Source organism: Haliotis rubra, unplaced genomic scaffold (assembly GCF_003918875.1).
Source record: "Haliotis rubra isolate DU_JTF1 unplaced genomic scaffold, ASM391887v1 Scf686, whole genome shotgun sequence".
NCBI classification, from domain to species: Eukaryota; Metazoa; Mollusca; class Gastropoda; order Lepetellida; family Haliotidae; genus Haliotis; species Haliotis rubra.
In genome coordinates, this window is record NW_025767397.1 from 1 (window position 1) to 115,000 (window position 115,000).

The window sequence follows — 115,000 nt, forward strand, 5'->3', positions numbered from 1 at the left end:
AAAACTGGTTCCGTAATTCTTTTTAAGACAAATACGGTATTGACACTTCATGGACCTTAAAGTAGCTCTTATTTGTTCTGTTCTGGTTTGAATACGCCTGATGCTTCGAACCACACAGACGTAAGGTCCTTACCAGTTTTTTTCCAACATACATAAGGGGAGTCGTCCGAGCAATAGGAAGGCACCCAAAAGCCATCATAGCCGCGGATCCTTGCGCACTTCTTCAAGTATCGTTGAGAAGCACCCCGCCAGTTAACATATTTGACCTGCAACTAAAATAAATCATGACAGTGAGTTCTTTTGTGCATTGATATGTAGTTATTTACCTGCTTGTCTATATATCTATCCAACCATCATTTCTACCTACCCGCCTACCTACCCATCCATCCTTCCGTCTTTTTTCTATCGATCTGCTGAAACATTTAATGAAATATACACGACAAAACGCTATTTTATATGTTCATAAAGAATCTCTGCTAAAACTGTCGATTCTGACTATATCAAAAGCGTCTGTAGGTGAGGTCACCAGGTGTTCACGAAAAGGTAAGCGTTTGTTGCCCAAACAATGGGTCCCTTTACAAAACATGCAAAAGCAAGTCAATTGTTTGTTTGAAATCAAATATCAGGTATAGCAAATAGGCAAATAGGGAATTGCCGCACTCATGATTTTTAGGGAGGTGGGGTAGCCTAGTCGTTAAGCGTTCACTCGTCACACTAAAGACCCTGGCTCGATTCCTCACATGGGTGAAGCCCATTTATGGTGTCCCGCGCCGTGAAACTGCTGGAATATTGCTAAAAGCAGCGTAAGAAACTAAATTCACTCATGGTTGTTTTTTTTGGTAACTGATGCCTCACATTTAGCTGACTCACTTATCGAAGCCGGATTATCTGCATTTTGGTTCGTAAGCATATCCCTGTGAGTGTTAGAATTGGTTTTCAGAACCCATGTTTGCCACTAGAGACGGCTCAAAGGATCATGTCGTCAAACTCGCCATATTGCTGCAGCGTTAGACAACCACGAACAAATCTATCAGCGCTTAGTAGAGGAAAGACAGTTATGTTTTGCATCAGGATCATGTGGTGTAGGTTTGTTTAAAGGAAGATTTTAAACACACGAAGTCAATAATGAAGAGCTAGCCGCTCATCCCGCTTCTGTCACAACGCCGAACATGTTGTGACAATATATATTCATCAATGTCTTCAGTGTCTCTACAATTTTGGCAGTTTACAGTGAGATGTATTGAAATCAAACTAGTACATTATTCCATGGCTACGTGAAATGCTCGAATTTGATTGGTTAGTCAATAAAATCAGACGGTATCAATTTTGGATTGACAATGCGTCTGATTTCACGGCGCTTCACTGCGCACGTATACATCACTGCCGCACTACCTCAGCTTGGCCACAACATGACTAATATCAACACAACAGACGTGATGGAAAGGTTGATAAAACATTTATTAAAACTCGAAGAATATAATTATACGATTTCTCCTCCTCAATTATTGGGGAACTATCATAATTATTACCTTCTATTATAAAAAAATATTCAAACTCAATTACAATACACAGCCCCAACAAATCCCTATTTGTGCAGCAAAATGTTCGTAAACATTTACCTACCTGGTAAATGGTATATTTGTTTCCGTTTAGAATGGAAAATTCGCAAGATAACGGTCAGGCGAAAAACAAAATTTATGCCATTCATACTCCATCCTGTCTCGTTGCATCGTTCAAAAAATCAAAAACTGAACCATGAGAATTCCGCTCTCTGCCACCTTCCCTGCAAGGCTGTCATGTTCGTATACTTTGAAAAAAACTTGGCCACAATCCAGTCCCAATGTTCCAAGAAATCCCATGTACACAAAGCAGCACTGTCACTCTTTCGTCACATGCCGGGGTGGAGGCAGTTATGTGAAATCATGATCGACACTCGCCGGTCATAAAAATCAACAGTCTTTGATGAGTTACAGGTCGTAGGTCGATCAGAAAAGGATCTATTCTTCGATTCTGCAGGGTTCAGATTCGAAAGTCAGTCAAGTATTTGGCCCAAGTATTTTCCACTGTCACTTCGAATTTCAACCTTTCGCAAAATGTAAACGCTGGCTCGTCCGCCATTTCAAACTGTTGCGTAACTGTCTACTTCCAAGAAAATAAGTAGATCAGACGATTCCATTATAGTGTGGCCAGGGGGGTACAGTAACACGGCACATAAAACAATAGGCTGGCTTCGGCCGTGTGGAGTTATGATTATAAAAATATGATTATCAAATTAATCATTTGAAACGTCAAGCTACGCGTTCCGCTTCAAATGAAATTTAGAGACTATCAATTCGGTCTAACATTCATCTAATTTCCAAACACAGTTGTTTAGATTACTTTTGTTATGAACTTTCTTTCTCACCCTAGAATTCTCATTCCACTCAAACGGTCCGTATCTGCGACGTAAACCAATCCATGCGTGCGTGTGATCGTGGGCAAGATCTAGAAAAAGGAAATTATTTTCAAATGAAAACTGTACGTAATTAGGAACACGTATTTGAACAACGTCAGAGTAGCTTCATGTTTCTGTTACTGGAGGGTAAGTTTGTGGGGGATATATGTACCACCCAAGCCATGGAGGACATGTGTGTACCACTCGGCAGTGGCTTTATAATTTACAAATGTGTCCAACGACCAAAGATATCAGGTCTTCTCAATCCTACGATGAATCTATGATTTTGTTTCATGTTTCGAAGTAGACTATTTGGCAATCAGAGGTTTCTTATTACTAAAACTCTCCTGCTAAAGCAACTAATGTATCGGCCTGACCACTGCAGATTCATAGAAAAAGTACATCTTCCGGTATTGATTGTCAAGTGGCATTCTGAAATTAGGAAGGTTGTTGGCTACAAAATACAGACACCACAGCAATATGTGCAAATCAAGCTTGTGCTGAGAATGCAGTTCAAGCTGACAACATGGAGGATGACATTTTCTGCGCCTCAATCACGGACTGTGAAATCTTACTGTCGGCGTCCAGATGAACGGTGTAATATACATTACATGTTTTTTGCGGTATAGAAAAAATCCTTGCGAGGCTTGCTTTATCATTTGTCTCGCTAACTAGTCTATACTGGCTTCCGATGCATCTGCTACACAATTCTAAAGCATCTTCAATAAGCAAATAAAATATGATGTTCAGCTCATTACAGCGAGATCATCATAAGGCATCGGACTTTATCACAGGACTTTACTTCTTGTTTATTTGCATTGAGCGATGTTTCGGTGTAGATTCTTGCACCGTTTTTAAGTTTAACATCACTCTATGTGTAAACCACAAGAAGTTGTAATATATAAAGTCCAATGCTTAAGTCTATTACTGTCTCACCAGCTTCTAGAATGTAGATCAAACAGCGAGATTGTGATCTGTATTATCATTGTTTTCTTTACATCAAACATACATCCTATTGTCAGCACTATTCTCGTCCCACACCACTTCAATCATTATCGTCAATAGCATACAATAGTAGAGTGGTGCCAGTGTGGCAGATAGGTCTGATGTGTTTCCAATAGAGCGAGCGAGTGAGTGAGTTTAGTTTTACGCCGCACTCAGCAATATACCAGCTATATGGCGGCGGTCTGTAAATAATCGAGTTTGGACCTGATAATCCACTGATCAACAGCATGAGCATCAATCTGTGCAATTCGGAACAGATGACATGTGTCAACCAAGTCAGCAAGCCTGACCACCCGATCCAATTAGTCGCCTCTTACGACAAGCATGGGTTACTGATGATCAATATTCTTACCCGGACATTCACGGGTTGTTTCCAATGTAGAGTTATGGTACCTGCAGTAATTATACTTCTACATTACATCAGCAAGTTTAACGGTGTTACATTCAGAGAAATTACATAACTCCACATTGAACACGCAACCCCTATGTCCTTAGTGGTAACTGACTTCTTACATGATTAACAAGTCTGCAGAATCTGTGTGTTTGGCGATAATGACGTCAACTTCCATATTAAGTCTCATTTCAATATACCTTCAACGACTTTGTTCTCTTCTTTGTTGTCAATCACGGCAAGTGCAGCAGAAAAGCGTCGTTTGCATCTTCCAGACGCATCATCCCAGTCAACATGTTCATTAAGAAACTTGTAGCACTTCTCATTCGCCCTTTGTCCAGTCCTCGGGACATTCTGGTAAAAGGAACAAGGCCTTCCATGACATTGTGCTGTACCCACAAGGCTGCTATACACGTACATGTACGGTCTCCAGGTAACGTTCACAAATTCAACGGTTTTCAAACATAACTATGAACTATTTCAAATTGAACAATAAGCTTACTTCAAGTAGTGTTTGAAGGATAATTAGGGGATGTTTAGTACTCTTCTCGATCATTAAATATCTGAAATTATTGCTATCAGACGCGAGTGCTTCATTTCGCCATTTTTCGTGCAAAGTAAATGAAGCATTACAAATGAATCAGGTTAAAGTTGGCAGGCAAATAACACCTTATTCATACCTTGATATCTTCTTGAGTGAACAGCGTTGGATATATAGGCGAAGCAAGTGATCAGAGTAAGCAACTGCATTTCTGTCCAAATCTCCAAACAGTGTGCTAAACTAACATGTATCGTTGGCTGGTCACAGATTCAGAGCATCAACCGGATGCAGATAATGGCTTTCATGGAGTCAGGGTTAATATCAGGACTTGAAAGTGGATTTGAACATATTACAGATTATTAGCCTTATCACAATTAGGTCTTGTAAACCTTTTAGAGAGTTCGTGAAGTTCACATCCGTGAATATGTGAGGTACACTGTCAAAGGCTGCCAGTAGGTCATATAAATAGAGGAGATAGATGAAACATACGGAAAAAAAACGTTCATGAGAGGATATTAAGTTGTTTACATGCTTGGCTGATGTTTTTCCTTTCTCCATGGAACTATGAGGAAATAGGACAATGCAGCAGAGACTGATACGTAGCATGTCGAGAAGAGTTAATGTAGTCATTAATTCTCACGGATCCTACACACGCTATTGACTGTAGAATGGTTAAAAATCTTCTCAAGTGTGGAAAGTTTAAAATAATGACCTGGATGTAACCGATGGGACTAGTGTTTCACACTGACTGAAAATCATTGATACAAGACACCAGGTGTTCTTGAAACGGGTAAGAATGTCCAGTCCAACCGACTGTTTTGCCAGACACCACACAGCAACGCTCCGATATGCTACAGTGGTCTGTCAACAAACCGGACAATCAAGTGATTGATGAGCCGGAAGTACCAATCAGATGGTTTTGAATTACGACTGTTGTGTAGATATACAGAGCTTCCGATGTTCATATGTTAGGGAAAAAACGTTTGAGAAATAGATTTGTTTTACAAAGCATTAGATAGGTTTATGTTATGTTTAGGTGTCTCGTAGTTCAGACATTTGACAACTGTTCAGTAATTGAAGGTGAAGCCCCAGAGAATGTATATGTGTCCAACTTTTCGCCATGTCCCTGGTCAAGGACTGGGTGGGACGAACACAATACACAAAGATAAAACGGACGTCCATATCAATTGTCAGATATACAAATGACAGTGTTCCAGTCTAGTATTATTGGATTTTAAATACATACATTATGAAATTGTACTTGATGCTCCAAAATATGGTTAACATTTATACCGAGACTGACGTTTCTTTTCCAGGCATAGACAAACCTGAAGGTAAGAATATGTTTCTCCAACTCAAGTTTTATTAATTCTCTAGATTCAATACGATCTTTTCACAGCAAGTTCTTTTCTACAGTTATTGGTGAATACGTGTATAAAGATACATTCTAGACGAATAACTTTGCATGCTCAAACATGAACATGACAAGATGCATATATGCATGAGTGAAATCACGACAGGAGAAACATATTTTAAGGGTTAACATTTCTGAATTGGCAAAAAGTAAAGTCCCACATGATCTGCTTAGTTCTCCTAAACTAGAAACCTATGACTTACTGATAATAGACGTGAATTTTCAGTAACCCATAATTTAGAGGCACCTAAAATAAGTCATCATAATGTCCGGTTCCCGCGCGAGGCTCACGTGTGGGTCACTGGAATTCTCCTAAACCTCGGAACCTTTGATCGGCGACTGGAGCCCGTCTTTGCCTCGATTAGATTTTTAGCTCTGTGAGCTCAACGTCCGTGCTGGTGGTTTCCACCAAAGTAGCAACTCGCTCAAACGTGCTTTATCTCGGGCTTCCCTCCGACAATAAACAGACACGCGGTAATGTAACAGAGACGACAAACCGAAATCACTCACTCACTCATAAAAGTACTCTGATATCCTGATTTGTCATGGTGAGGTATTACATTGCATGTTTTCATTGTGTGGTTGCAGTGTCCTTCTACTGTATGAAAGAACGGGAAGGCTATTCTTTGAACCTTACCTTGGACCAGAAAAGCATCCCTTTCACGAACTTCGGAGCCGTGAACACTGAAGGGGAGATCAGTCCCAGATGTGACAAAAGAAAGTTTAACTCTCGTGCTTTATATGTACAGATTCGAAACGTGTCGGGAGTTTGGGAATCGGATTGTCCTGTAGAAACAGTAAGAACGTAGTGTAAAACACATACAGTGCACCCTGGTTATAATGCCCCTGGTAATGCCATAATGCCAGAACGGAATTCCTGCCTATATAATACCCTGGTTATAATGCCACACTGGATATAATGCCATTCGCCAAAGGTTTTGGAACAAAAGTTATTCAAAGTCATTTTCCCTGGTTATAATGCCAATTACACTGGCTGCATGTAGAATACATACCTTAATTGGTTAATTGACATAACTCAAATTACTTGACCAAACCCATTAATGTTTTAAGTAGTCTTGTAATCCCTGATTGGATAACACATGTGACAATACACTTCCTGCCACCTACAACAAGTCACCTGCAGTCCCTAGATGCTGGAATTATCCAGTCATTTAATGTTAATTACATGAGACATCAGCTCAATCACCTTGTTGATTGCATAGGGCCTCTAGCTGTCCTACCTGCCTATTATGCCAACCTGGATATAATGTCATATTTTCTCCTGGACAAACGGTGGCATTATAACCAGGGTATACTGTACCTTCAAATCAATGTGTGTGAGTGTGCGTGCGAGCGCGCGCGTGTGTGTAACACTGTACTATCAATCGTGTATATCAGTTGTGTATATAACAACAGAATATAACTGTATTCGTCTACAACATGTCCCAATGAGCTAATTCTAACGTCCATATTGTTCTGCTAGTCGATCAATGAGAAACCATAAACTGAAATGGAATGAGGAAAACCCTAAAGGCGTATTTTCATTGTGGTTATTTTTGTGTTCATACAACACAAGGTTGGAACGGGTATACTGAAGTGGACCTTCAGACATCAGAAGAAAAGTGGCGTGGTGTCGTTTGAAGATGACGAAGTTCAACTCGTGTGTGATCTGTCGCAAGCTGATGCTACATACGATGACACTGGCGGACTAGGGATGGAGGAGTATGTATTTTTTGTAACTCTCCAGTGCGTGGAGAAAATGTGTCTGAAGATACATAATTATGTTCCACTTTGTTTCTGTACGATCCCACTTATGTGAGTGGCCCCGTGTGTTGCTGAATGTTTTTTGTGGGGTTTTCTTGTGTTTTTGTTGTTGTTGTTAATGTTTGATTTTGTGGAGAGAAGGTATTATATCATAGTCCATACGAAATAAAACAGTTTGAATGCTTGGAGTAAATAATGTTATAGTGAATGAAGCTTTGAATCAGTTTACATGTTTCAGGATTCGAGAGCGGACCGTAACAGCTGCCACACAGACTAGGGTCAGTCCCCGGACATACCTAGCAGATCCTGACACTCTGGAACCGGTCACAAATGTCAGCCTTGGTGTTCCAGTCAGACTGGTGGTCAAGCTTCCAGAAGGTTTGAGTAAATCAAGCATGTTGTTAATCCCAGGTTAAACACGTTTCAGGTTATGAAAGAGTGCTATCTGCCCTTTCAGCTAACTGTTCCTGATATTACCACCAGGAAGATATAGTCTATGGCTGCACTGATATGAACACCAATAACGACCATTGATGCTTATAATCACATTATGAGCTCACCTTTTGACCTAGCTGCCACAAGACCTGCCCTCAGTCACTGTTGACAATATGGGTGTGCTATTCAACCTGGTATGTAGATAAATCTCAATCAGGGAGAGATATCCAAATGCAGGACAGGTTCAGGGAGATTGGAAAACACACCTATGAATTTGAAGACACGTGTCGTCTTTCTCCATGTTTTAGAATATCTTCTTGTTCCAGGGGATGACATCGTCAATCCGTTCTTTCAGCCTCGGAACTGTCAAGCTGCATCTCCAGATGGAAATGTCACTGTACAACTGACTGACGACTCAGGGTAGGTATGCAGTCTCTCACTTCCAAACTCACTACTACACGGTCATGTTTGACCATATGTTGATAATGAAACGTAATTTGGAACTCTGCGGGTATTCTCCTCTTCGCCTATGCAAACTAGGGATATGAATATAAGCATCCAGCAAAACAGACCTAATAAATAAGCATATTGGTTTCAAGCATTAAAAATATTTCGAGATTCTAGAATCTGAGATTTGATATCCATTTCACCTTTCCGTTTTAAGCGCCCCTTCTCTTAAACAGTCTGAGCATTGTACACATCATCTCCACAGACTGAAGAAACTGACAACTGGGACATATATATTTCCCTCAATGTATGGGGCGGTTGGGTATCCGTGGTCAAAGCATTCGCTCGTCACGCCGAAGACCCGGGTTCACTTCCCCACATGGGTATGTGACGCCCATTTCTGATGCTCCCCGCTGTGATAATACTGGAATATTCCCAGTTTAGTGCTAATTAACTACTGGCTTCCCCTTGTTATCTTATCACCGTTGTTGTTTCACATAGAGCTGTCTGTTTCCCAGTCTTTCATTCACCTCATGAGGGAGTAAGAATATACTCCGGAACGTCTTGTCCATGAAAAAATAGAAAATGACATCCATTAATTCTAGCCTTTAATCACATTACTGTCAAATGATAAATAATTCCATTGTTTTTATCAAAACGTAAAAGATCAGGTTTGTTGCCTTGGATACGTCTGTTGCTCCATACGGGCCTATTTGAAATACATTTTGTAGTTGTCATTTCCTATGATGCCCTCTACATCATCTGGGTCAAAACCGCAAGCATGACGAAGATGGTATTAGAACGACCGAAAGACGCCATCATGACCATTAAGGTACGTTTGGGTGGTAGTGTTGAGCTGCTATAAGCAACTATACAGAAATGTTACAGCAAGAGTTACTCAGTTTGCTTTGAACACATTTGATGTACGTGTATAGAACATAGAGTTTAAAACGCATGTAGGTTGTGCCGATTAAAATATACGATTATCATATTGCTATTATCATAGGGAAGAAAATAAAAGCGCACCTTTTGTTGTAGGGGATTATCTCGCTCCAGTGAACTGGGACCCTAAAACAAAAGGTGCTGGATCATGAGAATGACCCTCAAAGAGTAACTTGAACTTGTGTTTTCTCGGTTTCTAAGTATTGATGATGAACTGGACAAGTTAGAGTCGTTCAGCAGACGTGATAATATTATCCTATACGGCGTGCCGGAATCCGATGATGAGAAATCCATGGCGTGCAAGGAGAAAGTGATTACGATATTTAATGACAATTTGAAATTTAAAATTTGGCAGCCAGGTGACATTCACCGTGCACATCGTCTTGGAATGAAACGTCAAAACGCCGACAAACCTCGCCCTGTCATAGTCAAACTGATGGTATCAGATGACAAAGTCAAGAGCCCTTAAGGCTAGACCAGCACTTAAGGAAGGGGTTTTGGAATATCCAGTGACTTAACGACACGTCAACGACAAAACTTCAAACGCTAAAAGGGTACCAACCAGTTTGGCTTCTTTAAAATGGCAAGCTGATAACGAAACCTCGTTTAGCTACAGAATCCACGACGTCGACATCACAGAAAACAAGTCAAAGAGACGGCGCATTGTAACATCAAAGTACGGATACAGAACCAACGTCTCCCATCGAAGCCCGGATCATATTTCACACGGTCCTTGTGGCCGTGACACCGGTAATGAATAAACATTGTGAACCCTCTGACGATTCTGCATATCGGTGTTGTGATGGAACTATTAAGTTTCTTTTTGGAATGTGAATGGTTTAAATTCCCAAATCAATGAAAATGACTTTTGAATTATTTACGTCATTTTCAAATTGTATGTCTTGCAGAAACATTTGTTGACAATATTTCCGATGTTGATTGGTTGCATGACTATGATATCTTTTATAGCCCAGCAATCAAACTGTCCGAGTATGGTCGACTCTCTGGTGGTGTCTGCGTAGGTGTTCATCGATCTGTCAGCAAATCGTGTAAGTTGTTGAAATCCGATTTTGACAATTTTGTATGTATAAAATTCAGTAAGTCGATATTTGCAACGGATAAAGATATTAACTTGATATGTACATATATCCCACCAGTGGGTTCATCCTACTATAAGACTCACACAAAATGTAGTCTTGAGAATGTTGATCAGTTTTTACTTTCTAATTTGTCTGAGTTTAGAGATTCCCATATTGTACTATGTGGCGACATGAACGCGCGAACAGGAGAGAGTAACAACCCCAAGTGACATGTATCGATGATAGAAACGTCACCAACATATTTGATGACGAGGACGATATCCCTGTTGGGGATCGTAAATCACATGATAAGGTCATAAATAGATTCGGACAAATTTTGATAGACATGTGTTATGCATTTCATTTATTTATTGTCAATGGTAGAGTGTTTGGAGATGAACAAGGTGAATATACTTTTTGTCGGACAGCATGGCTGTAGTGTTAATGATTATTTCATCTGTTCTCCTGATCTCTTTGAATATATAAGTATGTTGAATATAGGTGATCGATTAGATTCCGATCATCTGCCTTTAGAGCTCAAATGCCGATTTCCTAAAATGAACATGATTAAAGGTAAATCAACAGCGGATATCTCCTCTAATGAAAAAATTGTGTGGAATGAGTCTTTATGTAAGACTTTTTAGGAAATCTTCAAGAGAGAGAACCGCAGCTGGTTTCCAGTCGGTGTTTAATAAACTTGATAGTAATATAGAAGATGCTATTGATGATTTTGTAAGTATGATTTTAGATTCTGCAAGCTGTATGAAGAAACGTGTATCGAGCGCACCGCCGCGAAACAATCCACCCTTGAATGCTGAGTGTAAGGCTGCACGGCGGGTTGCACGAAAATCTCTAAAGACATTTAGACGTAAACGTAACGATATCAGTAGAAAACTATATTGTAAAGAACGAAATATATACAGAAACTGTTGTAGAAGATTTAAATCGGACCTGAGTAAACGAAATGTCGACAACTTAACAAAGGCAACAAAAGCCCGACCTCATTTTGGGAAACAAATCAGATATTTAAAAAGTCGACCAACACACGAAAAATGTAGTTCCGAAAGCGGAATGGTTAAATCATTTGAAAAAATGTATTTCGTAATGATTTTGTTTTTAATGATTCTTTTGATGATTGTCCTTTGCAGGATGATGCAACACCAGATATTTTAACTGCAGATATGTCAGACGTCGATTCACTTGTATTAGACTCACCCATAACAGATAATGAAATATCAGAAGCGTTATTGCATTTGAAAATGGAAAATCAGCTGGTCTTGACCTCGTCGTGGTGGAAATGCTTAAAAGTTCAGAGTTTGTTATCATGTCCTTTTGAATAAGTGCTTTAATAAATTGTTTGAAAATGGTATTTTCCCCCGTTGTTGGGCGCGATCAATTATTATTCCCTTACATAAGAAAGGTGATGTCACCAATCCAGATAATTATAGAGGAATCTCCCTTATGAGTATTTTAGGTAAAGTCTTTACATCTGTTCTAAATAACAGACTCACTAAATGGGCAAGTATGACAGATAAAATTCCCGAATCACAAGCAGGCTTTAGAAAGAAATATTCAACTTCTGATCATATCTTTACACTATTTGCACTAGCCCAGAAATGTCTATCCCGTCGTAAGCGTAAATTATATGTAGCTTTCGTTGATTTCCGTAAAGCATTTGATTCTGTCAATCGTTCTAAATTGTGGTATTCTTTAAGTAATGCTGGCCTGAAAGGTAGAATGTATTCAATTTTAAAAGCAATGTATACTAATGTGATAGCTTGTGTACGTTGTGGTGATGATAAGACTGATTTTTTCGACTGCCCCGTTGGCTTAAGACAAGGATGTGTTGTGAGTCCAATTCTATTTTCCCTGTTTATCAACGAATTGTACTACGATATCATTGCAAATGGTAAGCATGGCATCCAACTATTTCCAGATCTCTTAGAACTTTTATTCTTTTATTTGCTGATGACGTAATTCTTTTATCAGAATCTGTCGTTGGACTACAGACCCAGTTAAATATTTTGGAACGGTATACTAAAACATGGGATTTATCCGTTAACCTAGATAAAACTAATATTGTTATATTTAGAAAAGGTGGCCGGATATCTTCTAAAGAAAGGTGGTCCTTTAATGACCAACCTGTAATTGTCTCTGATCATTACACTTATCTTGGTATTAAGTTTACATCTGCTATGAACTGGAAAACATCTGTTACTGAATTATCATTGAAAGCTAAGAAAGCATTGATAAGTCTTTTATCTGCCTTGTGTAAAATTGGTGTGTTGACGCCCAGTTTTACTTTAAACTATTTGATTGTCAAATTCAGCCTATTCTTTTGTATGGATCGGAGATTTGGGGATTCCAGAGATAGGAATGCATAGAAAAATACATTTGATGGCCTGTAAGAAAATTTTAAATGTAAGACCCTCTACACCGAATTGTATGGTGTACGGTGAATGTGGGAGGTATCCCCTGTATATAAATGCTCATATTCGATGTATAAAATTCTGGTTTAAGATATTGTGTATGCAAGAACATAGATTACCCAAAAGGCTTATAACATGCTTGTTCATTTGGACAACATTGGTAAAGTGACGTGGGCATCTTATGTAAGAAATCTTCTGTTTTCACATGGTTATGGTTTTGTATGGTTAAGTCAGTCAGTTGGTGATGCAAGTTTGTTTTAACTCAGTTTCAAGAAAGAAGTTTTAATATGTTTAATCAAGAATGGCATTCAGTAATACATAATAGCTCACGGTACGACTCTTATAGAATATACAAATCACTACTCCAGCCGGAGAAATATCTGTCTTTTTTAACATCAAAGAAATTAAGATATCCATTTATACGTTTTAGGTTAGGTTTGATCAACATAATGGTAAACGAAGGAAGACGTTTTTATATTGAACGATGCAAGAGAATGTGGCCATTGTGTAATATAGATGTGGAAAATAAAATCCAGTTTTTGCTTGTATGTCCTTTGTATAAAGATTTGCGTACGAAATATATAGCTGAATATTATCTACGTAAAGCCACCTACATTAGCATTTAAACTACTTCTTTCATCAACTGACCAGCATGTAATAATAAAGCTGTCGTACTATATCAATTATGCTCTTATTACACGTAACAATCTGATAAAAGTGTTGTATGTCCATCGTATTTCACTACTTGTACATAATTTACTGCCTGTATAATGATTTGCTGTCTGGATCACTAATTACTACTTATTGCACCATATGTATAATGTATATGTATAACTCCAATGTATATGGGCCGGAGGTACTTTTTGTACAATAAACATCTTTGACTTTGACTTTGACAAAGGAACCGTCCCATGTACAGAGGCACACTGTTTATTCCAAGTGAACATTATTTGTCATTAAGATGTGAAGAGAAAATTTGCGGCGCTTTTACAGTGGTCTGTCAACAAACCGGACAATCAAGTGATTGGTGAGCCGGAAGTACCAATCAGATGGTTTTGAATTACGACTGTTGTGTAGATATACAGAGCTTCCGATGTTCATATGTTAGGGAAAAAACTTTTGAGAAATAGATTTGTTTTACAAAGCATTAGATAGGTTTATGTTATGTTTAGGTGTCTCGTAGTTCAGCCATTTGACAACTGTTCAGTAATTGAAGGTATAAAGCCCGGGAGATTATACATGTGTACAACCTTCAGCCGTGTCCCTGGTCAAGAACTGGGTGGGACGAACACAATACACAAAGATAAAACGGACATCCAGATCAATTGTCAGATATACAAATGACAGTGTTCCAGTCTAGTATTATTGGATTTTAAATACATACATTATGAAATTGTACTTGATGCTCCAAAATATGGTAAACATTTATACCGAGACTTACGTTTCTTTTCCAGGCATAGACAAACCTGAAGGTAAGAATATGTTTTCTCCAACTCATGTTTTATTAATTCTCTTGATTCAATGCGATCTTTTTACGGCAAGTTCTTTTCCACAGTTATTGGTGAATACGTGTATAAAGATAGTTTCGAGACGAATAACTTTGCATGCTCAAACCTCAACATGACAAGATGCATATGCACAGTGAAATCATTTCAGGAGAAAACAGATTTTATGGGTTAACATTTCGAATTAAAGTGCTCCACATGACCTGTTTGAAACTTGAAATATAGTTACTGATAGTGTAAATAGACCTGAATTTTCTTATAATTTACCGGCAAATAAGTCATCATAAAGTCCACGGCGAGGGCACGTGTGGGTCTGTTCTCCTAAACCTGGAACCTATGATCGGCGATTGGAGTGAGTGAGTGAGTTTAGTTTTACGCCGCACTCAGTAATATTCCAGCTTTATGGCGATGATCTGTACATAATCGAGTCTGGACCAGACAATCCAGTGATCACCAGCATGAACATCGAGCTACGCAATTGGGAACCGATGACATGTGTCAACCAAGTCAGCGAGCCTGACCACCCGATCCCGTCGGCGACTGGAACCCGCCTCGATTAGATTTGTAGCTCTGTGAGCCCCACGCCCGTGCTGGTGGTTTCCACCGAAGTGGTAACTAACTGAGACTTGCTTTATCTCGGGCTTCCCTCCCACAATAAACAGACACACGGTAATGTAACAGAGGGGTTAAACCGAAATCACTCACTCACTCATAAAAATAGAGTACTCTGATATCCTGATTTGTCATGGTGAGGTATTACATTGCGTGTTTTTATTGCGTGATTGCAGTGTCCTTCTACTGTATGAAAGATCGGGAAGGGTATTCTTTGAACCTTACCATGGACAAGAAAGGCATCCGTTTCTCGAACTTCGGAGCCGTGAACGCTGAAGGGGAGATCAGTCCCAGATGTGACAAAAGAAAGTTTAGCTATCTTGGTTTACATGTACAGATTCGAAACGTGTCGGGAGTTTGGGAATCGGATTGTCCTGTAGAAACAGTAAGAACGTAGTGTAAAACACAGTGAGTGAGTCTAGTTTTATGCCGCACTCAAGCATGGGTTACTGAAGATCAATTCTAAACCGGATCTTCACGGGTTGTGAAGCACAGACCTTCAATAATAGTTCCTCTCTGTCAGTGTGTGTGCGTGTGTATTTGTGTGCGTGTGCATGAGCGTGCGTGTATGTGTTTGTATGTGTGCATGAGCGTGCGTGCGTGCGTGTGTGTGTGTGTGTGTATAACGCTATACTATTAATCGTGTGTATCAGTAGTGTATATAACAACATAACAACCATAAATTGAAAGGGGCATGAGCAGAAGGCGTATTTTCTTTGTGGTTATTTTTGTGTTCATACAACCCAAGGTTGGAACGGGTATACTGAAATGGACCTTCAGACTTCAGAAGAATAGTGGCGTGGTGTCGTTTGAAGATGAGGACCTCCACGTCCACTGTGATCTGTCCGAAGCTGATGCTGCATACGATCACACTGGCAGAGTAGGGGTGGAGGAGTATGTATTTTTTTTAACTGATCAATGCGTAGAGATAATGTGGCTGCAGATATATAATTATGTTTCACTTCGTATGCGTACGATCCCATATGTGAGTGGCCCCCATGTGTTCGCTAACTGTGTTTTTATGTTTTTTAAGTTTGTGTTTTGTTTTTGTTGCGTGTGTGTGTTTGTTTTGTTTTGTTCTTATTGTTTTGTTTTTGTTGTGTGGGCTTTTTGGTTTGGTTTTGTGGTTTTTGTTTGTTGTTTGGGGTGGAGGGGTATTATATCATAGTTCATGCAAAATAAAACAATTTGAATGCGTGGAGTAAATAATGTTATAGTGAATGAAGCTTTGATTCAGCTTACATGTTTCAGGATTAGAGAGCGGACCGTAACAGCTGCCACACAGACTAGGGTCGGTCCCCGGACATACCTAGCAGATCCTGACACTCTGGAACCGGTCACAAATGTCAGCCTTGGTGTTCCAGTCAAACTGGTGGTCAAGCTTCCAGAAGGTTTGAATAAATCAAGCATGTTGTTATTCCCAGACTAAACACGTGTCAGGTTATGAAAGAGTGCTATCTGCCCTTTCAGCTAACCTTTCCTGATATTACCACCAGGAAGATATAGTCTATGGCTGCACTGATATGAACACCAATAACGACCATCGATGCTTAGTATCACATTATGAGCTGACCTTTTGACCTAGTTGCCACAAGACCTGCCCTCAGTCCCTGTTGACAATATGGGTGTGCTATTCAACCTGGTATGTAGATAAATCTCAATCAAGGAGAGATATCCAAATCAGGACAGGTTCAAGGAGATTGGAAAACACACCTATGAATTTGAAGACACGTGTCGTATTTCCCCATATTTTACAACATCGTCTTGTTTCAGGGGATGGCATAGTCAATCCGTTCTTTAATCCTCGAAATTGTCAAGCTGCATCTCCAGATGGAAATGTCACTGTACAACTGACTGACGACTCAGGGTCAGTATGCAGTCACTGACTTCCAGATTCACTGAGGTGGTGGGAGAGTCTAGTGGTTAAAGCGTTTGCTCGTCACTCCGAAGGCCCGGGTTCGATTCCCCACATGGGTACAAAGTGTGAAGCCCATTTCTGGCTTCCCCCGCCGTGATATTGCTGGAATATGTTTGAACATATGTTGATAATGACAGGTAATTTAGAACTCTGCAGGTATGAAAACATATTTTACTCTTCGACTACGTCAACTTGAGGTGCGAATATAAGCATCAAAACAGTCCACGTCCTTCTAGTAAAGTGACCTGATAAATACAAATATTAGTTTCTAACATTAAACAATACAGTTAGAAAAAGTCCAGATCTTTAGAATCTGAGGGAGTGAGTTGGATTTTACGCCGCTTTTAGCAATATTCCAGCAATATAACGGCGGGGGACACAAATTGGGCTTCACACATTGTATTGAACAAGGGCCTTCGGCGTGACGAGCGAATTCTAGAAGTTTAGAGGTTTGATTTCACCTTTCCATTTGGAGCGCCCCTTCTCATACACAGTGTGGTGTTCTTCGCTGTGATATTACTGGAATATTGCTAAAAGCCCCGTAAAACTAAGCTCACTCACTCTGCCACTTCCACAATGTCTATGTGGCTATTTGCATGAGTTTATATTGGATAATTGTTCCCTTTATCGAAGATTAGGGCTCTAAACAATCAAGGTATCTGCAGGATTAAGGTTATATACGACAATGGGGAATCGCTCTTACGCGAGGTATAATTATCTGTACTTAACATTTGTGTGATAAAAATCTTTCAAATTTGTCTCTGTTCCTTCAGAATGTGTCTGGAGGAATGAGGTCATGAAAAAGTCAATGCCAATGTGTATTACAGGCGACCACCTTTTGGGAGGTGATCATCATTTACGGCGATCAACTGATCAGTTGGTTGATAATCAAGTTGTACATTGTCTCTGTTTTTATTGGAGTAAAAGGTTTGGACAAATAACTTAAAACTATTACATGAAATAGGTCCCCAGTGTTGTGAAGTCCAAATAACTCATTTAGAAACATAGGGCAACTTTTACCATGATGAACTTGTATGGTATACAAATGTACCTATCTCACCAGTAACGTTATCGAGCTTAGAATCAGTGTGCGAAATAGTTTCCACATTTTGCTAGTCAGTCGGGCTAGCTATGCCTGAGAGTTACTAGCCAACAAAATAATTCACAAGGCCGACATTTGAATGTAAACACGTTTTTCATCATTAAGCTGCTAACATGATGCATGATTTTAAAAAAGTGTATAATAATTTTACAGGACGGAGAGAGCGACATATTTACAAAATGACCCCATGAAAATTCTCTAGCCAGTCGGGCCAGTGACTGTGGAGATTTCCTGGCCCGACTTGATTTTTATTAGCTACGGGCTAGCGGGCCAGTGGCTATTTCGCACACTGCTTAGAATACTTATACGTGTAATCCGCATTGCACTATAACACTAAAATTTGATAGTTTTCTTGTATTTATCATGTCATTATCAAACATATGAACTGTTCATTGGAAAACAAAAGTGGGAAAACAAAAGTGCGCGACAGGCATAATATGATGATGATGATGATGATGATACTGCTCTCGCTTCACTAATGGATCGCTCATCTCTTCCAGTTGTTCTGTGAGGATAGGCATTGGCTTTGGGACAATGAAGAGTATCTCTCGTGTGATCCAGTCGAGGACATTTCCCATGTTTTATCTGCCAGGCTACACAGAAGTGGTGTTCAGCTGTACCCTTGTACCCTCGTCTAGTTTCACAGCTGCTCCAGCGGTAGGTGTACAAGCTCTGTTTGCTTCTTGTAAATAATCGAGTCTGGACCAGACAATCCAGTGATCAGCATCATGCGCGTCGATCTACACAATCGGTATGCGACGACATGTGTCGACCAAGTCGCCTTTTTCGACAGTGTACAAGCATTACTAAACGGGCCAGAATATTAAGGTTTTTTAACAGCACACAGCAATACTGAAGCTTTATCATTGCGTCTGTCAGACTGGTACTTTCAAACCAAACTTGAGCATCCACTCACGCCCACTGTGAAATATATCAGCCTGTTGCTCCTCATTTGTTATGATCAGTCTGTGTTGATCGATACCGTATGGACTGAGCTCCAGGAGGCGTACGAACAAGCAGGAACATTATTGTGGACAAAGCGTGCAAAGCCATGACAAACCAATTCCTGGTATAGGTCCGCCTGTTAACAAAGTCCACCAAATCAATTAGAGCGGTTTGTAACCGATGTCTTGAATGAAGGTGAATTGAATCACGACTCAACACAGTGGCACCAAATAACACCAGGTAACAGAATGATAGCATGCACCGATTCATATAGTAAACCATTTAACGATTTCATACCATGAATCATAAAACGATCCAACACAATGAATCATATCAGGTAACATCAAATATCAGTCAGATAGCATGCAATCATTCATACAGTAAACCATTTAACGATCCCCTACCGTAAATCATAACAGTGTATCACAGTAAATGTCATACATTCAATCCTACCCGGACGTTACATATATTATCGCATGAGAATATATATATATGTATATATATATATGTGTGTGTGTGTGTGTGTGTGTGTGTGTGTGTAATAATAATGTATATATAAATATATAATGTATTGAGGATAAATGCACAACGACTCATTGTCAGATCCATAGGCCCATTATTTGGCATATACTTCACACATTTGTTTCAAAGTGGTGATGTTCATTATATTTTGGCCGGTTTTTTTAATTACCAATGATGGTCTTTATTTCTAACCTGCGATTTTATTATCAACATGTTGGTAGCAGTATGATAGACCTTGGTGGTCACAGGAAGTGGAACAGACCAAGCTAAATGCTAAAAGAAGCTGACATGACATTATGTGACATACAACAGAGAGCGTTATTAACGTGGCTCTATACGTCCACGACAAAAACAAACACAAAAAATCCTACATTTCTTTAGTTCCAAGAGACAGAAATAACACCAGGGGGTTGATAAATGTTGGTTGGTTGGTTGGTTGGTTGGTTGGTTGGTTGTTTAACGCCGCACTCAGCACTATTCCAGCTATATAGCGGCGGTCAGTAAATAATCAAGTCTGGACCAGACAATCCTGTGATCAATAGCATGAGCATCTATCTAATTGGGATACAATGACATATGTCAACCAAGTCAGCGAACCTCACCACCCGATCCCGTTTGTCGCCTTTTACGACAAGCACAGGATGCTGAAGACCAATCCTAACCTTACTTTCATAGGTGGTTGATGAACGCATATTGTATAAACATTATTATTTTCTTTCACAGTATTGTCCGTACAGAGGATGAGGCATTCGCAAATGGACGCATAGCATGATGGGTCATTATACAAGGTCAGTGTATGGTGATAATGTATGTCAGTCATTATTGACGAGTGGGGGTATTTATACATACTAGTTGTCAGTTAAAACCGGAGGAGGGAAAATGGTATTTCTAACCATTTTTCAAAACGATCATTTGATAGTTTATTTCAAATTGTGAATTTATTTTCAGATAAAGCCAGCGAGGCATTCATGGAAGCCAGCCAACAATATTTGATTAACTACTGATCTGACATAACAGCTAATACGAGCTCTGAATTTAGCTGGCCCTCACAGAGTAACACAACCTGTTTAATCAAAATAAATAAAAGTATCACAGAAAGCCTCTACATTAGAACATCAGAAGGCCTTGATCATTTGCAACATTGTGTGGTGACAGTTACTTGTTTCAAAAACTAACTAAAACGATATTGAATGAGTTTGGACTCTTTACAACATAGCTGTACTTGAAATATACTGCAAACAAAAAGTGTGGGAACACCCTAAAATTTGATAGTCATATATAAACTGAAACGTGGTGAGGTCATTTATAATGTAAGGTAAATGCAACTTTAGGTGTGTTTAATGGGCACTTTGAACGACATGGTAGAACTTGCAGTGATGCAACTGATTCAATATTCGTTGAGTTTGAGTGAAATGAAACATTGTCAAAAACAGCGAAAAACAAGGGCGCTGAAACACACCAGCACCATGTTTGATTCAAACGCCCAAACACAACAGACTACTGCATGTGGAAGACACACACACACACACACACACACACACACACACACACACACACACACAGCGCTTTGGCTCTAAGATGGTATTTATATCACATAGAGTTTTAATGCTTCAGTAAAGAGACAAGTCTTTAGATTTGAATCAAAACAGCTAAATCTGGTTGTGTTCTGAGGTGAGATGGAAGATATATATGTATATGACAATGTATGTATGTATAGAATAATAATTAATCAACAAGTTCGTCTGAAGCAACTTGCATAATAAATATACATGGCCATCTTTGTAACGACATCTACATCCTTTGATGCCAAAAGCATAATATTTATCATGAATAGGGTATGATATGAATTTAGTAGGTATGTACTTTTGACGCAATCAAAAATGGTATTCATCTTTGATGTAGCCTTCATTACACACAGGGCACGCTCCTGTAGGTTCCTATAGGAATATTAACAGATCTGTCTGTTTCTATGTTGAGGTCACGGGAACTGCAACGAATCTGCGCCATGGGCACGCGAAATTTGCAATTGTAAATTGTTTGAGGTATAATTCCGTTCCAAGGGTACCAAGAAAGTATAATTTATAGTTTTATTACTGCTGAAAAGAGTACCAGTCCTGTTCACACGAACATTTTAATCTTGCCATAATTTCCGCGATAAAGGATTCTTTACTTCCTACTGTTTGTAACTCCCAGACAAAGCCAAATATAGTCGAAACAATAAGTACTTCGATACCTGCACTTGAGAACTTTTATTTTTTTATTTCCTTGTTTGATTTCTAACTCTCGTGGATAGATGAGTTGATGATATACATGTACTTTCATCTTGGCATTGGTTAGATGACTTGTTCAACTTCTTGGTATTGGGTACTCTCTTTGACTGAACTAAAGTGTAAAATACATATACATATTTTGAAACCAGGTCCGATCCACTGCCCACCCAGCGGGCACACAACGTTGAATCAACGTTGAATCAACGTTGAATTTTGGTTGTTTGGTTGATCAACCTTTCATAAACGTTGATTCAACGTTTATCATGCGACCAAAGAAAGTTAGTCGAGATTCGTTTAGTTGTCAACGTTGTTTCAACGTAAGGAACCAACAAAATGTCAACTAATTGTTTCCTTGGCAAATTTGATACATAATTCATATTGGTAATAGGTATCCAACTTAGCAACTATCATTTCGGGAACATTATTTTCATAAAAGATCAAGATCGAGCTAGTGACAGATATAATCTTATATATTATTTGATTGTGCATCGATCAACGGACGGAAATATTACGTAAATCGCAGTTTTAGGTATAAAGTCATCAGTTATCCAAATTGCATTACATTTGATATTTTCCCACAAAACTGTTAAAATTGTATAATTCCCGACAATTTGCTTTCAAACACAAGCCAGATGTTGACCTTCGATCGCCCTCGTTTGGCCATATCCGACATGCGCACAATTATCGCGCGCGCAAAGGCAGCTGATCGTTGTCAGTTCACCTTGGCGAAGTTCAACGCAATATCGTTCTATTTTCACCATCTTCACGGCATGCTGGTGTTTATTTGGTAAGTATGTCCTTCATGTATAATGAAAACGTAGGAATGCCGTTTAAATCTAGCAGTAGCAAGAAACTCCGAATTAGGGCTCATGTTTTATCTCACAAGGTTACCGGTATGTCACAGTACATGTTTCTCAAAAGTTTGTTTTGTTATTTTTCAGTATATTTGCATGCATATATTTGGCATTTTATTATATAATCGAATAAGATTTTCGTACCCATCACCTGATTTAAATTTTGCAAATATACATTTTCAAATAATCAATGAAGTACATCAATATAAGGAACCGTTCATAATTAAATATATGGCTGCGGGTGGGGTGTTGATTGTAAGGGTTGGAGGGTGGGGGGGTGGGGTGTCACCCATTTTGTTCAGGGAGCTAAGGGGTCAGCATTTTTGTACACACGCACTATGTTTAGAAATTATGGGAAGGGGAGAGGGCGTCATAGATAATGTACATGACATGCAGGAGGGCTGTCTCTTATTCTGTACATACTCATACACTTTTAGGGTGGGTAATTCACATTGTACATAAAAATCAACATCACCCCAAAGCCATACATTATGAACGGTCCCTAAGGGCAGCTATACAAAATCGGATAGGTTTAATCAACATTTTATATTGCATCCCATTATTATGAACATTTGTTCGTTTGAATAGATCTATCAGTAAATGATGCATTGAGCACGCCCTGAACCCTATCAACATATGTATATTATTGGGGGGGAGGGGGTGATGGAGAATGGCGTAAGGAAATGCAACGAAAATTTTCACTTTAAAATGTCTTGTGAAAGTCTTTGTTAAGGATGAAATTGTATATAATTTATTTGAACTTTTATTTATTTACATAAAGTGTAACTTCACTAATGATTCTTTGATGGGACAATTAACAAAACTGCACCCACAGACTTTCATTCTTACACTTGTTTGGATGGGATATGATAATTCATGTCTCTTAAAGGTTACAATCTTACATACAAAAGAAGTAATTTTAATGTAAGGAACATTTAATTATGAAATAAGATTATTTTAATGGAATTTGCAGAAATCTCATCTTCGAACACTGGGTGGCAGCAATTTTGTGGATCACATAAAAGGAGCAAGGCTAAGGTAACACGTTTTAACATTTCACTTGTTTCCAGTATATCCACCACAAAGTTTAAGAGAAAGATGATAATGCTCTTTCATTACCACCTGTTTTGAATATTTGTGATAATGTTTGGTCTTTTTTGGTGATAATAGTTGGTCTTTATTTTCATTTATATATTAAGGTTGATCATTTAAGAGAAAAAATTGACAATGATTTCTCCCGGAGATGTTTAGTTTAATGAGCACTCCCTTGCTTGGCGCCATATTGTTTTTCGCCGTAAACAGCTGGATGCAAGATAGCACGCGAGAGGACAGAAGTCATACATTTATAGATATATATAGAGATGTTTATTGCTGGGAAACACACTCTTCAGGTATTTGGTCAGCTGTAGAATTTGAATATGATGTTTTTTATTATTGTCTAAGGGTAGGTTTTTCATTATTTGCAATCTAATATGTGTGCAGTGAAACATACTGAGATTTGGAAGAGTCCATTATTTAAAGTACAGGTGTTGTTAGATATCAGCATTTTATGTACATGTTCCCTTGTTAAGATCATCTATCGAGTATATTAGAGAGAAGGTGTATATTTGTAGTGTTTTAAATCAGAGTTATTTTCAGTGAATGACCTACATTTCAATATGTTTTGGCCACCTGTCACCCCTTTGGTCAAATACAGTAGGACTTCCATTTCTTGGAATTGAGAGTCAGAGATGCACTGTTTCCAAGAATTTGCGTTAGCCAGCGATGTTTGTTTACGAGTACATTTAAGTCTTTTTGAGTGTAGATTGGAGTTGTAAGAGATGTTATTCAATGTCTTATTATTCATTGTATGATAGATTATTTCTGGCAATGTAGAGTTTAATCTCATTATTTTATTGTTCATGATTCAGAGAAGCATAGTTATGACGTCGCAGATAATACGCACACATAATTCATTATATGAGAGATTTTCTAAGCGTTCCTATAAGAGATTAAGTGTAAACATTTATGAATTATAAAAAAGTTATTTATCTGAGTTTTATGAGTGTACAAATGACAAAGAGAGAGAGAGAGTACTAGATACTTGAGAATATATTGTATACTTATGAGAGCTCATTATTGTTTTCAGAACTCCATGATCCATACTTCCTTGTGTTTGGGAACAAATGGTGTTGGGAGACCTCCCACAATAGACTTGTTCTTTGACCTGTGAACCACCACCCATTTTGTTTTCTTATCATTTAATGTAAAATGGCTTTTGTTACAATTTATGACTCCTGGTAGCAAAATTGCTACATCAGTTCAACTCCTATTAATTTGAAATAATCATTTCCGAGAATCTCTAAAGAAAACTAAATCTGACAGAATAACAACAATCTTCCATTGTTTTGCAGGACAATGTCAAACAATTTGATGTCAAGAATGAATAATGATGGGCAAAAACGGCAAGTTTTCTTTTAAGAATACAAGGTTGTATTCAATCATCTCTGGTAAGTTAATTACCAAGTGCAGCATTTTCATCATGACCATAGCAAATAATATATGACAGTAAAGCATCGTCTAATTCATCCTACCGGGTAATTCATAGTCTAATTAAATAATCAACTTGCAAATGAGGATTTTCTTTGAAAATGTTTAAGAAAACTTCCATTCCTTCGGTTGAAAATATATATTGTTTACACTTTTCGTCATATTTTGTATTGATGCTGTTCATATGTTCACATGCCAAGTTACAGCAGTGAAATGAACCTTTCAAGTGATTGATTAAACAAATACTTGAATCATTTAAGACAATATATCTTCCATATAACTTATTCATGTATTTAAATATAAAATTTCAGAATGTGTCCTATCTCAAGGGAATGAGATGGGAATGCATCCGAAGCAAATTTCAAGAAAGAGTTAGGAACGTTTCTGAAGTATCCACCTGACCGCCAGGCAGGGAGTGGCAGAAAGAAGAGGAGCTGATAATTGTGTTTTTGGAGTTGTAATTGTGTTGAAAAATCTGAACTGTGGTATTGAAATTGGTGGCGTAAATGTCACTTTGATGCTATATGCAGATGATATTGTGTTATTAGCACAACAGAGATCACCTACAGACTATGTCATGTGTGATGTTTTACATTATGCATTAAACCACGTTTTCTGTGTGCGTGTGTGTTCATAAAGATTTCATGAAAAGTGACTTGTTTTATGTGCTGTCTCCAGGTATAGTTCCTGGTCATCTTGGATCCCTTTCATGGTGAAAGTAATTGCATTGTGTTTATTCAGGGTCTGTCTAAGAGCTGAAATTCAGACAAAATGTCTTCTTCGACAATTTTCACCTTTTCAAGGTAACAATACAACAGTAAATAGTTTTTCTTAATTTGGAATACTTTTCTTCTTACTGGAATTATACGTCCAACTGACATAAAACTTAAATGAACATTATATTGAATGTGGAATTTTAACCAAGTATTTTATCAGGTAAATATTTTTACTGCAATTTTCTGTTTGAACACTGTTTATTGCAGGTAGCTTTTTGGGTATTTTAGCTGGATGCAGGAGTTTGGTGCTACTTTATTGTAGTTTAAAGATGAAATGCGAGTCTATTTACAGGAAAGCGTAATACCTCCCAGACACAACCACGGAACAACCCATTTTCAACGTTAATAATATGTCAGACTTCAACATTGATTCCACGTCGGATATCTACGTCAAAAAACTTTCATATACAACCTATTTTCAATCTATTTTCAACGTTGAGGATCAACCTATTCTCAACGTTGATAATCGGTCAAACTTCAACGTTGATTCCACGTCGGATATCTACGTCAAAAAAACTTTCATATACAACCTATTTTCAATCTATTTTCAACGTTGAGGATCAACCTTTTTCAACGTTGATAATCGGTCAAACTTCAACGTTGATTCCACGTCGGATATCTACGTCAAAAAAACTTTCATATACAACCTATTTTCAATCTATTTTCAACGTTGAGGATCAACCTATTCTCAACGTTGAAACAACGTTGATGTGCCTGCTGGGCATGTTCAACTTGTTGGGGCACACTTACCGTTGAGAATCACCATGGACACCAAGTCTATATGTATAAGGTGTTAATCCACACTTACACTGCAAAGGGTTGAAGCTAAGGAAGGTGAGCGTGTACTACCTCCTAATAACTAGTTATTACTCTAACACGGAGAGGTGATTCGTATGCAAAGCACAAGGTACGACAAACGCACGACCCTCTTCCTATATAATGTTGTTGGGGAAATTGGGGGCAGTACGATGCGATTGCCCTTATAATTCTTAGGGCCCCCTTTACACAGGACGGCGACCGCTCTACCTTCTCTCTGCGTTCTAAAAATTACCAGGACGCTCTGCCTTCTCTCTGCGTTCTGTGGCGACTGTTAGGCAACCTGCATGCTCTAGGTATATCAGCACCTGGCTACGACATTTTATCATTAGTTCCATACGAGCAGGCTGAGTGAAATCATCGTATAACGACTTCAGTAAGCATGAACAAATAGCTTTTTTTGCAAGGTCAACAAGCATTGTTTTTCAACCAGATAGCCACTGCCATCTTAAATAGAAGGATAAATAGACGTAGAAGAAGAAGATTGAGAACCCTGTGGATCCGCCCATGGTTGATGCAACACAGACAGTTGCAATTCTGGGACTACAACCAACTGATGCAAGAACTGCGTCAAGAAGAGGAAGGGTCATTCTACAATTTTCGCCAAACAGAACACAAATTGGCGATCGAGTTTAGAGCCTGGTTTGACACTTGCCGTTACCCGGAGGTTCCTTTCGTCTAGTATCATACTTGTTTGGAGGATTGGTGTGATGTCTCATCGCAAGCTCGGCAGATCTCAAATCGGGAAATCGGGAGTACAATACGTATTTATATGTAATGTGGAAAGGCAGAGAGGAGGCAGAGTAAAAGCAGAGCGAACGCCGTGGTTGTTCAAAGGGATGCGCTAGTCGCTGAATGAAGGCAGAATGAATGCTCAACGAACGCCAATGGATGCTCGACTGTCGCACAATGAAGGCAGAGAGATGCACGGGGCAACGCAACGAAGTTTTTATGTCGCGTCCTTTCGCCGACCGTTGTGCCTTCACTCTGCGGCCTCGGCTATGGCTCTGCCTTCTCTCTGCCCTCCCTCTGCGTCCTGTGATCAATCAACCATGACGGCGACTGCTCTGCGTTTGTTTTGAGCATGTTCAATACAGTCGCCATTGCAGTGGCGTTCTGGGCCGTTCTTGGCGTTGGCTCTGCCTTCTTTCTGCCTTCATGGCGATTGCCCTGCCTTCTCTCTGCGTTCGTCGTGCCTCCTCTGAGCGTTCAGTGGCGTTCTGAATATTGTTAGAACGCGAGCGGTCGCCGTCCTGTGTAAAGGGGGCCTAACATGTTTAAATCCGCCATAACAGAGCACGTATCTACTGCCATTGAGAAGCGGAGACATCACCGAAGAAGGTAAAGATATTAATATTGCTATCTATCTCCGTTTCTCGCTTCAGTTTCGCTTCGCACAGTAACCTCTTTAACCTCTTGAACTTGGGTTATTCGGGGTAGTAATGTCCATCATGCTGTATGCGCTTGGAGTATGTCCCCGTCACGTGGAGTTCAGCGCCATATAAGTGGCCATATTATCATTAGTGTAACTTTCTAAAATGTTTTAAGACCAAATGGTGATAGCACTAACAATTTGGTTCAGGTCCGCAGTAATAGCTCTGATATTTAACCTGACTCCATGAGAACCATTATATGCGTCCGGTAGAGGCAGCCTTCAGTCTGAGCCCAGTGAACGATACACGATAGTTTCACACTCTATCCGGAGGCTACGATAGACATGGAGGTGGTTCGCTTGTTCACTACACTTGCCTTTGTAACCAGCGCCGTTGATGCTGGAGGATACCAAGGTATGGATGGAATGTTGTTTGCAAACCTGACATGTCTGCAGCGATATGAGAGCACGTTCTCAATGAATCAATAAATGAACATTCGATAATTTGTTAATGCTGTTAGAAATTAAAATAAGACATACTCAGCTGGTAAACAGCTAAAATTGCATCTACATGAACAATTATGTCCACTTCTTATCTCCCATCTATAATCTATAATGTATTTGTTGATATAAATATACTCAGCTGGTAAACAGCTAAAATTGCGTCTAAATGAACGTTTATATCCCCTTCTTATCTCCCATCTATGATCTATAATGTATTTGTTGATATAAATATACTCAGCTGGTAAACAGCTAAAATTGCGTCTACATGAACGTTTATATCCCCTTCTTATCTCCCATCTATAATCTATAATGTATTTGTTGATATAAGCTGCATGCACTTTCCAAAACTAGATGACATGCATGACTTTGATAACACTAATTGTGTTTTATGTGTCCTGATAAACAGCACCAAAACTAACTCGTATTACTCGTATTTAGCGTTATAAATAGTAAATCATAGACGATATTTCACAACTGTGCCCGTTAGTTGGCAAAGAAATAAACGTTTTTTTACTTTCATTATCCTTTCATTTGTATCCAAAGCCCCTGGAAGTTTGTGTGTGTGCGTGTGCGTGCATGCGTGCGTGCGTGCGTGTGTATGTGTGTGCATTTTGCTCCAAACTGACATTAACGTAACCAATCACGCTTAGGGTCATGTCCCGTCGGTTGGACCCAGGTGAAGAGAAAGTGCTACAAGTTCGTGGACGAGGGAGTTATCAGGGATAAAGCAGCTAGGATATGTGGAGACCGCTATGGCGCTTCACTAGCAGTGATTCAAAACATGGAAGAGAATAACGCCGTCAAAGGTATGTGGAAACAATGGCTTCTGTTCTGCATCACGAATCTACTCTCCATGTCTCTATTGAACTTACTGCCAGGTTCTACGATAACAACTCGTACATAGATGCCCCTCTTAATTTACTGCTAAGTTGTACATGTATGCCATTCATGTGATTATAACCATTGTGTAAAGTTGCACTTGAATGTCGAGTATGAACATCCTCTCAAGTTGTACTTGAGCAGCACATTTAAACATTGTCTCAATGAACAATGAATGTCATTAATGAACACTCTCATGAATTGTACTTTAATGTCGCATATTAATATTTTACAAGTTGTTCTTTAATGACTCTTATAAACATTCTCTCAAGTTGCACTTTTATAAACATTTTCTCAAGTGGTACTTAAATGTCGCTTATGAACATTCTCTTAAGTGTACTTAAATGTCGCTGATGAACATTCTCTCAAGTTGTACTTAAATGTTGCTTATGAACATTCTCTCAAGTTGCACTTTTATGAACATTTTTTCAAGTGGTACTTAAATGTCGCTTATGAACATTCTCTCAAGTTGTGCTTTAATGTTGTTCATGAAACTTCTTCCGAAATGCACTTTAATGTCATTTATGAACATTTTCTAAAGTTTCGCTTAATGACTTTATGAACATTCTCTCGGGTTGTACGTAAATATTGCTTATGAACATTCACTCAAATTGTACTTAAATGTCGCTTATGAAGATTCTCTCCAGTTGTGCTTAAATGTCGCTTTGAACAGTCTCTTAAGTTGTACTTAAATGTCGCTTATGAACATACTCTCAAGTTGCACTTAAATGTCGCTTATGAACATTTTCACAAGTTTCGCTTTAATGGCTTTAATTAACATTCTCTCAAGTTATACTTAAATGTCGCCTATAAACAGGTTCTACATCCATCTCCCTTATGCGAACATTTACACCACTGATATCCTTTCCAGATCTTCTTGGTTACACTTTTGCGTGGATCGGTCTGGATCGCAGAGGTGGCCCCTTTCAGTGGGACACTGGAGAGAAGGTGAGGAGAAAACAGCATCACCAATATCTTCTACTGGAATACAAAGTGAGGTTTGTTGGTTTGATTTTGTCATTTGTTAGGATATTTTCAACGAACAGCGGGCTTTATTCGTAAGATGCTTGGTTGGCATTTAGAAGTTAGAAGGTAACATGACAACGAATGGTATGGATTTACAACTTCTTTAATATTTACAACACGACGTTTCTGGGCTACTTCTTGCACCAATACGACGTTTCTCGACTACTTCTTGCCCCTAAAAAGTAGCCCAGAAACGTCGTGTTGTAAATATTAAAGAAGTTGTAAATCCATACCATTCGTTGTCATGTTTATTCAAGTGTTTTAGTCTTGTCTGTCTGTGTTTGATGTCATCTAGCAATCACGCAATGATACACAAAATGCACGTCACAACAGGAACTACAGGAAAACCCTGAGAAGTGCAGAGCCTAATTGATTCAGATTTGTACCTTGTACCTTGAAAACGTCAGTTATATTTCAGGAAGTTTTGCCTAACTTTATTCGCTCATTCCAACATGCCCGTATATATTATTTGCAATGTATTTTGCTAAGGTTGGTGGTGTTTATATTAGGCATCTGTTTAAGATTTATACTACAAGAGCCTTGTCTCAAATAAGCACCCTGTTCAGTGTGTTCATTCGGAAAATTTCGCTTGGTATCCCATTTCTCCATTACACCTGTTAAAGCGACTCACACTGAGGCTATGCGAAACCGAGAAACGAAATCCTGCTCTATTGCTGGTGCCCAGTGAGGAATATATTTAACGTCCGATTTGACCGATGTCAGTTGGAACAGGTGACTAAATACATAGATTATATTGGTCTGGCTCCTCACTCTGTCAATCGCAGGTTTGTCTGGCTGTTGTAGAAATGGTAGGACAATTGGACAAAACATGTCATCCATGTATCGTCTTCCCCTCTCCATAACACCCGTTCCACCATACGGTCCGGCCTACTGTCCGTAACATGCCACCAATCGTTGTCCCCCTCGGCGGGAAGGGCCCTGTCACACTTCTGCGTATCCTAATTCCTTATGAGTTCATTGACATTTCTTTCATACGCAGTTGTACGAACAATACGCACGTTATATGCATCTTAATCGTTTTGTGTAGGTTTTATGAACGCCGCAATGCGCACAGTACGACCAGTACGCGTGATCGTTTTGAGCATGCACAAAACTATGCTGCGTACGCTGTTATGCTGCTCTTATAAGTTATGAATACGCAGATAATCGGTTCTGCATCGGTCGAACGCGGTACGAGCTATGTGTTCGTCTGGCTAAGCGGTTCACACGCGGCAATACGCTGATCCGTCGGCACTAGCTGTGAGCCGCGTATATTGGACATATACATAGCGTACTTGCAGCGCAGATACAACGCACGTTGAGCGAACTCCTAGCGAATGCCGACGTATTGCAGGAATAAGTACGGTTTGTCCTGCGATCGGGCGGCACATTGTACCTATTTGTAACTCACGACAAACGCACAGATAGCGTACAGACACAGGGAACATCCAGGGTACACTAGAGATTTGGTATAAATATGATGACAAAAGGTTGATGGTCACGCTATGGAATCTGCAATGGAAACGAAAACAGCGGGAAGCAGCTGCCTTTCCATTACATCAGGAATACGCTCGGAATACACCTGGTATTCAGCGGAAGTGTGTCAAGCATGCGGTCGGCATAAGTTGTGTGCGTTCGGAATACGCTTGGCATGCGCACTGAAAATGCTGCTATTTGCCAAGAAAAATAGAATTACGCAAATCTTTCGCAATGGATGCGCTGAATTCGTTATTTAGACGCTAGATGTGCATCACACATAAGTCAAAGTAATCGAAAATGTTCGCAATTTTGAGCGTACGGGCTGCGTATTGAATATTTTATAAGTAACTCATAAGGACTTGATATACGCAAAAATGTGACAGGGGCTTTTAACAGACCATCAGTGAAGATACACACTGAAGTTGCAAATCACGTACAGCGACGTACAATGCCACCCATCTCTGACGTCTAACCGTCGTGCAATTCCTTAGGCCGTGATCCCATAGAGGACTGGCCACCGTCTGTCGACTAACCACGTGCCACAGGCACCAGTCGATTCCGAAGATGCAAAGTACGCTAGAACCCAAGGTGTGAATATCCTTGGCCTGTCGGATGTGTATCTATGTGTAACGGTGCATCATGCTAGATACATAACAGGAACACGGGAGCAACTAAACGTTGGGACAATGTGGGAATGAATGGCGCTACCGTCTATATGATACCTGGGCCCGCTGGCGTTGGTCTGGCGGATTTCACGGCATTTAGGTCGTGTCTCCTTTTAACGAAATGATTGTTCCCCATGTCTCCGTTTCATTTCTTTTCCCGGGTTGCACGTGTATGTTCAGTTGCCCATCTTTTATTTTCTACAAAATCAAGAAAACGCGTCCGTGGACCTGATTAGATAACAGGATTGTCTGGTCCAGACTCGATTATTTATAGACCGCCGCCATATAGCTGGAATATTTCTGAGTGCGGCTCAAAACGCAACTCATTCACTCACTGCTTTGAGCATCGCTGTCTTTGAAGTGATTTAGTGTGGGTTTTTTTCATTATTGCAATTTCATTTTAAAATGTGATGTTTCTTTTGGCAGTAGGTTAAAACCATGGGGTCTGCTGGCAGATTGACAAACAACAATTGGCTAATTAATGAATAGATACAGGATGTTTCGACACTCCTGTTTTAAAACGTTAAACCGAATTATGGAAAATCCATTCACATATTAAATGTATAGTTTAATCAAAAGTAAAAGTTATTCAAACTTTTCTAACGGGGCTTCAATGACTTTATTATATTATAAATAATGACTTAATATGAAAAAAGCAATATATCTCCCATATGTTTCAGCATTCAGAAGTTCATATAGTAAAAGTTATAAGCATAGTATTTGATATTTCGTATATATCTACGTCCGGTTAACAATATGTGTACTTCAAACAGAAAAAGTAAGATGGCAGGGGTTCTAATCATGTTTATACAAAATGGTCCAAACATAAATGAATACATGTATATTTAAACCTGAAATAATCATTATATTTATTTTCAGCTCCGTTTTCAAAACTGGCGCAGTTCGTATTATTATCCTTACAAAGAATGCGCAGAGATTTACAACAATGGCTACTGGAGGCCTGCATATTGTATTTCCTCCGGGCCATTTTTCTGTGGGAAAACATTAGGTGAGAAGCACGCACGACGGTCCATCAGGTGTACTTTATGATGTACTCCATAAGGTGTACGATATATACTGATGATCATAATAACAAACATAAAGCAACAAAACCCTTCCTTTTTCAGTTAACGTATGTGTCCTGATGAATTTCTATGTTTGATAGCATACTTAATAGATATTATTACTGATATAATGATATGGTAAACAAATCCAATATGTTTAGCAATAGAAACGACAAAACCTTTTTCACATTCGTAACAAATCTCTGCTGAAAGCAGTGTCGATTGTACAATTGTGACTATATCATGAGCATATATTTGTTTCAGCAGCATTACAGCTGCATGATGTTGTTTGTAAACAAATCGTGTCTGAACCAGACAATCCAGTGATTGTCACCATACGATACGATGACAGAGCATGTGTGTATGAATCAATATGAAATAATATGATACCAGGTGTTCGCAAAAAGGTGAGCGTATCCTGCCCCACCGATGGCACTCGTCATAAACACATGCTAAGTCTAGTCAATTGATCATCTGAAATAATTCGTGAACGTACGGTATAAGTCAAAATAGGGAATTGCATTGGACATAATTTTTTGGTCAATATGAAATAGTAATGATACCAGGTGTTCGCAAAAAGGTGAGCGTATCCTGCCCCATTGATGGCACCCGTCATAAACACATGCTAAGTCTAGTCAACTGATCATCTGAAATAATTCGTGAACGTACGGTATAAGTCAAAATAGGGAATTGCATTGGACATAATATTTTGGTCACTGATGCATCAAATTTGGAAGTTTTCTCCACATGTCCACCATAAAACTGCTTGAAAGCTTTACTGAGGCCTTGCATTTTATGACCTTGATTAAACAACCTCTGAGCAAAAGTGATATGATGCTCTTTGAAATCATGATGAAAAAAGCACGTTCGATTGCACCTCAAAAGTTGTGAAATGTAAACACCAAAGGCTGGAGTTGTTTGAATATTGCTAGACATGAAAGGGAAATTGACGATTGGAAAGTTGAAATCCCCATTTTTGTCATACAGCTTTGTGGGGAGTTTTTGTGACTCTGAATATTTATGCATAGATCTTAATATGAAACAGTTAAGGCGGTCTAATTTGTTTCCTTAATTTCAGATGGGTAAATCAGTGGAAGTGAATTGGCTATGTGGTGGTTATTGAGCGATATTAGATCACCGATGTACCGGAAGCTTAACTTAAACTTCTTGGCCAAATAACCTTGATTTGATTGTGCCAACCCAAGCAGAAATTCTGCTTCATATGCATAAAGAAACAGATCCGCAAGGACAGGGAGCACAATTAGTGTCCCATGGGGATGCCTATTTCTTGGCGAAATGTTTTACCCCCAAATGAGTTGTCGTCTCCAATATGTATATATGCAATATGCTTTGGGTTTTTTGGGTTTTTTTTGTTGTTGTTGTTTTTGGGGTTTGTTTTTTTTGGGGGTTATTTTGCATTTGTTTTTTTTTTCTTTTAGGGGATGGGGTAGGTGTTGTAATTATAATTTTATTCCTGAAACCCCTGTTACAGACACGACTCAGCAGACAGGGAACTGCAAAGTTAGAAGATATAAAACAAGTCTAATGGGATACAGGTGTATATTTTATGTAACAATACAAACCATTCACACAAACACAAGTATATTTTTAAGCATCGAACAACTTGATTAAGAAAATAATAATTCAGTCAGAGCACTGAATGTGACTTGGATGAGAAAGTTAGTTACTAAAGATCCCAAGTAGAAATATATTCTAAATGCTAGTTATTGCAATTGTAGCGATTCGGAATTTGATAAAACTGGCAAAGGATTCTTGAAGAAAAGTATCAGTAATTTTTAAAATCCCTTCTAGATTTTATGATGATTCAAGTAAAATTAAACCAGATAATTTAAGGATTTCTTGTCCGATGATATATTCTATAATAGTAATATTGTTATTGATAAGAAAACATTTTTTGACAGGTAGTTTCAAAAGGGTATCTCTCAAATTTGTGATATTGTTGATGAACATGGCAGTTATCTGTCATTGTTTGATTTTAATGAAATGTATCAATTGAATGTATCTTTTTTAGAATACTATGGTGTCATTAGCTCTATAAGAAAATATTTTACTGGTTTGTTAATAGTGAAAGATGACACCATATATGCAATATGTTGTTCCATTCAATCAAGGCCCCACCCGACATGTTAACGGCTGATGAAAGAATAGGACTATGCTCCAGAACGTTGTGTTCCACATCATGCAGAAAACGACAGAGATAACCCCACCACACACACCCCACACACCCCACACACCCCGACACCCCACCTCTCCACCACCCTATTCCTGCTAAGAAGGTGGACATTGCCAATTTTGACTTATCGGTGACTAGACCGTGTCCGATGCCATTCTCTATTTTGACTTAAAGTAAAGTTCCCTTTTTTAGGTAATTGACTTGCCTGTGCATGTGTTTTGACGGGTGTAACCGCCATGGTAGAATACGCCCAACTGGGATCACCAAAGCCAAATAGTGTAATGCATGCTCATTCCATAGGTGAACTTAAACGAGGTACCCTGCTTTTTGTCTTTTGAATATGGAAACGGAAATTGTCTCCTTCAATCATTTGAACGTATTAGAAGCTAGATAGTGTACAGGGTGTACAATAAGTATTGCTGATAATACATTTGTGTATTGATAACGTGTATGTTTTCCACTTAAATACACAGTATCTCATAGTTAATATGTATATATCCGATGTTATTTCAGATTGTGAAACGGGATGGTTAGGAAATGAATGTGAACGTCAGTGTCACTGTCACCTTGGTTACGTCTGTAATGATACAGAACCTTGTCCCTATGGATGTGAGCCGGGGTGGCATGGGGAAATGTGTGACGAAGGTGAGTAAGAGGTAAATGCTAGTCTGTCGTACAGACCCTGAAGTAAATATATCCAAGAAAGCCCACGCAAGTCTAGAAAATGTGGCAAGTCTAGATTTCCTAGGCTTCAAATGAAGAAAGTCTCAGGGCTCCTTTTCATTATATACTTTTTTTTTTTACTATGAACTTATTTTCAGTAAAATATGTTCATTTCAGAGACTAGTTGTTAGTCTAGGTAAATGCATACGACCTCAATTAAAGTCCAATCGCATAGATTCACTTCCGGTTTTACAGTGACGATTATGTTCTTTGTATTGGTCGTGTCATGCTTTGCTTGTCGGAGTCCGACCAAAGTCGATTTGAGTGAGGTGAGGTGAAATTGGGTTTAACGTCGTGCTTGAGAATATTTCGCTCATATGACGACGTGCATGCATGTGTATGTATGTGCGGCTGCTTGTACTAGCCAAGACTGAAGCTGGTTTTATAGTGCTAGCCCACTGAGATACCATGCCGCAGTGAAGCATGAATACCCCACTCAGACACATTATACTGACACCGAGCCGACCAGTCCTTGTTGTACCCAATAATGCCGAGCGCCAGGCAGGAAAGTCGATTTGAACTGACTCTCAGATTATATTTTAGATTCATGACTTATTAACAGATTATTTCATAATGCGACCTGGAAACAGTTTAACTTGCAATTGTAACTGTAGATATTTAAGCATTCAGCCCCAATTTCATCTAACACTTGACATGCATTAATGCGTTCACTTGTTTTCCAGAATACCAAAAACCAAACGGTAAGAGGCATTTTCTATACGTCCTTTCATAACATTTACGAGTTCGAGTTTTAAATTAAACTCTCAATGTTACCAAATACGTGACTTTGAAAACCTCTGAAATCAGCCATTTTCAATCTTTTTAGTTTTACTTATGCAGTAGTGTTAACGTTGATATTAGTGATTCCAATACATTCAATTCTTGAATGTTCTAGTTCTCATTCACATGAATACAGTTGAAAGTTTCCAAAGTTCAAAACATAATGTTAATCGTGAAGGTCCTGGTTAGAATATTGGCCTTCAGTTGCGTTCAGTTACAACCCATGCTAGTAAGAGGCGACTAACGGGATAGGGTGGTCAGGCTCGCTGACTAGGTTGACACATGTCATCGGTTCCCAATTGCGTAGGTCGATGTTCATGCTGTGAACCACTGGATTGTCTGGTTCAGACTCAACTATATACAGACCGCCGATATATAGCTGGAATATTGCTATCGGAGTGATTTGTAAACCTAAACTCACTCACTCACTCAAAACGTAACGTTCAAGTCAAATTAAACATACCCTGTTGGCCACACAAGGCCTAAATGCCCCAGTTCTGTTGCAGTTCTCAGACTCATATATGTAAATACCCACCCCGTAATTAATTTGGGATGCACATGACAATCACATTCTCTGCGTCACTATCATTGCTACCGGATGTTCACTTCATGTATTCGGCAGAGCAATTTCATAACTTGATGTACCCTGTAATATGTGATTTCAGTGTCATTCTACTGCTTGAAGAAAAAAAACGGAAGCTACTCCCTGATAGTTTCCGTGGTCCCATCTGGTCTTTCCTACAAACACATCGGAGCTGTGAACGCCGAGGGAGAGATCAGTCCCTTGTGCACTAACGATAGATTTAGAACAACCAATGACCTTGAGAAGCGTTTAGATGTTCAGATTCAAAACGTGTCAGGAGTGTTGAAAGCAGATTGTCCTGCAGAAACAGTAAGTATGCAATGTGCAATGTGAGTTGTTCCACAAAGAATATGCAGAAGACCAGCCTCGGGCAGTAGGTGGCCAGGGGGTACAGACACATTACGTTTGGTTATTTTTTTCCACAAATCCTTAGGTTTCTCACAGGATCCTGCAATGGACATTGAGATTCCAGAAGAAGGATTGGGTGGAATCAGCTGAAGATGTGGAATATAAAGTCCAGTGTGATCTGTCTGAAGCTGATGCTACATATGATGCTGAACCTATCGTGATAGAAGAGTAAGGATATTCTGTTCGTATTAATGTTGTATCATTAATGTTGTATCACTATCAGGCATAAAGTATTGAACGCACAGCACTAGTAGAAAAGCAGAATAAAAAGGTTTCTCATAACCGTCGTAATTTAAGGGATATTCATGTAATTGATGGTAAGCAGCTCTCATATTAATGGGTCCGGAGCAGATTTTGTTTGTGGAGATGTTAGGTTCGTGAATAACTTGGGTACGCACATAATTTCCTGAGCTGTAGATAAAAGCCTTGTGATTAATAACAGCAAAATTTCTTCTGTTGGAAGTTCCAAAAGCGTTCTTTGAAAGGTCATTACAGGTCCTAGATACCTCTCGATCGTATGAATATACACAGGTCATACGAATCAAGTAAAACAGTCTTCATTTTCAATACACTGTTTTATGTACTAGGAAGTTTATGTTATTTGTTCAGGGGTCGTGAGAGAACTATGACGATAGCTACACAAACAAGAGTCAAAGTACGGGCATATCTAGCAAATCCTGAAACTCTGGAACCGGTCACAAACCTCATCCTTGGTGTACCTGTGAGACTGGTGGTCACGCTTCCTGAAGGTTTGATGAAATCAAGCATGTCATTTCTGATACAAAATATACAGGAATCACGGGTAGAATTGTTACGATAATCAGCATTTCTGAACGACTGCTTTGGGAAGATTTATTTCACTCATGTGGTATGGTACATGATGATAACAATGATTTGGGGGAGGTTCACGACTCAGAATCAAACTCGGTAGCTGTCTGGGAACAGGTCTTCGAAAGACGAAGTTTATGGTGCATGGTGTTTTTGATTCAGAGACACATTTTTCTGTGAATGTCAACAGGTAAATCATGTCAGTTTGATTACTATCCAGATGGGAATGAATCTGTGGACTTGTCCAATCTCAATGTGTCTTTCTTCGGTTTAACTTGCCTATCTTCATGTACCTTAGGTGATGATGTTGTCAGCCCGTTCTTTTACCCTCGGACCTGTAAAGCAGCCGCTACAGATGGGACGGTTTCTTTCCAAATGACCAACTCCAAAGGGTCAGTAAGCAGAAGTAAATGACCCACTTTACGCCTTATAATGAAAACAAAACATATTCAAGGGCAAAAAATTTTGAACAATCTAGTAACTTGATCAAATGAAATATCCTTCTAATATTTTTTCTAGGATTTTAACAAGTGTGTTGAACGGTCAGCTGAATAGTATCAAACTTGATAAGGTCTTTGTGTTTTACAACTTAGACGTCTTCTTCTTAGCTTGAACGTTTAGACGGATTAAGTTGGCCATGGGCTGTTTTAAGAGTATCCAAGAAACATGTATATCCTAATACTTTTCTAAAATAGATCTGATTTCATCGCAACTTGTTTTGTTTTATTTTTGAAAAAGTTCAGATACGTTTAAACTTCCAAAGAACCACAAGCCTATATAAACTGCAACTAGTGATACTAGTAATGGCGTTATGTGTCAGCAGATTATAAATTAATGATAATGTCAAGTTCGTTTGTAGGTGTACACGTGTTAGGTGAGCTACACTTTTAATGAAAACTGCAATTCTTGTTTCCCGGAGTCTACGTCTACTTATTTTTAGTGATCTATTTCAGCTGCCCTAAAAATGAAAACGAAATCTTTCTGGGCAAAATGGACATGGCCTCTGGCGTGATCCAGTCGGAGATGTTCCCCATGTTTAGGCTGCGGGGATTCACAGAAGTGGTGTTTAGTTGTACTCTTGCAGTACCCAATGTGACTCATGTAGAATATCAGAAACCGGTAAGTGTTATTTAAATTTTTAAATTTACATTTCTTATTGATGTAACTGAGAGAGTTTTGCTTTACGTTACAGACAGCAATGTTCGAGTCCTATCTCGTCAGCATGTTAATGACCGCATGGACAAGGCAGACCTCTGGCTGTTGGTACCATATCTTATATTCGGGCCTATACTTCCTCAGTAAAGTTGATATCTTGTACATTGCGGGGCTGAGACACTTCCGTGAGACAAAGTCACAGCGATCTAGCCCACTCATGTGAGCATGTGGGTTCGAATCCAAGATCGGACTAAACTCACCAAAACAATGTCGGTAACGAATGATAGATGACCGGGATTGTATCACAGGTTCTCGTGTCTTTGCGAAGATTACTTTTAAAAATATATATATAAACATTTGAGATGACCCCGACTCGAAATGCTTCACAGTACAATACATCATGACAAGGCCGGACACTTCGGTGCACCCCGCCCGACTGCTTTGCCGTTCGTTACGCTACTATCGCATGCAATCGATTAAAACTTAATGTAAATATAATCATGGATGATTGGCCTATCGAGCACCACTCATGACACATGCCAATTCTTTATTGTTATTTCTGCAAGTCAATTGAAACCCGATGTTGACTCTCAACTAAATGAGCTTGACACATATGGATGACGATATGTCCGCACAATACGGGGTGTGGTAGAAGCAAGCCCCCTGATTGGTCAACGCCTATAAATCTGCCCAGTCTTTACAAAATCGCGGGAATTTTTACTTTCATCGACTGCTTGACTTGGAAATGTAAGAATCTTTTTTCTAGCAATGGCTTCTCAAAAGAAAGCATCAGGTATAAATGTCTCCTTAACAAGCGTCAGCCAATGAGAGGGCTTGCTTCGACCACACACCAATTTGTGCGGATACATCGTCATCCTTTTGTGTTATCACTGGATCGTCTGGTCCAGACTCGATTATTTACAGACCGCCACCATATAGCTGGAATATTAATGAGTGATGCGTTGAAGAATCTTGCGTTCTTGATAAAGCAATTGATATTTCGTAAAACGAGACGGATTTGAATCATACCAAGATGTAATAAACTGAATCACGTAACGATGTCACACATGTCAAATGCTAACATGATTATATTGACTATATTCCACAGATTTGTTCCTGGTAGCAAATATACATGGAAGTTGAGAGGCCCGCGGCAAAGGTCAGTGTAGCATGAAGACATACATGTCAAGCATTAAAACCTAGAGACATTCAACACGTAAGCTGATCTTCACAATATCGCAATACTGGGGTTACAGAGGGTTTGGAAGGTTTCTGGCAGTTAGTACTATCCTGAGTATATGCTGAAAATAAATTCAAATATTAACGAGAAATAGTTTCACTTATATGAAAGTGATCTATACGTTTACAAGTCTTCGTTATAAACTACAGGTAGTGAAATAAACAAAAAACTTTCATTTTAAGCAAGAGGTAATATATATGAAAAGCACTTGTTTTAAAAATAAAAGATTCTGTGTTCATTTTGAACTAGTGGGTACTAGCTACGTAAACCAACAATCAATTTAAACTATGGGTATAAATACAAACATTTTACGATGTTCATTAGTTAATTCCTGCCATCGTGTGTATTTATTTCAGAAAATACCAGTACTAATCGACAGCAGACCAGTTTGTAAACAGTGAGTTGATGCACCGGCCAATCAACATCTTTCATAAAGTTTGTTTCTGACACTTGAAATAAACAATATAATCTGTATACATGGATTCCTTCATCTTGTTGACTGTATTTTCACAGCCAAACCCCCTTGAAGTACACAATAAGGGTCTTAAGTTTGCATACGAATCGGTTTACTATCTCCAACGTAATATAGTAGAAAGATAGTGGTAGAAGTAGTAAAAGTGAAGGACAGTAGTCATAGAATCGGAAGAAAGACCCGTGAAGATGGAGTAAGAAATGGTTTTCATCAACACATACATTTCGTAAGAGGCGACTAACGGATCGGGTGATCAGGCTGGCTGACTTGGTTTACACATGTCATCGTATCTCAATTATGTAGATCCATGATCATATTGTTGATCACTGGATTGTCTGGTCAAGATTCGATTATTTACACACAGCCGCTATATAGCTGGAACATGACTGAGTGCAGCGTTAAATAATCAAACCATACCAGACCCAAACCAGAAGCGGTAGTGACAGCAGCAGCGCTAATGGTTGAAGAAGCAGCAGCACTAATGGTTGGAGAAGCAGCAGCACTAATGGTTGGAGAGGCAGCAGCACTAATGGTTGGAGAGACAGCAGCACTAATGGTTGAAGAAGCAGCAGCACTAATGGTTGGAGAAGCAGCAGCACTCATGGTCGGAGAGGCAGCAGCACTAATGGTTGAAGAAGCAGCAGCACTAATGGTTGAAGAAGCAGCAGCACTAATGGTTGGAGAGGCAGCAGCACTAATGGTTGAAGAGACAGCAGCACTAATGGTTGAGGAAGCAGCAGTACTAATGGTTCAAGAAGCAGCACTCACGGTTGAGTAGCAACAGCACTAATGGTTCAAGAAGCAGCAGCGTTAATGGTTCAAGAAGCAGCACTCACGGTTGAAGAAGCAGTATCAGGTGTAGTAGTGGCAGCATCAGGTGACAGGACATGCAACATAAAGGAAACCACCTACAAACGTCAAGAATGCTCTTGATTGTGAATACGTGTGTTGTGCCCTTAAATGAAGAATGGTCTTAAGTGAAGAATAGTCATGAAAATTCATCAGTGGGCGGAGCTTATGTGCTACGTCATATACACGGCCTAGTATCTTCCGCAGAACAAATGAAGGGAACGGCGTCACAACATACGTGATGGTACTGGAAGCTCGCAGTTATTGGCTCTGTTCGGATAGGTATACAGTCAGTACTTGGCTGCTACACATGATCATATGGCTAGTGCATCATTTTATGACTGTTTCAGTCATTTGCTGCCACTGAGAATCACCACAACTATACTGACTGACTGAGTTTGATTTTACGCCGCTTTTAGCAATATTCCAGCAACATCACGGCGGGGGACACCAGAAATGGGCTTCACACATTGTGCCCATGTGGGGATTCGAACCACAACTATACTTACAACAAACTCGTCTGCAACGTGACATGCTGTCACAGTAGAAACAGGGATTGTCGATGTAGCGGATTTGGCAAAGTTAATAAAAAATGAGGAATATAGATTGCAAGCACGCACACATACACGCACTCCTTTGAGGTTTTATTTAATTTTTGGTTGATAAACATTTATAATTAAGATAATTTTATTTCTGGAACTGATTGTCAGTCTACTACAAACAACAAGAGACTCTGGGGATTCGAATCCTCACCTCATCGCCAGGCACCTGATCACCCGCACACAGCGGTTTCGAAACAAATGGAAGTCCTGTGCATAGTTTGTTTAGCCCTCTGACATGTCTAAATTGGCAAACCGATTGTGAAGTAACCGGTCAAGTCAGGCCTCGTGTATTCCATACAATGGTTTCCATGAAGTGATCGGAACCTGGATGATCCCTCTGGTGTTGAATGTTGTTGCTGCTTTAACTATATGTTGTCAAGGGAGCTAACTGACATCATCATGCTTCTTAAGACCGCTAACAAAACCAGCACGGATATGCGTGTGCCACTCTCAAACAAATTGCACTATATTTCAATAGAAATACAAACGACATCCTTTCAAATACACAGAAACGTATTTCTATCTTAGTGAACACACATCTGCAGCCAGAGAGAAACTGAGACATCAACCAAGCTGGTATGTATAGGTTAATCACCCTTAGAATAACTACCGTAGTGTGGGGATTACACGGCTCACACCACGAGGGCATACTTAGTTAATACGCGTGTAATGTATTAGGCATGATGAAGATTAATCAAATAAGTACAATTTTTTGTTTTTTATATAGAAATAATTGCCCTAGGTCAGTTAATCAGTGTCCTAGGTCAGTTAATCAGTTATGCTAATAAAACACTTCCAAGAACAAAGGACATAACTTTCCCTAGTGGTTTATCAACTTTAGACGCCCTTGCCAAAACTCAATCTGTATAACGCGTTTGCGTTTATTAAGTTCAGGAAGTCTGAAAAAAATATTTAAAGGCTCTAATAATGTTTAATATGTTCCGACTGGCTGTAATAGCGCTGATATTAACCCCGACACCATGGAAGTCATTATCTGCGTCCGGTTGCCTGTGACCAGCCAGTAATTCAGCACTGTGTGCGTAGATGTCGAATGAAATGGAGGTTGTCCTTCTGTTCTGTTTACTTCCCCTTCTGACCATCGCTGCTGACAATGGACAACACCAAGGTATGAATTAAGGCTTATTTGCAAACAAACTCCGCTTATTAAATAAATATTCATTTATTTTGCATAAAAGCTTGAGACATTATGTGTCCTAGTCAGGTGGAATGACGTCAGAAGTTTACTGATTGAGTCAACTGACGAAATATCTTGATTATGGTTCTAATTACAGAAATACTCTCAACCTCCAAATGGACATGCTCTCTAACTTGGTTGACACATGTTATCGTACTGTTGATCAGCTTGGTTATTTACAGACTGCCACCATATAGCTGGAATATTTCCCAGTCTGGTGTTAAACAACAAACAAGCAAACGTGATTTTTTAATTTATCGACCACAACGGATGATTTTGCAATGCATGTTTACCTGTGATGGGTCTTCTTGGAGGCAAACATCCCAATGTTCTTCTGTCAGATTGCCCCGAAGGCTGGATAGTGGTGAACAGAAAGTGCTACAAGCTTGTGGAAGAAGCAGTTGATAGAGACACGGCATCTTCCAGATGCGAATCCCGCTTTGGTGCTAAGTTAGCAGTCATTGAGAGCGAGGAAGACAATACTGGAGTGAAAGGTATGTTGGTCCTGCATTCTGTGATCCATGATACCTGACCTGACAATGTAAGCCAAACAAACACTAACGCTAGTATTGTTAAGACGTTAACAATACAACATGCAATGGAATAATGACAGAGAAAAACATACCTACCTGTCACATTCTTCCAATTGTTTTCTATGGATTAGTTTCCATAGTTACATATGTATGTATGTATGTATGTATGTATGTATGTATGTATGTATGTATGTATGTATGTATGTATGTATGTATGTATGTATGTATGTATGTATGTGTCTGTCTGTCTGTGTATGTGTGTGTGTACGTACGTGTGTGTGTATGTATGTATGTGTATGTATGTGTGTATGCATGTATGTATGTGTGTGTAGGTATGTATGTGTGTGTATGTATGTGTGTATGTATGTATGTATGTATGTATGTATGTATGTATGTGTGTGTACGTGCGTGCGTACGCGCGTGCGTGTATGTGCATATATGTCCCTCATAAATTACTTTAACTTAAGTCATATTGATCGTTTCTAGATCTGATCCATGGTCACGGGAACGCGTGGATCGCTCTATATTGGACTGGCCGATATTTTAGGTGGGACCAAACAGATCAGGTAAGTAAGGAGCAACACCACATCACAAAATAAAGGCCTGCGTTCGACTATCGACATAGGTAAAATCATGAAGTCAGTTTCTGGAGTATTGCTAGAAGTATGCTCAGGCAGTCAGTACCATGGCTTAATTTTGGAATGACATCAGCTGATGAGGGAGATGATTGCTCTGCTGTGTTTCCAAGGTTCGTATGAAGAGCATATCAGTTGAACGGACCATTAGTGGGTCCAGTTGATTCTATTGATGAATAGAGTTGACTTTGCAGGTCGCCCTATATGCGTGTGACTAGTAAAAAGTATTTTGCGATTCTAATGTAACGTCGCTTGGAAGGGGCTTAGTCATGATTTGGGGCGGGATCAGTAGATATGGAAGAAACGACCTTTATGTTCTACAACGACGCACGATGACAGGCTTCTGGGATGCGTACGAGACACCTTATACTGTTATGTTCTAATTCGCTTCACTCAAACGAACATGAAACATTTACCAAGTACAACATACTCATAATACAGGGAGCTGTCTACCGCGCCTCGAGAGCGAGCAGGTTTATTTCTGAAACTGACATAGCAAAAACTCATCGACACGGATCACAGATATAAATATGCGATAAACGCAATCGGATATCCTTCCATAGTTCGCACTAACACAAATCCGGATCTCCACGTAATCATGCATCCTTGATTCTTGTATACATCTGAGACGACTCAGCCCTGATCTGAACTGCCTCTGAAACAATGTGCATAAGAGCCATCGATACAATTGCAAACTTCATCAATAAGTAACTCTGAAGTTGACTTGACTGAAATGGAAATATAATCCCTTGCTTTACTAAATATTCGGGAACATAACCAATCGATACTTTGAACATTTGCAAGTAACTACAGTAAAAACAAATCATTTTAGACCCACACAAGAATTGCCAGCCTAAACATAAAGCATACTTAACTTAGAATATTGACCGTTCCACTCCATAAGATTCGTCTCTGTTGAGTCGTGCAGCACATGCCTCCACGGTAGTCGGTCTAGACTACCGTATTCACCCTAGATAAATTTATCTGCAGTCGGACCTGATTTCATCTTTGTGGAAGGTAGTGCACCATCTCGTCTCTCATGAGTGACCAACCAGGTGACCAGACATTAGCCAGACTTTCGCTTTTCTTACTAAAAATCCAGGCACAAACATGAATCTATGCTATCTTCATGTTAATAAATCAATTTACTCATTTACTTTTGCCCTAAAATATCATATTGATACAAATTAATAAAATGATGTTCTTTTTCTACTCAGTATCATTTGGGATTTGCAAACTGGCAGGGATCTCGCCATGGTAGAAGGTCCAGAAAACACTGCACAAAGATACTCGACACCGGGATTTGGAATGCCGAGTATTGTCATGTAGAATACCCCTATGTATGTTTCAAAAAAGCTGGTAAGACCTTTTCACTCTACACAATACATTAAGTGCACTAAGTTATGCAAGTATACAAACACAGCGAAACAAATTAGAACATCGTGGATTTGTTATAGACATGGACACCTTGAAGCTATAGTTTACACATGGTCTGTCCTATATATGCACACCTTGGAGCTATAATTACAGCTGATCTGTTCTACACATGGACACCTTGAATCAGCTATATTGACAGGTCTGTTCTACACATGGACACCTTGAAGCTATATGTACAGGTCTGTTCTACACATGGACACATTGAAGCAATATTTTACAGCATGTATGTTCTACACATGGACATCTTGAAGTTATATTTACAGGTCTGTTCTACACATGAACTCCTTGAAGCTATATTTAACACCTGGTCTGTTCTGAACATGGACGCATTTAATCTTTGTTTATGGGTCTGTTCTACACATGGACACCTTGAAGTTATATTTACAGGTCTGTTCTACACATGGACACCTTGAAGGTATATTTACAGGCCTGTTCTACACATGGACACCTTGAAGGTATATTTACAGGTCTGTTCTACACATGGACACATTGAAGGTATATTTTATACCTGGTCTGTTCTACACAGGGAAACCTTGAAGGTATCTTTTATAACTGGTCTGTTCTTCACATGGACACCTTCAAGCTATATTTACAGGTCTGTTCTACACATGGACACCTTCAAGCTATATTTACAGGTCTGTTCTACACATGGACACATTCAAGCTTTACTTTCACCAGGTCTGTTTTACACATAGACACCTTCAAGCTATATTTACAGGTCTGTTCTACACATGGATACCTTCAAGCTATATTTACAGGTCTGTTCTACACATTGACACCTTCAAGCTTTATTTTCACCAGGTCTGTTTTACACATGGACACCTTCAAGCTTTATTTTCACCAGGTCTGTTTTACACATGGACACATTGAAGCTACATTTACAGGTCTGTTCTACACATGGACACATTGAAGCTATATTTTACATCATGACTGTTCTACACATGGACACCTTGAAGCTATATCTGCTGTCTGCTATTTCAGTGTATAAGCCTGGATTGACAGGAGATTACTGTAGACTGAAGTTAATATCTGCTATTTCAGTCTGTAAGTCTGAATGGATGGAGTATTACTGTAGACTGAATCTACTATCAGTTGTTTCAGTATGTAAGCCTTGATGGACGTAAATTACTGTAGACTGAATCTACTATCTGCTGTTTCAGTATGTAAGCCTGGATAGACGGGACATTACTGTATGCTGAATCTACTATCTGCTATTTCAGTGTGTAAGCCTGGATAGACGGGACATTACTGTAGACTGAATCTACTATCTGCTATTTCAGTGTGTAAGCCTGGATAGACGGGACATTTCTGTAGACTGAATCTACTATCTGCTATTTCAGTGTGTAAGCCTGGATAGACGCGACATTACTGTAGACTGAATCTACTATCTGCTATTTCAGTGTGTGAACCTGGATGGACGGGATATTACTGTAGACTGAATCTACTATCTGCTATTTCAGTGTGTAAGCCTGGATAGACGGGACATTACTGTAGACTGAATCTACTATCTGCTATTTCAGTGTGTAAGCCTGGACGGGACCTGGACTGACGGGACATTAGTGTGTAGACTGAATCTACTCTACCATCTGCTATTTCAGTGTGTAAGTGGAAGCCTGGACATTACTGTAGACTGAATCTACTACATTAAGCCTGATAGACGGGACATTATTGTAGACTGAATCTACTATCTGCTATTTCAGTGTGTAAGCCTGGATGGACGGGACATTACTGTAGACTGAATCTACCATCTGCTATTTCAGTGTGTAAGCCTGGATAGACGGAAATTACTGTAGACTGACTCTACCATCTGCTATTTCAGTGTGTAAGCCTGGATGGACGGGACATTACTGTGAGCGCGAGTGTCACTGCTACGCGGGCTATCTCTGTAATGGAACCGAAGCTTGTCCGTATGGGTGCGAACCAGGATACAGCGGAGATATGTGCGATGAATGTAAGTAAAAAGTAACTGGTTATCCAATGTACCCGTATTCCTCATGATTATGTCCAGTTGCACTGGGTTTAGCAACAGGAATTCTTTAGTGTACAAGGATACGGGTGTTATTTTCTTGTGTCATATATCGGAAACAAGGGTCAGGCCAGACATCAAAATTGCATTAAAATAAAGTCTCGACACTTAAGGCATGTTATAGAAAGTTTCAAGATTTGGGTTGACTGTTGTGTTTGGTGAAGTGGATTCCCGGAGCCTGTATTTTCTTTTGCATATATTGACAGCAGCATGTCTACCAATTCATCACCCAAGGCATATATTTTAGCCGAAATGCTAATGACGAGGCGCGGTTACAACTACAAGTAATTGTCTTTCTTAACGGGAGTTAGTTTTAACGGTAGTTTACAGTACACGTATGTCTGTCTATAAGAAGTTGTTCTTGCATTTTATAATATATTTATACTAAATGGTTTACATTGGTGTTTCAGATCAAGTGAAAACTACAGGTGAGAGGTCTTAACATTCTTTATCAGCTTTACTTTTTTGGGGCGTTTCACTATTATTCATCTTACGATACGTCAAACGTTGGACGTTAAAACTAACTCACGCTCTAGCGATTCTCAAAGGCTTGCATTTGAAGCGGTATATAGTATCATATCACTAAACAAAGTACTTGCCATCACATACACGATGAAATCATTAAATCAGCAGAAGGTTTCATAGCACTGTATATGAATTCCTCAGTTAACCGAGTTCAGTAACTTCATTATGTCTGCGGAGAGTTTCTGTAAACGTGAGTACGTTATTCGACTGAGCACTGAATACTATATGTCGTTTACATTCCGTGATTGCAGTGTCCTCTTACTGCATCAAGAAAAGGGGAGGATATTACTCTCTGATGGTCTTCTTTCCCTGGTTGGATGTTCTCGCCTTCCGCAGAATGGGGGCTGTGGATGCTGATGGCGAGATTAGTCCCAGCTGTGCCAACAGTAGATTTGACAAAAGTCTGAGATGGGAAACTCGCTTACGTGTTCAGATTCACAACGAGTCAGGAGTCTTGAAACCAGACTGCCCTGCACAGACAGTGAGAATGTAGCATACATATATAGAACGTCACACTAGTAGACAGAATGTAGCATGCATATATAGAACGTCACACTAGTAGACAGAATGTAGCATACATATATAGAACGTCACACTAGTAGACAGAATGTAGCATGCATATATAGAACGTCACACTAGTAGAGAGAATGTAGCATACATATATAGAACGTCACACTAGTAGACAGAATGAAGCATGCATATATAGAACGTCACACTAGTAGACAGAATGTAGCATACATATATAGAACGTCACACTAGTAGACAGAATGTAGCATACATATATAGAACGTCACACTAGTAGACAGAATGTAGCATGCATATATAGAACGTCACACTAGTAGACAGAATGTAGCATACATATATAGAACGGCACAGACAGTGAGAATGTAGCATACATATATAGAACGTCACACTAGTAGACAGAATGAAGCATACATATATAGAACGTCACACTAGTAGACAGAATGTAGCATGCATATATATATAGAACGTCACACTAGTAGACAGAATGTAGCATGCATATATAGAACGTCGCACTAGTAGAGAGAATGTAGCATATATATATAGAACGTCACACTAGTAGACAGAATGAAGCATGCATATATAGAACGTCACACTAGTAGACAGAATGTAGCATACATATATAGAACGTCACACTAGTAGACAGAAAGTAGCATACATATATAGAACGTCACACTAGTAGACAGAATGTAGCATACATATATAGAACGGCACACTAGTAAATTTGGATGTTTTGTATTGAACTCGAAGATGTCACGGGAGCAGAGAAACAAGCTTTGCTTTCTAGTTTTGGGTGTTACTAAATTGGATATATTGTGAGGCTTCACCGTACTTTGTCACCCCCAAACTATCTGCATTTGTTGGCAGGTATGTTGGCCCAATAGTACTTTTAACTATCTGTGTTGTGTATGTAAATAAACTTTTCACTGCAAAAAAACTGCTCTAGATGGGTCCTTGACGATCCGGGTTAGAACTGGTCTTCAGCAAACCATGTTTGTCTCCCCTTTAGAAGATCCGGGTTAGAATTGGCAAACCACGCTCGTCTCAAGAAACGTCTTCCTGAAACCATGCTTGTCGTAAAAGACAATTAACGGGATCGGGTGGTCAGGCTCGTAGACGACAGGATCTTACTACAGAGCCTGATCTTTTCCTATAATTGTTTCCACCTAAACAAAACTCAAAGGCTCATCACTTTAGGGCCTTTCTTCCACATTACGGTAGTCGCCATAATAACTTCATAGATGTGTATGTATAAAATACCTTATAACATATCAGGCCCCAATTTCTCGGAACAAACTTAAGTTTTTACTCAAATTTCAAACTGAGTTTGACAATTTGAAACAGCTGCATTTTTAAATCAACTTCATTTATAAAATAAAAAAGCCCAAACAACTTAAGTATTCTATTCACCAAACTCAAATTGTCTACTATGTTTGAGTTTAATATCAATTTCAGTTGAACATGGGAAATGCGTTTTCTCAAATTTGAGTAAAAATTCTAACTGAGGTCAAATCTCAGACCTAAGTTTGTTTCGAAAAATCGGGGCCTGATCTAATTGTTTAGGCATATGCTCAGGATGGTAATCACTGAATCTTCTGGCCTAATGAAATGTTGCTTGATGCGGCGCTGAACAAGTAACTAACAGTCGAATAATAAAATCATGTTGTAAAAAATCACATACACCAGGTCGGTGACGGAATCCTGCAGTGGACCTTCAGGCTTCAGAAGCAAGAAGAGGTTGTGTCCTTTGAAGATCAGGAATATCAAGTCCAGTGTGATCTGTCTGAAGCTGATGCCGTATACGCTGCCGAGAAAGTTGAGATAGAGGAGTAAGTTGCTAAAATACTTTTAAATCAAGGAATCTGCCCCTTGCCCGCTTATTAAATCGAAAACAAACAGTCATTACTGTTAGATACACAAAGATAGCAGAAACGATCCGTAACGATCCGGGTTAGAATCGGGCCCTAGCAAACCTATGCTTGTCATAAGAGGCTACTAACGGAATCGGAAGGACAGGCTCGCTGACTTGTTAGATACATGAATCCCAGTCACTCATGAAGTCAGATACTGGTGATTTCCTGTCGAGACTCGTTCATTTAAAGAGCGCTGAAATGTAGTGGTCGCATGAGGCTAAAACCCGTGAAGGTCCGGATTAGGATTGATCTTCAGTAGGCCATGCTTGTCCTAAGAGGCGACTAACGCGATCGGGTGGTCAGGCACGCTGGCTTGGTTGACACATATCATCGGTTCCCAGTGCGTAGATCGATGCTCATGCACATGATCACTGGATTGTTTGGTCCAGACTCGATTATTTACAGACCGCCGCCATATAGCTAGAATATTGCTTGGTGCAGCGTAAAACTAAACTCACTCACTCACTCGTATGAGGCTAAAGCGGTAAACAGACAATCATATGAACATTAAGCAGAAACAATGACTTGATTGTATGAAGAAACGTCAGCAGAAATGTGGAAACTTCACCATAAGGAATAGTCAGGAGCCGATCACAACGACATCCTCTTCCACAACAACTTTTTTTTCTAAACTGTTGCGAGATTTAGGGCTGGCGATAATGATTGAAAGCAAACAGTTATGTCCCTGTTTTGTATAAAATGTTTGGGAACATACATCGAGTCTTTCAGAGACGAGACAGGTTAGTGTAAATCGAACCCGGATCTATAGCGTGACTAGTGGACGCTTTAACCACAAGGCTACCCTATCGCCTGCGCAATACGATTGGCCGTAGCTGCCACAGATTGGATTAATATTGACACATGATTAAAACAAATCAATTAAATTTTCGAAACTGGGTTGTGTGCATAAACCTTAATTTCCAATTTACTTATTCCAGTCTTCGCGAGAGGTCAATAACAGTTGCTACACAGACAAGGGTCAATATCTGGACATACCTGGCTTCCACGGATACACTGACACCGGTGACTAACCTCAGCATTGGTGTCCCCGTCAGACTGGTCGTCACGCGTCCTCAAGGTGGGATTCAAACAAGCACTCTTAGACACAGTTTATGAATGGCGAGTGCTACCGTTTAACACCTGGTGCCATGACTTTCATGATTTTCAGTGATTCATTCATATGATATTCACAACTATTTTTCCCTTTACACCAAACTGAACCTTTTTCTGAATGAAGTCAAGACTGTGTATTCTTTTACACTGACGTTCTGTATTTATTCCCTGGACCAAGAGTGAATGAAAATTGTTTTCAGGCACATTTATTCTTCCGTTGTGCTGTTAACCGTTAACAATCGTTAAAACAACCATATGATAAACGGAGATGTAACCTGTTGCAAACAGACCTGCACTCGGTAGTATTTGTTTTGTTGTGATGTTCAAACTAGAGGTACAACTTCAAATCAGGAGAGTGATCAACATCTTTGGGGCATTATGGGGCATTGTACATGAGTCGTCGTTCCCAATGCATTATTCTTTCGACATCCTTTTCCATCTTCTTGTTTCAGAGGATAATATAGTCAATCCGTTGTTTCATCCGTGGAACTGTCAAGCTGCATCTCCAGATGGAAAGGTTGCTGTACAACTGACTGACGCCCACGGGTCAGTATAAACGTCATAAAGTATATAATTCCAAAATGTGATGAAAGTGTTATGCACGAACAATTATTGTTAATATAACCTAATTTTTAATCAAGTGGGCATAAAAAGACATTCTCTGTTCCTCGCTACTACTAGGGACAGGATATATGTCTGTCAGATGTGGACTTCTGATTGGACATCGCACCAAACATACCTGAAATTAAATTTCTATCTAGTAGGTTGCTTAATGCACTTGTACAATTTGTTTACGACGTAAAAACAATGTTTACATGAATAAGAAGGTTTGAACCTTGTCTATAGTTGTGCACTTTGGGGGTCATTTCTCATGTCTTCAAACGTTGCTAAAATCCGTGTTATTATATTATTATTATTTTAGAAGATCTTACCAATATTCAGTTCTTCAAAAGAGAAGACGTATCAAAACGGTCATGAAAACATGGTGATGGTGATATGTATTCATACCTTCTGTACGATATACATTATTTCCAGTGTTTCTCCATTTTCTCTGAATTTGTCCATTCTTTTTGTTTCTTTAAAATCCAAATTACAACATGTCTAACGCCTCTGTCGTGAAGGTCAGTATGTCACATGTTTGAAGGACGTGACAGGTCAAGGTAATGAGGAAGTAGGTCAAGATCACCGCCAGTGTCACTAGCAATGACAGTATTACATGTGAGCATTCATACATTGCACACATACCCTGTTACTTCCATTCGACTTTAAGTATTAAAACGGCGTTCATCGTGAATTAATGTTTAAATGACTTTGTTGAAAAATGTCGAGGAAATGGTCTTTCTTAACTGTTACTTGTCTGTCTCACAGTCCCTGAACCATAATATTTTCCCTACAGCCAGAGTTTCTGGTCTCCCTGGGGCTCCTTTTCAATTTGAGAGCGGAAGGTCGCTGGTTCGATCCCCGACCGCGTCATACCAAAAGACGTTAAAATATGGTACTTGTTGGTCCCTGCCTGGCGTTCGGCATTAATGGGTACAACAAGGACTGGTCGGCTCGGAGTCAGTATAATGTGTCTGAGTGGATTATTCATGCTTCACTGCGGCATGGTATCTCAGTGGGCTAGCACTATAAAACCAGCTTCAGTCTTGGCTAGTACAAGCAGCCGCACATACACATACACACGCATGCACGTCGTCATATGAGCGAAATATTCTCAAGCACGACGTTAAACCCAAATTCACCTCACCTCACCTCCAAATAACTCAATTAGAGACATGGGGCAACTTTTACCATGATGAACATGTATGGTATACAAATGTACCAATTTAAATGGGTTTATTTGCTACAATCAAAATTATATGTACTGAGAGACTAAGCGTTAGTCTAAGCTACTGCATGAACGTTGTTCCTTGTGAGGATACTATTGAGACTCTATAGGAGCACTGTCGAACTCTCCTCAACCCGACCAACTCGGTGAGAGTTGCGGTGCTAGTAATACCGCGTCTTTGACCAAAATGCCATGCATTGGCATATCTGTATCAAATATCTGTATTTTGTACTTATATTTATACATGTAAAGAAATAATTACAACAAACTGGTGATTTGAGAGCTGTCAATATCTGTTTATCTCTTTCTCTACCATAATGCTTTAGGTGCGATCGTATAGTGACCTACAGTGTTGAATGAAGATATTGTCACTTAATTTGGTATATCTTTTACAGATGTTCTCGGAAGAAAGTCATGGGCTTTGGACGACTTAACGAGACCTCTGGTGTGCACCAGTCGGGGATATTTCCAATGTTTCAGTTGAGGGGGTACTCTAAGGTGGTGTTTTATTGTGCTCTTGTACCTTCGCTAAGGCCATATAATGAGCATGTCTGTACATAGCAGATGAAAGGTCAACGCCAGTGTAGTGAAAACATGATTGTCACTCATACACTAAAGGTGATGTAAATGTACATACATACATACATGCAAAGGTGATGGCAGGCAATGTACATACATACATACACACACACATACCGACATACAGACAGACATACAGACAGACAGATACACACAGACAGACATACATACATACATACATACATACATACATACATACACACATACATACACACATACCGACAGACAGACAGACATACAGACATAAAGACACATACATACATACATACATACATACAGACATACAGACATACACACATACATACATACATACATACATACAGACAGACAGACAGACACATACAGACATACAGACATTTGTATAGCGCCGGTATCCAGCTGAGCTCAGCTGCTCAAAGGCGCTTTGTTTTTCCCTCGTTCACTGGATGTCAATCTCAACGGCACATCGTATTGTCAATCTCAACTCCCTGGGGATCATACAACTCTGCATAATTATATATCTGCGAAATCCAATTGAAAATATCTTGAGTAAGCCAACCATATCCAAAAAATTAGTTTGATAATTACTTTACAACACAGTCCTAAATATGCATCTTAAATAAATGTGTACAGGGGCGACAAGGCGCCTTTTTGTAAACCTGACTTTCTCGTATCTTCTTGTGGACGGAATACGTATCCGAAAACAGCAAATTGAAGTTTATTCTCTCCACTATCATGATCAAGCTATCACGGTCACGTCAATACACCGGGCAGTGACAGGACTCTGAATAAGGTTACATACTACCGGTCAATATAAATGTCAAGGCCATAGCAAATTTATAACAATGATTGGATCAGCGTATACGTGCAGGTTTGCTGGTTATGCATGTATATTGACAGCTACAATTTCATGTTCATTTAACACGTGCTGCACGTGTTGGAACTGTCTCTTCTCTGGCAATGGTGTTGTATTGGGTGAGTGAGTGAGTTTAGTTTTACACCGCACTCAGCAATATTCCAGCTATATGGCGGCGGTCTGTAAATAATCGAGTCTGGACCAGACAATCCAGTGATCAACAGCATGAGCATCGATCTGCGCAATTGGGAACCGATGACATGTGTCAACCAAGTCAGCGAAACTGACCACCCGATCCCGTGTGTTGTATTGGGACGCACACTCATGTCTTATTGTAATAACCCATATTCGAAATTTCCTCTGTTGAAGAGTGTTGGAAGAAGGGTGTTATAGGCAGTTATGATGATTGTATTTGGCAGAATAAAACTGAAGTGGTCTGTTGGTGTATGTTGATGATCCAATGACAAATTGCAGGGTAGAGTCACCTCCCCTTGGAAGCTGAATATCCTTACCCCAGTATCGCACCAAATGTCCTACTTGAAAATATCTGTAAACACATTCAGCATAAGTCATCCTGTTAAGCCATCCACCACTAAATTCTTAAAAGTGAGGTTAGTTTTAATTACTGGATAAAAGTCTTTCACACTTCATCCAATTACAGCTGTCACATGTCTCTATCTAAGCTTGTCAATGAGGAAGTGATTCTGAATGAGTGTAGTGGAAAGTGTATTCGTTACTCCCCAAGTATAGGGTAGTCAACTAGGACAATATTCTATTTCCGACAACTGTAGAACAGACGTGTATGTAACAGCTTTAAATTATAATCCTTGTCTGTTTTAGTTATATGTGGCCATTGCTCTCCCAGCTACTTCAGGGTTATTGAATTTTCTCTTGGTTGGACGGTCTTGCCATGCCTGAATAAACAATAAAAGAATAGTTTTAGTGCTCAGCCATTCGTGTCGGAAACGCCTTTTTTATAGAACAAATTGAAGTGCGCATTCACCGAGGATTATAACTTGAATCTGATGATCATCAGCTTCTTAGCTTAATACACATTAGCTGTTAACCGTTATCACATCCTTAATAAGCTTTCAACTTCATAACGTTTACAGGGTATGCATAGTTCTCCAAACAACTTAACTTGAGCAAACTTAGCTAAAACAATGAACAATGTAACTCTAACTGAAATTTAAGCTGTATGTAACATGTTTACATCGCAAATGAACTTGAACATTAAACCTTTAAAACATTTCTGAAAAGTGTTAATTATCTTTTTAAAAAATCAGCACTTAATGTTGAATATACTTGAAACCTGACATATCTTTGCTGTGTTAAATATTTAACAAGAAAACTGAAAATATTATATGACTTGATATGACTTGATGACTTGATATCAAACCACATTTGAAATAACACTAACTTCAATAAATACATCAAATACACATTTTACCAAACATAAGTTTCAAATAAATAATACTTTTATATTCAACAAAATAAATTTAACATGAAAAGAATATAAAGTAATTAGAAAACAGCTTTCAAATAACTAAAATCTAGCCAAGAGAACAATATTTTACGACTGCTTCAATTTGCTATCATCAGCGTGGCCATACTCATGTTACGGAGAAAGACCAACTTGACAACTTGACACTAAATATATGTATACTTGATATTGCCCAGCTGCTGTTCAAATATAAAAATCAAAAACCATTATAATAGAATAAAACAAATGAGTTATTCTTAAAATACCTATTTATATTACAACAATTGTCAACCAATGACGAGCGACATTGACACGAATGTGTACGTGATCCAAGGGACATAACTCTTTCAACCATGTGCAACAGACCAGTAGATACTGAAAATAACTAATTAAAATATTATTTTACAATAATTATTAAAAACCAAAAATACTTGTTGCACTTTGTAGGTAACTAGAATAGTGTAAATATATACTAAAAATATATTTTTATACGAACCCAATCCTTAAAAAAACATATTTGGCAAAAACACAGCGAAAATACTTGCTGCACTTTCTAGGTGACTAGAATAGTGTAAATATATACTAGAATATATTTTTATACGAACTGAATCCTTACATAAAACTTATTTGGCAAAAACACAGCGAAACATGGAAATCGACGATATGAACTGTCTCGAATACGGGTCGGTTTCACTTAACTTCGTTACCCTAAAAGTGTTGAATTAACTTTAAAACACGTCTACACATAAAACCTAGCAAACATAATAATGTAATGGGGCAAGGGAATGTGTTTTGTTGCTTTGTACATACCTGAATAGAACAATAATTTTACTGCTCAGTCATTTATGTCGGAAACGCATGTTGCATAGAACAAATTCAAGTGCGCGTGCGTACCTATCAACACATGTTGCATAATTAAGAGGACATAATTGCTGGCAAATAGATATAGTACATTTTCAACATAATATTTATTTATTTTAAGCATCTTTAACATGTACATGAAAGGTAGTCGTAATAATCTACGATACTGAGATAAAATTCTCCAATGTCATTTCATTCCAATAACTGATCTTCACATGGAGTTTCTCTGTGTGTAAACTGATGTAGGTACATGTCCGCTCTATGATATTGTGTATGTATTTCTCCCTGGTGATTCTTTTGTCTTTACACCGTGAACTGTTGGGCACGCCTATTATAGGACATGGAAATCGGTTCTCCAATCTCTACTGATCCCAAACAAAAGGATGATCGAATCCAGAAATTTTTCTCCTTCTCAGCGTGACACTCGGCAAGGACGATCTTTCACGTGTACATAGTACTTCGATTTATCAGCGAAAATACTGGCGGTCAACGAGATCTGAATGAATACCCAGCGTTATCGGAAACTCACGCATTGTCTGATTAGAAAGGGCGCTCCGCTGGTCATTTCTGAGTGTGGTGGTAGTATCGAAGTGATGACGTCAGGAGATACCTAACTTCTAATTTCTTGGCGGAAAGCTGTCGGCCACCTGCATGTTGCTGTAGTTGACCCGAACGTCTGACATTGAGTGAGTGTGAGTGAGTTAGTTTTACGATGCTTTTAGCAATATTCTAGCAATATCACCACGAGCGACACCAGAAATGGGCTTCACACATTGTACCCATGTGGGGAATCGAACCCTGGTTTTCGGCTTGACGAGCGAACACTTTAACCACTAGGCTACCCCACCGCCCCCGTCTGGCATTGATTCCATCATGTTGATAACACTGACCAAAGTGACGTTATGTTGACCCATTTTCGAGCATATATCTACCTGCCGCTTCCGTCGTCAAACGACGTGTTTGTCGCTGAGTGGCATAAATGCATTCGGGTGTTGCAAAGAGCAGTAATCTCTGAAAATTGAAAATATCAGCAAGTAATTACATCTTAACTCATTCCGTTGTCCATGAAACAACCTCATAATCTACGATAGGTTGATGGCACTTACATGTACACTAGCGTATGAAACAACAGAGTGCCATTCGTTCACTAACTAAAGACACGGAGGAATGTTCCTAAACTCTTTTTCCCAGCTAGAGATACAACATGATGCTCCAGATCCACCAGCTAAAGATACAAAAGGATGTTCTCCGTTCCCCAACAAAAGAATCGTCTCCGCTGCCCAAACAAAGATTCAGTATAGTAGACTATAGTGTTTCCTGTTCACAAGGTACACACGCATTATAATATCAGCTTAAGATACAGGAGGTGTTCCTTACTTCCACCAATATAAATAGAACAGCGCTGATGAAAGACCTCAAAATAACATTTATCACTTGCAAATCTATGAAATGTTTTCAAGTAACTTCTTAAGGATGAATATTGAAATTAAAAGCTTTTTTTCTGTGATCCCGATACGATCCTGTCCACACATACTGTACAGAAAGTGGAGCTCGGATTCTTGGATGTCAGTGGGGTTATCTCCCCTCCACTGTCTCTGCACGTGCTCTTCGACAGGAGGCCACATAAACGTGCCGTGGTTTATAACAGGAAAAATAAAGTGTAAAGAACTTGTTGTGGTTACGTTTGCGAAGTTATCCTCATTACCATACTATAATGACCCGTTATTATCAGTTCATTCTGAACACCGTCCAATCATTCTAATAAGTTTTGAATAGTTTCTATATTGTCAGTCAACAGAATAGTATATTCATTGAAGCTGGTACGAACTGATCGAGGTCATTCAAAGTGTAACTGTGGTTACTATTGACTTCAATTTCAGTAGCACTCAAACACGCAGTTTATAATACATATCTTAAATCGTAAAAATACGCTCACGCACTGGGCACGCGCACCCACACACGTAATTCAAAGTGCTACCCGTGACAATCCAGGTTGGAATCGGTCTCAGCAACCGACACTTGTCGCAAGAGGCGACTAACGGGACCGGGTGGTCAGGCTCGTAACTTAATGACCTGTTATGTAGATCGATGCTAAGGCTGTTGATCACTTGATTGTCTGGTTTCAGACTCGATTATTTACAGGACGCCGCCATATATCTGTCACCATCAAGCACATTCTGCATGACTGTGTGCACTTTTCAACAGCAGGGAAGCAAGGAATCTGAAAGATCTATTTTCCCGCGGCAGCGGGCATCTCATTTTGAACTACTTGTTGTACAAAGCGATCTTAGTGCTAAGGTGGCCGTAACTCCCATACCTTAACATAGACTTAGGTAGTCTTACTGCTAAGGTTGATTTGTACAACGGCACCCAGTATCATAACTGTGTAATGTGAATGACGGATTGCTTGTTTTTGAATTTGGAGCTATGGCATATTGTGTTTGAAAATAAAAATGTAAAGAATATTTATATTTTTTCAAGAAACTCATTTGGACTTTGGACTTAAAATGTGTGTGAATGCAGACTTGGTCTCGTCGCTATACGTCTGGAATAATGCTGATGTGACGTAACTCTACTCAATCCATATGTCTGGAATAATGCCGATGTGACGTAACTCAACTCAATCCATATGTCTGGAATAATGCTGATGTGACGTAACTCTACTCAATCCATATGTCTGGAATAATGCCCATGTGACGTAACTCAACTCAATCCATATGTCTGGAATAATGCTGATGTGACGTAACTCTACTCAATCCATATATCTTGAATAATGCTGATGTGACGTAACTCTACTCAATCCATATGTCTGGAATAATGCCCATGTGACGTAACTCAACTCAATCCATATGTCTGGAATAATGCTGATGTGACGTAACTCTACTCAATCCATATATCTTGAATAATGCTGATGTGACGTAACTCAACTCAATCCATATGTCTGGAATAATGCTGATGTGACGTAACTCTACTCAATCCATATATCTTGAATAATACCGATGTGACGTAACTCAACTCAATCCATATGTCTGGAATAATGCTGATGTGACGTAACTCAACTCAATCCATATGTCTGGAATAATACCGATGTGACGTAACTCAACTCAATCCATATATCTGGAATAATGCTGATGTGACGTAACTCAACTCAATCCATATGTCTGGAATAATGCTGATGTGACGTAACTCAACTCAATCCATATGTCTGGAATAATGCTGATGTGACGTAACTCAACTCAATCGATATGTCTGGAATAAAACCGATGTGACGTAACTCTACTCAATCCATATGTCTGGAATAATGCCCATGTGACGTAACTCAACTCAATCGATATGTCTGGAATAATGCCGATGTGACGTAACTCAACTCAATCCATAGAGCTGGAATAATGCCGATGTGACGTAACTCTACTCAATCCATATGTCTGGAATAATGCTGATGTGACGTAACTCTACTCAATCCATATGTCTGGAATAATGCCGATGTGACGTAACTCAACTCAATCCATATGTCTCGAATAATGATGTGATGTCTGGAATGAAATGATGTAACTCAACTCAATCCATATGTCTGGAATAATGCCGATGTGACGTAACTCTACTCAATCCATATGTCTGGAATAATGCCCATGTGACGTAACTCAACTCAATCCATATGTCTGGAATAATGCTGATGTGACGTAACTCTACTCAATCCATATGTCTGGAATAATGCCGATGTAACGTAACTCAACTCAATCCATATGTCTGGAATAATGCTGATGTGACGTAACTCTACTCAATCCATATGTCTGGAATAATGCCGATGTAACGTAACTCAACTCAATCCTGGAATAATGCTGATGTGACGTAACTCTACTCAATCCATATGTCTGGAATAATGCCGATGTAACGTAACTCAACTCAATCCATATGTCTGGAATAATGCTGATGTGACGTAACTCAACTCAATCCATATGTCTGGAATAATGCCGATGTGACGTAACTCAACTCAATCCATATGTCTGGAATAATGCTGATGTGACGTAACTCTACTCAATCCATATGTCTGGAATAATGCCGATGTGACGTAACTCAACTCAATCCATATGTCTGGAATAATGCTGATGTGACGTAACTCAACTCAATCCATATGTCTGGAATAATGCCGATGTGACGTAACTCAACTCAATCCATATGTCTGGAATAATGCCGATGTGACGTAACTCAACTCAATCCATATGTCTGGAATAATGCTGATGTGACGTAACTCAACTCAATCCATATGTCTGGAATAATGCCGATGTGACGTAACTCAACTCAATCCATATGTCTGGAATAATGCCGATGTGACGTAACTCTACTCAATCCATATGTGCCTGGAATAATGCTGGAATAATGTGACGTAACTCAACTCAATCCATATGTCTGGAATAATGCCCATGTGGAATAATGCTGGATGTGACGTAACTCAACTCAATCCATATGTCTGGAATAATGCCGATGTGACGTAACTCTACTCAATCCATATGTCTGGAATAATGCTGATGTGACGTAACTCAACTCAATCCATATGTCTGGAATAATGCCGATGTGACGTAACTCAACTCAATCCATATGTCTTGAATAATGCCGATGTGACGTAACTCAACTCAATCCATATGTCTGGAATAATGCTGATGTGACGTAACTCAACTCAATCGATATGTCTTGAATAATACCGATGTGACGTAACTCAACTCAATCCATATGTCTGGAATAATGCCGATGTGACGTAACTCAACTCAATCCATATGTCTGGAATAATGCCGATGTGACGTAACTCAACTCAATCCATATGTCTGGAATAATACCGATGTGACGTAACTCAACTCAATCCATATAGCTGGAATATTTCGGCGAGCAGCGTATAACAACAATCAAACAAGTCATCAAAATGTCGACCTCTCCCTTGTTACAACTTCAACATTCGTACACCACACTGATACAGAAACATTCTGATACTTCTTTCAGGGAGGCATTTATCTTCTCTCTAAGAATTCCTTCCAAGGAGAAGGTGATAGGTCAATATGAAGGAACCCATCGATAATGGAATATAAATATAAGTTAACAGTCCGTACTTCACAAACACTACATGTACAGGGTGATTCAAGCTCTAGTACTCAAGCACCCAAGTGGGTATTCACGCACTAACAGTAAACTGACACCAAAAGGGACGAAGCACCTGTTTCATGTTTCATGACGGCGCCGTGGAGGTCATACATTTGGCTGTTAATGCCCTCATGTTTCATTACGGCGCCGTGGAGGTCATACATTGGGCTGTTATTGTTTCATGTTTCATGACGGCGCCGTGGAGGTCATACATTGGGCTGTTAATGCCCTCATGTTTCATGACGGCGCCGTGGAGGTCATACATTGAGCTGTTTATGTTTCATGTTTCATTACGACGCCGTGGAGCACAGGCCCCCACTGCGGGTCAGAAAATCGATAAACTAGGCCCCGGTTTAGTATCAACACCCCCTACTATATAATACATAAAGGTTCATCACGGAAATACGGCGACATGATCGAAAACCGGACAATTACGCACACATCAATCAATATATCCTATTTTAAAGGCCTCACCGGGATCAAAAGCTTTTGTCCATATTTCCTATGTGTGTAGGAGGCATATACACGTGCTCTCCGTGGGGGTGCATTTGTTGGAGGTTTTTTAATTGCCAAAGACCGAGTTGCTGTGCCGGAAGTATACCAAACTAGCTCGACTTCACTACCTCCGGCGATCTGATTGGCTAACACATTACACTGAATGAATGTGTTTCTTTAAAAATATTTGTACTCGTTTTAAATTATTCTTACCAAGATAAAACATCAGAAAGTGACATCTTGGATGATAGACGTTTGAGTTTCCCTCTCATTTTAGCACGTGCATTTGTTGTCATTTTATTAACCAATTTGATTGCGCTGACGACCTAGTTTTGTACACTTCCGGCACAGCAACTCGGTCTTTGGCAATTAAAACCTCCAACAAATGCACCCCCACGGAGAGCACGTGTATATGCCTCCTACACACATAGGAAATATGGACAAAAGCTTTTGATCCCGGTGAGGCCTTTAAAATAGGATATATTGATTGATGTGTGCGTAATTGTCCGGTTTTCGATCATGTCGCCGTATTTCCGTGATGAACCTTTATGTATTATATAGTAGGGGGTGTTGATACTAAACCGGGGCCTAGTTTATCGATTTTCTGACCCGCAGTGGGGGCCTGTGCCGTGGAGGTCATACATGGGCTGTTGATGTTTCATTACGACGCCGTGGAGGTCATACATTGGGCTGTTAATGTTTCATGTATCATAACGGCGCCGTGGAGGTCATACATTGGGCTGTTAATGCCCTCATGTTTCATGACGGCGCCGTGGAGGTCATACATTGGGCTGTTAATGCCCTCATGTTTCATGACGGCGCCGTGGAGGTCATACATTGGGCTGTTAATGCCCTCATGTTTCATAACGGCGCCGTGGAGGTCATACATGGGCTGTTAATGTTTCATAACGGCGCCGTGGAGGTCATACAATGGGCTGTTAATGTTTCATGTTTCATAACGGCGCCGTGGAGGTCATACATGGGCTGTTAATGTTTCATTACGGCGCCGTGGAGGTCATACCTTGGGCTGTTAATGCCCTCATCACACTACCCGGTTCAGTTGCACCTTGGCAGTGGTGGATCAACTGTGACGGTTTAGAAATTACCGTGACAAGACTTGTGAGTCACCTTTAAACCAGCAAAACAAAACACAGACAAGTTTATAATATTCAATAATATATTGAATAACAATATACAAGGTTACAATGAATGACAGTACAGACTTCTAATACAATTGGGTCACAAATCTAAAATCTTGATACACAAATGTTTTGATATTCCCAGTAAAACAGATGTACTTATTGAAGATTGTTGACAGCTGAAAGTTCAATGTAGACGAGTGGTACGTCTTATGTGTGGTGAACCGTCGATGTTAGCAGACAGATGAGCGAAAGTCCAAAGCAGCCCCCCTCATCTCAACAACCATCCCTTATATACCTATTATACAGTCCTAATATTAGTCAGATATTAGTCAGTTGTGTAAATACATTGGTAAATGTGCTTCGCAACAAACATGTTTAATGCACATGTATGTGACAAATATCAGACAAATAGGCATGATCAGACCTTGTATCATCTTGGATAATTAAGGCTAAAAGTCTTCATGAGAGTCTTCATAAATGGCCGCTCATCATGGACACGATCCATTCAGTCAGATAAAAACAAACGTCAGGGTGTCATTGTACAAATCGATCTTAGCGCTAAGGTGATCGTAACTCCAATACCATAACATAGACTTACGACTGGCGTAGTGCTAAGGTTGCTTTGTGCAACGGCACCCTGTACTGTAAATACGTTAGTTCATTGAACGCCAACCTATCAAAACTATAGTCCTTGGACAAATGACTCTGGAAGGACAATGGCCAGGTGTGCAGATGGCGGTTGTGTATCTCACAGTCCATGAATGAATGAGTGAGTGAGTATGGTTTTACGCCGCTATTAGCAATATTCCAGCAACATCACGGCGACGGACACCAGAAATGGGCACCACTAATGAATGAATATATTTCTCGAGATCTTCAAGAAAGAGGAATATACCACAGAGATATTGACAGAAAAGGACTGGCGACTGTCGAACCGTTGCGCTGAAAGATACAATCTAGTCTTGGTCTTGACTACTTACTCTTTAGGAATACATTCAGTTTCTTGAGCGAACAACATTTTCATGAACCTGATTTTTAAATTTTACTAATTATAATTCATTTTCCCTTTCTGCACTGGCGTCCCTGAGCATAGCTAGCGGGGCGTCTGTCCCGATCGATCAGGGTGACGGTAATAATCTCGTGGATGTCCATCACAGCTTGGGAATCTTCAGAGCTTTACTGTCGATAATCAGATCAACTGAAAATGTGCTGAAGAAAAATATTCTTTCCCTAATTGAAAGTTAAGAATGTAATCCTTGAAGGATTTGTTTTCAGTTTCTATGATCATTAGTTTATGAGTTTGCTCACGGATTAAGATGTTATTGTGAACACACGTCGTTCGATGCGACCAAGGTCAACAGATAGGTCCACACGTATATCAGGAAACCTCAATGACAACCAGACGTGCACAACCGTACTGAGCAGTCTAGAGAATTTCCCTGACAACCAGGAGGCCGATGTTACCCCAGGGAATCTCCCTGAAAACGTGATCTTCATGCAAATACTTACCCCAGGGAATCTCTCTGGCAACCTGATCTTCATGCACTAACTCACCCCAGCGAATCTCCCTGACAACCTGATCTTCATGCACCTACCAGGGATCTCCTGACAACCTGATCATCATGCACCTACTTACCCAGGGAAATTTCCCTGACAACCTGATCTTCATGCACCTACTACCCTAGGGAATCTCCCAGGGAATTGATCTTCATGACCTAACCTGATATTTCATCTTCATGCCTCCTACTTACCCCAGGAAATTTCCCTGACAACAATCTTCTGATCTTCATGACAACCTATCTTCATTACCCATCCTAGGAATCCCAGACAACCTGATCTTCATGCACCTACTACCCCAGGAAATTTCCCTGACAACCTGACCTCTTCAGGGAATCTCCTGCACCTACTTACCCCTACCTGTTCTTCATGCACCTGATCCATGCACTCTTACCACAGGGGAATTTCACATGCACCAACCTGATCCTGACAACTTCATGCACCTACTTACCCCAGGGAAGGACAACCTGATCTTCACCTAGACCCAACCTGACAAACCTGATCTTCATGCACCTACTTACCCTAGGAAATCTCCAGACAACCTGATCTTCATGCAATCTCCTGACAACCTGATCTTCATGCACCTACCCACCCCTAGGGAATTTCCCTGACAACATCTTTACTCCCCAGGGAACCTCATCTTCTGACAACCCTGATCTTCATGCACCTACTTACCCACGGGAATCTCCTGACAAATCCTGATCTTCATGCACCTACTTACCTACCACAGGGAATCTCCCTGACAACCTGATCTTCATCTACTCAGGGAATCTCCTGACAACCTGATCTTCATGCCCCAGGTAATCTCCTGACAACCTGATCTTCATGCACCTACTTACCCCAGGGAATCTCCCTGACAACCTGATCTTCATCATGCAACCTGATCTTCATGCACTTACCCCAGGGGAATCTCCCTGACAACCTGATCTTCATGCACCTACTTACCCCAGGGAATCTCCCTGACAACCTGATCTTCATGCACCTACTTACCCCAGGTAATCTCATTGGATTGTTTCAGGTTGTGCAGTCTGTGCTGTTGGGTATTGGGAACAGTAGTGTAGCAACTAATTATTGCAAAACAACTATATTACGACTAGGGATGATTTGCAAATGTTCGCCCTGGCCGAAAGGTGTCGAGACATGTAGGCAGCGTGATAGGCAACAACTGCAAATCAACCCTCTGCTGTTCTCTTTCTTATTGCAGATGAACCGGAATTGTCAAACCACTAGACATTGGCTAAGGAATTTAGTTGAAGTTAACGATATATCTTCGATCTGAAATTGTTCAGTTCCGATCAACCATGTAAACCTTCCCTCTCCTTCATCTGCGTCCCTCCAAGAAATAGAAGAGAACATTACACCAACAACATATTATTCATATATCAATCTCCCCACAAGGCCGTATGACAAGAGAGATGACTTAAACGTCCCTCCATACGGCCATTTCTCAATGTTGCTTGATCGGTGTTACAGCACTGCCCCTGTGAAACGAGCTGGGCCCCGTTTCACAAAGCGATCGTAGCGCTACGATTGTCGTAAGTCTATGTTACAGAGAGTGAGTGAGTATGGTTTTACGCCGCTTGCAGCAATATTCCAACAATATCACGGCGGACACCAGAAATGGGCTTCACACAATGTGCCCATGTGGGGTTTCGAACCCGGGTCTTCGGTGTGACGAGCCAACGCTTAACCACTAGGCTACCCCACCGCCCTTCTATGTTACAGTATAGAAGGTACAACAATCGCAGCGCAATGAGCGCTTTGTGAAACGTTGCCTACATTTCCTCAGATTCATAGAAACAAATGCTTTTGATATGATCGAAATGGTATAGTGGATATTTATGATTATTGTAAGGATATATCTATATTTTCACGCCAGTATAACCGTCAATCTTATACTTAAAGTATATATTAGTCATATATGACGTGTCCTCGATTTCACACATGTCAAACATGCATTACATGTCAAACATGCATTACTGATGCAGCTACACTGATTCCTGGCACGGTCCCATCTGACTTCAAGGCTTTGTTACGTTATGAAATTGAAGATGAATATCACTTTCTCATCATCTGTCCATCATATAATTCAAAACGTTGTAAATACATTAAAAGATATTACTATATCCATCCAAGCATCATAAAATTCTCTACCCTTATAAGCAGTAAAAAATCAAAATATATAACAAAATCTTGCCATGTTCATCCACATTGCAATGTTGTATAGAACAAAAGTTTTATCACTGTAATGTAAATATATTTATTTATGTAACTCCCCATTATATATGTATATGTACTATAGGCCTGTGGCCTCTTCAGTACGAAATAAAGATTGAATTATTATGACGAACAGGTATTGCGATACAGTCATGTGAGAAAGCTGCCTCATTAATCACACAAGCTGAAGTAAATGCATTGTCTTAACGCAGTAATTAAACTTTACCATCTGCGTAACATGAATCTTTATCGTTTTGCACTCGGAGAAAAACGCAGGCCAAAAATGTCGTCTCATTAAATATTCATAATATGAAGGTTTCATTTTGTGAGCGAAAAACGTATCATTATGCAATAGCAGCATATATTTTGAGATAACACGCAGGATGCGTGCCAAATCGTATTTACAAAGAAACACACCTCTATAAAAATATTAATTTTAGTACCATGATTAAGTCTCATGACAATAGGTTCACGTGGAGAGATAACATGAGGATAGAAGCACCAGCAGGAGGGTGACAGAAGCCATGCTCAGGACAAAGACCTGCTCATTAAAGGACACTGACCTCTGAATATTTATCTAAAGGGAACAACTGCATGTCGCGTTACTTAAGTCTTTACTATAAGTGGTGCGAGATATTCTGGTATTATTATTACTGTGGATGTCTTTCCTTTAATTGTAAGTGCAAGGACCCCTTTCCAAACATCTACACAAACCTATATCCCCCTTTCCGCCACCACCCACACCCACCAACACCCACCAACACCGACATCCAGTTCTACCCACACCCACCAACAGCCACCAACATCTACATGCAGTTCCACCCACACCTACATCAAATTCCACCCACACCCACCAATACCCACCAACACCGACATCCAGTTCTACCCACACACACCAACACCGACATCCAGTTCTACCCACACACACCAACACCGACATCCAGTTCTACCCACACACACCAACACCGACATCCAGTTCTACCCACACACACCAACACCGACATCCAGTTCTACCCACACACACCAACACCGACATCCAGTTCAACCCACACACACCAACACCCACCAACATCTACATGCAATTCCACCCACACCCACCCACACCTACATCCAATTCCACCCACATCCACCCGGCAACACCTACATCGTTTGCCTGCAACATCTTCTTTCAGTGGCATGTAGAATTTGGAATTTTAGAGTATCTAAGGATGTACAATGCAACTTACCTTGATCACACATCAAGTACTTGATAAGTTTGATAGCATTTCTCCATCAAAACGATGCATATATTGTAAGAAAGAAGTCGTATATCTATAGAATTTGCAGCAACCCCCCGATGTTTATCTGCAAAAACCTTTTATTCCTATTAACATCACGTAACAGTATCTTCATGACGAATTCTTGATAGCGTTAAGAATATTATTGCGTCTTTTCCTTTTGTATGAACGAATATACAGTATATGACCTAACCAATCTAACATGATTGAAACTAATTCCATTCACTTCTTTGGCATTATAGACAGTGAAAGACGAAAATCTAAGCCACACAACCCAAAAGAGCGTTGACCCCCAGCAGGATTACGGGATCAAGATTATTCCAAATCGATATATTCTAAAACGAGCAGTGACCTCTGCAAAAGTTTACGTCAGTGATAGCAATGAACGTTGGCGCTGACCGTCTCCCTGGTGAGAGGATTGTTCAGCAGGACATCCCAGGGGTCACTTAGGAACATCCCTTGACATATTTACTGCGTCATCTACAGCGATGTAAACGCTACTCACCTGTTTTACTACCAACGCTTGCAGGCTTTTATCTTTCATCATATTTTATAGTCTCGAAAGAAGGAACATCTGTACTTATAATGGCCAGTTATTTACTGTTGGTATAAATTCACCGTGTTATGTACAGTACAACCAGAAATTATTGAGAATTTAAAGATTGTAAAAGTTTTTAATTTTTTCACTCATTACTGAGATATTAAATGTGAATATTAGCAGAACATAACTCCAGATTCAAAGACAGGTGAACAGTTAGTATTTTGTCAAGTCACCATGGGCAGCAATGCAGGCTTCAATGCGGCGGTGCATACTACTGATCAAAGAAGTTAGAAAGTCGTGGTCCATGCTGTCCCAATATCGGACCACCTCTTCTTTCATTTCATCAATATTTGTCAGATTTTTCTTATTGACACTTTCCTTCATAAGTCCCCAAACATTTTCTATTGGATTTAGGTCAGGGCTATAGCTTGGCCAATCTAATAATGTCATATTTTGGGTCCGAAACACGATAAACTGTGGACAAAGGGATGCCTGTTCTACTTGAAATCACTTTAGCTGATCTGATGTCCTTATTATAATACTTTAAAATCAACTTCCTCTTCTCTAAATCATCCATACTGAGGATCAGTGAAAATGTCGTCTGCTAGCAAGTAAACAAAGGGGGATCACTCTTCACAAACTAATGAAAAAGGATTAACGGAGTTGTCTCTCTTGAATGAAACCAAGCATTTGATAGCTGGTCAAGGTTGTTTATACTAGAAATCCAATTTAACATATTCCTAAAATTCTCAATAATTTCTGGTCATACTATATGTAGACTAAGTATATGATATTGGATAGTGAGTGAGTGAGTGTGGCTTTCCGCCGCTTTAAGCAATATTCCAGCAATACCACAGCTCGGGACACCAGAAATGGGCTTCACACGTTGTACCCATGTGGGGAATAGAAACCGGTCTTCGGCGTGACGAGTGGACGCTTTAACCACTAGGCTACCACACCGCGCCTTATATAGAATAGAACCGTGAAGGTCCGGGTTAGAAAATTAGCTTTCAGCAACTCATGCTTGCCGTAAGAGGCGACTAACGGGATCAGGTGGTCAGGCTCGCTGATTTTGGTTGATACATGTCATCGGTTCCCAAATGCACAGATCGATGCTCGTGTTGTTGATCACTGGATTGTCAGACTCGATTATTTACAAACCGCCGCCATATAGCTGGAATATTGATGAGTGCGGTGAAAAACTAAACTCACTCACTCACTTATGTAGAATAGGCCCGGTTGGTTGGTAATTATTGATAAGTTATGTTTTCGTAACAGTTTTGATTATGTAAATGAGTTTCTTTGAGCAACATGCAGACAACATAAACCTACTGTTGGGGTAATTCCCAAACAGATACAGTCCTGCACCAGTCTTGTGAAACCTTCGAGCATGGGTATGGTGCCTTGAAACCAACCAGGACCAATACTGGATTCGTAAACAACGATCTGGGACTCTGGAACGTCTGCTAGACGCAACTCTACAGGTGAGCCATATTTTCCGATGGTTAAACGAGTACTGAAATATTCATGAAGGAAGTGAATACCCCAATGCGCATGCCAACCATAACACGTGGGAGGCCTCAAACTGGTGTTTACCCTTATCGCTGATTATATGTACCCATTCATATGTCATCCGTCTTTCATTTGCCTTTTAGTACCAATGTAATAATTTTCGGCAGAAATGTGCTCGCAATCTGTGATTGGTTGAAATATAGTTCTTCTGGCGTTGACGTTTTCAAAACAATATGCAAATCTCAAACTCACTCCTTTCCAAATGTGATTTCTTTATTGTATGAAGAAGAAACCAAGCTCGTTTCAGAACGTTTAGACAAAATACCTGCTGAAGGAGCAAGCATACATTCCGAAACCTCGTGTTATTCACAATAAAGAAATTGACATCCATAAATCTTTCTTATGCATTCCACTTCTAAATGCCCTTCAAAGATTTAAAATACCTGCTATCAAGAAAACAAACTAATACTTCTCAAGCTTGACTGATGAACCCTCCTACACGAAACAACTTTAATGGTCAGAAGACAACAGACAGAAAGGTCGTCAGTGTGTCTCTGTAAAAGTGGTTCTTCTGCAAACATAAGTTTGTCTGAAATGTCAGGAGATCTGGTAACATAACACATTAAGACGGATGCGTTTCAGTAGCACCATCCATCAACTCGGCATATCCTGGACCGGCCCGCTAACAAATCTCGTTTTATGTGCTGATTGCTGAATAGTCAGAGCGGGATTACCGCCCTTGCCAGAGGCAACATCCTTGAACTAAATCGTCCGCTAAGGTCACATACAAGACGATTAACCCGACCGAAAATATATAGATATGTCGTAAACAAGGTTCAGTGAGCTTTAACGGTGAAGAGGTTTAGTTTTATTTTATCCCTGAATCTATTACTCAGACAATATTTCAAAAGTAAGTCTTTCGGATTGAGTGAGTGAGTTTACTTTTACGCCGCACTCAGCAATATTCCAGCTATATGGCGGCGGTCTGTAAATAATCGAGTCTGGACCTGACAATCCAGTGATCAACAACACGAGCATCGATCCACGCAGTTGGGAACCGATGACATGTATCAACCAAGCCAGCGAACCTGAACACCCAATCCCGTTAGTCGCCTCTTACGACAAGCATGGGTTACTGAAGATCAATTCTAACCCGGATCTTCACGGGTCCGGATTGAAAATATTTCATGGTGCACTGTTGCATGAAAATAAGTTCTGTTGTTGGTTTCTTGGGGAGAGTGGAAGGTCGGTGGTTCGATCCCCGGTCTCGTCATACCGAAATACGTTACAAGATGGTACTTGTTGTTTCCCTGACTGGTGGTAGACATAACGAGGATATCAGAAGGACTGGAGTCGAGATACTGTGCCAGGGCATGTAACCATGTTAAACTACAGCATGGGGGCTAGCGATGTAACACCAGCTTTAGGCTGGACAAACCAAAGCAGATACACCTGTAGGCACGTCGCTATATAAGTGCAATAGTCATGAATGACCGCAATTGACATCACCTCCCCTTTTGATTGATGAAGTTTAACAAAACGGGTTTATTGGGAAATGTTTTCACGTGCTTCGTGAGTTTTTTAGGCAAGTTGATGACACGTCGTTTATACAACTGAATTGTAAAGTAGTAATTCGAAAGATAACGTTGTAGGTACACTTGAAACTGACAAGAATCAGAGGCAAGGTCACCTACAATGTATTTCTTTTACTTCAGCCTTATTGTTAGGATACAGCCAACATGGCCCCATCGCAACCCAGGGTCCCTACTCTCGGCATCTCCGAGACAAAACTGCATTGCACCAGTAATTCCTGGTTTTGGTTCAACACCGATCTATAAAGTATAGTTAAGTGTGGGCTATATATGGTTACCTCCGGGCTTAGTGTTGGGTTGTTCATGTCGGACCGGGTCTGCATGTTGAGACTGTCGACGTAGTTTTTGGTCTTCTGCAGAAAGTCGGTGTGGGATAATACTTTGCGGTGTGGGATTTTATCACGTTTTTACCGACTTTCTGGTACATCATTATAAATCTAGGACTTGCTTTTCTGGAAAAAGTAGGATATCAAATATCATAACTGTAAATATGGGTACAGCACGATCCGAGCGCTTTTGTCAAGGTCAAGCATATGCGACGACCACGTTGCCGACTCTGCAGGCAGCCTTGTCATTGAGTTGATAACATGACGAATCATCCCCAGACTTCCTGATAAGTTCCTGACAGAACGATCAAGCATATGATAAATGTCTCCACACAGGTTTTAAAAATGCACATAAGTTTGGTTTGGCCTTTCATGCTCAGTTTTATTGAAATGCGGCTTAAAGTCGTACTGAACCACTTGTGTTTTGGTTATTTCATGAGGTTTTCAAATTCATTTGTTCTCATTTTTTTATTATAATTTCTTGCTGGTTTTCACTTTAAAGTGTGGCAGTACTGGGATCACTTGCTTCGTGATTTTGTAACTCACTCACTCACTCAATCAATCAATCCATCAATCCCCGGTATGTCGATGTAATGTGGGGTTGTTTCCATACTATGTATGCATGTTCCATGCGGTTATTGTGACGATCACAAATAGCTGAAGCAATATTTCGTCCCTCGGTCATGATAGTATCAATCGTATCATGAGTTGTTCAGCCTGGGTCCGTCGTCGTTGAAAGTGATATTAAATCCACAGTAACGTTCCCTGTCGTTTAATTATGAGTGAGTGAGTGAGTACTGTTTTACGCCGCTTTTAGCAAGATTCCAGCAACATCACGGCGGAGGACACCAGAAATGGGCTTCACACATTATATCCATGTGGGGAATCGAACCCGGATCTTCGGCGTGAAGAGTAAACGCTTTATCCACTAGGCTACCCCACCGCCCCCGTTTAATTATGTGGCATAGTGTTCGACTTCAGTCAGTCAGTGAGTGAGATTGGTTAGTTAGTGTTCGCTTGACGTGGGAGAAAAACACGAAGTAATGACGTTTGCTGCTGGAAAAGGATAACCATAAAAAAAAAGGTCCAAAAGATCTGGATTCGAACCAATCCTCAGACGTTTCAGGAAAGCATAAGGAGCGCAACTGTGCAGAACATATTGTGGCGCCTTACACTGCTGGGCCACTCGGAACCTTAGTTGTATTTGGCGTCTTTAGCTCTGAGGTACATCTACCCGTGAAGAATTGGTCTTCAGTAACCCATGCTTGTCGTAAGAGGCGTCTAACGGGACAGGTGGTCAGGCTCGCTGATTTGGTTGACACATGTCATCGTATCCCAATTGCGTAGATCGATGCTCATGCTGTTGATCACTGGATTGTCTGGTCCAGCCTCTGTTATTTACAGACCGCCGACATATAGCTGGAACATTGTTGAGTGCGCCGTAAAATTAAACTCACTCACCCAATCTAAGGTACATCTAATTGTCAGTACGAAGACCCACTTACAAGGGACGGACAACCTCATAAGTGTGCCTACCATATATCACTTCAGGTGCCAATTTGTCATCAACACAATAAACAGCAAGCGTTGGCGCCACTTGAACAGTCAAAGAGGGAAAGACCTGTCATAGTGTTTGTCACTCCGTGTCACGTGGCTGCTTGTCTGTTGGCGGGAAGTCATGTCAATAAAGAGAACATAGATTTTATGTCACAGACACCGTTAAAAATATAGTTTTATTGAATTAGACAAATATGGCACCAAACCTAGAGTGTGACATTACTAATTAATAAGAACAATGTGAAGGCTTCTGATAATGCTGATTAAAGACGGCTGCATGGTGTGAAGTTGTTCATATTTATTAAGGCTGTGGAGCAGTTGTTCCCATTTTGCTAATTATTAAGGCTGAGGTGAAATTGTTCCCAAACTGCTAACTGATCATTCTAGGCTGACGTTGTTACGATGATACTGATATCTCGTGAAATGGTCTGTGATCAGCATGGCCCTCGTCTCCGTCTGTATCTATGAGTGAGGGAGTATGGTTTTTGCAATATTCCATCAATATCACGTCGGGGGACACAAGAACTTGACTTCACACATTGTACCTTTTGGGAGAATCGAACCCGTGACTTCGGCGTGACCAGCGAATGCTTTAACCACTAGACTACCCCACCGACCCTGTGTCTGTGAATGCTTTAATCACGCAAGAGGGAGATCACCAACAGTGTTCTATTTTTTGTAGGCTGGAAACTGCATTAGGACACTAACATATCGCGCCCACGGTGTTTATTTATGTCTTCTGTAAATAATGTGTCTCAGCATGCATCACAGTTGCAGCTTTTCACACAAACATTTCATATTAGCATTAAATAGAACGTGTCTGTGTGCAAAACAAGCTGGAAGACATTATCTCGGCAATACATGTCCTTGACGGAACAAATTGCTGGTTATTTTGGTAGTATTGATTGGTGAGTCATTCCACAAGTATATTGAAGGTCGGGATTAAGATGTTAACGTCTCAGGCGATGACATCGCTTGCTGGCGGTGTCACAGCGCCAACAGCCTTGACTGACTCGAGCCTTTAGTCGGAAACAGGGACCATGATATCAATCTGGAATGGGTTAAATAATGATTAAGGAATTAAACGTGATGAATAAGGACAGAAAAAACAGTTGTGTTGCTCATCGGCTAGTGAAGTGATAATGATTTACTTTCATATATTACTGGTAAAACATGTGTCCAACTTATACATGTACGTGCACAGGTGAACCGGAAGTCAACACGTTAATGTGAATCCTTGATATTCGTTACATTCTCCTGTACACATGTGCTTGCTTCGTCACGTGCCAATTTCTTCACGTGTAAGATGACACAATCTACGAAACCCTCACTTACTTACACCACATATTGACTGACACATGCATACAGCTTTGAACGTTTCACATCACTACTGCGCTCTCGCAGAAGGCAAGGAGGGTCTTAGATCACCTGGTGAGTGAGTGAGTGAGTGAGTGAGTGACGCTCCAGCTTAACATCTTGTTACCCTGCATGTGTGATACATTCTTCAAACCAAGAGCGTATGTCGACGAAGGTTATACCGTGGAGTGGTCAGTGTGTATAAGGCGCTGCAGTTATCGTTCCTTAGGAGTTCCAAAAACAGATGACCATGGGTTCGAATCCCTGTCGCCATTGATTGTGTGTCTATTTTGCTTACTGTCTGATAGCAATACCACGTGTACAGAATTATAGCAATATTCCAATGTGAAGTGACGCAAAATTCCCTTATACAGTTTATAGCAACACTCCTCTCTACAAGCATATAGTCATACTCCCCTGCACAGTACCATGTAGCAATACTCCCTTACACATTGTCATAGCAATACTCACCCATACAGCGTTAAAGCAATACTCCTCGAGACAGAGTTAAAGCAATATCCTCCACCCCATTCCCATACAGTGTTAAAGCAATATCCCCCACCCCACTCCCATACAGTGTTAAAGCAATATCCGCCATCCCACTCCCATACAGTGTTAAAAGAATATCCCCCACACCACCCCATACAGTGTTAAAGCAAACTATACCACTCCATACACTAAACACCACCCCATACAGTGTTAAAGCAATATCCCCCCACCCCTCCCATACAGTGTTAAAGCAATATCCCCCCCCTCCCCATGCCGTGTTAAAGCAATATCCCCCGCCCCACCCCATACAGTGTTAAAGCAATATCCACCCCACCCCCATACAGTGTTAAAGCAGTATCCCCACCCCACCCCCATACAGTGTTAAAGCAATATCCCCCACCCCACCCCAATACAGTGTTAAAGCAATATTCCCCACCCCACCCCATACAGTGTTAAAGCAATATCCCCCACCCCAACCCCATACAGTGTTAAAGCAATATCCCCCACCCCACCTTCATACAGTGTTAAAGCAATATCCCCACCCCACCCCTATACAGTGTTAAAGCAATATCCCCACCCTATTTCCATACAGTGTTAAAGCAATATCCCCACCCCACCCATACAGTGTTAAAGCAATATCCCCCACCCCCAATACAGTGTTAAAGCAATATCCCCCCCCACCCCAATACAGTGTTAAAGCAATATCCCCATCCCCATCCCATACAGTGTTAAAGCAATATCCCCACCCCCCCCACCCCACCCCTATACAGTGTTAAAGCAATATCCCCACCCCACCCCATACAGTGTTAAAGCAATATCCCCCACCCCCAATACAGTGTTAAAGCAATATCCCCCACCCCCAATACAGTGTTAAAGCAATATCCCCACCCCACTCCCATACAGTGTTAAAGCAATATCCCCCACCCCCAATACAGTGTTAAAGCAATATCCCCACCCCCCCCATACAGTGTTAAAGCAATATCCCCCCACCCCACAATATCCCCCCCCACTCCCATACAGTGTTAAAGCAATATTCCCCACCCCATTTCCATACAGTGTTAAAGCAATATCCCCACCCCACCCCCATACAGTTAAAGCCATACTCCCATTGCAGCGCAAATTTGCACTATTAACAGCCAGGCACACAAACTTCACCTTGACTCTTAAATATACTTGTTTTATGAAACAAAACTTACAGTGTTAAAGCAATATCCCCACCCCACTCCTATGCCGTGTTAAAGCAATACCCCCACCCCATTTCCATACAGTGTTAAAGCAATATCCCCACCCCACCCTTATACAGTGTTAAAGCAATATCTCCCACCCCACCCCATACAGTGTTAAATCCATACTCCCATTGCAGCGCAAATTTGCACTATTAACAGCCAGGCCACGAACTTCACCTTGACTCTTAAATATTCTTGTTTTATGAAAACAAAACTTTTCGATATTACAAGAATGCAAGTCGTCAGTATTAAATCAATCAATACGTGTAGATGAAGGAATTTATTGTGTACTTAATGTTTTCCTCCAAACGTTTGTCTGACGCTGACATAGCAATAAAGCGAAGGAGGCCGTCAGACCCACCCCAGCCGCCGGTACCTGTCAAGCGTTGTGACATGACAAACAGCAACGTCTACGACGGCAAAGTACACAACGCCCAGGTAAAGCACTGCCTCCGGTACATACACCTGTGCTACGTCCCGCGGGGGACATGTAAGCACCGCGCTGGGTGGTCGGAGCTCGAGGCTTCCTGGGATTGATATGTTATGTAAACCTCCAGGAAGATGAGGATACAGCTTGTATATACCCTGTGGTCAGCGGCAGGAGACTGGACGCGATGTGAGCATCCGTTGGGATGAATTACTCCCAAACAAATGTACTACTGCTTTACTTTTCCTATTGCCGTTGGGTAACTTATTGTTTGTAAACTCTTAAAAAAACACATATAGGCCAAAAATAAGGAAATGTATTAGACGTATTTAAGTGTACATAAGTCGATTAAGCTTGAACGTAGATGGAGGAAATTCGACACACGGATGAACATATGTATTGTTGTCATTGTCAGCATTAATTCAGTTCACTCGCTGCACATGTGTGGTCACAAGGGGGCGTTCAGGTCAGTACCTGGTGACACCACCCCTTGCAGCCGTCACTGCTCGACACCGCCTAGGAAGGGATTTCTGCTCGGAGAATCCTTCGCCTGTCCTCCAGCAACGCGTTGGCAATTTCTGCAAGTGTCTGAGGACGACGGTAACGTTTACAGACGCGTAGATGAAGTTCGTCCCATAGATACTCGATCGGGTTCAGATCAGGCGAAACAACTCCACTAGCTCTGATCTACCTGTGTAGGACATGGCTCTCCACACCATGACGCTCTCTCCACCAAATCTGTCCACTCTCGAACACAGTTCGGCGCCAAACGTTCGTGTCGACGTCGATAGACACGTTGTCTCCCATCCCGCCGTTGTAGGAGGAAACGTGATTCGTCGCGGAACCAAACGCGTCGCCAGTTCCCCAGGTTCCATGCCTGTACCCTGTTGTACCATTGGACACGTCGTTGTCGGTGTAGTCGTGTCAAACTTTTGGTCGATTTGCTCGAATTCCCACTTCTCTCAGACGATTTCTGATGGTTTGGTCGGATATTCTTCGAAGACCAGGAAACTATCCTGCAGTGTCCGTTGCTGTGACGTAGGTGAAACACCCGGATGAATCGGTCCTGAGCAGGAGTGGCCTTCCACTTCTGGGACGATCTTGGGTCGAATTGAAGCGGGTATATCGATGCCGTAATCGAGATATGTTGCTGTCGTGAACGTTGAAGTGTCTTGCAACGGCAGACTGGGAGTCACCTGCCTCCAAACCTCCAGTGGCAATATTTCGGTCAGTAGCATTCAATCTTGGTAATTTTTATCTTCGTTTACGTCGTAAATTTCGTAATGAAATGATGAAATTGGTTTGGCCTTTTATAGTCGATGTCTCTACTCGTGTTTCCAACACAGTGCACGTGCATTACGTGGAAAACTTTTTCTGCATGCACTTTTCATGTATCGTTTTAATTTGTTATGACAAACGTTTACAAACACATTTTGGGATGCGTTTGCGTGCAATACACAACAACCACGACATGATTAACGGGATTCAAACATAGGAATTATTGTCTTAATGACGATTGCTGTCAAAATGTATCGAAATGAACTGCTGAAAACGCCTGTGCGTTTCTTTATTTTGAAGAGTGTATTTTTGTTATTGTTGTTGTCTTTAATCTTCTTATATTTCTTGGTAGTAGTAGTAGTAGTAGTAGTAGTAGTAGTAGTAGTGGTAGTAGTAGGAATAGAAGAACTCGTAGTAGTAGTAGCAGTAGTAGTCGTAGTAGTAATAGTAGTAGTGGTAGTAGTCGTCGTCGTCGTAGTAGTAGTAGTAGTAGTAGTAGTAGTAGTAGTCGTAGTAGTAGTAGTAGTAGTAGTAGTAGTCGTCGTCGTAGTAGTAGTAGTAGTAGTAGTAGTAGTAGTAGTAGTAGTAGTAGTAGTAGTAGTAGAGCCATTGTTATTGTTGTAGGCCTTATTATTGTTGCCTTTATTTGTATTATTTTACAAACCTTTTTGGAAAGAGACAGAGACAGACAGAAAGACTTCCAGGACTTCAAAGCGAAGGAACAAACACCCCATACTATGTCCTTAATGTCCTTAATTTTCATTACAATGAAATATATACACCTCGCCGACTAGTCTAGAGTTGAACGGAGGTCCGACATATTTCATCCTGGAGCTAGACATTTATACATGTGAAAACCAGCCTTGAAGGGACGAGACGGTTGAGGTGCACCTGTGGTGTCTCCTGGCCCGGGGCTGTCCTATGGGCAAGGTGACCCGCGTTCACCTTGCAACGATCGACACACTGACCTTCAGCTAAACATGCACCCTGGCCTTAAAAAACGACACATGAGGACAGTTTTATTTCCTTTTTTCAGATTTTGCAACAGTTGAAGACATAACGCCTCGGCCCCAGGTGTTTGTTGGAGGTGAGGGGAGGACAAGGTGAATGTCAGATGTGTTGATGAGGTAAAGTCAAGTTCAACGTTGTTTTTAAGGTTATTGCACTTTGATCAATCCTTTATCGGATGATATACGAGATAAACGAATAAAAATCTCAATCGCCTCTGGAACAAAATTCTTTGTAATTTCCATCTTTCCATCTGTGGGAATGGCTGATTCTGCACTTCTTCTCCCACATAACACCAAAATCGCGGTTTACAATGAACGATAAGGATACAGAAAGAATGTATGATTGAGTGACACATGTTGATCACAGCATAACTGAATGCTAAAACAGCTAATCCGTCACAGAAACGCTTTGCAGGATGAAATGATCGATGATCAACACGAGACGTTTCGGTGGCATAAATCGATAAGAACATATCATTACTGACAGTCTTTTTTTAAAAATATACATATATTGTAAAAAAATAGCAATACAAAATGTATTACATGCATGGTTAAATGGAAATATATTGCTCAGATAAACTGACGCGCAAAAGAAAGTGTACACTTTGAAATTGACACTTCACTTTCCTCATTACTCTGTACTGTGACATTACGATCTCAATGTTCCTGAATACGTCATCTTCAAGCTATCTATCTGATCTGGGATGCTCATTTGTGTGATGCGTGTAATATTGCGTCTGATTTCGTATCAAATACAGCACAATAAAAATAACCATTTCTTGTTTCGGGTTTAATCGCCATAGAATATTCTGTTTACATCAGAAAGCCGCCATACAGCTTGAATATTGCTGACAGCGGCCTTTAACGACAAACAAAACAAACTTCAGAGAAAGTACAAGATCCGTCTCAAGTGATCTATCATACTTGTTCATTTTTCGTGTTTTCCGGATGCATTTTTCCTGATTTTCGTAACGACAAGGTCAGGTGACCCTGCCACATTTTAAGGCATTCGGATCAAGTCGGCTTGTTTCGCTACTTATATATTTCCAGCATTTTGTGACATTTTCAAGGAGATCCGTATAAACCCGCAGAATAACGTTAATGTAACACGACGGAGGCATTCAAAACCTTAAAACCGTGGGGTGTTCAGGTACCAGATATATCATTTGTTGTGAGTGAGTGAGTTTAGTGTTACGTCGCTTTTAGCAATATTCCAGCAATATCATGGCGTGGGACACAAGAAATGGGCTTCACACATTGTACCCATGTGGGCAATAGAACCTGGGTCTTCGGCGTGACGAGCGGACGTTCTAACCACTAGGCTACCCCACCGCCCCATATAATTAGTATGCAGATAGTGTGAGCGACGAGTGATACCGATGGCCAGCACTGGCTTACCCTCTTCTTGAACACCTGGACCTTGCACAAAGCGATCTTAGTGCTACAATGATTGTAACTCCCATTCTCCAACATAGGCTTAAGATAGTCGTAGCGCTTATATCGCTTTGTGCAAGTGGGCCCTGGTGTCATCACTGATACATTCATATCTTCAGGTAATGTTTCACCTTATACGCCTAACTGAGTCTGTGTCGCCAGGTAAATGAGACTGGTTATTCAGTGGCTTTTACTTTTCATATTTCTGTAATAATTTGTGCGTGTGAATAAAGCACACTCATTAACGCCACCATGCTACGTCATGTGATAGTCACGTGACTTTAACAAGGTCTAAAACGGGTACTTCGTGGTGACTGAGATGACAAGCGAGTAAGACGAGCAAGGTGGTTTCAGCGATCTAGGCATTAACTTGTGTTCACTTTATTGGCTCACGTAAAAAGTCTGATCTGCGCATGATGTTTTTTATTGAAAACAATTGTAAAACGTACGATTTTTTTGTCATGTTGTCATGGGCAAAAGTGATTCATAAACATAAATTGCGTAATTCTACAACAGAGTCATAAATGACGACATTAATCAGCGCCCACCGGTTGTAGGAACCTGGTTTATGACCTGACGTGGTGACATCTTTATTGGTCTGTGACGCCGGGATACAGATGTGTTTTGTATAAAACTGTGTTATCATTCGAAGACGTGTTAAGTGTTGACATTCAGTATAATTGTTTTGTCCTCGAGACGAAACTCCGTAAAGCGATTTGACTAGTTCACCAGAGCGTAACAAGGGGCAAGATAGCATCGGACGTTATCGTTGTCAAAAGAAATATTTAATAGCTATATACTATTCCTACGTTTATGTGTGATGTCAGCAGTGTTGTGTTGTTCCCATCTACCCAGAAGGCACGTCGATGAGGCAGACAGGAAGTTTCTTCCGCCGCCATCTGAATCCCACATTAACAATCCCGATTGGATGGTTGGTTGACGTTGGTTGGTTGTGTCGCACTCAGCAATATTCTAGCTATATGGCGGCGGTCTGTAAATAATCGAATCTGGACCAGACAATCCAGTGATCAACATCATGAGCATCGATCTATGCAATTGGGATACGATGCCATGTATCAACCAAGTCAGCGAGTCTGACCACCCGATCCCGTTAGTCGCCTCTTACGACAAGCATTGGTTACTGAAGACCAATTCTAACCCTGATCTTCATAGGTCCGTGCGGACTGGAACATCATATAAAAAAACCATACACCTTTTAAATTAAAAATATGTTAAAAACTGTAAATGATTCAAATAAACGTATTTGTGACATTCTGAACTCGCCAGACTTGACTTCGTCAGGCTGAACCTAGTCAGGTTTTACCTCGTCAGAATGGACCTAGTCAGACTTTACCTCGTCAGACTTTACCTCGTCAGGCTGGACCTAGTCAGACTTTACCTCGTCAGGCTGGACCTAGTCAGACTTTACCTCGTATGGCTGGACCTAGTCAGACTTTACCTCGTATGGCTGGACCTAGTCAGACTTTACCTCGTCAGACTGGACCTAGTCAGGTTTTACATCGTCAGAATGGACCTAGTCAGACTTTACCTCGTCAGGCTGGACCTAGTCAGGCTGGACCTAGTCAGACTTAACCTCGTCAGGCTGGACCTAGTCAGACTTAACCTCGTCCGAGTCACCTCGTCAGACTGGACCTAGTCAGACTTTACCTAGTCAGACTTAACCTCGTCAGGCTGGACCTAGTCAGACTTTACCTCGTATGGCTGGACCTAGTCAGACTTTACCTCGTCTGGCTGGACCTAGTCGGACTTTACCTCGTCAGGCTGGACCTAGTCGGACTTTACCTCGTCAGGCTGGACCTAGTCGGATTTTACTTCGTTAGACTGGACCTAGTCATACTTTACCTCGTCAGCCTGGACCTAGTCAGACTTTACCTCGTCAGGCTGGACCTAGTCGGACTTTACTTCGTCAGACTGGACCTAGTCATACTTTACCTCGTCAGCCTGGACCTAGTCAGACTTTACCTCGTCAGACTGGACCTAGTCAGACTTTACCTCGTCAGACTGGACCTAGTCAGACTTTACCTCGTCAGACTGGACCTAGTCAGACTTTGCCTCGTCAGGCTGGACCTAGTCAGGCTTTACCTCGTCAGACTGGACCTAGTCAGACTTTACCTCGTCAGACTGGACCTAGTCAGACTTTACCTCGTCAGGCTGGACCTCGTCAGACTTTACCTCGTCAGGCTGGACCTAGTCAGACTTTACCTCGTCAGGCTGGACCTAGTCAGACTTTACCCCTCGTCCTCGTCAGGCTGGACCTAGTCAGACTTTACCTCGTCAGGCTGGACCTAGTCAGACTTTACCTCGTCAGGCTGGACCTAGTCAGACTTAACCTCGTCAGGCTGGACCTAGTCAGACTTAACCTCGTCAGGCTGGACCTAGTCAAACTGGACCTAGTCAGACTTAACCTCGTCAGGCAGGACCTAGTCAGACTTTACCTCGTCAGGCTGGACCTAGTCAGACTTTACCTCGTCAGGCTGGACCTCGTCAGACTTTACCTCGTCAGACTGGACCTAGTCAGACTTTACCTCGTCAGGCTGGACCTCGTCAGACTTTACCTCGTCAGACTTTACTTCGTCAGACTGGACCTAGTCAGACTTTACCTCGTCAGGCTGGACCTAGTCAGACTTTACCTCGTCAGACTGGACCTAGTCAGACTTTACCTCGTCAGACTGGACCTAGTCAAACTTTACCTCGTCAGGCTGGACCTAGTCAGACTTTACCTCGTCAGACTGGACCTAGTCAGACTTTACCTCGTCAGGCTGGACCTCGTCAGACTTTACCTCGTCAGACTTTACTTCGTCAGACTGGACCTAGTCAGACTTTACCTCGTCAGGCTGGACCTAGTCAGACTTTACCTCGTCAGACTGGACCTAGTCAGACTTTACCTCGTCAGACTGGACCTAGTCAAACTTTACCTCGTCAGGCTGGACCTAGTCAGACTTTACTTCGTCAGGCTGGACCTAGTCAGACTTTACCTCGTCAGGCTGGACCTCGTCGGACTTTACCCCGTCAGACTGGACCTAGTCGGACTTTACCTCGTCAGGCTGGACCTAGTCAGAAGTTACCTCGTCAGACTTGACCTCGTCAGACTGGACCTAGTCAGACTTGACCTTTACATTGTGTGTTGTATATTAACCCCCAACTGTCAACACCATATTTCGTGAAAAGCATTCCCTCATCTGACCTCCATCCAGCTGAGAAACCAGTTTTGTGGGCAAGGCAGTCATAAATTCAGAATGATTTACCGAGGGTTACATACTCGTGCCTTGCATATATATGGCATAGAGTGTCTGTATGGACGCCTTATCACCGAATGCTCTACTTTATAGTAGTCTTTAGAAGGGTTCCAGATAGTGGTAGTCTCTGAGCCCCTCAGCATTCAGTTTGGTGGCCTAACGTTGGTTATTTGTAATCTTTTATTCGAGTTTTAATTTGTGTTTTGCAGTTTCCCCAACCTGTTTTCAATGCCCCTGGGTAACTTCCTGTTCTTTTTTACATGATTCTTTTTTATATACAGTTTGTAAATGGTCCATTGGCAATACGGCTAACTACTGCAAGGAATTCTATGGTATGAAGAAGGGGGAAAACCAACAAAATATTTCTGTGACTTAGAAAATAGGAATTATGTCAGCAAATCAATTAATAAAATTAATACAGATAAGAATGAAGACATTACTGACAGCGATGCGATCTCAAATGAACTTAAAGAGTTTTATAAAAAAGACTGTATTCTTCTGCTGAGAACTATGAGAATGATGCCTGTTTAGAAAATGTGATAACTCCAACCTTGAGTCACCAACATAGAGACAAATTGGAAAAAGAATTAGACATAAATGAAATATCATTGGCAATAGAAATTATGAAAAATAACAAAAGCCCCGGTATAGATGGATTTCCAATTGATTTCTTTAAATTCTTCTGGAAAGAACTTAAGGTCTGGATATTCAGATTTATCAAAGATGTATCAAAAAGAAAAAAGATGTCTCTTACCATGAAGAGAGGAGTTATCACTTGAAGCTAATAAAAATAGGACCTTATTGAAGAACTGGAGACCAATTATTTTATTAAATGCTCTGTGTAAATTAATAATTGCATGTATTTCAAATCGGTTAAAAACCACCCTTGATTCCCTGATACATAATAACCAGACTGGATTTATACCTGGCAGAACATTAAGTGAAAACACAAGGCTATTATATGACATTATGTTTGAAATTAAGAAAAGAGACATGTCAGGTTTATCAATTTTGATTGATTTCGAAAAAGCATTTGACACAGTTTCCAAGGATTTTATCAATTCTGTCCTAGTCAAATTTGGTTTTGGTCCAAAGATTATACGTTGGATTAATGTCTTAACATATGACACAACTTCATGTGTTATTCAGAATAGGCATCTCTCTGATTTCTTCCCACATCAACGGGGTTGTAGGCAAGGGGATCCCATATCTCCATATCTATTTCTTTTTGTTGCGGAAATCCTAGGATGTATGATAAAACAACATGAAACTATAAAGGGCATTGTAATTGATGATCAAGAATACAAACTAGGTCAATATGCAGATAACACTGAATTATTTTTGGATGGCTCAGATGAAAACTAGTATTCTGCTACAGACACACTTATTTTATAATACATTTTACAATATGTCAGGACTAAAGATAAATATAGATAAGACTAAAGCAATCTGGATTGGCTCAAAAGCTGGTAGCAAGGTTATACTATGTCAAGATTTGAATATAGAATGACAAAGAAAACAATTTGAAGTATTAGGAATTAAATTTACTCCGGATTTGAATGATTTATGAGTTATTAACACAAAGAAAAGACTGGAAGAAATTAATACTTTACTGGCAACTTGGAGAAAAAGACATTTGACTCTGATAGGGAAAATTACTGTTATTAAGACATTAGCTCTTTCAAAATTAGTTCATATTTTTAACACTTCACCTAACCCTTCAGAGGATTTTATCACCGCGCTTGAGAGAGTATTTTTTAATCCATCTGGAAAGACGAAAATGACAATATCAAACGGAGCACTTTAAAAACAGATTTCAAAATGGGGGGTCTACGCAATTATTGATATTAAGACCTTTGTTAACGCCATGAAATTATCTACATTCAAACTATACTTTAAAATAACAAATCCTGGTAACCCATGCAATTTACCTTTTAAGGATATGCTAAAATATGGAGCACATTTTCCGAATATATAAGCGGTACTCGCTGAGATCTTGGATATCTTATATATATTTTACCTGAACCTTGGGAAAAGACTACAAAGGAATATAGATATATAAACATTAATGACCTCGCTATAAATTCTCTCCAAAAGGATTTCATATCCCCAAGAAAAGGTTCAAGATTATTCTATGATAAATTGTTATCTGAAAATGTTAAACCTCACATGTGCCAAAACTGGGAAACATTATTTGATTGTTTTGATTTTGATTGGCATTTGATTTTTTATATTTGTAGAAAGAATTTAAGAGATGTGAAACTGTTAGATTTTCAATATGAATTTCTGCATGGAATTGTTTATACCAAAAAAGAACTTTTTGTAATGAATCTGGTTGACAATGCAATATGTTCTTTTTGTAAAGATTCTGTTCAGACCTTATGCCATGTATATTGGGAATGCGATGGAACCAAAACTTTCTGGAAGAAACTTGAACATTTGGATTACGAAACGTATCCAAACACTTAATTTGACAAAATCTTTGATCTGGTTTGACTTTTTAGGTAAGAACCCATTACTGAATCACATAATCTTATCTGCTAACAGGTATATTTACACTTGCTCTTTGAAAATAAACAATTCCGAAAGTTGATAAGTACTTAAGGATATTGAAAGACATGTTTACCACTGAAGCATTCGTCTCCAGAAGAAATAATAATGATGAAAGCTTTTTAGCCAGATGGTTTCCTCTCATCCCTGAATTTAACCCTGAATGACTATTTAACCAAAACATATTACATGTACTGATATTGATATTGAATGTATTTAATTACAACTTCAAAGTCCAAGCGGTGCGATTTGCCAAAACTTCAAATACAATAGATGTCCAATGTCCATTCTGCAATTTATCACAAGAAGATGAGTACCATGTATTACTTGTATGCCCGAAATATTTAGAAATAAGAGAAACATATTTGCCTTATTTTTTCTATAACCAACCGTCGAGACATAAACTCTGTATGCTACTTCGCACAGAAAACATTGACTTGTTGTTTAAGCTAGCCCTTGTGTTGTACCACATACTTATGTTGAGAGAAAAAATGTAAATTGTGAATGGGTGTTTATGGATTTATTGATGTTCCTATAACTCGCGTATTTACAGGTTGCGCATAAATGCACTGCTATTATTGTACACATGTACTATTGGCCTCAGGGCCACATATACAAATAAATATGTCTGTCTGTCTGTCTGTCTGTATTTAATGTACTATATCTCTATTGAGCCCACTAGCTGCTATGTACACACATTCCTCTATATGCTTGTACTCATCATATTTTTGTACTCATTACATTGGAAACAATAAAATTATAATACTGCCAGTGTGTCACCTCTGACTCCCATTTGATATTCTCGCCGGGATCAGTTGAAAGATGTGGCCTTAAGCATCATTTAATCATTCACTTGCTCGCTCAGCTGATTTGTGTTCTCAGACAACTAGGTGTTGGAATAACTGCTTACAAACGTCTCTTAAAGGTCATCTGGACGTTGATGAGAATAAATGCTATTAACAGTTCTCACCTAGATACAAAGTCATAGCATCAATCTATTCATACAGTTTTCTTGCTAAGTCTATAAATTTATATTTACTCAATTTACTGAATATAAAAGTATCAGAATCAAGTATCAGAATCAAGGAAACATTGACTACACAGGTTTGTGGGGTTTTTTTGTTTGTTAGTTTTCTTCTGTTGTTTTTCGTTTCAGGTCTTGTCCACGTCCATGACCACTAGCAGGTCTCGTGTGTGTAACAGAAGCGCTAGCGTGTCACGTTTTCTATTACCTGTGGTAGGTACCTTGTTGTCAAGTAGGTCATCAGTCACCAAAGAACTTGTGGTACAAGTTCGTTCGGTTTATGCACTGAGACTACCGCCATCTGGACAAACCTATATATGAATACTTCTGTTCTAAATATGTATAATAACCAGATTCTTTTGTGACAAGATCACGTGAAGGGTCAAGGAGAAACACCAACGACCTATAACTTGACCAGCAAGTCAGTGAGTTTGAGCGAGAAAGTTAAATCTTGTGAGAGAACGAGTGAGTGTCTATATGAGCACGCGAGTAATTGGTTTGGAGGTCAAGGTGGTTGATTGGCTGTATCGGTGCGTGACAAGTGTTTCGTTCTAAACACAATGACAGCATTTCGCTCTACATACATGATGTGCTAATGATCTACGATGACATCCGATAAATTAGTGCGTTCTCACCACAAAAAAACTCTATCACACGACCCGAAATCCCCCAACCCCCCTTTCCACCTCACACCTGTTTGATAGGAGAACACAACATGTGTTTCAGGGATATTTTTATCTCTACTCACCAACTAGACAAGGCCACGTGAGATTAGGCCACGTGCAAGAGGAGAATGTCCCGGTTTAGAAATAAAGAATGATCTTTAAATTACATCTGTGATTATGTCGTTATGTGAGATGACGTTACGTTATTGCCCTTGCGCGGATTTGGTACTGTTTAGCTTTCAAATGATAATTAGGAACTTGAGTATTATTAATCTTTCAACAGAATCGATACTTGGTCCGGAAAATTAATGTCTTCAGTAATATCCTTATATATTTTTTGGTACAACAAATGGAATAACAGATATCTGGGATATATATAAAATAGCCAATCTACAGTATAAACTGTAAACCAAGCCATACCCTGTAGGTAGATGAACAGTGTTAATAAACGGGGCTTCATACTGAACCATGCAAATAGACATAACGTATATGGGTCACTCTGCCTGTCAGCACAAATCAAAGCAAGGGGTATGCTAAGAATGCAATAAGACATATGTTGCATAGAGCTGAAGTGCCGTGTGTAGACATACATCCACAAAGCAACACACTGGGGCTAGGTCAGGGTCAGTGGGCCTCGAGAACTTTGTGTACTTGTGATGACAGCATACTTGTATACACTGCATATATTACCCTAAGTAGCTGTGTCGGTCCGGGCGAGGCATTGACACGGGGGATGTTGACATGAGGTGTCCCCACTAGATCAGGAAACATCTGGCATCACTAGATCAGGAAAACAACTGTCCCCACTAGATCAGGAAACAACTAGTCTCACTAGATCCACTAGATCAGGGAAACAACTAGATCACTAGTGTCACCACTAGATCAGGAAACAACTAGTCTAGGAAACAACCACAGAGGAAACAACTAGTGTCTACCACTAGATCAGGGAAACAACTAGATCAGGAAACAACTAGTCTCACCACTAGATCAGGAAACAACTAGTCTCACCACTAGATCAGGAAACAACTCACCACTAGATCAGGAAACAACTAGTCTCACCACTAGATCAGGAAACAACTAGTGTCACCACTAGATCAGGAAACAACTAGTGTCACCACTAGATCAGGAAACAACTAGTGTCACCACTAGATCAGGAAACAACTAGCGTCACCACTAGATCACCACTAGATCAGGAAACAACTAGTGTCTAGATCAGGGAAACACCACTAGATCAGGAAACAACTCACCACTAGATCACCACTAGATCAGGAAACAATCAGGAAACAACTAGTGTCACCACTAGATCAGAAACAGTAGTCTCACACTAGATCAGGGAAACAACTAGTGTCACCACTAGATCAGAAACAACTAGTGTCACCTACTAGATCAGGGAAACAACTAGTGTCACTAGATCAGGAAACAACTAGTGTCACCACTAGATCAGGAAACAACTAGTGTCACCACTAGATCAGGGAAAAACAACTAGTGTCACCACTAGATCAGGAACAACTAGTGTCACCACTAGATCAGGAAACAACTAGTGTCACCACTAGATCAGGAAACAACTAGTCTCACCACTAGATCAGGAAACAACTAGTGTCACCACTAGATCAGGGAAACAACTAGTGTCACCACTAGATCAGGTCACCACTAGATCAGGAAACAACTAGTGTCACCACTAGATCAGGAAACAACTAGTCTCACCACTAGACTAGATCAGGAAACAACTAGTGTCACTAGATCACTAGATCAGGAAACAACTAGTGTCACCACTAGATCAGGAAACAACTAGTGTCACCACTAGATCAGGAAACAACTAGTGTCACCACTAGATCAGGAAACAACTAGTCTCACCACTAGATCAGGAAACAACTAGTGTCACCACTAGATCAGGAAACAACTAGTGTCACCACTAGATCAGGAAACAACTAGTGTCACCACTAGATCAGGAAACAACTAGTCTCACCACTAGATCAGGAAACAACTAGTCTCACCACTAGATCAGGAAACAACTAGTCTCACTAGATCAGGAAACAACTAGTGTCACCACTAGATCAGGAAACAACTAGTGTCACCACTAGATCAGGAAACAACTAGTGTCACCACTAGATCAGGAAACAACTAGTGTCACCACTAGATCAGGAAACAACTAGTCTCACCACTAGATCAGGAAACAACTAGTGTCACCACTAGATCAGGAAACAACTAGTGTCACCACTAGATCAGGAAACAACTAGTCTCACCACTAGATCTCAACTAGTGTCACCACACCACTAGATCAGGAAACAACTAGTGTCACCACTAGATCAGAAAACAACTAGTGTCACCACTAGATCAGTCACCCACTAGATCAGGAAACAAACACCACTACCTGGCATCACCAGATCACTCACCAGATCAGGAAACAACTAGTCTCACCACTAGATCAGGAAACAACTAGTGTCACCACTAGATCAGGAAACAACTAGTGTCACCTCAGGAAACAACTAGATCTAGATCAGGAAACAACTAGTGTCACCACTAGATCACCTAGTGTCACTACTAGATCAGGAAACAACTAGTGTCATCACAAGTTCAGGAAATAACTAGTGTCACCACGATATGAGGAAACGCCTGGCTTCACTAGATGAGGAAACACCTGGCGTCCCCACTAGATGAGGAAAGACATATGAGTATGTATTCATGTCTAGACTTTGGAATAGTTGGATAGTTTATGTATTGGGTGTCACCGTATCCATCTGTGTCTGGGGACGACTCAAGTGGGTCGGCTTATTGGTTTTACACCCCGTGAACAGTGTTCAAGATATCACCTGCCGTGTCACTGGTGTGGGAGAAAGACATATGTGACATAGGTCATGGAAACTGACCGCTTTTGTCAAACCAAGGATAGAAACCGGTGCTTCGGTGACCAGACCCATGCGTGTCTAAGGGAGACAACACTACAAGTGTTTCCTCACGATAAATTCACCAAGGGGAACGAAAGAGCCAGGAGAGGCTGTCTTCCGTGGAACACAACTCTCAGAACAACCAACACACTGATCCTTCGTTACATTCACCCTTACACGTGCGCAGGTGCTTGCTTCGTCATGTGCCTTATTCTACACGTGGCACATGGCATATGTTACTAAATCCTCTGTAACTGACCACTGTATTATGTTAACTGACCATGACACGTGCATACAACTTTGATCCTCTGACATCACTGACGGTGAGGTGAGGTGAAATTGGGTTTAACGTCGTGCTTGAGAATATTTCGCTCATATGACGACGTGCATGCGTGTGTATGTGTATGTGCGGCTGCTTGTACTAGCCCAGACTTAAGCTGGTTTTATAGTGCTAGCCCACTGAGATACCATGCCGCAGTGAAGCATGAATACCCCACTCAGACACATAATACTGACTCCGAGCCGACCAGTCCTTGTTGTACCCATTAATGCCGAGCGCCAGACAGGGACCAACAAGTACCATATTTTAACGTCTTTTGGTATGACGCGGTCGGGGATCGAACCCGCGACCTTCCGCTCCCCGGGCGGTCACTCTAACCACTACAGCACGGAGGCGGTTACATCACTGACGGACTCAAGTAGAAGTCGAGGGGCGTAAGAGGTCATGTGGTTCGTCTCGCAATGAGTCACGTGCCTTATTCTGCACGTGTCAGATGACACAAACTACAAATCCCTCCATGCCTGCTGTAACATGCATATAAATGAGCATTAATACACATGCATCACCAAGTTTTTGTATGATAGTTTGTTTGTTGTTTAACGCCGCGCTCAGCAATTTTTAGATATGAAAACATTACATGTTGTTGTACATGCTTTGAAACTCAAATTCCGTCCATAAAATGACAACTGTAAAATATTTACTGTTTTTAAACAAAAACAAAACCGAAATTGAAATTTGATAACAATTTTACTTGCAATCTGAGAGGAACACACAATCACGTGAATATCAGCAATGCCGAGAAAATAATAGTCACCATGACAGCGCTACCAATCTTATTGTCACTCAGTTCTCAAATATTGATTGTTGTGATTGTTTAAGCCACCACTGGCGATCAGTTGGTTGATTGGTGTGTTGTCTAACGCCGCACTCAGCAAAATTCCAGCTATATGGCCATGGTCTGTAAGTAATCGAGTCTGGACCAGACAATCCAGTGATCAACATCATGAGCATCGATCTACGCAGTTGAGATGCGATGACACGTGTCAACTATCTGAGCCTGACTACCCGATCCCGTTAGTCGCCTCTTACGACAAGCATGGGTTACTGAAGATCAATATTCTAACCCGGATCTTCACTGGTTCGCGACCTCATCAGTACCTGGTGTAGATCTCTCACTCGAACTTGGCGTCCCCGTGGTCCCAAAGATGTTCCATGGGGTGCATATGGGGCTCTTTACATGCCATGGTAATTTTTCGATGGTGATATGCCTCGATACGACGCCTCCAAACGCGACAACGGGCGTCAGGTGTTCCTGCAGAAGGTAGCGACTTTCACTAGACCAATGAACCTTACGCCTTGACCTCCAGTTGCTGTTGTGAGTGAGTGGCTGCGTAAGTGTGTGAGTGAGTTGATTGATCAAACGAGCGAATGAGAGACGCATTAAATGATTTGGCCCGTGCGTCAAAGCCTAACTGAAGACGAAATTAAATAAATTCCCAACAAGAAACTGAATCATTTTTATGGCACTTATGTCCTTATCCGTTTATTTGATCTTCGCCCATGAATGTTTGTGGTCCAACACGACTGTACACGTGAGCTTCTCTGCGACCTCACACCAAACAGACAGCCGTTAGCTGTAGGCCAAAAGGTCACTTTGAACCTGGTTTATGTCTACCTTTGATGCTGACTAACGTTTGATCATGCACTCAAACAGGACTTGCTGTTGTGGCCGTGTGTTGCTTGTTGTTGTTTTGGTTTGGGGGTTTTGTCGAGGGAGCCACATTTCTAGTTTGCATACGACCGCTCAGTACCCCAGTGTTCCACAGAGACATCTGGGAAGATTGTTTTAAGCTATACAATTTACCAGATATCATCTGAATCGGGTGCAGTATGGGTAACATTAGGGTCGTTGCATATTGCTGCCTACTTGACACTAATAAGTAGGGCTGCGCAATATAACCGGTTTACCGGTATTTACCGGTTCAGACATGAAAACGATACGTATTGCGATACGCTGATCGAAAACCTGTATTTTGACTTGCATTCGGAAAACTTCGTAACACTCGGAAATGTTCGGATATGTCCTTGTTTCATTTGTGCCAAATATTATTCACATTTTTATTTTATCATGATTAAAAGTTGTTATTAAAGCTTAATCAAGCCTAGTGATTTTGTTGTGTTTTTGCTCTGTAAATCAAGAAGTAACTCGATTATAAGTAGTTTTTGTTTAAAAATACTTCATGCAATATATTGCAATACATATCGCAATACATGCTTTCGTATCGCAATATATCGCGATATGAAAATTCTCTGCAATACCCACCCCTACTAAAAAGCATGACAAGCACGATTCTGTGTTAATTCTCTCCAGGACTAACCTGCATGTATGGAAAACATAACATTGCTAAAAAAGTGCATTGTAAGATAAGAATAGGTTAGATGCAATGTAATTGAATCACCATTAACGATATCTTCGTCCTGTTTGTATTCTGTGGAATTTCACTTTTCTGGGATGTTTTTACCTGTAGCAACCTGCCGGACGAATGAAAGTATGTTTTAACGTTGGATTTAACCAAAAACTTGCAAACGGTATCAAAACGTTACCAGAATGAAGTACTGTGAACATAATTTCCATTTCCTGTCGGTTTCATATTTAGCCAACATCAACAATGGGTGTACGCTTTCTAGCTTAGGGGCCGTGGGACAGCCTAGTCACGCCAAAGACCCGGGTTCGATTCCCCTCATGGGTACAATGTGTGACACTCACTTCTGCTGTCCCCCGCCGTGGTATTACTGCAATATTGCTAAAAGCGGCTTAAACCTAAACTCACTCACAACTCACTTTCTAGATTTTCTAGAGCTTCTAGACAAGGTACTAGGATTCCCGACAACAGTTCCAGTTTCACTGCCGAGGCCAAAGCTATCTTTTCAGCTTTGACCTATATTAAACAGCAGAATCATTCCAAAAACTTCATCGTTTTCACAGATTCATTATCTTGCCTTCAAGCACTTCAAAATGTTACTTCAAGTCACCCAATCATTCTGGACGTTTTGGAACTTTACAACGACCTCCCTACTGGCCAATGTGACATCGTCCTCTGCTGGTTGCCGGGTCACGTCGGCATAGCAGGTAACACAAAAGCCGATGCTGCAGCAAAAGCAGCTCTTGACAAGCCCTTATCTCCACTGCTGATCCCGTACAGTGATTTCAAACCCACTATCAAAAGCTATACTCGGGACCTCATGCCAAAACGATGGGACACTCAAGTAGGAAGAAATAAACTGTATGAATTGAAGCCAACAATTGGCTATACCTACTTGGGTTGTCAGTCAAGACGTGATGAGGTAATTTTACGACGATGTCGTATTGGCCACAGTCGATTTACTCATGACTATCTGCTGAAAACGGATGGGGATGGACCCCTCATGTGTGTCTCTTGCGATGAGGTTTTCACCATCAAGCATATTCTGCTTGAATGCGTGGACTTATCGTCTGCAAGGGACTCACATTATGATGCAACAAACCTAAAAGATCTGTTCCCCCGCGTGAGCGCTCATCTGATAGTGAACTACCTGAGGGAAGTTGATCTGTATCATAAATTGTAACTGTGAAATGTGACTAACAAATTGCCTGCCTTTAAATTTGATGCTATGACTTTTTCTGCTTTTAAATGACAATGTAATCTGAATATATGTTTTTGAAATAAAACTCATTCCGAGTATGTACTTACAATGTTTATTAATGCAAACTTGTTCTCGTCACTATATGGCTGGAATAATGCCGATGTGACGCAAAACCCAACTCAACTCAACTCAACCCTCACCATTGTGCTACATACTAACGTCAGCCAATCATAATTGAATGAGTAAATATAACATTTTGCAACCAGCACTATTATATCAAAATTAATCGAATGCAGACATGTTAAACCAGTGGTTGACAGCATGAGTACCACCCCAGGATACGATGACACACTGTCAACCACATCCAGCATTGTTACCCCGGCCTAGCATCAATCTAATGGAGAAGATTCCTCAGTTATGTCCTTTTACCACTTCGCCAATAGACGTGCTGCTGTGTCTCGGGATGTAGTAATAGATGTGATTCGACCTGTCTGAGTAGTCAAATCTTGCTGAAATGATGGCTGATTGCTACGACGTAGTTGTACGTCGTTGCTGTATTGACGACCTCGTTTATCTCGGAGCTCCAGAAGACTGGTAGTTTAGACGTCACTTGTGAACACTACGCGCTTCAAGGCGGGACTCAGTCGCTATCAACTTTTAATTGTCTTGAGAAATGTCTCTAATTCAATCCAAAGTTTGAGTGTTACAATACACACAACTATAAATTTAATTGGTCACTTGATATCCATGTAGGGGACTCTGTTCTGGAGACATTCGCTGCGTCGTATCAGGATCTGCTGATCGCTGTCATGGTAACCCTGCCAACAGCTTATACGTCTTTGTGTATCTTTGAAATTACATGAGTCTTTACATCAAACTCACAGTGGAGACAAAACTATTCCAAAACATTACAGCTTTAACTTTTAATGCTATGGTAACGAAATTTTAGATCAGTATCATTGACTCCCGTTAGAATATGCCTATATATTACAACACCTTTAAAAGAAATTTGAACGCCTTGCCTCAAATGACGACGAGATAGATCCTCCGATATTAATTAGAAACTTTTGTATTTTTGTATGCATCTTATCCGTGAAGATCCGGGTTAAATTTGATCCTCAGCAACCCACGCTTGTCGTAAGATGTGACTAACGGGATCGGTTGGTCAGGTTCGCTGACTTTGTGACTTGGTTCACATGTCATCGTATCCCAATTGCGTAGATTGATGATCATGATGTTGATCACTGAATTGTCTGGTCCAAACTCGATTATTTACAGACCGCGGCCATATAGCTTGGTGCGGCGTTACACAACAATCAATCAATTTTGTATGTGTCAGCTCGATTTATGCAGCACACAATTACAGTTGTGTGATACGTGCGTAAGAGATACGAAACCACTTTACGATCATGGAGTTCATGAACAATGTGCCATGACAGTAAATACATGCAAGTAATCAATAAGTAATGAGCCACATCGTCTTTTCACATGAAAACTGATATTGTTTCGTCAATCTCATAATCCTACTTTCCAACAAGCGATGATATATCGTGGTGTTTATATACACACATCCGCTCTCATGTTCACATTTCACGCCCATATTTTTGTTTTTACTTTCGTTTTTTTCTATTTTCTTAACAATCGATGATATATAGCACCACCTGCATATTATCATCGGCTATTAAGTGTACAGTGTTTTGTCTACTTTCAGTATTGATAGTTTTAATATTCGATCATATATGGCCCTTTTTATATTTTACATCCTCTATAATTTGAAAAACATTAACGACACTTTTTTTACTTCCAGTTTTTTGTATTTCCTATCTGGACTGTTGACAAAGAAGGAATTACCGAGCACGTGCATTAGTCCACGCGCAAGGAACAGCATTATAACCCTACAGCAAGTACAAATGTACTTGTCGCTATAGTCTGATTTCATAATTTCAAATCTACCAGCCTTGACATTTCAGCTGCTGAACATTAGGCGTTTAAGTGTGAATGTCTGATATATATGTAGTTTACTCGAATCATATTCTCCTTGTTGTTGTTGTTGTTGTTTTTCAGCTGTTTGCTTTACTTGTTAAATAGGTGTAAATCTCGTCAGCTCATGAAAGGTATTTTATTTGGTGTTTTTTATTTGCTTTACTTTTTAAAAAATCAGATTTAAATCATGCTAGCTCGTGTAAGGTCACCCCGTACAACACGCAATACCAGTGATACAGGTGTAGGTTGTAAACACATTTGTGTATGTATGTGTATGTGTGTGTGTGTGTGTGTGTGTGTGTGTGTGTGTGTGTGTGTGTGTGTCCGTGCGTATGAATATGTGTGTACATGTATGTGCGAGTGTGTGTGCGTGCGTGCGTGCGTGTGAAGGGGAGGAGGTAAGTGTCAGCTGGTTATGCTTGTATGCCTGTTCTTTAGGTAAGTAGGTAAACAGCGAATATACACAAGAATAAATGGTTTTGATGATAAAATTACAGTATTAGTAGTGTTGGGAATTGGTTAAAATCTCATAATTGATGATTGGTTCATTACAACCGATCAATCATCGAAAATAATTGGTTAGCGTCATTTATGAAATTTTCTGTCTGCACAAAAGCATAAAGAAGAAGCTCGTAGTTCTTTGGTTGTTTTTTCCGCAAATTTCACATCTTTAAAGGCTGACTAGTATGTTAGGAACATAAATTCTTGGGGTCTTTAAGATAAATTCAAACATGACTTGGATCGATCTTGTAGTGCTTACGAAATGTAACAGACAAAACCAACCTTGTGAAAAAAATTGTTAATGCAAAAGGTGTTCCAGAAATGTTTGTATTCGATTATAAGAAAACATGATCGATTGCTTGGTCGTTTAGTCACTGCGACCAATCTTCGATTATTTCAATTAATCGGACCCCCACTACAATATAGTATGTTCTTCGGCTCTGAACAGCCACCCAGATATCCAGATCGCTCCTTGTATCAGATGTAGACTATACACAACTATTTGTTGTTTATTTTACTTTCCGCAACCGTCAAATAATTTCAACTGCCCGGCAATTTATAGGCAACCCGATCCTATACAAATCAACAAAGGATATTACCATGTTCCATCTTTCCATTGTAAATTGAAAAGCAGCTGAGAACAAAGGTTTTGTGTTCGTGAATGCTTTGTGACCTGACAACACCATACCGTTCAGTGATGGAGGATTGAGCTACGTTTGACGTCGCTTTGAACAGTCAGTAATACGATATTACTGTGTAATCCCCCCCACAAGCACCTGCTGCAATCGCCTCCTATCACTCTCCCCGTATCCATCCATTATACCGCTCCACACACATGCCAGATGGGCAGGGGGCACACTCTCCAGAGATTTTTACTAAACCCAGACATCGGCGCTACTCCATAATTACCTATAATTGACAATAATGTTTAGAATACTCTCATGCGAATCAAACGATGCGGCTAGTTCAAATAGTCAAGGCCATTTTTGTCAATAATATACAATCATTTTTATCGTGTCGTGTGAATAAATAATGCTCTACGCGTGCCTCCTAGTCTGACTGACCACGGGCAGCTGCCGGCGTTGATGAGGCAGTTTGGACCACGGAGAGTAAACACTATTGACCGGACAGAAAGAAGCGGTCAAGGTCAGCGCGTTTAACACTTGCCCTGTGACTATCAAATCACCATATATAAACGCTTATTTTTATGCAAAAGCATAGTCGATCAATTATAAACGTGCTTTTATTGAGAAAACCCAATGCTGGTTACACTTCTGTGTGGACTTAGGACAATGAAAGGCCAGTAACGGTTTATGTAGCCTTGCTCCAAGGCTGTATTAAATGATAAATCCACAGGTTTGTTGTAATTCTATTCTTATAAAAGTCAAGTCTAGAGAAGCGGCAGTACTCGAGCAAAGCCAGTCTTTTACAGCGACTTGTTCTGATCATTTATACAATCTGCAAAAAATGTTGCAAACTATTAATTATTGTTTTAAAGACTTCTGCAAGTCTACGGTTTATAATGTGTTTACGGGTGTTCTAGGACACGTTAACACAGAAATAACACCCTGTGTATAGTGATAAGTTTGAATATGCAACTATTGAATGAGTCGGTCGTTGGGCGAGTATTGCCATTGATCACTTTGAGACAGCTTTACTGGCCTTGGACATTTATATCTTACCACAGCGTTTTACAGTAAAATCAGAAACAACATTAAACATAACAGGTCGTTTTATGGCATGGCTCGAAATGGAATCCAGACAAAGTTGTTGTGGATAACTGTTCATACTATCAACCACTAGTTAGCGTGACCCAGATTCGATAATGACACAGGTCCTCGACGTGTTACGGTGATTCGTGGGGCTAAACTGACTGACTGACTGAGTTTGGTTTTACGCCGCTTTTAGCAATATTCCAGCAACATCACGGCGGGGTACACAATCACTCACTCACTCAGTCGTGCAAGCATTTCAAAACTGACTGACTGACTGAGTTTGGTTTTACGCCGCTTTTAGCAATATTCCAGCAATATCACGGCGGGGTACACCAGAAATGGGCTTCACATATTGCACCCATGTGGGGATTTGAACCCGGGTCTTCGGCGTGACGAACCAACGCTTTAACCACTAGGATACCCCACCGCCCCTTGTGGGGCTAAAAGCAGACTTCACTCGCTTAATGCCATTACGAGAAAGGCAGAGACGTTATTTCGCACTGCTCACGTGTATATTAACAGTTACTGTCTTGGTTACCATGGATACCAGCAGTGATAAATATGAATTATCTTTTCTACCTCTTAATCCTATTGCCTTGATCGTTATATTTGTTATTTATTCAGTCCTCCAATGTGTATGTGTTTGGGCCTCAATATATACATTCACTCAACGTACACTTCATCGACCCCGACATTAGCGACGCTTGAATTGGTCGTAAAACGAAGACACTAACTGACTGCACAGAACACCTTAAATGTCGTTACAAGAAAAGGGATTTAGTTCGCTAAGGGCGTGTACTGCATGCTGAAAGCGTGTAGTGTTGTATGGGCTGACATTTAAAGGAGTAGATGTTCAGAGTACATGCCGTTGTGGCTACATGGCAGAGACACATATGGTATAACAGAGTGTTCTGAGATGGTTTCCTAAAAGACTCATCAAGAACAGAGGGACTATGTTAGATCATGTTAAAACTAACATTATGTGTGGAATAAAGATGCATTTCATTTCCATGTGGGGCGGTGGGGTAGCCATGTGGTTAAAGCGTTCGCTCGTCACGCTGAAGATCTGGGTTCGATTCCCCACATGGGTACAATGTGTGAAGCCCATGCTTGTGTCCCTGGCCGTGATATTGCTGGAATATTGCTGAAAGCAACGTGAAACCATACTCACTCACTCACTCTTGTCCATGTGTGATTCTTTTTTCTAGACGTTTTAATATCTGTAATGTGTGATTTTGACACCTGGTCTCTGGGTTGAAGGAAGGTAAATACTACTAAATAGTTGAATTTCACAACTCAGTAACCAGCTCCCTTAACACCCCCCACCCCACCTCTCTCTCTCTCAACTCTCTCTCTCCTCTCTCTCTCTCTCTCTCTCTCTCTCTCTCTCTCTCTCAACTCTCTCTCTCTCTCTCACCTCTCTCTCAAATCAACCCAAACTCACTCAACCACCTACGCGTACTCGATCCTTAAACTCACTCACTCACTCAGTCGTGCAAGCATTTCAAATCATTCACTCCACAGTTCAAAGACAGAATGACTCACTAAATAATCAAAGTTGATATGCAAAACCTGTAAATAATGGCAAGGCTGTTCAATCTTTCCAAGATTGGAAGACCAGGATATTATTCCCATCCGGGATACAAAATCAATTACGTCAACAACGCGACTAATAGACTCATACTAATTGCCTCCCACGTGACACAGTACTTTGTTATTCACACAACATGTCTTTTCAATGGCTCATTTCAGGAAGTTGTATATCAAGGTAAACGTATAGATACATTTCTATTACAGCTCGACAACCTGACAATCTAAAAATAAAAGGCGTTGAACTCGAAGATCATGCATGTACACTCTGGTGAATATACACGTCATTTGTAAGTTAACCGATCTTGATACAGGAGAAGGTGAGGGAACAGGAACCCAATTATGGAAAAGGTGAAATAACCTTCTCCATAATTCGGTTCCTCCACATTTCTGAAACCGAATTTGCATTCTCGTGTCTCTGAAAGTGAAATCGGCGTTGGAGTAGCCTAGTGGTTAATTGAAACGTTCCCTCGTCACGCCGATAACGGGCTCGATTCCCCACATGGGTACAATGTGTGAAGCCCATTCTGGTTTCCCTTGTCGTGATATTGCTGGAATATTGCTAAAAGCGGCGTAAACCTAAACTCACTCACTCACTCACTGGAATCTGGATAGTTTCGTATTGGGTGGAATCGCGAGTTTTAAAAAGTCGTGGGTTTATTGGAATAAATCGGCGCTGGTCAAAAACCTGTATGTCAGTAATATGGCTGAGATCATAGACTTTCGTGAGTGTTGTTTTGCGCCGCAGTTAACAGCGGGTAGCGGCAGTAATTGACTTCACCATATCACTCCGTGCTTAACGTGACGCGTGAAATACACCATGTTACCCACCCAAAGAGAAAAGTGTCATTAGAAATCAGGTGACACGGCTCATGCATGACATATGTCACGAGAGTCGACCTTGCGACGTGACCATGATTCGGTATTAGACCGCGGTGAGATAAACAAGTTGTTGACGGTATCGCTGACTGGGCGAGTTGAGCAGCCTACAGCGGCATTGTTGCTGTTATACATGCTGTCAATCCAAAGGGAATCAAGAGTTCACTGATTCAAGCAGCCTAACGCTATCATGTGACATTGAAGTGATCAAAATAGACACATCTTCCAGTAGCGTTACGCTGTTAAATCTTAGCCTTCTATATGGTTTTTAATTGTCATTTTCATGTCTTAGCCACAGGCTATAGAAACCAAACCAGATGTATTTATCTGTGTGCAAGTTCCAGTGCCATTTCGTACATGCCTCCACCCCCCCACACACCCCCCCCCCCTTAAAATTCAGCCTATGATTTCCATAATGTGAAAATTCTAGATTCATATGAGAAAGATCACCTATTCAAAAGTGCGCATACATGTATTTATTCTACACATCAGAAATGTAACCTATGTGTTTTAAGATTGGTTTATGGGTATCTGTCAGTGTCGAAATATGATTTCGTTTACTGTTATGAACAGTGGGTGAATATCCCCGTGTGGCATAATACCACCGAGTCTTCACAATGTTCATAGTTCTCCTTTACGAAAACACATCGTAGTCGTGTGACTTGTCGAAACAAGTAATATCTGCAAAAATGTCATCTATGAGCTTAAAGTCCTTCGTACCATGAAACTGAGCTCGACTGAAGCTGCACTGATGAAACAATGCCATGCACATGTTGTTACTTGACAAATTATTTTGCATTTTGGGTTGAAATGTTGTTGTCATTGTTAATGTTGTACATAGTTCTGTAGCCTTGAGTTGTTTTGGAGTGTAGGTGTTTGTTGTTTTTGGGGGTTTTTTGTTTGGAGCTGTTTTGTTTTTGTGTGTTTGGGGTGTGTTTTGTGTGTGTGTGTGTTTGTGGGGGTGTTTTGGGGTTGAAAAAAACACAAAGTCTTGATGTACATTGACATTTCTTATAAATGTGTCAATTCTCCAACCAGACATTTTCAATCACAAAGAGTAAAGGGTTGGGGGTGTCCAGCCTTTGTTCCCTTGTCCGGACTGTCCAGCTGTCACCTGGCTGATTGCAGGTGAAAGGACGCACGTATGGGACTGACCTCCGGACGAATCGAGACAACGATAACGTGACCTCAGGTGATCGGGACGATGTCAGCGGCCGTCCCCTGTAACAATGGACATGCGACTTGTTCTTTGCGAGTTGGATGTCAGATTGTGATCGGTTCCGAGTGGTAAACGGATGCAGCGTAGTGAGAGCCGCGTGCAGGGTGGGAGGGTGGCTTGGTTGTGCGGGGAGTTTGTGCAGGTGGTAGGGGTGGGTACGATGTTGAATTTCAGTGTTAGTGTGAGTGACGCAGTGAGGTCAGATCGACGTCGCCTATTTACGCATTATGACCGTGTAGGCATTCGAACTCAGATCTGTTGCGTTTCGAATCAACGCCTAACCACTAGGCTAAAACTCCGCCGTAACCTGTTTTGGTGGGGAGAGGAGCTTTGGCAGTTTAGACAGATGACATTTAAATGTTATATAAATTAATCGTTTCTTACATCCAGGTAAAACGGTGGGTACGTTGGTGTGAAAAGCAGCAATTCGCTGTTGCGTCCGCTTCGGAGTTGCGTCACCTTATCCTGCCGCGTTCCTAATCGTCAGTTCGAATCCCAGTTTGAGGTTTCGTCCATATTCTTCTGCAAATGCTATGATTTACCTGAGGTAAATGTTCTGGTCAGACAGTATGACTAGCGACTGAATGAGTGTCTATGTGGGACTGATCCGCCCTGATACATTGACATGAAATGGGGTTTCATGTAGCGTCCAAGATCGTTCCACTGAATGAGTGAAGTGAGTTTAGTTTAGTTTTAGCAATATCTCACATGGGGACACCAGAAATGGGCTACATACATAGTACCCATGTGGGGAATCGAACTCGGGTCTTCGGCGTGACGAGCGAATGCTTTAACCACCAGGCTACCCCACCGCCCCTCGTCCAACTGAAAAGACGCCATACATAGGTCCGTGTGTGTGGCGTACAATAGCCACTAGCCACCACTGATTAACTATAGTCATATGAACATATCGAGTGTTCCTTTACTTCTTTTGAGTGGTATAGTTCATCCGCGATATTTACGGAGCCAGCATTTACAAATCGTTGATTCATTTCACTCAATTGAGTCCATTGATAAATAAATATTCTTGTTAGATCTACTAGCAGCCAGTCGGACACATTAGCCCGTGACAATTAGAAACATCGAAGAATTTTGTTTTGAACGGGAATTCAGTCGTGATGACCAGTGTCAATAAATGTATTATCGGGAGAAGCAAAGAGCGAGCAGGTTTCTTTGAATTTACAAATGTGTAAATATGTGCCTACCCAGGTCAGCCGATTGCCTGCAGGCACAGCTGCATTGAGGAGTCTTGGTGCTACAGGTGCTTGTTCCGGTACAATACAGCCAATTATGTACCACAGCCAGGACAAGGGGTATATGGGTAGGCCATTTGTTGCTCTAGGCTGTGACGGGGTGGGCAGGGGGTGGGATGGAACAGCAAAGAAAAAGAACAACTAAAATTGTTTGTGTTCATGCTATGGTTAACGATTAAAGCAAATTTCTACGCCTCTTCACTTATTGGATCGAATGTCCAACTTGCCGTGGTCTCATCGGTAAAACCTAACTGCTATGTAAGCATCTACTTGTTTAAACTGTACAGCAACTGACGAGTTGCCAGGTAACGCGAGATACAAGCAGGTACAGTCCTGAATGCTAAGAGCTCACCAAGCTCAGATCGGTCAAACATATGGCTTTAACGCGAACAGAAAACAGGAAGCGGGGATATATATCATTGTTGTTTTGAGATCAGCAGCGAAACGTGGAATCGATCCAGCCCACCTCAAGCAGCTTCGAACTAAAATGTAACGGTAAAAAATAACCTTTCGAATATTTCTGAAATGAAAAGGATTTTCTCTGACATATTTGCCATAAACGTTTGGTAGATTCTAAGTACACAACGGATTAAACTGTTTCTACCATAGAGATGAGAAAAGTCGTGAGGTAGTGAGGTTTTAGATAGGAATTTCTTGCGTTGTGGTTTTCCTTTGATGAGTGAGTGAGTGAGTGAGAGTTTTAACGTCGCCGTAAACAATATAGTACGATGTCTGGCCAAGACAAACCAAATGTGCCTCAGATGTTCGTTTTAGTCCATAATTAATTTGGCTTTCTCAATAACCAAGCTGCTCATACAGTCACGTTAGAGAACAAAATGGAATGAATACGCGGGAAAGTGTGCGTTTCTGCATTCATCAGCCTTAGCACGCCGATCCGATAAACGAAGGTTCATGACAAATTACTCAGGGAAACAATCTTAGTGTTGTCCGAGGCAAATACTCTGTATACTGGGCTGTTTTAGAAACCACACAACGTCGCCAAGCGATGTGGATTAGAGATTGACGTGGCGTCAGATACCATAGCACTTTTGTAGCGACATGCATGCACGTGTTTATACGTGCGCGTGTGCCTTCTCGTGTGTGTGCGTGTATGTGTCTGTGAGAGAGTGATTATTCTTGCCGAAGTAGACAGATCAGGCAATCACATCAGGGTCAAAATACTCAAACCACCAACTCACTCCCGTTAGGATCACAACAATCTCCCTTTGAAGTATGAACCCCCCACCTATTTACTCTTTCTGAAAACGTTATTGACAAAAAGCAGCCCAACCCTAGTGAACACCTTACCCGAAAAGTTAAATTTGCAAAAACTATATTAATACTCCACTTGAAAGCTATAATAAGTTCAACAGCGATAGACAAGCATTTAAATATATGAATTCATGAAAGGTGTTAATACATATCCATGAAAATAGATCTGTGATGTAAGACTTCCTTGTTATGTTATCCAACAAATCAATAAGTATGTATTAAATGTATACTATTATTTACATCAAATTAGCCAGTGGTGAAGCCAGGGGGTGTAAGTACACTTTCGACCCTTCCCCGGCGGTGGGGTAGCCATTCTTTCGTCACGCCGAAGACCCGGGTTCGATTCCCCACATGGGTACAACGTGTGAAGCCCATTTCTGGTGTTCCCTACAGTTATGTTGCTGGAATATTGCTGAAAGCGGCGTTAAAGCATGCTCACTCTGACCATTCCTATCTATGGTCACTACACAGAACCCATTTGTTCGCACACAAGGCCTGGACTGGTTTGGTGCTTATCGATGACGCTTGTTCCGTCAAGCTGGTTTGTTTGTTTACAGCTGTTTAACGCCTAATTTTACAGCTATATCACCAGAGTGATTCTTTTTAATGTCTTCTGCGTGTATGTGTATGTGTGTGTGTGTGTGTGTGCGTGCGTGCGTGAGTAGAGAGTGTGTGTGTGTGTGTGTGTGTGTGTGTGTGTGTGTGTGTGTGTGTGTGTGAGAAACATCATAGAGAATGACAAGCCTACACAACAACGTGTCATATCGCCAAACGGTGCAAACACTTTCCTCGCTGATCAAAGCGCTCCACAAAAGGCACACTTACTCGGAATCCACGCAAACAACGAAACTCGTTATCCGAATCACTTTGTAGCGTTTAGCAAAAACTATTTTCCAATCTTGCAGGTATTAAAGTAGCCGAAATAGCACATGAGCGCCAGGCTGCTCTTTGTGAACAAAGATTTTGCGAGGTTTAAAAAAAAGGTCACAGGTACAACACACCTCGATCCTTTCTATCACCGCCCCAAATGACAGAATACCATCCAGATTCTAAATTTGGAAATATTTAATTGTAGCAGCTTTAAGTATCTATTTAGAAACTTCCGCTTTGCTTTTGGGGTATGACTGGAGAATTTAATGCTGCTCTCCCCTCTGCCGTTACTAAGTACCACCAGGGTATCAGACGTGCATTTATCGTCTTTGTTGATATATGCAGGATTGGCAGCTTAATGGACAACAATCATAGTTACCTCCCTTGGCACCTAAGTCGCGTTTGAAAAGCTGTGAAGTCAACATGTTTACGTACTGGTTTCCAGCGGGAGTCTAATTTTGCAGTAATCGGTATGGAAATTCTTTACTATAGGATCGGACAAGTCAAACAGTCAATGACCACCTGATATGTCCACCAGACGAGTGAATCTAAAAGATATACCGGACAATAAGTACAGGTGTGGTCAGTCTTTCAGTGTACTTTTTACCTACAGTACAACATTTTTGTGAATCGAAAACACAACATGATAGAAAGAAAAGTCCATTACCGAATATTTTCCTTGTTATAGATGAGGGTCCTTTGTTACGCCTATTCAATAGGTATGTGGATATAAAGTACAAGCTGATGTCACGCTGTTATACGTTTGTTATACACGCCTTTCTGATTAATTTGTCCTTAATCAAAGGAAGACTTCAGATTTAGAAATGATTTCACAGGCACCTTCATCTATTCAAATATGTTTCTACAAATTAAAATTGAGTAATGATCCTTGTTTTATGCCGTTTCCAGCAACATCTAACAATGTCAGTGTCACTGTTACCCAGCGAGTGAGTGAGTTAATAATTTAACGTCACAGCGGCAACGTCTCAGCCATATCGTGACGTAGACCTAAATGAAGCAATTTTCTCTCTCTCTCTCTCTCTCTCTCTCTCTCTCTCTCTCTCTCTCTCTCTCTCTCTCTCTCTCTCTCTCTCTCTCTCTCTCTCTCTCTCTCTCTCTCTCTCTCTCTCTCTCTCAATAATCGAGTCTGGACCAGACAATTCAGTGATCAACAGCATGAACATCGATCTGCGCAATTGGGAACCGTTAATCGTTAGTGTACATTACAGCTAACAGTCACTAATCTGTTGTGGTGCTGATAGTTTTATAACATTAAAATAGCCCGTTGACATTAATGAATCCAAATGATTTAAATACGACTTCCGCTGGAGTTCCATTCTTGCACTAAATTTATATTGCGAAAAATATTTTCTTCAGAATTTCAAATAAACCCCGAATATTTAAATAATGTTTCAAATCATATCGCGACGTACTGACAAAGAAATGGTTGACAAAAATGCTAGTGTTGTAGAGGATGTTGCTGTACAAAGACACACTTTCAGTTTCTCTTTCACGCTGTACAATAGATGAATAGTGATCAGTAGATATGCACTGACATCGAACACTAACGATGTGGATGTGACCAGGTGTATAACAGGTGTGAGCTGTGAGCTAAAGACTGTGTTAAGAAACAGTGTAAGTTGGACAGCCAAGCGGTCAATGCCTCGGTAATGACTCAACTGATAGAGCGTTGACCGCACTGGTCAGTGTATCAGTTCCCTTGCACCAGAGACTTATTATATGGTCTCTGCTTGCACGTTGACTCTGGTTTAGCTCACCTGGTTCATGGGGCGCGTATTTGTGTTTGCCGTTTAGCTGTAGGTAGAGTGTATGCATGGAAGGCGTCAACGAACTCGGGACGCGACAGGCTTGTGAACAGTAGGACAAAGCTCACACGGAGCCTTCCCTATGGATGGGCGGGGACATACATTGCTGGCATGTTTCGTACTTTCATGTTATTCGCGTCATATTCAGCTAAACAGTTTTGTTATAGTGCATTCATTGAGAAAGACATCATGCATTCCTTAAACGTCCTGTGTGAAAACACAGCGGAATTTAAACACTGACAGAATATAATGGATTATGACTGATGTAACCGCTGCTGGTCTCTTCACAATCACGATTCCAGCTTTTGTACTTTTTAGATACATGTTTACTTACATTTCGTATTTGGCAGATATTGTAATTATGATTACTGAGCATACCGCGACATGTGTGAATTATCTGAGACATGCGTACATGTCCCACACTCTAGAAAATAAGCATGTACGTCCATATGTCAGGCCTTCTTTTGGCACACTAAATAAACAGCTCTCGTACTATTGAGTGGATGTTATTTTGGGTAAGAGAATTTGAAATGGGGAACGGGGGTCAAATAAGAATAGAATTCAAAATCCTGGGATACCACACTTTATGCCATTGCTGCCAGAGACTAAACCCGCGGATGTCAGGTACCTTGATCCCTATGATATCAGAGACGTGACGTCATTGATATCTGAGACGTGACATCATTGATATCAGAGACGTGACGTCATTGGTGCCTGAGACGTGACGTCATTGGTATCAGAGACGTGTCGCCATTGATATTGGAGACGTGACCTCATTGATATCAGAGACGTGACGTCATTGGTGCCTGAGGCGTGACGTCATTATTATCAGAGACGTGTCGCCATTGATATTGGAGACGTGACGTCATTGATATCAGAGGCTTGACGTCAATGACGTCTGAGACGATCCCACTGATGTCGAAGACTTTGCTTCATTGATGTCAGAGACTAACCTCGTAGATATCAGGTACTTGAACCCTTTGATATCAGAGACTTGACGTAGTCTATCATAGCCTAACCTCGTAGACATCAGGTACTTGAACCCTTTGATATCAGAGACTTGACGTAGTCTATCATAGCCTAACCTCGTAGACATCAGGTACGTTCCCAGAGGATGCCTCAAACTACCAAATATTGTCTTACAGCTGTTTTGAATAATATGCAAATTAGTGACAGAATCAAGAAAATCTGGATACAGGACATCAAAATGTCGCCGAAATCAATGGAGTATGTTGAGCAAACAATGTTTGTGATTCAAATGATGAAAACGTTGAGGGACGTTCACTGATGTGTTGTGATGAAAGCCACATGGAAGCTGTACGGTGACGACAGATTTGTCTGCAGGTGGAAGGTTAAAGGTCTCATTTTTCTTCGCCATTTTTCTTCGTTGCCTGGAAAGCGAACATAGCTGACTTAGCGAAAGGCATCTTTAGATGAAAGACAGTGGAAGTATTGCAACATCACTTCTGCGAAAGATAGTGCTTTGACTCACTATGCGTGTACATTATTCAGACCTTAGATGTGCGTTATTGGAGTATGTGTATGCTGTGCGTCCATTTCTCTCTGACTCTGAAGTCCCACGCTGGTGAGACTGCATTTCGTGTGCAGGAAGATCTATATATTTGTCCCACCATCAGCGTCAGTATAGTCATATATTACTGACTGACTGAGTTTTGGTTTTACGTCGCTTTTAGCAATATTCCAGCAACATCACGGCGAGGGACACCAGAAATGGGCTTCACCCATTGTACCCATGTGGGGATTCGAAGCCGGGTCCTCGGCGTGACGAGCCAACGCTTTAACCACTAGGCTACCCCACCGCCCCTAGTCATATATGAAAGTGCCGCATGTTAAAAGTACTACAATGGTTGTTGTAAGATGTTATCGTATCGTAGGCACTGTGGAGAGTGAGTGAGTGAATATGGCTTTTTTCGGGGAGGGATGGGTGGGGCTATTTGCATGGCTGTAAGAGCCTATGGCAGTCCCTTAGTAGACAGACGTCCAAGAAATAAAATATCCTGGATTTGATTTAATCTTAACTTGCTCAATCATTCAAACTTTCTTCTTTAATATATTATTGATGTTCTGGGAGATATACAAGTCATTGGTTGGTTAGATTCGTATACATTTTAGGGCATGTTACGAAGTTATTCCATATATAGATAGACCTGTCCCCTCACTGTCCTATCAATGAAGGGATGGATGTACAGGTGAGCTACAGTTGTTGAGGAAAAGCTGACCATTTTTCTCTTGATTTGCTAGGTTTTGATACACACTGTATTTTATAAATGATCTACCATTGTGAAAAAATGTCATTATATTGATATTATCAGTGTCTGTTTTGAAATCACCTATAGGGTACATCTGTACAATAATATGTTTTAGTGAAGAGTATGAAATTCCAGCCCTTAAAGTCGAATACATAAAAATGGCTCTTCCCAAACAAATGGACTGTCCCTGAAGCTTGAACGCATCGCTCACCCCGTTTTACATAACCAGTGATAATGAACTACTTTAACAGTTTCATGTTCAACTCTAATCCTCGACCACACACCATTGTTCATGGCCGCCATCATGCCACAGTAAGTTATCATGGTGGCTATTCTCTCACTAAATCAAATCGCCCAGTCCAGATGTGGTCAACATGGTCACCGCAAGACCATCTACAGTCCTATCGTCACACACTGCCCCGTTTCCTCGGTAGAGCTCGTCCCATCCGATCGCGCGGAGACTGTATTAAATGATATCGGTGAAGGGCGGAGTGTAAACACTTCGGCCTTCACCTCTGATCCGAATTCGGAGCCGGTGACTACAGTAGTGCTCAGATACACAAGATAACCTTTACATAACCTTATGTGCGCGTGGCCACTGTCTATTGTGTTGATACTATCAGCAAAACAACGATCCGTCGTGAATATTTGATGGAATCTTTTCAGAATCAGTTTTAGAATATGACAGATGTTGATATGCTATTTTTCTCCTCTGTTCACCTTGGAGTGAAACGCCTGTACTGTGGACCTTAGCAATACGGACACTCCGAATTGCGGACACGACCGGACACAACCAGAGGCGTTTACACGGGCGTGTACCATAAATAAATTTACATGTATAGATTCAGAAGAAAACACGTCGTCCTTGCCTTTGCGCTAAAGCACAGATGACAAAAGAGAGACTGGCATATGTATGATACTTTGCTGTTTCTGTTGCTTAACGCCACATAACTTTAGCTGTAGGAGGGAGGTCCGTAAATAATCGAGTCTGGGCCAGACAATCCAGTGCTTGACACTATGAGCATCGATCTATTAATTCGTAATAGACTGTTTAGCTTAGACAACCATATAGTAAACACCTGTAGTATTTCTACATTTCAAGAATAAATATATTTCTCTTAGTGAGTTTAGTTTTACGCCGCACTCAGCAATATTTCAGCCATGTGGTGGCGGTCTTTAATAATCTGTAAATAAATGACGTGTCAACAAAGTCAGCGAGCCTCACCTCCCGATCCCGTTAGTCGCCTCTCACGACATGCCTGGCTTACTGAAGATCAATATTCTAACCCGGACCTTCCCGGGTATTTTTCTCTTAGTATATGAAATAGTACCTACATGAATGACATTGCATGCCGATTCACATTCTATTGCTGTCACATCCGTGAAACGTATCTGACTTTCACGCATCGTGCTGATACTGGGAAACGAACCCCGGTTCTCGGCGTGACGAGCCCACACATCAACCATAGGGCCACCCGGCGCCTTGTACATGTTATTACCAGATAAACTATGATAATAAGCGTCACTTCATACACATTATAGATTTTCGGGAGAACACTTTTCATATGAATATTCAATTAGTGATACGTTATTTGAAAAAAGAAATAGCTATAACACAAAAACGATTTGAAAGTTTAAATTACAAGAAATACATCATAAAGTCTGAGAAGGCAGCTTCGTGTCTCTGTGGACTGAATTAATTCAATCTTTTTGTAGCGATTGAAGTTTGCTTC

The 115,000-nt window shown here is 40.5% G+C and overlaps 3 protein-coding genes and 1 long non-coding RNA gene across 10 annotated transcripts; 3 read left to right on the forward strand and 1 right to left on the reverse strand.

Moving 5' to 3' along the window:
• Window positions 1-224: 224 nt before the first annotated feature.
• LOC124258204 lies at window positions 225-4,645 on the reverse strand. Its single transcript, XR_006893538.1, has 4 exons — window positions 4,511-4,645; window positions 4,031-4,184; window positions 2,405-2,484; window positions 225-272 (listed from the first exon to the last, which is right to left on the reverse strand). It is a non-coding gene; the product is annotated as an uncharacterized LOC124258204 (long non-coding RNA).
• A 985-nt stretch (window positions 4,646-5,630) lies between these two features.
• LOC124258205 lies at window positions 5,631-20,580 on the forward strand. 5 transcript variants are annotated; one of them, XM_046692269.1, is made up of 8 exons: window positions 5,631-5,705; window positions 6,374-6,582; window positions 7,362-7,507; window positions 7,788-7,927; window positions 8,311-8,404; window positions 18,519-18,675; window positions 20,209-20,273; window positions 20,434-20,580. In XM_046692269.1, the coding sequence occupies exons 1-7, from the start codon at window positions 5,636-5,638 to the stop codon at window positions 20,227-20,229; spliced, it is 837 nt and encodes a 278-aa protein (XP_046548225.1). In that variant the 5' UTR covers window positions 5,631-5,635; the 3' UTR covers window positions 20,230-20,273; window positions 20,434-20,580. The 5 variants fall into 5 exon arrangements, with proteins under 5 accessions (XP_046548225.1, XP_046548224.1, XP_046548223.1 ...); XM_046692268.1 differs by lacking the exon at window positions 8,311-8,404 and adding an exon at window positions 16,772-16,865 and having other exon boundaries at window positions 5,633-5,705; XM_046692267.1 differs by lacking the exons at window positions 6,374-6,582; window positions 7,362-7,507; window positions 7,788-7,927; window positions 8,311-8,404 and adding exons at window positions 15,175-15,383; window positions 15,747-15,892; window positions 16,250-16,389; window positions 16,772-16,865 and having other exon boundaries at window positions 5,633-5,705.
• Window positions 20,581-28,241: 7,661 nt separating this feature from the next.
• LOC124258196 lies at window positions 28,242-42,104 on the forward strand. The gene is made up of 13 exons (XM_046692255.1): window positions 28,242-28,517; window positions 29,257-29,412; window positions 30,357-30,433; window positions 33,535-33,664; window positions 36,427-36,558; window positions 37,320-37,337; window positions 38,082-38,308; window positions 38,433-38,575; window positions 39,017-39,156; window positions 39,534-39,627; window positions 40,189-40,354; window positions 41,499-41,549; window positions 41,987-42,104. Exons 1-12 carry the CDS (start codon window positions 28,448-28,450, stop codon window positions 41,511-41,513), a joined length of 1,368 nt encoding a protein of 455 aa, XP_046548211.1. The 5' UTR covers window positions 28,242-28,447; the 3' UTR covers window positions 41,514-41,549; window positions 41,987-42,104.
• A 2,470-nt stretch (window positions 42,105-44,574) lies between these two features.
• On the forward strand, window positions 44,575-56,215 carry LOC124258195. 3 transcript variants are annotated; one of them, XM_046692253.1, is made up of 12 exons: window positions 44,575-44,679; window positions 45,090-45,242; window positions 45,768-45,847; window positions 47,134-47,275; window positions 49,173-49,304; window positions 49,790-49,807; window positions 50,156-50,385; window positions 52,113-52,255; window positions 53,278-53,417; window positions 53,905-53,998; window positions 55,676-55,913; window positions 56,169-56,215. In XM_046692253.1, the coding sequence occupies exons 1-11, from the start codon at window positions 44,598-44,600 to the stop codon at window positions 55,839-55,841; spliced, it is 1,380 nt and encodes a 459-aa protein (XP_046548209.1). In that variant the 5' UTR covers window positions 44,575-44,597; the 3' UTR covers window positions 55,842-55,913; window positions 56,169-56,215. The 3 variants fall into 3 exon arrangements, with proteins under 3 accessions (XP_046548209.1, XP_046548210.1, XP_046548208.1); XM_046692254.1 differs by having other exon boundaries at window positions 55,676-55,898; window positions 56,183-56,215; XM_046692252.1 differs by lacking the exon at window positions 56,169-56,215 and adding an exon at window positions 56,021-56,067 and having other exon boundaries at window positions 55,676-55,927.
• The last annotated feature ends 58,785 nt before the right edge of the window (window positions 56,216-115,000 follow it).

Bases quoted from the DNA above. Each gene is read 5' to 3' on its own strand.
- LOC124258205 (XM_046692269.1), top strand. From the start codon at position 5,636: ATGCTCCAAAATATGGTTAACATTTATACCGAGACTGACGTTTCTTTT. The intron at 6,583-7,361 runs GTAAGAACGTAG...ATACAACACAAG, and splicing joins CGGATTGTCCTGTAGAAACA to GTTGGAACGGGTATACTGAA. The intron at 18,676-20,208 runs GTAGGTGTACAA...TTTCTTTCACAG, and splicing joins GTTTCACAGCTGCTCCAGCG to TATTGTCCGTACAGAGGATG.
- LOC124258196 (XM_046692255.1), top strand. From the start codon at position 28,448: ATGGAGGTGGTTCGCTTGTTCACTACACTTGCCTTTGTAACCAGCGCC. The intron at 33,665-36,426 runs GTGAGAAGCACG...ATGTTATTTCAG, and splicing joins TTTCTGTGGGAAAACATTAG to ATTGTGAAACGGGATGGTTA. The intron at 38,309-38,432 runs GTAAGTATGCAA...ACAAATCCTTAG, and splicing joins CAGATTGTCCTGCAGAAACA to GTTTCTCACAGGATCCTGCA.
- LOC124258195 (XM_046692253.1), top strand. From the start codon at position 44,598: ATGTCGAATGAAATGGAGGTTGTCCTTCTGTTCTGTTTACTTCCCCTT. The intron at 47,276-49,172 runs GTAAGACCTTTT...CTGCTATTTCAG, and splicing joins TGTATGTTTCAAAAAAGCTG to TGTGTAAGCCTGGATGGACG. The intron at 52,256-53,277 runs GTAAGTTGCTAA...TACTTATTCCAG, and splicing joins GAGAAAGTTGAGATAGAGGA to TCTTCGCGAGAGGTCAATAA.